The sequence below is a fragment of the Oryx dammah genome, unplaced genomic scaffold (assembly GCF_014754425.2).
Source record: "Oryx dammah isolate SB20612 unplaced genomic scaffold, SCBI_Odam_1.1 HiC_scaffold_5, whole genome shotgun sequence".
NCBI lineage: Eukaryota > Metazoa > Chordata > Mammalia > Artiodactyla > Bovidae > Oryx > Oryx dammah.
This window is the reverse complement of record NW_024070189.1, coordinates 9,108,014-9,252,192: the sequence shown is the minus strand read 5'-3', so window position 1 is coordinate 9,252,192 and position 144,179 is coordinate 9,108,014. Positions and strand designations below refer to the sequence as shown.

Here is a 144,179-nt window from a genome sequence, read left to right as displayed (position 1 = left end):
ATTTAGCAACAGCAGCAGCAGCATAATGACATATATCCACCATTATAGTACCATACAGAGTAGGTTCATTGTCCTTAGAATTCATCTGTGTTCAGCCTAAGGATCCTCCTCTCCCCTGGTAACTACTGATCTTTTTACTGTCTCCAAATTTTACCTTTTTCAAAATGATATGTAAGCTGGAATCATATAGTATGTAGCTTCTTCAGATCGACTTCTTTCACTCTTAATATGAATTTAAGTTTCCTCCAGTCGTTTCACACAGCTTGAAGGCTCATTTCTTTTCAGTGATGCATAATATAACTGTCTGGATATGCCACACTTTATTTATCCACTCACTTACCGAGGGGCATATTGTTTGCTTCCAGGTTTAAGCAATTATGAATAAATCTCCTATAAATATCCATGTGCAGATTTTTATGTGGATGTAAGCTTTCAACTCATGTGAGTAAATACTAAGAAGTGCAATTGCAGAATCTCATAGTAAGAGTACCATTAGTTTTGTAAGAAACTGCCAATCTGTCTTCCAAAGTGGCTGCACCACTCAGAATTCCTATTGGCAATGAATGAGAATTCCTGCTGTTCCACATTCTTCCCAGGACTTCTTGCTGTTGCTATTCCAGATTTCAGCCATTCTAACAGGCTGTAGGGTAGTATCTCATTTTTTTTATGTATTTTATGGAATCATGGTTGATTTACAATGTTATGTTAATTTATGTTGAACAGCAAAGTGATTTAGTTATACATATCTATATATATTGTTTTTCAAATACTTTTCCATCAATGATTTATTATAGGATAGTAAGTGTAGTTCCCTGTTCTGTACAGTAGGACATAGTTTATCCATTTTCTGTATAATAGATTGCGTTGGCTAATCCCAAACTACCAATCCACACTTCCTCAACCACCCTCTTCCCCTGGAAACCACAAGTTTGTTCTCTATCTCCATGATTCTGTTTCATTGTTGTTTTCATTTGCATTTTCTTGATGACATAGGATATTGAGCATCTTTTCACATGCTTATTTGTTGATCGTATATCTTTTTTGGTTACATACCTGTTAAGGTCTTTGACTCATTTTTAAATCAGTTTGTTTTCTACTGTATAACACATGGAACTCTGCTCCATGTTAAAATGTGCCAGCCTGGATGGGAGGGAGGTTTGGGGGAGAATGGATACAAATACATGTATGGCTGAGTCCCTTAGCTATACACCTGAAACTACCGCAACATTGTTAATCAGATATACCCTAATACAAAATAAAAAGTTTAAAAGATTTGGGAAAAAAATCAGTTTGCTTTCTCATTGAGTTTTAAGAATTCTCTTATATTTTGGAGAACAGCCATTTATCAGATGTGTCTGTTTCAAATATTTTCCTCCAGTTTGTAGCTTGTCTTTTCCTGTTCTTTTGCAGAGCAGAAGTTCTTTATTTTAATGTTTTAGATTTTACTAAATTTAAATAGATAAAGACCCAGAAAAAGGGCTCCTGCCACTTTTTACGGACCAGGGGTTTGCAGGGGAGGATGGGGCTTCACTTGTAACTCAGCTGATCTTCTAAAGAATCCACCTGCAATGCAGGAGACCTGGGTTCAATCCCTGGGTTGGGAAGGTCCCTTGGAGAAGGGAACAGCTACCCACTCCAGTATTCTGGCTTGGAGAATTCCGTGGACTGTATATCCATGGGGTTGCAAAGAGTTGGACACAACTGAGTCACTTTCGCTTTCAAGAAATGGCTGGGAGTTGAAAAGTACTAAATATTGAGTTAGGATGAAGAAAAATATCTTCAAGACCTTTCAATAATGTGACCTGAGCAGAGGCATCTGAGGGTGGCATTGGCCAAAGTCTCCTGATACAGACATCTCCAAACTGAGGTGTTTGGGCTGGGAATACAGGTACCCACAAGGTACAAAGAAGAGCATGCTGGCCAACCGAGGGGCTGAGTCCTTGAAAGTAACTCCCTCCAGACTTGGTACCAACCCTGGTGCAGAGGGCAGATTTGACTCATGACACCTTCCAGGTAAAGCCTTTTAATTATGAATGGTTGGACCTGAGAGATCACAAGTAGGATTTTGGTGTGGTGCTGGACTCCTCAATTACATGTTATCAACATTACCTTTGCCTCATTTGACACCTTCTTTATCCCTTAACACAAATAAGGAACAATGAACTTGACCAATACAATAATTATTAAGGATCGTGTGTGTGTGAGTGTGAGTGTGTGTGCATTAGTTGCTCAGTTTGTCTGACTCTTTCCAACCCCATGGACTGTAGCCCACCAGGTTCCTCTGTCCATGGAATTCTCTAGACAAGAACTCTGGAGTCAGAAGCCATGCCCTCCTCTAGGGGATCTTCCTGACCCAGGGATTGAACCTGGGTGTCCCACATTGCAGGCAGATTCTTTACCATCTGAGCCAACAGGGAAGCCCATATGATCACATGATACATTTAAAAATCCGAAAGTGTTGAAGTGATTGAGTCATAAGGTTCCCTCCATGGTCAACTCCACTCTAGCTTTCTCTGTTCCTTCAATAAACCCAACTCATCTGCCTTGTATCCTTTGTGTAAATTGTCTGAGACACTTTAATTAGATAGTCCTGGGTCTCCCGTCTCAGTCTATTTAGATCTCTGCTCAAATGCCACTTCAGAGCAACACTAATTTAAATCCAGTAAAAGATGGAAGTCGCTTAGTTGTGTCCAACTCTTTGTGACCCCATTCTTGAGGCCAGAATACTGGAGTGGGTAGTCTTTCCCTTCTCCAGGGGATCTTCCCAACCCAGGGATTGAACCCAGATCTCCAGCACTGCAAGCAGATTCTTTACCAGCTGAGTCACAAGGGAAGCCCAAGAATACTGGAGTGGGTAGCCTATCCCTTCTCCAGGGGATCTTCCTGACCCAGGAATTGTAGCAGGGTCTCCTGGATTGCAGGCGGATTCTTTACCAACTGAGCTGTCAGGGAAACACCCTCCAAAGGAGTATGTCAAGGCTGTATACTGTCACCCTACTTATTTAACTTACATTCAGAGTACATCATGACAAATGATGGACTGGAAGAAGCACAGGCTGGAATCAAGATTGCTGGGAGAAATATCAATAAGCTCAGATAGGCAGATGACACCACCCTATGGCAGAAAGCGAAGAGGAACTAAAAAGCCTCTTGATGAAAGTGAAAGAGGAGAGTGAAAAAGTTGGCTTAAAGCTCAACATTCAGAAAATGAAGATCATGGCATCTGGTCCCATCACTTCATGGAAAATAGATGGGGAAACAGTGGACACACTGTCAGACTTTATTTTTTTGCGGCTCCAAAATCATTGCAGATGGTGACTGCAGCCATGAAATTAAAAGACACTTACTCCTTGGAAGGAAAGTTATGACCAACCTTGATAGCACATTAAAAAGCAGAGACATTACTTTGCCAGCAAAGGTCCATCTAGTCAAGGCTATGGTTTTTCCAGTAGTCATGCATGGATGTGAGAGTTGGACTGTGAAGAAAGCAGAGTGCCGTAGAATTGATGGTTTTAAACTGTGGTGTTGGAGAAGACTCTTAAGAGTCCCTTGGACTGCAAGGAGATCCAACCAGTCCATCCTAAAGGAGATCAGCCCTGGGTATTCTTTGGAAGGACTGATGCTGAAGCTGAAACTCCAGTACTTTGGCTACCTCATGCGAAGAGTTGACTCACTGGAAAAGACCTTGATGCTTGGAGGGATTGGGGGCAGGAGAAGAAGGGGGCGACAGAGAATGAGATGGCTGGATGGCATCACTGACTCGATGCACTTGTGTTTGGATGGGCTCCGGGAGTTGGTGATGGACAGGGGGGCCTGGCGTGTCGCGATTCACGGGATCACAGAGTCAGACACAACTGAGCCACTGAACTGAACTGAACTGAACTGAAAATATGGAAACATTTTTCAATATAGTTCTGTTCCAACCTCGCTCGTTTGTGCTTACATAGATGTGTTAATAACCTAGCAACATAGTATTAAAATTATTGCTTCATAAAATGTTATAGAAATTAGGAGAACAAAAGAGAATATTATATTTATGAAGTTTTTCTTTTTTATTAACCTACATATATACTATTTCTGATATTCTTCATTTCTTCCTCACTTTTTTCCAAGTTACTGTCTGGTATTATTTCATTGTTTCAGTATAGCTCCATTCTCTGCCCCTTCTTTTAAGCTATATTGTTGCATAGATTATATCCATATAGAATTCATTTGTTCTACTATGTATTAGTTTAAATTAAATATTTCCACAAACAAGATAGCTTCTAAATGAGAAAATACTGTTATTTGTAATTAATTGAAAGCATATTTTGTAAATGCAATGTAATAAGAAATATTGTATAGTTTTAAATTTTTCTTAAATATTTCCTTCTTATCTAGGGAACTCTTCATCAGTTACCAAATAACCAACCTGTTAATTATCTCCTTGGTACCTAGTTTTGTAAGCAAGCTGTTTAATCTATAATTTTTTTTTAAGTTAAAGCTTACACATTCTTGTCACTACTTAAGACATTTTTAGGTTGTCAGTGGCTCAGAGAGTAAAGCGTCTGCCTGCATTGCAGGAGACCTGGGTTCAGTCCCTGGGTTGGGAAGATCTTCTGGAGAAGGAAATGGCAACCCAGTCCAGTATTCTTGCCTGGAAAATCCCATGGACGGAGGAGCCTGGTGGGCTACAGTCCATGGGGTGGCATAGAGTCGCACAGGACTGAGTGACTTCACTTTCCTTCTTTCAAAGCCAACCATGTTCTTCAGTTCCACAACTCTCCATATGCCACAGGACACAAGACATGTCTGTTGCTAGACCAAAAATACATGGTCCGGGAATAGTTCCTGTGAAAAATATATTTATATATTCATAGCCAGTTTGCTGTCTACAAATTGGGATAGTATTTTGTTAATTAAATTTAAATGTAGGCATGTGTTTTCAGTTTCATTCACTAAACGTGTCATTTTACATCATCGTGCACTAGAAAGTGAGCACAATGAGGGCAGGGATTTTCATCTATTTTGTTCACTGATATAACCCCACTATTCGGAACCATGTTTGACATACATGATGAAATAAAACTTATATCTCAAGGCAGGACAGGAGACACATAGAATTCTCTGTGTCCATTTGGGCCTCTCCCTTCCGCCTAATGTACAATGTATGTCTGCATTATGCGTTAGGCACACCTTCTCAAAGATGGCTTGCCTCCTGAAACATAAAGATCCTTTTTTTCCCTTTCTTCTCACACTAGGAATGTAACTTTTCAAAAGAATAGTGTTCTTTCCAACCCTGTAGAGGGTCATGGTGACTTGCTGCTTGCTTTTCACATGCTTATCTATGTTAGGTAGTTAGAATAGGAAAAAAAGAGTCCAGAATGGCCGTGGTTAACAGACAAGGAAGAGAAAAAGCCAGTGAAAATAGAACAAAGGGAAGTCTGAGGACCAGAGTGAGGACCTCAGGTAGAACAAATAGCACTCCTGGCTAGCCCAATTTACATAGCATAGGCCCGGCATCCGGGGCGGCGGAGGAGTAGGAAAAAAACATATAAAAAGAGGAGCCAAAGGGCTGTAGGCTCTTGCTGACTCTCTCACTCTCGCTCTCTTCTCTTCATGTCTTTTGGGGTGGCGTGCCCTCACACCTCGAGGATACATTTTCTTTTTATTTTCTAAATAAAACCAAGCTGTAACATGGAGCTGCAACACTGATCTAAGAGCTGTGACACGGTCTGCCTGAGGGTCTGTCACTTCAAAGCTTTGTTGTGAAAAGACACAACCGAGGAAATTACGCCCTCCCCCAATACCTAGACTATGTATCTTTGGTGAATTTTTTGTATATAAAATATCAATATGTAATAAACTCACACATCCGTGGGCACCTTATCTTTGACAAAGGAGGCAAGAATATCCAATGGAGAAAAGACACCCTCTTCAGTAAGTAGTGCTAGGAAAACTGGACAGCTACATGTGAAAGAATGAAACTAGAACCCTGTCTAACACCACGGGTGTTAGCCACTCAGTCGTGTCTGACTCTTGGTGACTCCATGGACTGTAGCCTGCCAGGTTCTTCTGTCCATGGAATTCTTCAGGCAAGCGTTCTGGAGTGGGTAAGTCATTCCCTTCTCCAGCGGATCTTCCCAACCCAGGGATTGAACACACACAGGCAGATTCTTTATTGAGCCACCAGGGAAGCCTGGGATAATGTATTTTTGATAGTAAGTTATGAAGCACTGGAAAATTTTTTTTACAGGTGGTAAGAACACCTACTCTGTGATTAGTTTCATAAGTATGTGAGGTCTCATTTAGGATAGTGGTTATTTGGGAGTTTGAGAATATATACAGAATTCATGCTAGACCTGCTTTTCTGTGAGGTTATTTTGTTAAAATTGCTTAAGAACTTTGATTTTGTGAAAGTCAAAGGTATTCTCCATAGTGGCCAACTCAAACCTGATTTATCATAATATTGAAAGACAATGAAAATGAAATTGACTTTGAGATGAACTTGTCAGGTCTGTAGTTTTCCTTTCTCCTTATTCTGAGAAAGTAACCATGCTCTTTGTGCCTAGTTCCCTGAGAGAAAGTTGATATTATAGAACCAAAAGTAGTAGCAAATAACCTGCTTTCTTGGCTTTTCAGCTCAAGAATGGTTCAGCTCCTTGAGGAATTATGCTAAAGAGATGGGAAAGGAAGAGATTATTTCAGAATACACAGGAGGATGGAGGAAAACTGGAGGAACACAGAGATGAAGGGCCTTCCTCTGCCACCACTCCTAGCAGCAGTGGATAAAACATGGCCACATGTGCACAGCAAACCCAGAGAAGGTGAGACCCTGGGGCTCCAAGATCCCCAGGAGGTGCTGAGAATGGAGATCCCTGGCCTAGGCAGACACCTCACTACCAATCTTGGTTCTGACTAACACTTTATTTTCTTGGGCTCCAAAATCACTGCAGATGGTGATTGCAGCCATAAAATTAGAAGATGCTTACTCCTTGGAAGAAAAGTTATGACCCAACTAGACAGTATATTAAAAAGCAGAGATGTTACTTTGCCCACAAAGGTCCATCTAGTCAAGGCTATGGTTTTTCCAGTGGTCATGTATGGATGTGAGAGTTGGACTATAAAGAACTGATGCTTTGGAACTGTGGTGTTGGAGAAGACTCTTGAGAGTCCCTTGGACTGCAAGGAGATCCAACCAGTCCATCCTAAAGGACATATGTCCTGAATTTTCACTGGAAGGACTGATGCTGAAGCTGAAACTCCAATACTTTGGCCACCTGATGTGAAGAACTGACTCATTTGAAAAGGCTCTGATGCTGGGAATGATTGAAGGTGGGAGGAGAAGGGGATGACAGAGGATGAGATGGTTGAATGGTATCTCCAACTCAATGGACATGAGTTTGAGTAAACTCCGGGAGTTGGTGACGGACAGGGAGTTCTGGCGTGCTGCAGTCCACGGGGTCACAAAGAGTCAGACACGACTGAGCAACTGAACTGACTGAACGGAATACTGAGTCAGTCACTCTCAAGATCAACCATGGGCTTCTAGCTATCAATGGCAAAAATAATAATCTGAAAAATAGAGGCAGTTTTGGGGCTCCAGGTAGGTATTCTGAATTCCCAGTGTTATCTGAAATGGCACACTTTATAGCCCCTAGGGATAGAATCTAATTAGAGACAACAATATACAGACTGAGCTCAGGTCTCTCTAGTTTGTCTCTGCAATGGTATCTGCTGCCTCATAAGGTTTTGCACCAGTGGCAGCAACAAGCCAGGGGTGAGGATTGCAAAGAAGTAGCTCTAAAATCCATGACTCTCCTGTCAGGCAATTCCACTAGGACCAGAATTAAGGTGATACTATTAAACTAAAAACAGTCACCATGTATTTTTCTTAATTGCCTCTGAAACACATATTTCTAAGAAACTTTTATCTGTGAAGAAAAACATCACTAGCTACTGGAGATAGCTAATTTAAATTTTGAATTATATTACCCTCATGGCAAAATATGTGAAGGAGAAGTAAAGGAGAAACGGTTGACTGCCATTCCAATTCTACCAAGATCAGCCTTTAGTTCCTCAAGTTGCCCACAGATTGAGCATCCTGGGAGAATCTCAAGAGGAAGAAAAACAGGAAGCATTCTATGCTGTGCATGTACAGGCCCCTAGACAGATGAAACACAGATCTCAGGAAACATTTCAATGAACTTCAGGGTTTTGCATCTTCTCATGTGTAGAAAAGGACTAAAGTCATTAACCTGAGATGTCTATTCTTTGTGATTAGAAGTAATATTTTGAGGTTTGACATGTGTTTTTCCTAGCAAAAAAAAAAAAAAAAATCCTATATATCCTGACTCCTCCCTTACCTCTTCGGAGCAGGTCCTCAGAACTCTGAGAGGCTGGTTTCCTGGGCTGTTTCCCTCAGTAAGGTCCCTGAATAAAACGTAATTCACAACTTTTACATTGTGCTTTTTACTTTTGTCAACAGATACGTCACATGGTAAAGTATGTGAACAAAATTTAAGCTAGTTCTATCCTTCTAATTTAAAAAAGCCCTCAACATAGTACATTATACATGTAAACTATCAATCTGACATTTTAGCTCATGCTTTATAAGGTAGATAATAGTTCAAACTCTAAAGACGTGACAGGTTTCCACAATATGAATCACCAGTCATACTGAGAATTAGAGGAAGGTTTCAGGTACATGCCCACAATAATTGATGCAAACTAACTGCAAAATGTTCTAATATAAATGTCAGTGTTCATTGTGGTATCTGACTGCAGCATCCATCCCCAGATATTAACTCTGCTTTTTTAGTTCTGCTTTTGCTTTTGATACAGATAGCCATAAAAGAATAAGAGTGAAAATTCAAAAATATTTCAGAAGAATAAGAATATTTTATTCGTGACCAAATTCTTAAGCTGTATAATTAAACTATATTTACACTTAGTCCATCTGAATTATAACAGAAATAATGGGATTCCTGCTGTACCGAATTACAGGATAATTTTTTTTTTCCTGAGAAGAAATAAGTTTTAATTTCTAAAGTAGAATTACAGAAGTACATTTCTCCCTCTTTACTCACTCCAATCAAAGAGCAGAAATTCTTCCCAATGATGACTGCTCCAACATGGGTTCTCCATGTTTTATATTAAGAGAGATATACTTTTCATGTATGCAAGAAAAGGCACATTTATATATTTACAGGATGATGGGAAAGGTAATTATTTAGGGCAGTAGTTCCTCATCTTGGACTCTAATAGGCAATAATGGAGAAACCAAAGCTATGTATAGTATTTTAGAAAAAATAATCCAAAAATATCACACTTCCTAATTTCAAACCCCATTATAGAGCTATAGCAATCAAAACAGTATGACATTGGTATAAAAACAGATATATAGGCCAATGGCACAGAACCATGAGCCCCAAGATAAACCCCTGCATGCGTGGTAGACTAATATTTGACAAGATCTCAGTGACTTCACTTTCACTTTTCACTTTCATGCATTGGAGAAGGAAATGGCAACCCACTCCAGTGTTCTTGCCTGGAGAAGCCCAGGGACAGAGGAGCCTGGTGGGCTGCCGTCTATGGGGTCGCACAGAGTTGGACACGACTGAAGCGACTTAGCAGCAGCAGCAGCAGCAAGAACACTCAGTGGAGTAAAGATAGCCTCCTGAAAAAAATGATCCTGGTAAAACTAAATAGCCATGTAAAAGAGAATGAAAATGAACCCCTATCTTACATCACTCACAAAACTTAACTCAAGATAGATTAAAGATAAATATAAAACCTTAAGCTATAAAGCTCCTAGAATAACACACAGGGGAAAATCTCCTCTTGGCAATGGTTTTATGGCTATGACATGAACAGCACAAGCAACGAAAGCAAAGGTAGATAAGTACAACTACATCAACTAAAAGTCTCTATACAGCAAACGAAGCAATCAACAAAACGAAGAGACAACCTACAAAATCAAATAGTGTGCGAATCTGACATCTGTTAAGATGCTAATATGCAAAATGTATAAGGAACTTATACAACTCAAAGGCCAAAAAAAAAATCAAACAATCCAATTAAAAAATGGCAAGACATTAATAGACATTTTTCCAAGAAGATATTTAAATGGCCAACAATTACATCAAAAGGTCACTAATTATCAGGGAAATGTAAATCAAAACAAAAATAAAATATCACCTCACACCCGTCAGAATGGCTATTATTAAAAAGACGAGATAGTGTTGATGAGGATGTGAAGAAAAGGAAGCCCTTGTGTGCTGTTGGTGGTGGGAATATAAATTAGTGTAGCTGCTTGAGAGAGTAACTAACTGTGGACCTCCTGTTTCTTGTTATTGTACAGCCTAAAGAATGGTTTTCACATTTTTTTTAATGGCTTAAAAGAAATCAAAAGAAGCAGATTTCGTGGCGCATGAAAAATATATTAAATTCAAATTTCAGTGTCCATAAACTTTTATTAGAACATAGCCATGCTCATTTGCTTATGTATTGTAAGCAAACCCAAAACTTTTACCCTCTAGAACTTGGCAGAGCAAGGTTACTGACCCCAGACCTTAGCAGATTGAACACCACTGGGAGGTAGGGGCTAGAACAGACAAGTAAGGCAGTGTAAGTAAATTCAAATAGCACAGGTGATATGATAAATTACTTGTTTGTTTGGGGGAAGAAAAATTGAAAAGAAAAAAAGCTTACATGAGAGTCTATGTAAAATGAAGCTTGGAAATTTCTACTAGGGGTTAGTGGAAGAGTGGTTCCAAGAGAAAGGGGCAAAGGTTTGTACTCAGAAATGCCAATGCTGGTGTTTACCAAAAGAAAGCAAAGTTCAAAAAAATAGTAGAAAAATATTTACCCATCACAGAGAAAATTATCAAAACATTAAATAAAATAAATGAGTGAGAAGTCTTGAAATATTTCACTCTTTTAGAAATACCAGGCTGCTCCTGAGATACATTGAAAACACTTTAGTTTGTTGTCATCCATATGTACAAAGAAGTTGCTATCTTCCTTATATTAATAATTTTCTGATTCTTCACATACTACCCCTGACCATTATGCATTTTGGAATCCAAAATGACCATATTTAATCAGTTCAGTTCACTTCAGTTGCTCAGTCGTGTCCGACTCTTTGCGATCCCAAGGACTGCAGCACACCAGCCAGGCTTCCCTGTCTTTCACTATCTCCCAGAGTTTTTGCAAACTCATGTCCATTGAGCTGGTGATGTCGTCCAACCATCTCATCCTCTGCCACTCCCTTCTCTTCCTGCCTTCAATCTTTCTCCTCCTTTCTTCAATCCTTTCAGGGTCTTTTCCAATGAATTTGGCTTTTCACATAGGGTGGCCAAAGTATTGGCATTTCAGCTTCAGCATCAGTCCTTCCTTCCAACGAATATTCAAGACTGATTTCCTTTAGGATGGACTGATTGGATCTTCTTGCAGTCCAAGGGACTCCCAAGAGTCTTCTCCAACACCACAGTTCAAAAGCATCAATTCTTTGGTGCTCAGCTTTCTTTATAGTCCAACTCTCACATCCACACATGATCACTGGAAAAACCATAGCTTTGACTAGACGGACCTTTGTTGGCAAAGTGATGTCTCTGCTTTCTAATACACTGTCTAGGTTTGTCTTAGTTTTTCTGCCAAGAAGCAAGTTTCTCTTCATTTCATGACAACAGTCACTGTCCACAGTGATTTTGGAGCCCAAGAAAATAAAATCTGTCACTGTTTCCCCATCTATTTGCCATGAAGTGATGGAACCGGATGCCATGATTTTAGTTTTCTGAATGTTGGGTTTTAAGCCAGCTTTTTCACTCTCCTTTCACTTTCATCAAGAGGCTTTTTAGTTCTTCTTCGCTTTTCTGCCATAAGGTTGGTGTCATCTGCATATCTGAGGTTACTGATATTTTTCCCAGAAATCTTGATTTCAGCTTGTGAGTCATCCAGCCCAGCGTTTCTCATGATGTACTCTGCATATAAGTTAAATAAGCAGGGTGACAATATACAGCCTTGACGTACCCCTTTCCTAATTTTGAACCAGTCCATTGTTCCATATACAGTTCTAAGTGTTGCACTTTGTCTTGCGTACGGTATTCTCAGGAGACAGGTAAAGTGATCTGGTATTCCCATCTCTAAGAATTTTTCACAGTTTGTTGTGATCCATATACAATCATAAATAATAAAATATTGTATGTTACACACATTTATATATATAAGTTGAAATTTGGCATTTTTGTTCATAATTTTATTTTTAAGACATTCATTTTGACAGCTCCACCTCAGTTTCACTGTTTAATAGCGATTAGTTCCCATTATAAAAATATCACATAATGCATTTATGTTATCTTACTGATTACACTTTTTATTGTTCCATTATTTCCTCATACAAACCATTACTTCTATGAACATTTCCTAGTATGTCTCTTTCTGAACATATGTAAGGGTTTTCTAAGATTTATGCTCCTAGGAATGGAAGTTTTGAGTTACATGGTATACACTTTCAATTTAGAACATAAAGCAGATAACTGTTCATAATGCTTCTACAGTTTTACACTTCCACCAGAGAAACTCTGTTTGCCCAAATCCTCAACAAGAGATCTTGTTATGTTTTTTAAGTTTTTAATTTTGATGCATACAAAATGACTCAATTTTCAATTATGATTTCTCAGGGTATATGCCCAGTAGTGGGATTCCTGGGTCATATGGTAGTTCTACAGTGGTTGTATCAGTTTACCTTCCCACCAACAGTGCAAGAGGATTCCTTTTAAGGAGATTTAATATTGTGAAGATGCCCATACTACCTAAAGCAATCTATAAATTTAATGCAATCCCTATCAGAATACCCATCATAATTTCCACAGAACTAGAACACACAATCCTAAAATTTATATGGAACCACAAAATTATCCAGAATAGCCAAAATCTTGAAAAAAAAAAAAAAAAACTAGAGGTATCATGTTCCCTGACTTCAGGCTATATCACAAAGATACAGTAATCAAAATCGTATGGGACTGACCCAAAACAGAAAGTACAATGGAACAGAATACAGAGCCCAGAAACAAGCCCAACACTTACAGCTAGTCTATGACAAAGGAGGCATGTCATATACAATGGATAAAAGATAGTCTCTTTGTAAGTGGTGCTGGGAAAACTTGCCATCAACACATAAAACAATAATATTCGAACATTTTCCCACACCATATACAAAAGTAAATTCAAATGAGTTAAAGACCTAAGTGTAAGCCTGAAAACAAAACAAACAAACAAAAAACTCCTAGAAGAGAACATGCAGAACACTCTCTGACATAAATCACAGCAGTACTCTTTCAAGTCTGTCTCCTGAGGCCAAAGGAACAGAAGCACAAATAAGCTAGTCTTACCTAAGTGAATATGAAAGGTTTTTCACAGCAAAGAAAACCATTGACAGCCTACCAAGTGAGATAAATACTTCCAAATGATATGGCCAATAAGGGGTTGATATCCAAAATGTACAATCATTGCATACAACTCAATACCAAAAAACCAAACAACCCAATCAAAAAATGGGCACAAGACCCGAATACACATCTTTTCCAAAGAAGACATGGATGGCCAAACAGCACATGAAAAGACGCTCAGTGTCACTAATCACCAGAGAGATGAAAACCGAAACCACAGTTAGATGTCACCTTGCATGTGTCAGAATGGCTATCATCAAAAAGTCTACAAAGAACAAATGCTGGTGAGGGTGTGGATAAATGGGAACTCTTAACACACTGTTAGAATGCAAAGGCGGGGCAGACCCTGGGAAGACAGTATGTTGGTTTCTCAGGAAAACTAAACATAGAACTACCTTGTAATTCAATAACTCTACTTTTTGATATATATCCAAAGGAAAAAAACAAAACAACAAATCACTAATTCAAAAAGATACCTTCACCCAGTATTCATAGCAGTACTATTTACAATAACCAAGATATGGAAGCAGGGGCTTCCCTGGTGGTCCAATGTTAAGACTCTGAGCTTCCAATGAAGGGGGCCCAGGCTCAATCCTTGGCCAGGGAACAAAGTCCTGAATGCCATAATAAATAAAAAATAAAATAACTATACTATTTTTTTAAATATAGAAGCAAACTAGGTTTGTATCAACAGATAAATGGATAAAGAATATGTGTATGTATGTACATACATATATACCATGAGGGATCACTCAGACCTAAAAAAGAATTCTGTCATTTGCAAAAACATGAATAGACCCAGAGAATATTATGCTTAGTGAAATAAGTCACAAAGAGAAAGGCAACTATTTTATGTTAGCACTTCTACGGGATTTGAAACAAACCAAACAAAATCTAAAGTCATAGAAAAAGGATCTGATTTGATCAGGGGCAATTAAGATGGTCCAGTCGTAAGATATAAAAGTACTGGAGATGTACACTGCATGATGAATATAGTGAACACTGTGTCACTGAGAGTTAAGAGGGAAGATCCTAAGAGTTCTCAGCATGAGGAAGAAACGTTGGCTCTTTCTTTGTTTTTCTTTCTTCCTTCCTCTTTCTTATCTGTATTAGATGACGAATGTGACTGCGGTAAACTTACTGTGGTAATCGCTACACCGTATGTGTGACCCAAGGCATCACGCTCTACCCCTTAACCTTACACAGTGGGTGCTGTGCCCAGCTGTGTCTGACTCTTTGTGATCCCCGGGACTATTGCCTGCCAGGCTCCTCTGGTCATGGAATTCTCCAGGCAAGAATGCTGGAATGGCTTTCCGTTTCCTACTGCAGGCCATCCCTTCTGTTTCCTGCCTTGGCAGGCAATTTCTTTACCACTGCGCCACTTGGAGCCCAACCTTATACAGTACTGTGTGTCAATTATATCTTAAAGCTGGGGGAAAAGGGGAATAAACTCTTAGTGCTTAAAAGGAAAACGTTCTGTTAACCAAAACTTGATACTCTTCTAACCTATATATGTAAGGTTAAATGCTAAATGTGAAATCAAGAAAGCATCAATCTAGTTTACATAAGAATCCAGAGAAGAAAAAGATTGAAGAGGCAGGATAGTCATAGGTATTAAGACTCAAGAGCACAAATAAACTCTTACCAATTCTAAAACATAAGCACTCTGCTGAAATACCAGGTATTGTTGTTTAGTCACTACGTTGTGTCCAACTCTTGTGATCCCCTGGACTGTAGCCTGCCAGGCTCCTCTGTCCATGGGATTTCCCAGGCACAAATACTGGAGGGCGCTGCCATTGCCTGCCTTCTGCAGGGATAGAAACTTGCCTCTTGCATCTCCTGTATTGGCAGGTGGCTCCTTTACCACTGCCCAATATTAAGCAGGCTTTGCTTAAAAATATCCCTTCAGGCAAAATCAAGCACCCAAAATAATTAGGCTGATGGAGAAAATACTGTGGAAGTGAACCATTCAAAAACCTATGCAACTTTGTAACCACAGTCCTAACAAAAATAATCACAATCTTAATGAATTTTAGCTTAGCTAAATCTCGGTAGCATTTTCACCCAGCACCACAGTCAATCAATTCTTTAAGCTTTAAGGCTGGGGCTCACCTCCCTCCTTTGAGAAGTAGTTCCTTGAGGGCACCAACTGTCAATAGAAAACAGTTTCATCAAAAATTTAAATTTAAAATCTGGTTTTTAAAAATGTCTTTGCAGCTTCTTCAACTGCAGTTGCAGCTTCACTGGATACAGTCACACTCTAGAAAGTGAACTGATCCCTGACGTCGTTAAAATACTGAAAACTGATCACAAAGAAAGGTATTTCAATAGGATCTTTAGCTGGCCTTTTTTCTTAAGACTAAGGTTTTCTCATTAACATTGAGAAGCTTCCACTGATTGTTTCAGTGACTTTGGGGTTATATTTTCTCTATCCATCCCCTGTGAACTAGTTTGCGGCATAGAAACACATGTTCTATTGTAGCAGAATATTATATGCAAATTGAAGTCTTAACACTACTCTCCAAATTGTTATAATCTTTACTATACTTTTACTATACTTATGCAAAAAATACATATATAGATATTTACACATAAACACAGAAACATACTACAAGTTCCTTCAAAATGGATCAGGATATTATTACCTTATCTCCTCATTGCATAAATTTTCAAATAACATTTTTAGACAATAGAATACTAAGAAAGAATATAAATACCCTGCAATTATTTACCTGTAATTCTAGGAAAACCTATACTGTACATTGGCGTTTAAAATCCTACATACATTAAAAACATAAGAGAAACACTTTATAAGAATGTACTTTATTATGAAAATACAAATCCCTACAGATTACATTTCTACTACTTTTGCAAACATCACATGTGATTTTCCTTTTCTGAATGTAGCACAGCAACAGATCTTGTAGAATCTTTAAAGGAAAAACTTCTGTTTTCACATTCTGATCCTCAGATATTCTACCATTCTGTTGGTTCAAACAGAGAACAGTCAAGTTTCACATAAAGGCAAGTTTATAGATTTTCAGAAATGCATGTTAAAGCTAGGTAGAAAAACGTATAGGAAGATATGAACACGCCCTGCTTCACATTTCCTTCTGCCAGCCAAGACCATGAATAGGGCCATGTCTGCCCTTACACACAGGGTCACTGACTAATATGAATAACAAAGGAGAAATTTTGTCAGTTGTCCATTCTCCCAAGAGAACAAAAGAAACATTGTAGAGAAGTTTCTGTTTCATAACAACTTTTTTTTTTAATAGTTGGAAAATTGCTATATAATTTGGATAGGTATTAAATCATGTATGAAATAATTATATCAACATTTTTCTATTGAAACACATTTAAGCTTAAGAAAAACTCCACAAATGGTTGGCACATTTTCTGCATTCAGATTTGAACATTTATTTAAGTGAAATGATTATGATTAATCATAAAATTAAATATAAAGACACAAATATGGATATCAACTGAGTATCAGTAGTCTTTACCAATAAAATTCAAGTCAAGATATTAAATAAAACAGAGAAGTATATGACCATATTGAATTTCATGTCTACTAATAGTAAAGAAGCGTGAAAATATGTATTGTAAACTGGCCAATTGACTGGATAAATTTTCTGAGAAAACCTTTCCATTACCAAATAAAGGAAAAATGTTAATTTTTAAATAGTTTGACATGTCTCCTTTTGGAAAGCAAATATGACTTTCATGTAAATATTTATTATACAAACTGGATTGGCACATCTAGTCTTATTTTGAAAATTATTTATAAATATGCACAGCCTAGATGAAAAGTAGCAAGAATAAACTATATGAAACCTAAATAATTCTACATAAAAAAGTGAAAGTGTTAGTTGCTCAGTTGTCTCTGACTTTTTGCGACCCCATGGAGTGTAGCCCTCCAGGCTCCTCTGTCCATGGAATTCTCTAGGCAACATTATTGGAGGGGTTGCCATTTCCTTCTCAAGGGGATGTTCCCAACCCAGGGATTGAACTGGGGTCTCATTTCTGGGAAAGATTGAGGGCAAGAGGAGAAGGGGATTTCAGAGGACGAGATGGTTGGATGGCATCACCAACTCAATGGACATGAGTTTGAGCAAGCTCCGGGAGATGGTGAAGGACAGGAAACCTGGCGTGCTGTATGCAGTCCACGGGGTCACAGAGTCAGACGTGATTTAGAGACTGAACAACAACTCCCTCATTGCAGGCAGATTCCTTACCATCTGAGCTACCAGGGAAGCCCAATCCTACATCACCAAAGACCAATAAGGAATATATAAGACGTCACTGCAGTCACAATTAACTTATGTGTATTTCTACTTCCGCTTCATCTTTTTCTTTCAAAGTATGACCTTTCTATTGAAAGTATTAACTATGTGTGATATCTTTTAAAAGTGCAAAACACAGACTATATTATTATTTTGTACTCAAAATAATAAAACTTATAAGATCACATGAACTTATTAAACATGTAGTTATATTAAATTATTTTAAATTTTACTAATATCCAATAATATCCCATTGATAGATTGACAAATGTGTAATTCTTACATAATGTTGATTCTTCTCTTTCATTTTTTTTAACTCTTGGATTCTTCACAACTGTAGGCAAGACATCACTATTTTCCTGTGGTAGATTTCCATATAGGCCCAATGCAACAGCATTGAAGAAAATAGTAGCTACTTTGCAAGTAAAACCTGAATTTGAAAGAAAAAAAAATACAGTCATCAGATGCATCAATTTATGTAGAGCAAAATGCTTATGAAAAGAAAGATATTTACCAAAGAAAAGGTGAACATATTTCATCTCTAAAGTTACCAATTTTCCAATTGTAGAATGTAATTAATGTCATAAATTTATATCAAGTTACTTAAAGGAAAATTTGTTTAAATGTTTGTAAAACCTTTTAGATTTCTTAAATGTATAGCCCAAGAAAAATGCAATAGTGTATTACTATTTCACAGAATGTATTAACTCTAAAACATAAAAATACATTTCTACTTTCAAAACTAATTATCAGTGGAAACTGGAACCTTTCAAAGGCACTTCATGCAACTTTACTCTTTTTGAAATATATATAATTTTCTAAATACCAACAGAAACATTTTAGAAAAACTAATTGACTATGTTTAAGTTTTTAAATTCATTTTCATTTTTCAAGTTTCATAAAAGTACAGGCATTATATCAAAGTACTTGAAATTTGGATGCAAATAACCCTGTTAAAGTAAAAATATTTTACAGCAACAATATCAATTATAGTGGTTTCAAAGATAAAATAGGAAACATTAGTGAGTCTATATCATTTTAATGATACATTTCAAACATTTATTTATAACAGCTGAACATGGCAAACAGCTTAAATATCCATTAATAAGAGCATGAATAAACTATAGCATATTCAAAAATGAAATGGTATTCAGAAATTTTTAAAAAGCACAAACTACTGCATAGAGTAACATGGATGAATCTCCCCAAAGTGTAATATTAAGCAAGACAGGTGAAATCTGCCCCGCCCCCAGCATATATTCTATTCCATCTGCATAATTTCTAGAACAGGCTAAGCCAACGTATTGTAGTAGAAATATGAAAAGGGTTTATCTGTGCAGAAGGAAAATTGACTCGAGAAGGGCATAGGATAAATTTCTATAGTTTTTTTGGATGCAGCTTGCACAGGGGCACCCAATTATCAAAGGCCATCACGTGGAACACCCAAGACCGTGCCATATGAACACCTATGTTAATTGTAGGCTAACTGAATCTTATTTTTTTAAAAAGAGTTCCACTTGATACATTTTTTCACAAACTAGTGTGACCAGCATCTGGATGAAGGAAACTAAGCATTGCCAACACACCAGAAACCCTTCTCATATTTCCTCAAAGTCACTGATGACAAAAGTTTAATTTTATTTGCTTTTGAAGAATATTTATAGCAGGTTAAAATTCTGTAAGTGGAGTCATAATTCATTTGTGTCTAGTTTCTTTCCTGCAACATTATGTTTATGTGATTCATATTTTATGAAGTTGTGTGCTTTTAAATTTCTGTTTCATAATATTCCATTGTTGATGTTATCACAATTTATCCATTCCATTGTTTTATGACTATATATATATATATATATATTTATTTATTTAGCTTCCAGCATCTGTTTAAGCCTCACATTTTAGATTAACTACTTAATATTATAAATGTGAATGCACAGCCTGATAACTGGGAATCTAAATGACACAGATTTACTCATTATTTATGTAAAAAAATTTTATATGCAACAGGAGCTTTTAGACTATAGAATCTGACCTTACAAACTAGCTTACGTATAAAACATAGTTACTCTTTACTCATCTGTCCTAACCTAGAAAGTGTTGCACCAATGCTTTTTAAGATGTTCATAAAACAGATGAGTTCTCAACACAAGCTTAACAAATCTGAAGCACCACCCTAGAAATACAAACCCATGAATAGAAAAATTGTTTTACCAGAAACAGGTTATGAGCAACTCTTACCAAAATAGTGCTGCAGGGAGTTACAGTGTTGGCCCAAAGAGGACACTGGCTTTTCATTAAGCTTTTTATTAATGGGTCTCAAATTCCGTGACAGATTTTTGGTCAAGTCGTTTTCTTTAAAAAGTACTGATTTTAAGAACTAATAACTTAAACTGCCACACACAAAACATATGGTCCACAAAGGTTCTCCTTTCCTTCTGAAGGTTTTACGATGCATTGTTATCATTAACCAGTCTTTTGCTATTAAACTTACATGGCCCATTGAGACAAACAGTTCTGAGACCGTTCTTCCACCACTGATTAAGGCTTGGGGTGGCAGGTATTGGGGATAACATTCGTCCAGCCTTCTGAGCGTTCTGGGCAGACTTGGTGACCTCGCCAGCTCTAGCTGCCTTCTGGCCCACTGCTTTGATGACACCCACAGCGACTGTCTGTCTCAGGTCACGCACAGCAAAACGGCCCAGGGGAGGAAGTCAGAGAAGCTCTCGACACACATGGGCTTGCCAGGAATCATATCAACAATGGCAGCATCGCCGGATTTCAAGGATTTAGGGCCATCTTCCAGCTTTTTCCAGAACAACGATCAATCTTCGCCTTCAGCTCAGCAAATTTGCAAGCAATGTGAGCTGTGTGACAGTCCAGCACAGGTGCATATCCAGCACTGGATGGTTCAAAATAATCAGCTGAGCTGTGAAGCCAGCGGCTTCCATTGGTGGGTCGTTTTTGCTGTCACCAGCCATGTTGCCATGATGAACATCTTTGACAGACACGTTCTTGACATGGAAGCCCACGTTGTCCCCAGGAAGGGCTTCACTCCGTGCTTCATGGTGCGTTTCTGAGGACTTCAGTCGTTACATCAACTGGAGCAAAGGTGACCACCATGCCAGGTCTGAGAACATCAGTCTCCATGTGAACCACAGGGACAGCACCAGTAACACCAGTTTTATAGACTTCCTGGAGGCGCAAACGCAAGGGTCTGTCAGTTGGGCCAGTTGGTGGCAGGATGCACTCCAGAGCTTCAAGCAGGGTGGTCCATGGGCACTCTGGACGGGTGCCATCCTTACAGGCGACTTTCCATCCCTTGAACCATGATGGCCTGTTAGCACTTGGCTCCGGCATGTTGTCACCATTCCAGGCAGAAATTGGCACAAAAGCTACTGTGTCGGGGCTGTGGCCAATTTTCTTAATGTAGGCACTGACTTCCTTAACAATCTCCTCGTATCTCTTCTGGCTGTAGGGTGGCTCCATGGAATCCATTTTCACTCCAACAATTAGTTGTTTCACACCCAGAGTGAAAGCCAGAAGGGCGTGCTCACGGGTCTGCCCACTCTAGGAGATGCCAGCTTCAAATTCACCAGCTCCAGCAGCAACAGTCAGGACAGCACAGTCAGCCTGGGAGGTGGCTATAACCACGTTTTTGATGAAGTTTCTGTGTCCGAGGACATCAGTGATGCTAACACACCACTTGCTGGTCTCAGATTTTCACAGGGAGAGAGAGCAATGGTGATACCATGCACGGTCAGCTTTCAGTTTGTCCAAGACCCAGGCGTACTTGAAGGAGCCCTCGGCAGCCTCCTTCTTGAACGTTTCCACTGTTTTCTTGTCGATCCCGCCGCATTTGTAGACCCGATGGCCAGTCATGGTAGACCTCCCTGAATCTATCTGCCCAATGAAGACACCACAGTGTTCATGGGGGTCTTTTCCTTTTCCATTTTTGGTTAGGTTTAATGGTGGTTTTCAAGACACTTGTGTCCTGGCGGCAAATCTGTTGTGAAAGAGTTTTACGACTCTTTGATTATCCACTTTTCTAAAGAGTTTTTTCCAGTGTTTTGTTCCCTTTTCTATTAAGTTATATATCCTTTATTTATTGTTGTTCTGTGGGAGTTTTTTTAAAAATGTCTTGCACATTAGTTTTTTCAGCTTTTTACTTTTTCCACTGTCTTCTAACATTGTGGTTGTCTTTTCTGTCTCTCAGTTGTTTCTTTGGGTGATCAAATTTTATTCATTTTAATTAATTTTATAGCTTGTGCTTTTTGTATCCTTCTTTATGCAGTCTTTTCCTTCTTTAAGGTCGTGAATATATTCTACTGTTAATCTCTCACACTTAGATCTTCAGGGCATCTAGAAGTGATTTTTGTGTATAACGTAAGGTAGGGATCAAGATACATTTTTTCAGATATGGAGATATAAAGTAAGCTATTACCCTTTACTTAAAAGACCACCTTTTTTATGCCCCTAGTGTCTCCTTTGTCATTATCAGATGAGTGTGCAAGTGTGGGTTTATTTCTGGGTTCTCTACTCTGTTCTATAGGTTACTGTGCTGACAATCACACTAATACCCTTTTGTATTGATTATTACAAGTTGATAGTAGGTTTTGATATCTGGTGGCATATACCTTTCAATTTTGTTTCTTCTTTAAGATTCTTTGGATAGATCTTAGCACTTCAGCTTCCCATATGAATTTCAATTCCCTTGTCAATTACAAATTTTCCTTCTGGGATTCTGTGACCACACCAAGGGTATAAATTAATTTAGGAGAGGTGACACTTTTAAATCTTCCTATCTGTAAGCATGATACATTTGTTCCATTTATTTAGGTTATGATTTCCCTCAAATAAATTTTATATTTGTCCGTGTAGAGGTGTTATACAACTTGCAACACACTTTTTCTTGGAACTTGATGTTTTAATGTTACTGTACTTTTTAGATTATTTCTGTATTTGGTTGTGTACATGATTTCTGTGTATTGATTGTATACTAAGCAACTTTACTAAATTCATGTATTAATTCTAATATACTGTGTTTCTTAATTTGAGTGCTAATGATACATATGCTCACTTTATAAAAATGTGTTCAGCTATACATTTATAACATGTGTTCTTTCTTTATATTTTCTATAAAAATTTTACCAAAAAACTCAGACTTGACGAAGTTGCTTGATGAATTTCCTTGCTACCAAGGAGAACTGGCAGACTGATAAAATACACATTTCCTAACTTTTCTGAGTGATAAAACTTTGGAGGATCTGATGAATGCCACAGTCTTCCTCTATGGCAAATTCATGGCTGTACAAACAGAATTTTAGGATTTCAAAAATACACAAAGTTTAATGTGGGCTCCCAGGGTTCCTGGATCCCTCTTGAATAAGTTTTGCCCTAGAATAGTGGTGTGCATAGAACTTTCTGTGACAGAGGCAGTGTTCTACATCTGCACTGTCCTATAGAGGGACTGGATGTTTAATTGCGTTAGATTAACAGAAAACAACTTTAGATGTGATGCAGCACTTCAAATACATAAATTCCATAGTAATTTAGTTTCCAAAATATTTTGTATATAATGACATAAAGTTTAATAATTAAAATATCCACTTGTTCTTAGTTTATTATGACTATGCCTTACTCCAAACAGCCATAAGTTTTAAGAAAACAATTTTACTTCTTGACATTCTTCAATAGATATCACTTACATACTGCTACCATTAGGTAGGCCATTTTTGTCTTGTAATAGATCCAACAATTTCCAGTGCTTCCACAGCGCTCAGTATCCCGAAAGATGCAAGAAGTTTCTTTTATTATTTTAAAAAGTACCGGTCCAGGTACAGTCCCTATCAAAAATGCAATGATGATAAATGTAATGATGAAAACACTGTAGGCTGGAATCAGAATGATTTTTATCCCAAACTTAAACTTACATACTTAGTCATCATCACTCTAAACATACCATTTTAAATTATTTAATAGGATTGTTAAAAACTGGAAACACAATTGTGTGTTTTTGAAAATCCTTATTCTTGTAGATATTTTTAAAAAAAGCTAGCAGATTCTTTTCTTAGAATGGTATGCATATTCTTATTTAGTTCAGTGGTCCTCAACATTTTTGGCATCAGGGACCAGTTTCGGGGAAGACAGCCCTCCCACAGATGGCGGCAGGGGGTGTGGTATGACTCAATCACATGACATTTCCTACGCCATCACTGATCGCACAGGAGGCAGAGCTCAGGTGGTCATGCAAGCAATGGGGTGTGACTGCAAATACAAAAGAAACTTCGTTTGCTCACCTGCCGCTCATCTCCTGCTGTGTGGCCTGGTTCCTAACAGGCCACCAAACAGTACTGGTCCATGCCCTAAGGGTTGAGGACCCCTGATCTAGTTGACATCTCAACATTTTTGTTAATTTCTGACTTAAAAGTTTAGGAGGAAGTATTTAAAACAGAGATTCTAAATACTGATTTTGTGAATCCAATGTATCTCCCAAAAGATTTAAAATTCTGAAATTTTCAATGACTGAAAAAATAGTTTTGAAATGCAGTGTGTTAACTGTTATGTGTCGAGATATTGAGATAAATAACTGAAAAAGTAATTCTTCGGTATGTTTGTAGCAGCCCTAGCTTCAGAAGACCCAAAATCTAGAGGCATACTTGTGTGCTGCCTGAGGGAAATCTCTGTATACTCACAGAGAAAACATCTTCCCAGCAATAGTATCACTTTCAGATAAAAGTAAATGAAATCTTTAAAAAAATGAATAAGTAAATAAATAAATAAATACCACTCCAAAGACATTAGAGCTAGATTCTTAGAACTAACATATCTAATGACTAACCTTTTTGCTCAAGAAATTGTGAATTCTCATGCATCATGACTTTTATGCCTATCAGGAAAGCTACCCGTCACCAGATTTCCCAATCCCAGGGAGTGCTGGTACTCTGTCTACAATTGCTCAAAGCGAAATGAGGCCTATTAACTCATTTTTTTTCCTATTTCCCACCATGTTTTTCCAATCCATGATAAATCTTTGTAACACTAACTCCAAGTATATCTCGATTTCTCTTTTTCATTACAACCCCCAGAATCTAATTTAATACAACCCAGACTAAGACTTCAGCAAGCACGTTTATCTTTTATAAATACTTCTCTCCAGCAGCAAAGTTATCTTTTAAATGTAGATCAGGTAACATCTATCATCTGCTTAAATTTTCTGAGAGCTAGAGACAGTCATATCTAAAAGATCACCACCTTATCCCACCCTCTCTCATTCAAAAATGCACCAGCCTCACTGGCCTCATTTCTGAGGTAGGAAACTGTCTGCTTGCTCTTTCTTATGCTCCCTCTACCATTCAGAATCTATCTTTATCCACTGGATCACTGTCTAATCTGATCTAATCTAACCTAATTTTTCTCAATCAAAATAGCTATTTTGAACCCTGAATACTGATCTAAGAATTTCTCAGATTCCCCTTTAGAGCCACACTTAAATTTTTCTACATTCTTGATCCTAATTACTGTCTGTCTTTGTCGTCAACCCAGTCTAATCTTGTTTCTTTACCCCACCAATATTTTAAATCAACTTCTTGAATCAGAGCTCCTAATGTGGACTTGAAAGCTAGTTTTTGCACTTTAAAAAAGCCTGAAGTACAGAGTGCATCACCATCAGAAAAATCAATTTGCTCTTTGTATGTAAATCTTTTAAAACATCAGATACAGTATCTTTGGCAATGAAAAGATTTTAAAGCACTAATCTAGGTTAATGACGTCTCAAACACGCAAGAATGTAAAATATAGTTTCTGTGCTTATATGTGCTTTGTTTCAGCTTACCAAACCATTTGTATAAGCTTGAAGAATGTATTTCTGATCAAAAAGATTTTCTTCTAGTTGAATAAAAAATTAATACACATTTTATATGACAAGATGGATTTACATTAAGTATTATCTTTTTATACTGTCTCCTAAATTCTGTAAAGCATCTCCCTTATTCACTTGTTTTATGTCAGTTTATCATTATTATTTGTTTGAAATTCTATATATACGTTGACACATATAAATCAAAAGAGAAACAATTCAATTCAATTTAATAATAGATTGCCAAAAATCCATACCACATATTCTCAAAATCACAAACGTCATACCCATGGCCAGAGGACGCTGTTTGTCAGACACAATCCTGCAAGCAAATAGCAATGATATCATCAAAACAGCATTATTATTAGCTGTAGAGAATGCTTGCTAGGTTCAGGGGTAATTTTTTCCCCCCTCTGTGCATCCATTAGACTAAGAATCTTTAGCCAGTTGACAGAATTCAGTCTGGTTGAATTAATTACAGCGCTTCACATTTCCCCATATTTTGCCCTTTGCCAACCAACTTTAAAACTTCTTGCACTTCTCAAGGAGGAAGCGTTTATGGCCCAAACTCCCTGCTCCAGTCTTTGCTAGAAAAAAGTGAATAGCACTACCTCTCCTACTTCTCATTTTTCATTCTGTGGGGCAGTTGTCTCAGGTGTCTTCCTTTTGTCCCCATGAGATTCGCTCTCTACCTTTCTTTCCCTTGCTCTCGGCCTTGGGAAGCTGACTTGAATGGGCTTCATCAGGGGGCTCTCTCGCCTTTGGCTACCGATGGGGTTCTGCCAACGCTGTGCTCCAGAGTGAGAAAGGAAAGTGACGTCAAGGTCTTCAGCCCCAGGTTTCCTCCCTGAAGAGTTTCCTACGCTGACTAGGTCTCTAGGCAAAGCAGTCCCCTCTACAGGCTCTCCTCTTCCTACTCTTGCTCCCCTTGGGTGTGGGGTGGTAAGAGACCTGAAGCTGTATACTTTGGGGTGCCTTGTACCCTGCCCACATTTTAAAGAGCCACTTTATTCAACCTTACTTGTTCTAATTGGAGAGTGCCATCTCTTTTCTGTTGGAAATCTAAATTTTACCCTCAGTATTCAAAAGTTGAAATAAATCAAAAAAATAACTTTCTAAAAATATATATAAAGAATGAAGATCCCTAGGAGAACATAGGCAAAACACTCTCCGACATAAATCACAGCAGGATCCTCTATGATCCACCTCCCAGAATTCTGGAAATAAAAGCAAAAATAAACCAATGGGACCTAATTAAAATTAAAAGCTTCTGCACAACAAAGGAAAATATAAGCAAAGTGAAAAGACAGCCTTCCGAATGGGAGAAAATAATAGCAAATGAAGCAACTGACAAACAACTAATCTCAAAAATATACAAGCAACTTATGCAGCTCAATTCCAGAAAAATAAACGACCCAATCAAAAAATGGGCCAAAGAACTAAATAGACATTTCTCCAAAGAAGACATACGGATGGCTAACAAACACATGAAAAGATGCTCAACATCACTCATTATTAGAGAAATGCAAATCAAAACCACAATGAGGTACCACTTCACACCAGTCAGAATGTCTGCGATCCAAAAATCTGCAAGCAATAAATGCTGGAGAGGGTGTGGAGAGAAGGGAACCCTCCTACACTGTTGGTGGGAATGCAAACTAGTACAGCCACTATGGAGAACAGTGTGGAGATTCCTTAAAAAATTGCAAATAGAAATGCCTTATGACCCAGCAATCCCACTGCTGGGCATACACATGGAGGAAACCAGAATTGAAAGAGACACATGTACCCCAATGTTCATCACAGCACTGTTTATAATAGCCAGGACATGGAAACAACCTAGATGTCCATCAGCAGATGAATGGATAAGAAAGCTGTGGTACATATAAGCAATGGAGTATTACTCAGCTGTTAAAAAGAATACATTCGAATCAGTTCTGATGAGATGGATGAAACTGGAGCTGATTATACAGAGTGAAGTAAGCCAGAAAGAAAAACACCAATACAGCATACTAACACATATATATGGAATTTAGAAAGATGGCAATGATGACCCTGTATGCAGGACAGCAAAGAAGACACAGATGGGTATAGTGGACTTTTGGACTCAGTGGGAGAGGGAGAGGGTGAGATGATTTGGGAGAATGACATTAAAACATGTATAATATCATGTAAGAATCGAATTGCCAGTCTATGTCCGATGCAGGATATGGCACGCTTGGGGCTGGTACGCGGGGATGACCCAGAGAGATGTTGTGGGGAGGGGGGTGGGAGGGGGGTTCATGTTTGGGAACGCATGTACACCCGTGGTGGATTCATGTCAATTTATGCCAAAACCAATACAGAATTGTAAAGTAAAAAAAAATAAATTATATATTAAAAAAAAATCTATAAAAAAAAAAAAAGATCTCTGTACTTTGTATGGGTCAAACCAAATATTCGTTTTAAAAAGAAATCATAATGCATAATGTCATATATTAGTAGTTTGGAAACTAAACTAAACTAAAATAAAAGTAATCAACCTTTGAACATTTTCAAAAGTAAAAAAAGCAAAGCCACATTTAAATGGATATTTAAACAAATCCTATGCTTATCCTTTATTTCTTTGTTCTGGAACTTGAATAATAAACAAATATGACCAATATTGTCACTAAAAATGACTCAGTGTATTAAAATTCAGCATTTGGACAATATTTTATGACTCTTTTGTAAAAAGTGAGATAACTCCACCTGCATCAACTTGATAAAATTACATACTCTTCTCTCAAAAGTTTACTACTAGGAAAATGAAAACAAATTTACCAATTCTTAAAGGATAATGATGTTTTAAAATAAAAAATAATTCAACTGATATTATAAGTAGATTCATTAAAGACATATAAAGGAAGTAAAGTGAATTTTTTTTTTGGTATTTTGTCTAAGGGGTAAGGCTATGATAAGATGGTTTAAGAATTTCATGGAATAAACAAAACATGTATTAGTACTCTTCCAAAATGGAACAGGCAGTTTCCAATATCTCTGATAACTTCTAAATTTATATTTTCAGCCCATATCTTTCTTAAGTTCTAGACTTCAGTTCCTATCTTGCACAAAAGTTGCTTCCCTCTCATGCCCCTATCACAAGTAGAATCATCATCCATGCAGCTTTCAAGCCCAAAATTTAGAATGAGGCATGCTTTAAAAAGAGTATCCTTTCTTGCTTTCATCAAATCAATAATAAAATACTGTGATTTTTGAAAATAACCTTTTCCCCATCTCTGATTTTAATCTCTAATTCCACTAACCTATTCCAAGCATGTTTTTTTTTTTTTTTGGCCTGAAGAAAATGAAACAGTTTCCTTACTTATCTCCCCCAAATCATTTTTAATGCTTCCAGCCCACTCTTTACATACAGCCATAGTGATTTTTTTAAGGTAAAATTTTGATTATTTCATTGCCCCACTAAGATCCTTCAATGGCTCATCAGTCTCATTGCACGCCTCATAACTTTTGCCTTTGTCATCCTCTTTGCTTACATTCTATCCACAACACTCTTACAAAGCTGTTTCTTGCACTCAGCTCAGAGTCTTTGCATATATTGTTCCCACTGTGTGAAATTCTCACTCCCCACCTTGTAGGACTTAGTTAAAATATGATTTCTTTAAGGATACCCTCTCTGAATCCCCAGACTAATTAAGATTGTCCCATAATTTTCTCTTGGCATTCTTCTACATTTTCTTTGCAGTATATTTTAATGTTATAATTAAACACTTATAAGTGAAACTACTTTTTTTTTCCGGCCTTACAACCCTCCCAAGTCCATCAGAGAAGCAGAGACCATTTCTATTGCTCTTTCAGTTCACCGTTTTCCCTGAAAGTGCTCATCCACCTTCTAGCTTAAATCCATGCTACCTATCTCAGGTGAGAAGAATATGTAGACATGTTAAAATAATGAGGAATGGAAGAGAAAGACATGAAGAACTAATTTTTCTTCATGAGCACCTTGATGGAGAGAGAACTGAAAAATCATACTTCTCTGTTTATACTTAAGCCTCACAGCTTCAGACAGGTCAAATTTGTCCAGAGGAAAAGGAATGTTGTCTTTCTTTGTTATTGTTTTGTCGCCAAGTTATGTCCGATACTTCTGCAACCCCTTGAGCTGTAACACCCCAGGCTCCTCTTTCCACAGGATTCTCGAGGTAGGAACACTAGAGTGGGTTGCCATTTCCTTCTCCAGGGGGTCTTCCTGACCCAGGGATTGAACCCGCATCTCCTGCACTGGCAGGCAGATTCTTCACTGCTGAGCCAACAGGGAAATACTGCCCTCACCAAGAGCTGGCAAAAGCGTCCGTTCTTTAAAGGTCGGTCTTAGATCCCTGTTACATCTCTAAAAGCTCTGCTCTCTCCGGAATTTTAATCCCTCTAGTCCTCTGCCACCTTGTGCCTTTAATATATTTAACTCAGCTTTTCTAGTGATCTTCTGAAAGAGCACTGGCCCTGCTGCAAAGTATTTCATCCTACATCACTTCCATGACATGAGTCATCACTTGATAATGACTTCACAATTTAGGTATTTGACGCTATTATTGTGCTTTTAAAAAATAAGGTTTTTTTTGAATTTGTATTATGATTATATGCTTTGGAAAACTATATAAAGAGCACATACTGGAGAGACATGCTTGTTTATACCCCTGCTCTCATCTACTTCCTTGATGCACTTAATTAGAATTTTACTTTTGTTATATTAAATTCCTACATGGGTTGAGATTTATTTCTAAACTTAATGTCATTCTATTCATAAATCAACACTATACTGCTTCAGTGTTGAGCCTTTATGGTGCATTTTAGCTTATAAAGATAGGCCTCTGTTATTTGTGCCTCTTTGTTTTAGATTCCCAAACCACTCTTATTATTTTTCCAAAAAAAAACTTTAAAATCAGGTTTTACACTTCAATAATTCTATTGGTATTGTCATTATCACACTAAAATTACACATTAACTTAAGGAGAATTGATATATTGGTGGTGTTAGGTCTTCCTATTCAATAATAGGAGATATACCCTTCCAAATTGTTCAAGTCAGTTTTTGTGACATTCAAGTGTGTTTTGCTTTATTTTGAAATTATTATTTATCTTGAAACTCACAGGTGGTTGTAAAAATATTAATAGTACAAAGCATGCTGTGTACCCTCATCCAGCATCAGTAAATGGTGAAATCTTATATAACCATAATTATAATATTAAAACTAGGAAACTGACATTGACTCACTGCTCTTAACCAAACTATAGACCTTAAGTTATTTTCATTTTTCAGTTAATAAATGTTACATTTTTAAACTGAATTCGTGTCTGTGTGTGTGTGTGTGTGTGTGTAGTTCAATGTAACTGTTATTTTTTAGATTCTGTCACCTTACTAAACACTCAGCTAAATGTACTGGCTATTGTTTCTAATACAGTGTGAAAAAGAACGGTCATATTGCTCTTAGAAATTCTATTGTGGCTGGGTAGGTAAGTGCTGGAGTTCAAATCTCACCAAAAGTGAAGGATCTTATATTTAACATACTTTTCTTTCAGTTAAATCCTCCTGAAAGACTATACCCTAGTATCAGTCTTAGAATTGATAAGGTCTTTAAAAAACTTACGTGGAGAAGGAAATGGCAACACACTCCAGGATTCTTGCCTGGAGAATCCCATGGACAGAGGAGCCTGGTGAGCTGTAGTCCATGGGGTCACAAAGTCATACATGACTGAGCAACTGATATTACTACTTAAAAACCTTAAACCTATCATCAAATCAGCTAAGTTTTTGCTTGGTTTACAGGTAACTGTTCCTATCTACCTTTCTTAATAAAGCTATTGTAAAATATTTCTGGAGTTATTAACATTCAGAGTCTCTATTATTTTTTGGTGCACAAAATCTCACGTACGGTTAAAAATAAGTACAGGTGTTTTAAGAGACAGAGTCAAGAGAAAAATTGAACTTTAATAATCCTACAGAAAATTCAGATACTAGATACCTGACAGATATTTTAAATCTAGGGGACTAATAAGTCCAAGGAAACAAATGACAAGGTAGAGAATATTATCAGAGAACTAGTCTATTAAAAAGAAATAAAATTCTGTAACATTAAAGTACACTAATTATAGTCAACTCATGGATGAATTTAAAAGCTAATAAGATACAGAGACAGCTAGAATTAGTAACCTAGGGTATGTAACTGAAAAAAGCAGATGGAAATATGATTAATACATTGGAGATCAGTGAAAAAACTTAGGCTGAAGCATAGAGCATAAAAACAAATGAAACTGAAAGTAAAAGTGAGAAGATACATGGATATAGTGAAAGGTTAACAATTTGTGTAACTGATATCCAAAAGGTAAGCAGACTAAGAATGGAGCAGAAGCAGTATGTGAAGAGATAATAGACAAGTATTTTCCAAAACCAGTGAAAGATACTGTGGTGGATAATTACTTGAGATGGCTATCATTGATTCTTTTTTCCCCTAAGACATGCACATTACTCCTGATCTCAAGAATCTAATCACCCTCCTTTTGAAACATGACTTTTTGGACAAACAGAATGCAGAATAACGGCATTCTTGGACTTTCAACCTGGATCAAATGGAGCCTTGCAGTTTACACTTGTAGCTTATGCCTGTGTCTCTTAGAACACTAAAACTTGGGGTGTTCCGTTTTGGAATTCTTGCACTTTGTTAGCAGATGTTTAAGTTGCATAGCAAAGCCACTTGGCAACAGCCCTACCTAGGCTCCTAGCAAAATTCAGCCTAAATTATCAGCCATCTGGGAAATCTAGCCCAGTCATGCTATCAGACCACTCAAATGTTATGCGTCATCTGAGCACAATCTCAAGAGAAACCTCAAGCAAGAACTATTCTGTTGAGCCCAGTCAACTCACAGAACCATGAAATATGAGGAAAAAATGTTGTTAAGTGATTAAATTTGGGATGGTTTGTTACTGCTGTGGACTAACTTCCCTTCAAATTTTATATGCTGAAATTCTACCCCCCAGTACTTTAGAATGTCATCAAATTAGAGACAGGGTTTTACAGAGATAATTAAGTTAAAAATGAGGTCAGTTGGGTAGGCCCTAATCCAATAGAACTGGCATTCTTATAAGAAGAGAGAATCTGGACACAGACATTCACAGAGTGAAGATAATATGAAGGCTCAGGGAAAGAGAGCATTGAAAGGCATACTTGAAAGTATGAGAAAAAATATATAAATCAAGACTTCTGGGATGCAGCTAAATTTATACTTGGGTAGAAAAGGCATATATATCAATACACAGAAGACATAGGTGAATTAAATAAAAATACATAAATGCAGCAGCAAAATGATAGAAATTATAAAGATAAAAGAAGAATGATTTATTAGCCACATACACACACATTCAAATTTTAATTTAAAATATTCTCACAAATAAATTCTAGGCCCAGGTACATCACAAATAATTTCTTCTAAAGATTTAATTAAAACATAATACATAATAATAAAACCAGATTAATAATGATGCCCAAACCTAACAAGCACATTGATAAGAAGGAAAATTCTAAGGCAAACTTCAAAAAGAAAAGGGCAACCTTATTCTTGAAAATGGAGCTTCACAGGTGGTGCAGTGTTAAAGAATCTGCCTGACTGAAGGAAACGTAAAAGACGTGGGTTCGATCCCTAGGTCAGGAAAATCCCCTGGAGGAAGAAATGGCAACTCACTCCAGTATTCTTGGGGCTTCCCTTGTGGCTCAGCTGGTAAAATATCCACTTGCAATGCAGGAGACCTGGGTTGATCCCTTGGTTGGGAAGATCCCTAGAGAAGGGAAAGGCTACCCACTCCAGTATTCTGGCCTGAAGAATTCCATGGACTGTATAGTCCATGGGGTCACAAAAAGCCAGACAGGACTGAACAACTTTCACTTTCCAAGGACTCTACAAAACAAACCTGCAACCTGTCACAGTAATGAACCTTTATCTCCCTCTAGTGATAGCCTTTAGCAATCAATCATGTAAAGATAAAAATAGCTTCAGCTTGCCAGCAGGGAGCATAATTCTTCTGAAGCAACTTTGCAGCCTTGTGGGTTTTGCCTTTACAAACACCTACATTTTATCTCCTTCTTGGAACATATTTCAACTCACTGTTCAAACCAATGTCTTCAGTATTGGAATTCTCAGACCCCAAATAAAGCCTTTATTCCTTCGCAGTTCTACTGTGGTGAATTTTCTTCTACATTGTATACAAAATCTGAAGTAATCTACCAACTATTAGAAATTAACATGAATGATGTCACAGGATACAGGATAAAAGCACAAGAATAAATTGCATTTCCTTCAAATCAGTAATAAACAAGTATATTATATTATACCGTTCAGTATATTATACTGCTGCTGCTAAGTCGCTTCAGTCGTGTCCAACTCTGTGCGACCCCATAGACGGCAGCCCACCAGGCTCCGCCGTCCCTGGGATTCTCCAGGCAAGAACACTGGAGTAGGTTGCCATTTCCTTCTCCAATGCATGAAAGTGAAAAGTGAAAGTGAAGTCACTGAGTTGTGTCCAACTGTCAGCAACCCCATGGACTGCAGCCTACCAGGCTCCTCCATCCATGGGAGTTTCCAGGCAAGAGTACTGGAGTGGGGTGCCATTGCCTTCTCCAGTATATTATACTATGCTATACTAAATATGACAAACAGTTACCTAAGAATGAATCTATTGAAGAAGGTTTAAGACCTCCACTTTGGAAAAGAAAATTATGAAGCATTATTGGAGAAATACATGAAAATTTAAACAAATAAGGAATCATACTTCACTGATTTATCAAGCAACTCAGTGTGGTAAGTAGAGCAATGCTCCCAAATTGATTCAAAGACATTCCAAACCAAATCTCAGCATCTTTTTTTAATGGACATTGACTAGGTGATTTTAATCACCTAGAAATACAAAGTAATGAGCAAAATTCTCCAAGCCAGGCTTCAACAGTATGTGAACTGTGAACTTCCAGATGTTCAAGCTGGATTTGGGAAAGGCAGAGGAACCAGAGATCAAATTGCCAACATCTGCTGGATCATGGAAAAAGCAAGAGTGTTCCAGAAAAACATCTATTTCTGCTTTATTGACTATGCCAAAGCCTTTGACGGTGTGGATCACTACAAACTGTGGAAAATTCTGAAAGAGATGGGAACACCAGACCACTTGACCTGCCTCTTGAGAAACCTTTATGCAGGTCAGAAAGCAACAGTTAGAACTGGACACGAAGCAACAGACTGGTTCCAAATACGAAAAGGAGTACATCAAGGCTGTATATTGTCACCCTGCTTATTTAACTTCTATGCAGAGTACATCATGAGAAACGCTGGACTGGAAGAAACACAAGCTGGAATCAAGATTGCCGGGAGAAATACCAATAACCTGATATGCAGATGATACCACCCTTACGGCAGAAAGTGAAGAACTAAAAAGCCTCTTGAAAGTGAAAGAGGAGGAGTGCAAAAGTTGGCTTAAAGCTCAACATTCAGAAAACGAAGATCATGGCATCTGGTCCAATCACTTCATGGGAAATAGATGGGGAAACAGTGTCAGACTTTATTTCTGGGGCTCCAAAATCACTGCAGATGGTGATTACAGCCATGAAATTAAAAGACACTTACTCCTTCGAAGAGAAGTTATGACCAGCCTATATAGCATTTTAAAAAGCAGAGACATTACTTTGTCAGCAAAGGTCCATCTAGTCAAGGCTATGGTTTTTCCAGTGGTCATATATGGATGTGAGAGTTGTACTGTGAAGAAAGCTGAGTGCCGAAGAATTGATGTTTGAACTGTCGTGTTGGAGAAGACTCTTGAGAGTCCCTTGGACTGCAAGGAGATACAGCCAGTCCATTCTGAAGGAGATCAGTCCTGGGTGTTCATTGGAAGAACTAATGCTAAAGCTAAAACTCCAATACTCTGGCCACCTCATGTGAAGAGTTGACTCATTGGAAAAGACCCTCATGCTGGGAGTGACTGGGGGCAGGAGGAGAAGGGGACAACAGAGGATGAGATGGCTGGATGGCATCACCAAATCGATGAACATGGGTTTGGGTGGATTCCAGAAGTTGGCGATGGACAGGGAGGCCTGGCATGCTGTGGTTCATGGAATCGCAGAGAGTCAGACATGACTGAGTGACTGAACTGAACTGAACCGAATGGCTAATGAATAAAAGAAAATATGTTCAATAATATTAGTCCTATGAATAAGGAAATTAAGATTACAATGAAATATCAACAGTTACACAACAGTAGATGGCTAGAAGAACTTATGCACTTATGCAAATACTTTTAAAATTTATTAAAATGCTTAACATACTATGATTCATAAATTCTGTTTATATATGTAGTCAACAGAAATGTATTCATTTTTTCCAAAAGACAAGTAAAAGCATGTTCATAGAAATAGTAATTATATTAGCCTAAAGTGGGAACAACATTAACTATAGAAAGAATAAATTTCAGTATGTTCACACAATGGACTACTATAAAACCATCCTGTACAATATGGTAACTATTACCCACATGTGCCTATTTAAATTTAAGTCAGTTAAAATTAAATAAAATTAGAGTTCAGTGCTTCATTCACACTGACTGCGTTTCAAATGCACGATAGAACATGTGGCCAGAGGCTATAGTGAACATTAGAGATACAGAACATTTCCATTATTTTAGAAAATCTGAATGGATAGCACTGAAATAGAAAAATAAAGGTGAATTTCTGCTATATGCAACTATATGAATGACTCATAAGCATGTCGTTAAGTAACAAGATGCAGACACAAATAACTATGTGCTGTATCCTCCTGTTTCTGCATAAACTTCAAAAACAGGACAAATTAACCTATTCATTGCAGAAGTCAAGAGAGTGGTAATCTTAGGGATTAAGGATTTAGATAAGAAAGGAGGTGGAGGCAAAGTTTTTGAAATAGTTGAATTATCTGTTTCTTCAGCTGGACTCTGGTTACATAGATGTCTTCACTTTGTAAAAATCTATCAATCTATACTGGCAATTTAGCACAGTCTTCTGAAAATGTATTATGCTTCAATAAAATGTCTGTAAAAATAATATCAATATTTCCTGCATATATCCATATACAAATTGTTTATAACTGTAGAATAGTTTTTTGATGATGAAATAATGAGCTAATGTTTTCTTTCCTTGAGGATCTTTTGTTTGGCTAGTTCAGGAGATGAATGCTACTGACGAGAAATTTGATTCAAAACATTTTTGAGTTCTCTCTTTTTTTAAAATGACAAAAGGACTTTTTCTTCATTTTTAAATCCAATAATTTTACCACAGTATATCTCAATGTTGAGATACTAGATACTCTTTAAGAACTGACAGCAAGGCAAATTATAACCAACCAAGATACAACTAGATATACTTTGATAAAAGGTCTGGTGACTGGCATCAAGTACCTTAAACTTCTTATGTTATACTACTTAGATTTAACTACATAGATGTAAGCACTTACATTAGCTGGTATACTTAATAATTAATACTAGAACTAAGACTAATACTAAGCTGAGCATAAGGGTGAAAAACTAAAATGAAATAATAATATCTCTTGTCTCCCCATCTATTAGGCAGCCAGCAAGTTTTCCTTCTTTTGATCTTTACCCTGTTTACTTTGCCAATTTTTGTTAGTTGTCTGTGCACACTGGATCTCCTTTTCCTATCTTCTATATTTGTCTCTTCTCACTAATACATTTCTTACTCTTTTTTTATATTCTCCACCCTCTGCCTTCTAGGCCACATTTTTGTTGTTGTTCAGTAGCTCAGTCGTGTCCGACTCTCTGCAACCCCATGGACTGCAGCATGCCAGGCCTCCCTATCCTTCACTGTCTCCCAGAGCTTGCTCAAACTCATGTCCATTGATTCGGTGATGCCATCCAGCCATCTCATCCTCTGTCATCCCCTTCTCCTCCTCCCCTCAATCTTTCCCAGCATCAGGGTCTTTTCCAATGAGTCAGCTCTTGGCATCCTCTGCCTTTTCTAAATCCAGCTTGTATATCTGGAAGTTCTTGGTTCATGTACTATTGAAGTCTAGCTTGAAGGATTTTGAGAATTACCTTGCTCCAGGTGAAAGGAGCACAACTGTATCAGAGTTGGAATATTCTTTGGCATTGCCTTTCTTTTGGGATTGGAATGAAAACTGACCTTTTCCAATCCTGTGACCGCTGCTCAGTTTTCCAAATTTGTTGATATATTGAGTGCAGAACTTCTACAGCATCATCTTGTAAGATTTGAAATAGCTGCAATTCCATCACCTCCATTAGATTTGTTTGCAGTAATGCTTCCTAAGGCCCACTTGACTTCACACTCCAGGATGTCTGGCTCTGGGTGAGTGACCACACCATCGTGGTTACTTGGGTCATTAAGACCTTTTTTTTTTTTTTTTTACTGTTCTTCTATGTATTCTTGCCACCTCTTCTTAATATCTTTTGTTTCTAATAGGTCCATATTGTTTTTGTCCTTTATTGTGCCCATCTTTGCATGAAATGTTCCCTTGGTATTTCCAGTTTTCTTGAAGAGATCTCTAGTCTTTCCCATTCAACTGTTTTCTTCTATTTCTCTGCACAGTTCACTTAAGAAGGCTTTCTTATCTCTCCTTGCTATTCTCTGGAACTCTGCATTCGATTAACACATAGTTATGCTTATATTTTTATTGGATTCATGGTAACATTGTTCTCGAGCATTTTCACTGTCTATAGCAAAGTAATGCTTAATAATTTTAATTTATTTTGCTATAATTATTTGATATGTAGGAAGGAACTCTTCCTTTTTTATCCATTTTTACTTAACCATATTTGAATGAGATGCATTTTCTTAAACTAGAGGCAGAAAGTTATGGGAATGGAACATGCAACAGGTTTCCAAGCTTCAAAACTGAATAGATCTTCTCTGTTTATATAGAGGAGGGGTTTTAATATAATCCCTATGTGTGGTTACACCGTCTCCACTCCTGCAAACCTGGCCTGCTTGAAAACAACTTCTATTGCCAGCTCTGAGCTTCTGAGATCTCTTCATATTTCTTGCTTTCCAAGGTTATGTATTCATTTATAGAAGGTACATTTTGCTGGCACTTTTTGAGATCTGCTGTCTGGACCTCCCAGGCATTTTGCAAAGCTTTTCTCCCATACTTTCCAAAAATAATATGCTCTGACTTATCTACCTAGGTCTTAGTCCCAGAACTTTCATCTTAAGGTGGAACTCTCACCTTCCAAGAAACAGTAATATATGCTGGAGATATTGAGATCTGTCAATTCCAAGACTCTCTCAACATTTGCTGTATCTTTTTGTGATATCTTTATGAATCTACTATCTGATTCCTTGTTCTACTTCAATTTTGGTAATATTTATATGCAATTACAACTCTTTTTTTTGTCCATAACTGCTCTAAAACAACATTATAAGTGTGCTCATGTGTGTTTGTGTGTGCATATTTATGTGTTTTATTCTTCTTATTGCTTTGTATAGTTATCAGAAGTGAGAAGATTCAGAACCAGACTTCTAGAAAATTACAATCATCTTTCTCATCTCACTGCTGAGAATATTTGCTCACAAGTTTCACATGAACTTTAAATAAGGCATGATCAATACTTTAATCATTATCACCAATCTGAGCTATCTCTTCTTGAATTTCTTATCTCAGTTAATGGATTATCATTCATTTAGTTCCCAGACTAGGTATCTGGACATCAGTTCAGTTCAGTCGTTCAGTCGTGTCCGACTCTTTGCGACCCCATGAATTGGAGAACGCCAGGCCTCCCTGTCCATCACTATCTCCTGGAATTCACTCAAACTCACATTCATCAAGTCGGTGATGCCATCCAGCCATCTCATCCTCTAACGTCCCCTTCTCCTCCTGCCCTTAATCCCTCCCAGCATCAGAGTCTTTTCCAGAGTCAACTCTTCACATTAGGTGGCCAAAGTACTGGAGTTTCAGCTTCAGCATCAGTCCTTCCAAAGAACACCTAGGGCTGATCTCCTCTAGAATGGACTGGTTGGATCTCCTTGCAGTCCAAGGGACTCTCAAGAGTCTTCTCCAACACCACAGTTCAAAAGCATCAGTTCTTCAGTGCTCAGCCTTCTTCATAGTCCAAATCTCTCATCCATACATGACTACTAGAAAAACCATAGCCTTGACTAGATGGACCTTTTTTGGCAAAGTAATATCTCTGCTTTTGAATATGATATCTAGGTTGGTCATAACTTTCCTTCCAAGGAGTAAGCGTCTTTTAATTTCATGGCTGTAATCACTATTTGCAGTGATTTTGGAGCCCCCCAAAATGAAGTCTGACACTGTTTCCACTGTTTCCCCATCTATTTCCCATGAAGTAATGGGACTGGATGCCATGATCTTCGTTTTATGAATGTTGAGGTTTAAGCCAACTTTTTCACTCTCCTCTTTCACTTTCATCAAGAAGCTTTTCAGTTCCTCTTCACTTTCTGCCATAAGGGTGGTGTCATCTGCATATTTCTCCCAGCAATCCTGATTTCAGCTTGTGCTTCTTCCAGCCCAGCATTTCTCATGATGTACTCTGCATAGAGGTTAAATAAGTAGGGTGACAATATACAGCCTTGACGTACTCCTTTTCCTATTTGGAACCAGTCTGTTGTTCCATGTCCAGTTCTAACTGTTGCTTCCTGACCTGCATATAGGTTTCTCAAGAGGCAGGTCAGGTGGTCTGGTATTCCCATCTCTTTCAGAATTTTCCACAGTTTACTGTGATCCACACAGTCAAAGGCTTTGGCATAGTCAATAAAGCAGAAATAGATGTTTTTCTGGAACTCTCTTGCTTTTTCCATGATCCAGCGGATGTTGGCAATTTGATCTCTGGTTCCTCTGCCTTTTCTAAATCCAGCTTGAACATCAGGGAGTTCACGGTTCACATATTGCTGACGCCTGGCTTGGAGAATTTTGAGCATGACTTCACTAGCAGTAATGTAGTACTGCATTTTCCCACATTTTATACCAGGAACATCAAATTAATAACCTTGCCCTTTTATCCAAACTAAATATTTCTCAATTATGGTCTATTCTTTCTCTCTTTAAGTAGAGATAAATTCTAAAATGGTTTCCTAAGTTCTTTTCTTTGTTTCCAGTTTTCCCCCATCAGTTCCAGCACCCAGACTATCTTCAAAGTAATGTATCTCACACACGTATTGGATAACGTTTACTTCTGCAGTCTGCTCTCTTCAATGGCTTTCTGGGGTACACAGAATAACATCATTCACGTTAACATGGCAAAGAGAGCCTTCCGTGACCAGGCCATTATCAAGCTCAAATCTCCCTGTCCAGTTGACAATCATGGTGCTCTTGGAACTAACTCCTTGCCAATATAGTTCACACACTTTTGCCTCCACATTCCCTACTTATTTTTCCTGTTAAGAACTGTCCCCTGTTTGCTTCAATTATGAGAAATCACTCATCTTTATGACTCAGTTCAAGTGCCACATTGTCTATAAGCATTTCCAAATCATCCTAGATAAAAATGACCATTTTTTCTCCTTTGTTCCCAGGTCAACCTGTACAAGCTCTAATCAAGGCATTCTGAGTACTCACTACACTCCTTTTTATGTGTTTTTCTCCTCCTGTTAAACTCTAGGCAACATAAAGACAGGTCCATACAAGGTCTTTGTAGTTTCAGTACCAGATACAGGTGGATAAACTAAAAGCCCACCTCATTGTATAGATATGTTTAAGTTTTGTCACCATCTAAACTGCAAGTTCACTGAAGACAGAGACCATATATGCCCAACTTAGACTTTTCATTGGCATATATTTATTCATGTTTTCTAGTCTATTTTTCTAGCAGACAACAAATTGCTTCTCATGACCTAGGGATTTATGTTAGCCTTTTGAAAAAAAATTGAAAATAATGACCAATTATTCTGTTACTATGATAAAAATATCAAATATACTTCATATATTCAGGAAGAATAAATGAATAACCAATGTTTGTTTATTTTAGAATAATAATCGACTTATATATTAAAATTCCAAAATTCTAGAAGCTATTATTTTGTTCCTTTATTGATGACACTGATGATTTCTCATAGTCAAACTGGCTAATATAGAAATAAGTAGCCAATAAATATCTATAACGAATGAACATTGAAATAATGTGTTAAAATTAAGATTTTTCCTATATTGATGAAATTTCGAGGTGTGTAAAATTAATGTTTAGTTTTAAATTAAACTAAATCTGTTTTCTACATACCTTCTGCAAATAAATTAGAGGATTAAGCACATACCAGAATTTTGAAAATATAACAATTTTCCCCTCAAGCAGTTGCTACCTTGAAACAAAAGCTTAAATTATTTACTGGAATATTCTAAAAGCTTCCTAAAATTATCTTTCACATGTATTAAATGAATAATGATTACGAATAACATATACACACCGAAGGATGGTCAGGATGCTTGGTACACCAGCAAAAGCAGAAAAGACAATTGTAGCAAAGATAAAAGCAATGAACAAAGGTAATTTATAACACTTTGGATCACATGTCTCACTTGTTGCGTCAATAAAATCACCCTGATCATCTGAGGTTGTTAATCCTTCTTTAATGCAAGAACAATTGTAGTATGTCTATGAAAATGAAGATAGGAAACAATCTTTAGAAATATAATCATAAGGTAAAAGCTCTTATAGTCATAAAATAAAAATTAAATCATTAACTGTAGGGAGACTAGGCAGTTTTATTAGTAAATATTTTTTACTGTGTTGCTGATATTTGTTGTTTTAGTCATTAAGTTATGTCCAACTCTTTGTGACCCCCATGGTCTGTAGCCTACCAGGCTCTTCTGTCCATGGGATTTTTCAGGCAAGAATATTGGAGTAGGTTGCCATTTCCTCCTCTAGGGGATCTTCCTGATACAGGGATTGAACCCGCATCTCCTGCATTGCAGACAGATTCTTGACTGCTGAGCCACCGGGAAAGCCCAGTTAGTAAACATACTTACATTAAATCGTCGTTGTTATTAATTTATAAATTAAGCACTCGTGATAAATAATATCAAGGCATTTTACCTAACAAAGAATTGTGTACATGTGAATATACAATTATAGTTATTTAGGAAATATTCCATTAATTTAAGAAATTTAACTAAAAATATTTATATTTAATTGTACAATAACTGAGAGAGATATGGGTTGAGAATGAATAAGGAAAATATAATGAACAAAATGGAATTTTAGATGGGATTTGAAATAAGGAGAATTACTCAATTACAGACAGTTTTAGAACTGTGATGAAAAGATAAGACTACTCTGTACGTGATGATGACAGGGCTGTTATCTGTTAGGCAGAGGAGGCACAGTGTGCCTAGGGCCCACAATACTTTCAGGACCAAAATAGAGGTTTTAATTTTAGTGTCTTTTAAAATCAGAGAAAAAATAAATGTCATAATAAAGAAATCTATTATAATGTATCAAGCCTGGATCATATTTGTCTTTACACCATTGCAGTTGAACATTAAATCAAATTCTCTCTCTCTTTTGTTTTAAGTGAAAGAAGAGATTTACAAAGGCAAAAGTGCCTAAAGTCAATGTAAGTCATAATGTAGTCCCTAATGAGAACCAATAAAAACTTCAGGTTGTTATTTTAGTACTGGTAATTCAAGGAAGATGAATAGGTGACATTTTCTAAGAAGAGGTAAACAGAGCTGGAGATACAAAAACTAGTAAGCAATTTGCTAATATATTGAAAAGATTCTAAATTAAATAATTTTGTTGTTCAGTCGCTAAGTCACATCCAACTTTTTGTGACTCTGTGTACTGCAGCACACCAGGCTTCCCTGTCCTTTGCTGTCTCCCTGAGTTTGCTCATACTAATAGTAATAATTTTTAAAAATTCAGTAGAAATATTCAACTAAGTTACTGGTGAAAAAATAAGGGAAAATAAAAATGACTTGAGCCTCAGTGATTCAGAAAATGATGGTACAAAAGTCATATCAGTTGTTTAGGGAAGCTGCTAAGTGGTTGCTGGATATGTTAAACAAAAATAGAACTATCCAAAGAGCAAATCATTCTTTCCACCATATATTTTTTATAATGCCCTTGTATGAAACATCATTCTAGGTATTATGAAAACAAAAGTAAACACACAACAGAAATCCCTGCCCTCATGTAGAAAATTTACTGGCATAAGATAAGTGATTTCTTTATATATAAAAAAGAACCTTTAATGGAGCACATGGTGATGAATACTATGGAGAAAAAAAATAAAGGAAGGAAAATTCAGAGAGATGGTAGGGGTGAGTTTTGCATGGTCAGGTAATGCCACAATGATACCGTGATATTTAAGCAGAGACTTGAAGAAGGTAAGGAAGTGAGCCATGAGGCCATCTGAAAGAAGTATATTCCAGGTAGGAAAAATAAAATAAAAATTATAAAGCCTTGGGACTTGAGATTGCTTGACAAGTTTAAAGAAAACAAGGTGAAAAATTTGGTTGAATCAGAGTGGACATAAAGAAAACTAAGAGAAAACAAGATCAGAGTAATGAGGAAAGGATTTATACAGAAACTGGTAGGTAATTGCAAAAACAATCAAGAACTTTGGTTTATATTCTTAGCAATATGAAATCATTAGAGAGGTATATGTATAAGTGATATATTTAAAAGGACCACTTTAGCATCTATATTGATACTACTGAACTGTGAAAGCAGAGAAAAGTTAAAAGGCTATTGAAATAAGATGCAAGTCAGTGGTGATTGGGGCCCAGGTATCAAAGAAAATGATGAAGATAATCAGATGCAGCATGTATTTTAAAAGTATATTTGATATGCAGATAACACCACCCTTATGGTAGAAAATGAAGAGGAACTAAAAAGCCTCTTGATGAAAGTGAAAGAGGAGAGTGAAAAAGTTGGCTTAAAGCTCAACATTCAGAAAAAGAAGATCATGGCATCTGGTCCCATCACTTCATGGGAAATAGATGGGGAAACAGCAGAAACAGTGTCAGACTTTATTTTTCTGGACTCCAAAATCACTGCAGATGGTGACTGCAGCCATGAAATTAAAAGATGCTTACTCCTTGGAAGGAAAGTTATGACCAACCCATATAGCATATTGAAAAGCAGAGACATTACTTTGCTAACAAAGGTCCATCTAATCAAGGCTACGGTTTTTCCAGTAGTCATGTATGGATGTGAGAGTTGGACTGTGAAGAAAGCTGAGCACTGAAGAATTGATGTCTGAACTGTGGTGTTGGAGAAGATTCTTGAGAGTCCCTTGGACTGCAAGGAGAACCAACCCATCCATTCTAAAGGAGATCAACCCTGGGTGTTCTTTGGAAGGAATGATGCTAAAGCTGAAACTCCAGTACTTTGGCCACCTCATGAGAAGAGTTGACTCATTGGAAAAGACTCTGATGCTGGCGGGGGGATTGGGGGCAGGAGGAAAAGGGGACGACCGAGGATCAGATGGCTGGATGGCATCACGGACTCGATGGACGTGTGTCTGAGTGAACTCCGGGAGTTGGTGATGGACAGGGAGGCCTGGTGTGCTGCAATTCATGGGGTCTCAAAGAGTCGGACATGACTGAGCGACTGAACTGAACTGAACTGAGGGTAAGAATGGTTACCAGAAGGAGAAAGTCATATGGAGAAGGCCTCCCTGAAAGAAACTAAGCTTTGCAGGCAAGAGCGGTCAGTCCAAGGCACGGAGAGGGAACCAAGAAAATAAACCCAATGACTTTACTTTCTCCTACCCCATATTTCTGATTTTCTACTGGGACTTCTTACTAGCATATAATCCAGTCAGAAGCTAGAGGGCAAAGGAACTTTCATCCTATAGTCCAGTCTTCTGGAACAATGAGTAGGGTAGAGAAGGTGAAAAGTAGATATCTAGCACAACAAACAATTGCAGGCCATAGAACCTAAGCTGACCAACAGGAAAAGTGAAAATATGAAGAAAGTTTAGTGAACAGATGATAGAATTACAAGATATTGGGCTCTGTGGAGTTATAACCAAAGAGATATAACCAAAATGGCAAAGTTAAATTAAAAGGGAAACATTAAAAAATATTCAATCCAAATAATAAAAGAGGAAGACATATCTAACTCTACAATATCAATAATTACAATAATTGTCAGTTGTCTAAAAATGCCAGTTGAAGACAGACATTAGCAGAAACGTGGAAAAAAGCAAAAGCATATTATCCACGGGCTACGGGAGAGACTTTAAACATAAAGACACAAACCATTGGAAAATAAAATGATAGAAATAAGATGCACCATGAAAACAGCAAGAAAATCTACAGTGACTATTTAATACACAAAATATACTTCAAGAAAAAGAGTATTATCAGAGTTGGAAAGGAACATTTTGTAAAGATAAACAATTCATCAAGAAGCTGTGACAATTACTAATGTTATGCACACAATGAGAGAGTTTGAAAATGCATGAAGCCAAAATAAAGAGAGAAATAGATGGTTGAATAATTATGTTGATATATTTATATATATAATGTTTAGGATTTCATATATCATTACAAAGTATGCAAAATGACAAGAATAATTGGCTTAAAACTAGAGAAATAAACATAAGTAGGCTACTACAAATAGTAGACCTGAAAACAAGAACTTTAAAACAGTTATAATTAATATTTTCCAGAAAATAGAAGGTAAATGGATAAAATATCTTAAGGAATGTACAATTTCCCCAGGGGTTTGGATTCTGCAAAAACACAGTGTTAGAACTGAAAAATACAATGAGTAAACTTACCACCTCAGTTAATGGGTTTAACAGAAGAGCAGACATTGCAGAAAACAGAATTAGCAACTGGAAGACAGGCCAATAGGAAACATCTAAACAGATAAAAGGAGATGGGAAATAGAGAAAGAAAGCAAAAAAAAAAAAGGATGGGACACAGTAGAAAAGTCTATTTGTAGTCTAGTGTTAGGCAGAATTCTAAAATGGCACCTAAGAATCCCACCCCTCTGTTTTATAAACCTGCATAATCCTTAGGTTGATGGAAACTGGTGAATTGTAATCCTCTTACTAAGTTTATGTTACATGGCATTGCTAAGAGGTGGTAATCCTCACCCAGTCAGATAGTGTATATAAGAAACTGGGCCTTTCCCGAACTCAGAGATTCAGAGCATGTGTCATAAGGGAGATTCCCTTGCTGGCTTTGAAGGTGGAAGGAGTCATGTAGCAAAGAAGGGGGGTGGCCTCTGAGACCTAAAATCGGCCCTTAGCAGAAGCTAACAAACAAAAGGAAGCTTCATTTTTTACAGTCCAAAGGAACTAAATTTGGCCCATAATCTGAGTGAGCTTGGAAGTAGGTTTTTTCCCCCAGAGCCTCCAGAAAGGAATATATTTCAGCCAATACCCTGATTTCAGTCTGTGAGACTCTGAGCAGAGGACTGAGCAATGCCATATCTGGACTTCTGATCCTGTCAGCTAATAAATGAGTATTATTTAAAGACACCAAGGCTGTAATAATGTGTTACACAGCAATATTAAGCTAATATACAGTGCTTCCCCCTCCAATAAAAGAGGAGAAAATGAGGGAGAAACAATTACCAAGAATTTTCCAACTGATAGACAAAAATCCAAAAACTAAAGGCGTTCTGTGAAACTCTAGCAAAATGATTATAATGAAAACCACATCCAAGCACATCACAGTAAAATTCTTGAAAATCAAAAATTAAAGAGAAAATTTTAAAAGCAGCTAAGCAGCCAGAGACATAAAGACGATATAATGGCATCTTCCAAATGTAGGGGTGGGGCAGGGAGCGGGGACAGATCGGTGCCAATATAGAATTCCATGCCAAATGAAAACAGTTTTTCTTTTCAGAAATGGAAGGTAAAATATGGTTCTTCAGGAAGAAAGAAAATAACCTCATATGAAAACATGAAAATGCAAGGAAATGGGCAAATATAAATGCATATTGACTGTACAAAACAACAACAAAAAGGGTGTGGTGTGTGCTGTGTCTGACTCTTTGTGACCCCATGGACTGTAGCCTGCCAGGCTCTTCTGTCCATGGAGGGGGTTGCCATTTCCTCCTCCAGGGGATCTTCCCAACCCAGGGATCGAACCCAGGTCTCCTGCATTGCAGGCAGATTCTTAACCATCTGAGTCACCAGGGAAGCCCATAATTTACACAGTTTATCAAAATTACATATGTCTGCAAGAATACTGGAATATGTCACCCAAGAATACTGGAGTGGGTCGCCTATCCCTTCTCCAGGGGATTTTCCCGACCCTTTGATGTGGGATTTCCGGCATTGCAGGTGAATTCTTCACCAGCTGAGCCACCAGGGAAGCCCCAAAAAAGGATATGTGTCTTTAAAAGTATATGAGGAAATAAAATAGATATGACAAAAGTAACACAAAGGAGGCAAATCAGTAAATGAAATCAAAATATTCTAGGGGTGTCTCAACTGGAAGAGACCCTAAGCCTGGCTTCTTGTAATCCTTAATACTTTGGACAATACTGACTTCCCTTCTCTATAAATAATTAGAATGAGGGTCCTGTTGAATGAGAGCAGTCTCTACAAGAAGCCCCCTGAAACTGCTATTTTATGATGAAAGCCATATCAGCTGCTGAAAAGAACTAGTCCCAGTGAAAAGATCATGAAGAAAAGCTAGAGATTTCTTTCATACCTATGTAAGGATATTTGAAGGTCTTTGATAGCATGGATAATAGCAATGCATGTGGGTCTCAAAGAGGCAAAACACTTGGAATATTATCAACATGAATAGCAGATATCTGTTTTCGGTTTGGGTATAGCTGTGATTTTTCTACAGAAAACTAGAAATCTTCAGGGGTGTAGTGTTTCCTCCGATTCACCTTGTAAATTTTTGCATAAATCTAACTGAAGAGCACTCAATTCTAACACAGTTGGCCCTGATCATACTTTGAATATGAACATTTAATCAGAATTATTTCAAAGCTGACATATTTTCATTGAAAAAAAAATTTCCAAAAGGAATTCCTTTAACACAATTTAGACACAATAGTCTTTTTATATGTGGTATTTCTCTTACTTAATTTTCATTTTGTTAAAATTATGTTTATTGGTATCAATTCTTTCCCACTTGAAGTTAATGTATGTTTTATCCATTAATTGGCTTCATCTGTATCAAATGGTACTAATAATAACATCTACTATGGTCAGTTTTCCTTCACAGACTTTATTGCTTTTCAAACTAATTGTTTGTCTTGGGTAATTTGTAACATCTAATTTTTGGTCAAAAATATTTCATTCTTTTTATTTTTATTCGGCATCATATGTCATCACAGAGCACCAGCCTGGGCTCCCTGTGTTATGCAGCAGCTTCCCGCCAGCTATCTATCTTACAGATCATAGTGTATTATGTCAATATCATGATATTAAAAAAAAATGTTATCACACAGTTTGAGTCACTATTTTGTGAATTACTTCATTATTCCTTAAGAATTAATTATTCCTTAGGCAAATTAAATATAAAGATTTTTATGAAATAGAAACAAATCCCTAAAAGGGATTCCCCAGAAAAAGAAAGAGAGGTTAGAGCATTTCAGTGAGTGGAATTTTTGGCTCTTGAATATCCCATGGCATCAAAACAAATACTGTGGTTACAATGTGAACACTTAAAAAATCATTTATTTTCCATAAGTTAATAAATTGTTGAAGATGAGTAACATATAGGAGTCCATTATGCTTTTCTACTACATTTAAAGGTTTCCATAGTAACCTATTTTGAATGATTTAAAATATTTTAAATATATTTTAAAATATATAAGTCATTTAAAATATGTAACAGTTTTTAGAAAATATAATATTTATAAATAACCATCCTAAATTTAAAAAATTTAAAGAATCATTTTAAACATTTAAGAAAAAAAATTTTTAAGGGTATATAATCTTTTCAATATAAATATTCAATAAAAACTGAAGATATATTGTTAAATCATAGGCCAGAGAAAATACGACTATGATGAACTAAAGTTGGTCAGGTATGGTATTATCTTGTAATAAAATTATCTGTAACAGCAAAAAAGAATATTGCGGTGTAGATACTAACAAATAAAGTACTAATAAAGTACTTTATTGCCCACTTGGGAAGATGGTATAATGTCCATATGTGAGGAAACTGCTCTTTGTTTTTCTCTTCCCCTCACAAAGACTAGACAAAGAGAGAGGAGAGAGACACTGAATAAAATATGGATCCCAAAGTCATTCCGGGGCTTCCCTGGTGGCTCAGATGGTAAAGAATCTGTCTACAATGCAGGAGACCCGGGTCCCATCCCTGGGTTGGGAAGATCCCCTGGAGAAGGGAATCTTGAGTATTCTTGTCTGGAGTATCCTATGGACAGAGGAGCCGAGCAGACTACAGTCCATGGTGTCACAGAGTCGGACTCCACTGAGTGACTAACACTTTCACTTCACTTATGGTTCTCCATAAGTCCTATGAATTGTGACCAATAAATCCACAATTTAAGAAAAATTTAAGGAAAGGGAAAATAAGGAGAAAAAAGGATTTTGTAGAGAACAAGAGTAAAATGTAAACATCCATAAGATGCACTTCTTAATGGAGAGAAAGAAGCATAATAGAAGATAATAACCTTGCTAGCCTTTAATGTTTTAGACTGTGTACAACCTGCAAAGCAAGGAGAAAAATATGCAATATCGTCTCTTCCACATGTAGCAGAATAAAATGCAGATGAGCATTTACAATGAGAATTGCAAGGAGCTGTCAGGTTTCCCAACTGCCCTGTTCTGTAAAAAAAAAAAATAAGAGATTGAATGTAATTATAATACTATTGTATTATACATATTAACACACACATCGAGATATCAGTGAAATCAATAAAATATGATTATTAATTTTAACAGATTTAGGTATAACTGATATACAATAAACTGTACATATACTAGGTATACAATTCACATACACTTGTGAAATCCTCACTGCAATCATGTTAAAGAACATGATCATTACCTGCAATGGTTCCCTCATGCTCCTTTGTATTAATAATGCCTCCACCCCATGGCATCTGCTGATCTACTTTCTGACACTATTCATTACTTTCAATTTCAAAGCATTTTATGAAATGGAATCATACAGTATGTGCCCTTTCTTTGTCTGACTTCTTTCATGAAGTTGGTCTTTACATGGTCTTTGTATGGTCTCTTGAGTAACATCAAGGACTAGAATTTTTGGATCATATGGTAGGTGTTCATTTAACTTTTTAAGAAAATGTCAACTAGTTTTCCAAAGTGATTGTGTTATTTCATATTCTCAGAAACAGTGTATAAGATTTCAACTGTTTCTTATATTTCTTGCCAACACTTGGAAGAGTCTTTTTAATTTTAGACATTCTAACAAAGATATAGTTTGAGAGTCCCTTGGACTGCCGGGAGATCCATCCATCCTAAAGGAAATCAGTGCTGAATATTCATTTTAAGGACTGATGCTGAAGCTGAAACTCTACTTTGGGCACCTGATGCGAAGAACTGATTCAGTTGAAAAGCCCCTGATGCTGGGAAAGATTGAAGGCAGGAGGAGAAGGGAACAACAGAGGATGAGATGGTTGGAGGGCATCACCGACTCAGTGGACATGGGTTTGGGTGAACTCCAGGAGTTGGTGATGGACAGGGAGGCCTGGCGTGCTACAGTTTATGCGGTCACAAAGAGTCAGACACGAATGAGTAACTGAACTGAACTGAATATGAGTTTCCCCAATGACTGATCCTAGACATCTTTCCATGCACATATTTTCCATCTATATTTATTATTTGGTTAAATATCTGTTCAAATCTTCTCCCCATTTTGGGCTCCAAAATCACTGCAGATGGTGACTGCAGCCATGAAATTAAAAGACACTTACTCCTTGGAAGAAAAGTTATGACCAACCTAGACAGCATATTCAAAAGCAGAGACATTACTTTGCTGACTAAGGTCCATCTAGTCAAGGCTATGGTTTTTCCAGTGGTCATGTATGGATGTGAGAGTTGGACTGTGAAGAAGGCTGAGCACCGAAGAATTGATGCTTTTGAAATGTGGTGTTGGAGAGGACTCTTGAGAGTGCCTTGGACTGCAAGGAGATCCAACCAGTCCATTCTGAAAGAGATCAGCCCTGGGATTTCTTTGGAAGGAATGATGCTGAAGCTGAAACTCCAGTACTTTGGCCACCTCATGAGAAGAGTTGACTCATTGGAAAAGACTCTGATGCTGGGAGGGATTGGGGGCAGGAGGAGAAGGGGACGACCGAGGATGAGATGGCTGGATGGCATCACCGACTCAATGGACATGAGTCTGAGTGAACTCCGGGAGTTGGTGATGGACAGGCAGGCCTGGCGTGCTGCAATTCATGGGGTCGCAAAGAGTCGGACATGACTGAGCGACTGAACTGAACTGAACTATTATTAAGCATTGAGAGTTGTTAATATTATCAAGAGATCAAGTTCTTTGTTAAACATATAATTTTCAAATATCTTCTCATAGTCTATGGTCTGTCTCTGCATTATTTTAATGGACTCTTTCAAAGAGCATGTGTTTTTTATTTTAATTAAGTCCAATTTATCAATATGTTTCTTTATGGATTGCATATTTGGTGTCATATCTAAGAAATCTTTGCTGAACACAAGTTCACATAAATTTTTTCTCATATCCCTGGAATTGTACATTTTACATCTACAATCCATTTAAAATTAACTATTAGCATTGTATAATATACAGATCAAAGTTTATTTGTTTAAATATAGATATCTAAGTGTTCCATAAACTGCATATGCACTCTATCATAAATCAATTATCTATATATGTATTTGTGTACTTTTGGACTTTATTCTGTTCCACTGACTTATTTGTCTATATTACACCAATACTACTTTCTTGATTATTGTGGCTTTATAATGTCTTGAAATCAAATAGTGTTAGTCCTCCATCTTTGTTCTTTAGAATTGTTTGTGGTTTTTCTAGGTCCTTTGTGTAACCATATGAATTTAAATGTCATTTTTCCAATATTTAAAGAAGGAAGCTCACTAGGATTTTGGTTGTGATTACATCAAATAGACACATTAATTTTTGTATTAACATCTGAAGATTAACATCTTAAAGATATTGAGTCTTTTATTCCACCAACATTGGATATCTCTTCATTTTAAAATTTAGGTCTTTAATATCTCTCAGCATGTTTTACAGTAATCATTGTATAGAGTTTTTATATTTTATATCATATTTATCTTTAAATTTTTCTTTTTCTTGCTACTATCGCTAATGGTATTGTTGTTTAATATCAATTTCAAGTTGTTTGTAGGTAGTGTATTAAATACCAAAGATTTTTGAATACTGATCTTTTCTTCTACAGAATTTTTTCTTGCTTAATAGTATTGTTAATGTTATTTTTTAAGCTTTTCTAGTTTTATTGAGATATAATTTACACTTTATAAACTTAAGGTGTACAGCATAATTATTAGACTTACACATGCCATGAAATGATTACCACAATAAGTTTAGTGAGCATATATCATCAACATAAAATTAAATAAAGAAAAAAAATTTCCTTGTAATGAAAACTCTTAGAATTTACTCTAACAACTTTCATCTATAATATGGGGCAGTATTAATTGCATTTGTCTAGTGTCCATTACATCCCTAGTACTCATATATAAATGGTAGTTTGTACATTTCCACTGCCTTCGTTCAGTTTCTGCTCCCTTAAACCCCTGCCTTAGTAACAAATTTGATCTATTTTTCTATGAGTTAGTTGATTGGTTGGTTGGTTTTTGAAGTATAATTGGTCTACAACACTATTAGTTCCTATTACACAGCATGGTGATGTGGTTTTCTATACATTTCAAATTTACCATCACACTAAGTCTAGTTACAGTACATCACCACACAAAGATATTACACAGTCATTGACTATAATGCCCACACTGCACATTTCATATCCGTGACTCACTTATTTTGCAACTAAAAGTTTGTACCTCCTAAACTTCCTCACCTATTTAATTCCTCCCCTCAACTCCCTTCTTTCTGGCAAGCAATTGTTTGTTCTCTGTGTTTATTTCTGTTGTGTGATGTTTGTTCATTCATTTTTTAAATAGATTCCACACATAAGTGAAATCATACAGTATTTGTCTTTGACATATTTAACTTATATTTAAATACCCTCTATTTCCATCTTCGTTGTTACAAATGGCAAGATTTCATTATTATTTATGACTAATATTCCACTGCTTGTGTGTTACATCCTTTTTTATACATTCATCTATTCATAGGCACTTGGGTTGTTTCTATACCTTGGCTATTGTAAATAATGCTGTAATAATTACTAAGGTGCATATATCTTTTCTAATTAGTGCTTTTCTTCTCTTCAGCTAAATACCCAGGAGTAGAAACTAAACTTGTATGTATGCTTTGTATATTTTGGATATAAATCCCTTATCAGATATATCCTTTGCAAATATCTTCTCCCATTCAGTACACAGCCTTCATCTTTTGCTGATGCTTTCTTTTACCAAACAAAAGATTTTTAGTTTGACGTAGTCCCATTTGTTTATATTTTATGTGTTTTCTTTGCCTGAGGAATTCATCCAAAACTATCACTAAGACTGAAGTCAAAGAGTGTACTGCCTGTTTTCTTCCAGTACTTTTGTGATCTCAGGTCTTACATTTAAGTCTTCACTCCATCTTGAATTTATCTTTGTTTGTGGTATGAGAGAGTAGACCAGTTTGATTCTTTTGCATGTAGCTGTCCAGTTTTCCCAATACCATTTGTTGAAGAAGATGTCTTTTCCCCATTGTATATACCTTCATTGTTGTAGCTTAATTGTCCATATAAGATTGGTTTTATTTCCACTGATTTATGTGTCTGTTTTTTGCCTGTGCTATACGTTTTGATGACTATAGCTCTGTAGTATAGTCTGAAATCAGGGGAGCATGATTTCTTCTTTCATGAGATTATTTTGGCTGCTTAGGGTCTTTTGTTTCCTTACAAATTTTAGCATTAGTTGTTCTAGGTCTCTGAAAAATGTCATTGATATTTTTAGGGATTGCACTGAATCTGAAGTTCTCATTGGGTAGTATGGTCATTTTAACAATATTAATTATTTCACTCATTAACATGGTCTATCTTTCCGTCTGTGTGTGTCATCTTCTATTTCATTCGTCATTGTCCATTATAGTCTTCTGAGTACAAGTCCTTTACCTTCTTAGATTTACTTCTAGGTATTCTGTTCTTGTAATGCATTTAAAATGGGATCGTTTTCTTTTCCTTTTAATTTTTAAAAATGTGTTTGTTTTTGGGTGTGCTGGGTCTTCATCGCTGTGTGCAGGCTTTCTCTAGTTGCAGTGAGTGTGGGTTACTCTTCACTGCAATGTGCGGGCTTCTCATTTCAGTGGCTTCTTTCGCTGCAGAGCACGGTCTCTGAGCCTCAGTAACTGCAGCTTGTGGGCTCTCAGCGCACAGGCTTGGTAGTTGTGGTCACAGCCTAATTGCCTCACAGCATGTGGGATTTTCCCAGACGAGGGATCAAACCAGTATCCCCTGTATTGCAAGGTGGATTCTTAATGACCGTACCACCTGGGAAGCTGGAGATTGTTTTCTAAATTTCTGATAGTATGGTGTTAGTGTATAGAAATGCAACAGATTTTTATGTATTAAATTTATATCTTGCAACATTACCAAATTCAGTGATGAGCTCTAATAGTTTTTATATCCTGTTTTGAATCCTTTCCAGCCTCTCTATATATTTTTGTTAGAGTATTTAGAACATTGACATTTAAAGAAATTGTTACTAGGTATGTACTTTACTGTCATTTTGTTCATTTTGGGGGGTTTGTTTCTGTGGGTCTTTTTTGTTCCTTTCTCTTCTGCTCTCATCCCTTGTGATTTGATGACTATTTTTTTGCGTTATGTTTGGATTCCTTTCTTGTGTGAATGTCTGTGTAACTAAGAGATTTTTGATTTTCAGTTACCATAAGGTAGGTACACACACAGAGAGACACACACATCATTATTTTGTTATTTGTCTCAAGTTCAAACACATTTTAATAACCCTACATTTTTTCTCCACCCGTTTCCTGTTTTTTACCTAGATTACATCTTTTTGTGTACCCCTTAACTATTTATTGCAGATATAATTTTATTAGTTTTGTCTTTTAGTCTTTCTATTAATTTATATGTGGTTGATTTACTATCTTCCCTTCATATTGCTGTCACAAATGAGTTTTTTCCTTTTGTAATTTTCATGTTTCTAGTAAGGGCCTTTTCTTTTTCAGTTAGAGAAGTCCTTTTAATATTTTTTATAAAACTAGTTTCGTGGTGCTCCAAATGCAGAGTTCCAAAGAATAGCAAGAAGAGATAAGAAAGCCTTGCTCAGTGATCAATGCAAAGAAATAGAGGAAAATAACAGACTGGGAAAGACTAGAGATCTCTTCAAGAAAATTAGAGACACCAAGGGAACATTTCATGCAAAGATGGACTCGATAAAGGACAGAAATGGTATGGACCTAACAGAAGCAGAAGATATTAAGAAGAGGTGGCAAAAATACACAGAAGAACTGTACAAAAAAGACCTTCACGACCCAGATAATCATGATGATGTGATCACTAATCTAGAGCCAGACATCTTGGAATGTGAAGTCAAGTGGGCCTTAGAAAGCATCACTACGAACAAAGCTAGTGGAGGTGATGGAATTCCAGTGGAGCTGTTTCAAATCCTGAACGATGATGCTGTGAAAGTGCTGCACTCAATATGCCAGCAAATTTGGAAAACTCATCAGTGGCCACAGGCCTGGAAAATGTCAGTTTTCATTCCAATCCCAAAGAAAGGCAATGCCAAAGAATGCTCAAACTACCACACAACTGCACTCATCTCACATGCTAGTAAAGTAATGCTCAAAATTCTCCAAGCCAGGCTTCAGCAATACGTGAACTGTGAAATCCCTGATGTTCAAGCTGGTTTTAGAAAAGGCAGAGGAACCAGAGATCAAATTGCCAACATCCACTGGATCATGGAAAAAGCAAGAGAGTTCCAGAAACACATCTATTTCTGCTTTATTGATTATGCCAAAGCCTTTGACTGTGTGGATCACAATAAACTGTGGAAAATTCTGAGAGAGATGGGAATACCAGACCACCTGACCTGCCTCTTGAGAAATCTGTGTGCAGGTCAGGAAGCAACAGTTAGGACTGGACATGGAACAACAGACTGGTTCCAAATAGGAAAAGGAGTACATCAAGGCTGTATATTGACACCCTGCTTATTTAAGTTATATGCAGAGTACATCATGAGACACACTGGACTGGAAGAAACACAAGCTGGAATCAAGATTGCCGGGAGAAATATCAATAACCTCACATATGCAGATGACACCACCCTTATGGCAGAAAGTGAAGAGGAACTAAAAAGCCTCTTGATGAAAGTGAAAGAGGAGAGTGAAAAAGTTGGCCTAAAGCTCAACATTCAGAAAACGAAGATCATGGCATCCGGTCCCATCACTTCATGGGAAATAGATGGGGAAACAGTGGAAACGGTGTCAGACTTTATTTTGGGGGGCTCCAGAATCACTGCAGATGGTGACTGCAGCCATGAAATTAAAAGATGCTTACTCCTTGGAAGAAAAGTTATGACCAACCTAGATACCATATTCAAAAGCAGAGACATTAGTTTGTCAACAAACGTCCGTCTAGTCAAGGATATGGTTTTTCCAGTGGTCATGTATGGATATGAGAGTTGGACTGTGAAGAAGGCTGAGCGCTGAAGAATTGCTCCTTTTGAACTGTGGTGTTGGAGAAGACTCTTGAGAGTCCCTTGGACTGCAAAGAGATCCAACCAGTCCATTCTGAAGGAGATCAACCCTGGGATTTCTTTGGAAGGAATGATGCTAAAGCTGAAACTCCAGTACTCTGGCCACCTCATGAGAAGAGTTGACTCATTGGAAAAGACTCTGATGCTGGGAGGGATTGGGGACAGGAGGAGAAGGGGACGACCGAGGATGAGATGGCTGGATGGCATCACGGACTCGATGGACGTGAGTCTGAGTGAACTCCAGGAGATGGTGATGAACAGGGAGGCCTGGCGTGCTGCGATCCATGAGGTCGCAAAGAGTCAGACACGACTGAGCGACTGAACTGAACTGAACTGAATTCTTTTAGCTTTCGCTTATCTAATTTTTTATCTCTCCATCATATCTGAATGAAAGCCCTGTTTGGTATAGTATTAGGTTTTTTCCCTTTCATTACTTTAAATACATTAAGCCACTCCCTTCTGGCCTAGAGTTTCTGTTTAAAAGTCAATTGATAGCCTCATGGGAGTTAATAATACTATTTTTAATATTGATTTCTACAGTTGTAGCTAGCATATATAAATGACATAGATTCTTGTAGATTGATTATTATCTTACAAACTTGCTAAGCTCATTTTATTATAGTGTTTTTTGGATTTTCTACATAGGCAATGGTGTTGACAACAGAGTTTTCCTTCTCATGCTTTTTGTTTTTTTTTTCATTACATTATTGCAGTGGTTAGAACTTTTATTTGGATTTTTTAATTGTCTTCTACTTGAATTTTTATCATATGGATTACTGGTATAATAACTGTGTTAACATTCTTCTCTGATAATCTTAACATATACATCAGTTATGGGTCTGTAATTTTGCTAATCATTATGGGTTGTATTTTTCTGCTGATTTGAATTTCTTTTAATTTTTCAAGGGTTATTAGGTCTTGTAAATTTCACCATTTTGGAAACTAGATATTTTTGTATTTTTATAAATAAGCTTTGTTCTGGAATGCAGCTAATTTATAGGTAAATACTTTGCCTTTTTGAGCTCTTGCTTCCAAGATTTGTTAGAGCCAAAGTAGTGCTCAGTTTAGAGCTAATTATAACCCATTACTGAGGCAAGATCCTTCTGTATTCTATACGCTCTGTGATTTTGGAAGTTTCCCAGTCTAACTGGTCAGAACAGGTACTAACCCCAGCAGTGTGTGTGTGATGGGTTCTGCTTGCTTTAATTTTTTTTTCCTTTGTAGCCTTAGACTCAGCTACTTTACTCACATATATGCTAGTTAGTACTCTGCTTCATACTTCATCCTTTATAGATACGCTGTGTCTTCTGGTATACTATCCTCTGAACTCTAGCTGCACTGATTTTTTCTGGACTCTCAGCTTAATTGCTTCAACTCAGGGAGTTTGACAGAATCTTTATGGTTCCCCCTTCCTGTACCATGACCTCAAAACCCTCTTAAGGCAGTAAGCTGGAGGAATTATAAGGCTCACCGTAAATGTTTCCTACCTCTCATGTATCACTGTCTTTCACTGACCGAGTCCTCTGTCATGTAAACCACTGTTTCAATTTTTATCAAAATTTTGGTTGGCTTTTGTAGTAGGGGAAATGTGTTATTCCATCTTGGCTGAAAGTGGAAATCCAGAACAATTGCTAAATATAAATTTATAAGGAAATCAAAGGATCTTAATTTACATTATTAGTAATTTGAAAAAGTAGCTATATTTAAAATCATTTTTAAGACTATCATTTTTTTATTTATAAACTATATATTTGAACCAATATAGGCAGCATGAAGTAATTCTGGGTAAAATGCATGAATTTATTGAGAGTATGTCCAAGAGTTCATAGAAATAAGTAAGAAGCCTCAAAAAGTAGATTCTAAACCCATCGAGAACCCAAAAAAGGCAAGCAAAAGTACATTATAGGACCAATCTTAGCGAGATGTCCCCATGCCTCCACCCCTGGGATCTGATGCACTGCAGTATCTGGTTTTACACTGGGTGCTGCAGGTAATCTCTGGCTGACCGTGGGCTTTTTTCTTACTTTCTCAAAAGTCAAAATCTTGAGGGAGCAGTCCAATCAGATGAGCCTAACTCATACACCTGCTGATGAGAAGACTAGTATGTATCTCCTTTTGGTTCATCTAGGGGGCTTTCCTGATAGCTCAGTTGGTAGAGAATCTGCCTGCAATGCAAGAGAGCCCAGTTTGATTCCTGGGTCAGGAAGATTCACTGAAGAAGGGATAGATGAGGCAAGGCCCTGACCGACATGTACACTGAATGAGCCCCAAACAGGAGAGAGGATGAATATTAGGCACCAGGAAGGTATAGTTTTTGTGTAAATTTGTAATATATATTGTTTCATTTAACTTGCTGATGTTTCGTTGATGCTATTGCATCTAAGTTTATGAGAGATATTGTTCTGTGTGATCCATTTTTTTTTTTTTTACTGTCTTTGGCTTTGCTATCAGAACAATACCAGCCTCATCAATCAAGTTAGGAAGTACTCTTTCCTTTTATACTTTCTAGAAGATACTGTGTAGAATCACTGTTAATTCCTTAAATATTTGGTAGAATTCTCCAGTGAAATCATCTGGGCTAAAATATGTTTTAGGGGTACTTTGTAAATGGTGAATTCAATTTGTTTAATAGTTCCTTCTATAACTATTCAAATTATCTAGTTCATTTTGGGGGATTTTTTTTTTTTCCGTTTTCAAGAATTAGTCCATATTACCTGTCAAATTTATATGTGTGGAGTTACTTTTGGTAGGCCCTTATTATTCTTTAAGTATCTATGAAGATAGTTATTGCCTATTTTATTCCTCATAATGGTAAATTGTATGTTTTCTGCTTTTTTTCTTTGTTAATCTTGCTAGTGATGTGTCAATTTTATTGATCTTTAAAAGAATAAGGTGTTTTTTTTGTTGGACTGATTTCTACTTGTATTATTATTTGCTTCCTTCTGCTTCTTTTGATTTTATTTTGCTCTTAAATTCTTGGGTAGGACCTTAGATTATTGAGATATTTCCTATTTTTTATTGTACGCATTTAGTACTATAAATTTCCCTCTCAATACTGGTTTAATTTGGTCCCACAATTGCAGTATGTGGTATTTTCATTTTCATTCAGGTAAATGTATTTTCTGTTAATTTCTCTTCAGACTTCTTTGATCTGTTGGTTCTTAGAAGTGTGTTATGCAGTTTCCAAGTGTTTAGAGATTGTCTCATTATTGTTGTTTGATGATAGTTTGATTCTGCTGTGGTAGAGTGCTCTGTATGGTTTCAGTTCTTTTATACTATAAAGGTCTTATAACCCAAAATATGGCCTATTTTGGTACATATTCCATTTGCATTCAAAGAGAATAGGTATTCTGCTTCTGTTGACCAGACTGTTCCATAAGCATAAATTAGTTTAAGCTGACTAACTGTGCTATTCAGTACTTTTTATCTCCCTTGAGAGAGTAGTAATAAAGTTTTCCAGTATATTTTTGGATTTATCTTTTTTCTTTCAGTTTTACTAGCTTCTTCCTCTTAGATTTTGAGTCTCTGTTGTTAACTGCACATTTAAGTAGAATTGTTTGCTCTTTGTAAATTGACCATTTTATAATTTTACAATGTTTCTTTATCCCAGTTTCTTTATCAATGTTTCTTTATTCTTGATTCTAAAGCCTGATGTTAATATATTTATTTTAGATTTCTTTGGTTTAGTGTTTGTATGTCATGATTTTTTCATCTTTTAACTTTCAATATATATGTCATTATTTATTATAGATTTCATTTAGACTGAGTTTAGCTTCAGTTCAGTTCAGTTGCTCAGTCGTGTCTGACTCTTTGCGACCCCGTGAATCGCAGCACACCAGGCTTCCCTGTCCATCACCATCTCCCGGAGTTCACTCAGACTCACGTCCATCGAGACCGTGATGCCATCCAGCCATCTCATCCTCGGTCGTCCCCTTCTCCTCCTGTCCCCAATCCCTCCCAGCATCAGAGTTTCTTCCAATGAGTCAACTCTTCTCATGAGGTGGCCAAAGTACTGGAGTTTCAGCTTTAGCATCATTCCTTCCAAAGAAATCCCAGGGTTGATCTCCTTCAGAATGGACTGGTTGGATCTCCTTGCAGTCCAAGGGACTCTCAAGAGTCTTCTCCAACACCACAGTTCAAAAGGAGCAATTCTTCAGCGCTCAGCCTTCTTCACAGTCCAACTCTCACATCCATACATGACCACTGGAAAAACCATAGCCTTGACTAGATGGACCTTAGTCGGCAAAGTAATGTCTCTGCTTTTGAATATGGTATCTAGGTTGGTCATAACTTTTCTTCCAAGGAGTAAGCATCTTTTAATTTCATGGCTGCAGTCACCATCTGCAATGCTTTTGGAGCCCACAAAAATAAAGTCTGACACCGTTTCCACAATTTCCCCATCTATTTCCCATGAAGTGATGGGACCGGATGCCATGATCTTCGTTTTCTGAATGTTGAGCTTTAAACCAACTATTTCGCTCTCCTCTTTCACTTTCATCAAGAGGCTTTTTAGCTCCTCTTCACTTTCTGCCATAAGGGTGGTGTCATCTGCATATGTGAGGTTATTGATATTTCTCCCAGCAATCTTGATTCCAGTCCAGCGTTTCTCATGATGTACTCTGCATATAAGTTAAATAAGCAGGGTGACAATATACAGCCACAGCCTTGACGTACTCCTTTTCCTATTTGGAACCAGTCTGTTGTTCCATGTCCAGTTCTAACTGTTGCTTCCTGACCTGCATACAGATTTCTCAAGAGGCAGGTCAGGTGGTCTGGTATTCCCATCTCTCTCAGAATTTTCCACAGTTTATTGTGATCCACACAGTCAAAGGCTTTGGCATAATCAATAAAGCAGAAATAGATGTTTTTCTGGAACTCTCTTGCTTTTTTCATGATTCAGCAGATGTTGGCAATTTGATCTCTGGTTCCTCTGCCTTTTCTAAAACCAGCTTGAACATCAGCGAGTTCACGGTTCACGTATTGCTGAAGCCTGGCTTAGGTTTACTTTTTTAAAGAATCTGACAATCACTGCCTTTAAATAGATAGGTTTAGATTAGGGATCAATGAATACATTCTATAAGGAGCCAGACAGTAAATATTTAGGCTTCACAAGACTTGTGCTGTCTGTTGTACATTCTCAGGTATCTGGGAGCCGACTGTGATCTTCCCAGAGACTGGGAAAGACATCAGACACCACCTTTGACTTCTCACTCTAGCCCGGTACAAATGGCCAGTCTCCCTGGAAGGAGCAAGTACACATATTTCCCATCCCAGCTTTTCTGACTGCTGCCCAAGGAAGGGACAGGTCCCGGGATCACTTGGCTGAGATAGCCAATGGGCCTTGTGTTCACAGGACTGTAAACAAAAAAGCAGTTATTAATAGGCACAAGAACACCCCTCCTGCAGCGATAAACTCAAGCTTAGCACAGAGGGAGCAGGCAGAAAAAGCCTATCTCCCAGTTTCTCTCTAAAAGCAACCTAACTACATATTTTCTCCTCCACTGCCTAAGGATCCAGCTTCCCATCTGCCTGATCTATGTGCCAGCTGCCATCCTCTCCATTGGGCCACTGACACATCTCAGCCATCCTTAACTACGGGGGGTGACTACAGACAAAGAAGGACATCTGGGCAATCACAAAGATCTGATGAATGACCAAGAACTCAGGGTTGGTTAAGCGATAAGGCTATTTAGTCAGTATAATTATAGATGAGGTTACTGTTATAGTTATAGAGCTATGGGCTTCCCTCATATCTCAGTCGGTAAAGAATCTGCCTCCAGTGCAGGAGACCAACATTCGGTTCCTGAGTCGGGAAGATCCCCTGGAGAAGGAAATGGCAATCCACTCCAGTATTCTTGCCTGGAAAATCCCATGGACAGAGGAGCCTGGTAGGCTACAGTCCATGAGGTATCACAAGAGTCAGACACTACTTAGTGACTAAACCACCACTGGTATAGATAAGGTTCATCTAGTTATTATAGTCATTAAAATATAACTACAATAATTTGTTTATAGATATACAAGGTAAAAGGTACAAATTTTGACATCAAAAACATACATAAAATGTTGGGGGAAGGTAAAAGTGTAGAGCTTTATTATGCATTCAAGGTTAGGTTGTTATCAGCTTAAAAAGACTGTCATAAATATGCTTTCTATAAGCCTCATGGTAACCACAAAACAAAAACCTATAGAAAATGCACAAAAGAAAGAGAGAAAAGAGTCTAAGCACTAAATAAAATCACCAAATTACAAAGGAAGAGTAAGAAACAAGAAGAAACACAGGAACTACAAAACAGCCAGAAAACAATTAACAGAATTGCAGTAATTAACAAAGTTGCAGTAAGTACATACCTATCAACAAACACTTTAAATGTAAATAGACTAATTCCCCAATTAAAAGACATGAGGTATCTGAATGGATTAAAAAAAAAAAAGCCCCATATTTATGCTGCATACTAGAGACTCACTTCAGAATAAGGACATACACAGACCGAAACTGAAGTGATGGAAAATTATATTACATACAAATGGAAACCAAAATAAAACTGGGATAGCTGTACTTATATCAGACAAAAAAGACTTTAAGACAAAGACTGCAAGAAGAAGACAAAAAGGTCATTTTACAATAAAAAGGGATCAAGCCAACAAGGAAATATAACACTTGTAAATATTTATGCACCCAACACAGGAACACCTAAACACATAAAGCAAATATTAATAGACCTAAAGGGAGAAACAGATGGCAATACAATAATACTAGAAGACTTTGACATTCTACTTTCAGCAATGGATAAAACATTCAGACAGAAAATCAATAAGGAAACACTGAAATTAAGCCATAGGTTTGAAATACAAGACTCACCAGACATTTACAGGACATTCCATGCAATAGTAACAGAATACATATATTTCTCAAGTGCACATAAAAATTCTCCATATGTTATGTCACAAGTCTTCACAAATTTAAGAAGATTGGGGATTATATCATGCATCTTTTCCAACTACAATTGTATGAAACTAGAAATCATTTACAAGAAGAGGACTGGAAAATTCACAAATATGTGAAGATTAAACAACATACCACTAAACAACCAACTGGTCATAGAATAAATCAAAAGAGAAAATTTTAAATACCCTGAAATAAAATTGAAAGCATACCAAAGCCAATGGGACAAAGCAAAAGTATGAAGGTTCTTTAAAAAACTAAAAGCAGAACTACCACAAGATCCAGCAATTACACTCCTGGGTATACATCCAAAGAAAATGAAAACACTAATTCGAAAAGATATTAATACATACACCCCAATAAATGTTGGGTTAGATGGCATCACTGACTCGATGGACGTGAGTCTGAGTGAACTCCGGGAGTTGGTGATGGACAGGGAGGCCTGGCATGCTGCGATTCACGGGGTCGCAAAGAGTCGGACACGACTGAACAACTGAACTGAACTGAATAAATGTTGATAGCATTATTTACAGTTGCCAAGATATGGAAGCAACCTAAGTGTCCATCAAAGGATGAATGGATAAAGAAGATGTGGTATTTGTATACAATGAAATATTACTTCTCAGTTATAAAAAAGAATGAAATTCTGCCATTTGCAACAACATGGGTGAACCTAGAGGGTAATATGCTTTGTGAAATAAGTCAAACAGAGAACAACAAGTAACTCTATGTTATCACTTACATGTGAACTCTAAAAATAAAGAAAGCTGAGTGCCAAAGAATTGATGCTTTTGAACTGTGGTGTTGGAGAAGACTCTTGAGAGTCCCTTGGATTGCAAGGAGATCCAATCAGTCCATCCTAAAGGAAATCAGTCCTGGCTGTTCATTGGAAGGACTGATGTTGAAGCTGAAACTCCAATGTTTTGGCCACCTGATGCAAAGAGCTGATTCACTGGGAAAGACCCTGATGCTGGGAAAGATTGAAGGCTGGAGGAGAAGGGGACAACAGAGGATGAGATGGTTGGATGGCATCACTGATTCAATGGACATGAGTTTGGGTAAACTCCGGGAGTTGGTGATGGACAGGGAGGCCTGGGTGTGCTGCAGTTCCTGGGGTCACAAAGAGTCAGACACAACTGAGAGACTGAACTGAACTGTACTGAAAAAATAAAATGAATAAATGTATGTAACAAAACAGAGAGACTCAAAGATACAGAGAACAAACTACTGGTTACCAGCAAGGATAAGGAAGGAGGGAGGGGCCAGATAGAGTACAAAATTGAAAGATACAAACTGCCATGCATAAAAAAGCAATAAGGATATATTGTACAGCACAGGGAAATAAGCTATTATTTTATAATAACCTTAAAAGGATTATAATCTATAAAAATATTGAATCACTCTTTTGTACCCATGAAACTAATATAATATTGCAAATCAACTAGTTTTCAGTAAAAAAAAGCAGTTCTAAGAAATTCATATCAATAAAACCTTAGACGAAGAGAAAAGAATGATCTCAAATAAACAATCTAACTTTATACTTCAAGAAACTAGAAAAAGAATAAACTAATAAGTCCAAAACTGGTACAATAAAGAAAATAAATATCAGAACAGAAATAAATGATTAATAGAAAAGACCAAAAGAAAAGATTAATAAAACTGAGTTTTTAAAAAAAATAAAGATAAATAAAATAGAATAACTTACAGCTAGACTTGCAAGAGAAAAAAAGGAATGAAATAGATGTAATTATAAATGAAAGTAGAGACATTACAGCTGATGCATTACAAATATAAAGGTCATAAGAGACTACTGTGAAGAATTATACAACAAAAATTTGTTCCTTCTGGTTTTCATCTTCCCTGTTTTTTTGCTTTCTCTGGTTTTTGGTATGAGATTTCATTTTCTCTTATCTGTTAGCATAGCATTTATATTGATTTTTTTAAATGTTTTAATGGTTTTTTCCTGGAATTCCCAATATACATTTACAAGTTATTTAAGTTTACTTTCAAATAACATTATAACACTTCATTGGTATTACAAGTACTTTATAAAAATGTATCCCCAATTCCTCCCCCGCCTTTTATAAGACTACTGTCATTTATTTCACTATCCATAAATTATAATCACTGAATACCTTAATACCATGATTATTTTGAAGAATTACCTATCATAACAATTAAAATAATAAAAATAAAAGAACATAGTCTACCAACATTTATATTCACCTATAGTGCTCTTCATTTTACATGGATTTATTAATACATCTAATAAATCATATCATTTTTTCTGAAGAAATTCTTTACACATTTCTTACAAAGCAGGTTTACCAGTGACAATTCCCTTATATTTTGTTTAAGAGTATCTGGGAATATTTCTCCTTCACTTTTGAAAGATAGTTTCATTGTATATACCATTCAAGGTTCACTTTTTTTCAATCCTTTACATATTTCACTCCATTCTTTTCTTGTTTGCAAGGTTATAAGTAAAGTTTTATTTCCTCTGGCTTTTTTTCAAGATTGTTTTTGATTCTGCAGGTTGAATGTGATATGCCTACATGTAGATTTTTTTGTAATATTAATCAATTCTGGTGTTCCTGAGCTTCCCAAATGTATGGTTTGGTGTCTGTCATTAACTATGGAAAATTCTCAGCCATTACTACTGCACCTATTTCTTCTGTTCTTTTGTCTCCTTCTTCTCTTTCTGGCATTTCCATTATACTTGTGTTACATCTTTGTAGTTGCTTCATTGTTCTTGGATATTCCGTTTCCGTTTTCTTTTTTCATTCTTTTTTCTCTTTGCTTTTCAGTTTGAAAAGTTTCCACTGATGTGTCTTCAAAGTCGTTAATAGTTTCTTCAGTTCCATCCAGTTTACTGATGAATCAATGAAAGGAACTCTTCATGTTATAGAGCTGTTTTGGCTTTCTAGAATTTACTTTTGATATTTTTCTTAGAGTATCCATTTCTCTACTTGCATTATCTAGATTTTCTTTATGTTGTCCACTTTTTCCATTAGAACCCGTAGAGTATTAATCATAGTTACTTTATGTTCCCAGTTTGATAATTCCAAAATCTCATTTCTTTTAGAGCCAACAACAAATGTTATTAATTATCCTTAACCTGAAACTATCTTTCATCTTCTTTCTTGAAGAATATTTTTACCGGATAATAAATTATGTGTTGAAAGTTCTTTTCTGTCAGGACTCTTAAGACATTGTTCTACTATCTTTTGAACCTGTGGCTTCTGATGAGAAATTCACAGTCATTGTCTCACTGTACCTATAATTACTATTTTAACATTCTCACTTGATAATGTCAATATCTGGATCCCCTATAAGTCTATTCTATAATCTGTTCTGTCTCATGGTTTTGTGCCTGTCTGGTATTTTTTTTTAATGCAAGACCGTTGTCTACAACACTTTACAGCTTTGTATGATATTACCTTTCTTTCAGAGTGTCAAGTCTTTCTGCTGCTACAGTGCTGGCTGACCAAATTAATCCAATTAGAGAAAAACTAACTCCTGGCTGGTTATAGTACTATAGGGAGCCCCTCACTCCTAGATCTTAACCTTACAGAGGTATCAGTTAAGAACATGGTGGTTACCATGGTTCCTTTCCAACAGCACATTCTAAAATTGAACTCTTATCTATAGAGCATCACAAGACCAGTGAAAATTTTCTTTGCTTTTTATATTATTTTTACTTTATCTTGGCCTTTTAGCTTCACTGCTCAGTAAATGTGCTGAGTGAAACCCCAAAAGAGCGTTATCTTATTTGTTTCCATCTCTTCTTACTGATGTCGTGTCCCACTCCAGGGCCTAATTTTTGTCACTTTAGGCTCAAAGTTCTGTCAAAAATTTGTGCCAGATTTTGGTCAGCTTACTATTAGGTTGGTGCAAAAGTAATTGTGGTTAAACATTGTTGAACTTTGCCCTTTGATATTGGAATACATTTTTAACTAAATGTGGTTATGTTATACAACATTTTAATGTACATCTCTCATTTTACATCTTTTGCTAATGAATTACTACTTGCTATTTATTGTATATGTACTTTAGACCATGGAAATGATGTTAGACAAAAAACAAATTTGAAGCAATTTTCTTACTCGAGTTCGAAGTGGGTCATAAAACAGCAGAGACAACTCACAACATCAGCAATGCATGTGGCCGAGGAGCTGCTAAAGAAGGTACAGTGCAGTGGTGGTAAAGGAAGTCCTGCAGACGAGGCAAGAGCCTTGAAGATGAGGAGGGCAGCGGCCGGCCGTTGGAAGTTGACAATGACCAGCTGAGAGGATCACTACCTACGAAGTTGCCTAAGAATTCGTCGACCAGTCTATGGTCGTTTGGCATTTGAAGCAAACTGGAAAGGTAGAAAGGCTCAATAAATGGGTGCTCACGAACTGACAGCAAATCAAAAATATTGTCATTCTGAAGTGTCATCTTCTCTTATTTTATGCAACAACAAACCATTTCTCAACTGGATTTGATGTGCAATGAAAAGTGCATTTTATATGACAACCAGCGATGACCAGCTCAGTGGCTGGACCTAGATAAAGCTCCAAAACACTTCCCAAAGCCAAACTTGCACCATAAAAAAAAGATCATGGTCCCTGTCTGGTAGTCTGCTGCTGGTCTGATCTACTATAGCTTTCTGAATCCCAGCGAAACCATTTTACCTGAAAAGTATGTTCAGCAAATTGATGAGATAGGCTGAAAACTGCAACATCTGCCATTGGCACTGGTCAGCAGAAAGGACCCAATTCTCCATGACAATGCCTGACAGTACTTTGCACAACCAATGATTCAAATTTGAATGAATTGGGCTATGAAGTTTTGCCTCATCTGCCATATTCACCTGTCCTCTTGCCAACCGACAACCATTTCTTTAAGCATCTTGACAACTTTTTGCAGGGAAAATGCTTCCACAACTAGCAGGACTCAGGAAATGCTTTCCAAGAGTTTGTCAAGTCCCAGAGAATGGAATTTTATGTTACAGGGGTAAACAGACTTATTCCTTGTTGGCAAAAATGTGTTGGCTAGTGGTTTCTATTTTGATTAATAAAGACATACTTGAGTCTAGTTATAATGATTTGAAATTTAGGGTCCAAAACCTAATTACTGTTGCACCAACCTAATAGATGCTTTTCACCCAGACCTTTTGCCAGAATTCCCAGTTTCTTGCCAATGTCCAGAAATAGTAAATGTACTCAGGGAAAACAGTAATTGCAGAAGGTTGCTTCTCCTCACAAGGTTTGCCTTTCCCCAGGATTTTGGTGCTTTAGCCGCTACTTGCCTAAGCAACTGTCTGATATCTTTAAACAAATCTTTTAAAACATTAATTCAGCTTTTCTAGGTGTACTCAGTTGAAGCACTGGTCTGCCATGTAGTTGAAGTAGAAGTCTAATTTTCTTTACTTATTTTACTTAATTAGTCTTTCAGTTTCTAATTCCAGCTCTGTTTCTCTTCCTTAACATTCAGTTCAGTTCAGTTCAGTTCAGTTCAGTTGCTCAGTCACGTCGACTCTTTGCAACCCCATGAATCGCAGCACGCCAGGCCTCCTGGTCCATCATTGAAACAATCTGTGCCCAGTTCTTTGAATTTTTGCAGGTTTAACTAAAAGGAGACCTTGCTCATGCATACTTTCAGATGCCTTCAGTTCCATTCTTTGACAAGAAGGCTGACATACCAGTTCAGACAAAGGTAAGCCTCGCTTCATACAGTTAGTATGATCACCTAGTTGCTACTCACTTTAATACAGATTTCTACTTCTAGGTTCTAATTCATTTCAATATCTTCTTTCTTTATATGAATGCACAAGCAGTTACACCACAAGCTATCATTATGATATTTCTGCCCTTACAATGAAAGGTGAAACTATGCTTTATGTTTCTTTTACATGTTCAGTAACACCAAGAATGTTATGAACCTATTAGGGTTACTGGGTAAATAATTATTGACTAACAAATATGTGATTGGTTTGGATATGAAAGTACAAAATTATACTTACCCACCATAATCTTCAGTGATCCCAGCAAATGGTATTGGATCACAGTTTATAAAAACTACAAGTGCAAGCAGTACAAGGGATAGAACAGATGTAACTATTACAAATCTCATAAGGCCTTTAGAAGATATGTGTAACTTGGAAATAATGATACCTCCCAGAATCTGGCCTAGTGCACCTCCTGGAAGTAAAACAAGCCCTAGAAGAAAGGAGGAAGAGAAAACATAGTTAGAAAGAGTAGATGTATGGCAGACACCAACACAATATTGTAATGTAATTATCCTCCTCTAACAACAACAAAAAATAGTCAGCTAAAGACAGGACAGAAAATTCACACACTGATGCAATCTCCTCTGCTTTAATCATATAGCAAACGTAAGTTTAACTAAGAAGCCAAGAGAAAATTTAAAGACACAATAAATAACAAAGCTTAACCTTAAGAGAAATACAAATTTGTGCATGGGGCTGATACTACAGGCCTAAGTGAAAGTGAAAGTGAAGTCGTGTCCAACTCTTTGCGACCCCATGGACTGTAGCCCACCAGGCTCCTCTGTCCATGGGATTCTCCAGGCAAGCATACTGGAGTGGGTTGCCATTTCCTTCTCCAGGGGATCTTCCCAACCCAGGGATGGAACCCAGGTCTCCTGCATTGCAGGCAGACGCTTTAACCTCTGAGCCATCAGGGAAGCTGTTAACTAAATGAGTTAACACTTAAGTGCTCAGCACAGAGTACAGTCATGCAGCAAACATTATTTGAGTGTTTAAAGGTAGAATTTACAGACAAAATCATTTATTAGAAAAGCAAAAAGTGCAAATAGTATAGAGGCAATATTTATTAAGAAATTTGTGGGAACTTGAAGTGAATCAGCGAGTGAGCAATAAGGCTATAGGTAAAGAAGTCAAGAAGAAGTAAACCACATTGCAACTCATAATCTCAGAAATTAAGGGGAGGTACTAATATGACTGAAAGCAAGAGTGAGGTAGACTTAAGAAAAACAAGAGGTTTGGATGGCAGTCTACATAAAATGTTTGATCCCCAATTCCTATCCCTAACCACAATGCCAGAGGACACTAGGTTTCTTCATAGAAACCACCATAGAGTTGAGAAAGCCAAGTACATCTGTGAGCATAAAACTGAAAACACAATTCAACTGAAAAAGTATTGGCTGCCAGGCTCATCACCCTAGGCAATAAGAAAATACTGAACACTGGAAGTTCAACAATTAAAAACTAGGTCCTTGACGACTGCCCTAAAAAGAAACAAAATGGTTGAAAATTGAGTTGCAAAGCACAGAACTTCCAAGCAACTGTTTATGTAAATATTATACTGATGTACAGAAAAATACACAAATCGAAATTATACATCTGATGAATTTCCAAAGCAGGCTTAACTCTGTAACCACGCCCAGGTAAAAAAAAATTAATCAAACATTTACTAGAAGGCCAGAGGCTTTTTTGTCCACTTACAAGATTTTATAAAATATGAATTGTAAAGTATGCATACATTATAGCTTCTTTTATTGGACATGATATTTGAAAAATCCACCCATGTTTTTGTATATAATAATACTAGTTCATGCCTTATCACTGCTGAATAGTATTTTAGTATGTGCATACAACACAATTTATTTACTCACTGTGATATTAACAAATTTTGCTGCTACTTTAAAAATTTATGTATATGTTCTTTTTGTAAACATTTGCATTTCTGTTGAATATATTCTTAAGAAAGGAATTTGTGTATATAACTAGAAGTTGAATTCTTGGGTCAGAGGATATGCATAAGTTCAGATTTTTATGACACTGTCAAACAGATTTATAAAACGATAAACCAATTTACACTCTCACCAGGAGTGGATAAAATGGCAATTGCTCCACGTTCATACCAACATATCTTTCTCTTCCATTTTAGCAATTCTGGTGAATGGTACTAGTATTGCCTTGTGATTTTAATATGTATTTCCCTGAAAAACCACTGAAGGTGAGCCCATTTTCACATGAATATTGGCCAACTGGTATCATCTTTTATATAATGCTTGTTCAAATCTTTTTCCATTTTTATTGGATTATCTACCTTTTTATTATTGTCATATTTTTAATATATTCTGGACCTGAATGCTTTGTAGAATATTTGTATTGAAAAGATCGTTTCATATGCATTTTCACTCTTCATGCTGACCTTTGATGAACATAAGTTCTTAATTTTAATGTAATACCACATTTTCCTTCATATTTATATAATTTGTGTCTTGTTTAATAACTCTTTATCTTCTCTAAGGCATGAAGATATTTTCCTATGTCTTTCTAAAAAGCTTTATTGTTTTACCACACACATTGAGACCTGCAATCTACCTAGAATTGGTATCTTTGTGTGTAGTCACATAAAGTTCAAGATTTGTCTTCATTTAAATGTACCTGATTTAAACAATAACTGTATCCAAATAATTTTAAATTTAAAAAATATTTAAATTTAAACTTTTGTATTTAAAAAATTACTACTTTATTTATTGGGCGGCAATTCTCTACTACCCTCTGATGCTATATAGCCTACAAGTAGATGCGCTGACCACTTTTTGTTCTACATTTTCATGGATATTTCTATAGTATGCTGTGGTTCCAATTTCAAAGTATAGAATCGGTGACTGTATTTTGCACACTGGTACTGCATATGCTTCTAAATTCTAAGAGCGACCGTGGAACACATAAATTGCTATCCTTTTCCTCATGTATGGCCCAACAGGAACAACCCAGGACCCCAGGAGGAGAAAGGAAAGTCCCAGCTTAGATTAGGGACTTAAATGAATCAGTGTCTCATCAACAGACCTTACGTCTGGTGAAAAAAAGTTACCAGGGGTTTGAGGTTTACAGTGGATTAACCACCAACTGAACCCCATTGTCCCTACAGCCCTGAATGGCCTGTACGTGGTGATGTCACTAAATTTTTGGCACAGACTGATGGCACTGGATACACTGTCTTGGACATTGCCAAAGTCTTCTTTTGCACTCCACTAGCACCCAAAGAAGACTAATTTTCATTCATGCTAGAAGGTCACAAACATACATCTGCAGTACTCCCTCAAGAGTACCTAAATTCCTCTCCCATTTACTACAAGGGGCAGATTTATTTTGACTGCCACTACCTACGATACCCAAGGGCTTCCCTGGTGGCTGAGAGGTTAAAGCATCTGCCTCCAATGCGGGAGACCCAGCTTCGATCCCTGGGTCGGGAAGATCCCCTGGAGAAGGAAATGGCAACCCACTCCAGTACTCTTGCCTGGAAAATCCCATGGACTGAGAAGCCTGGTAGGCTACAGTCCATGGGGTCGCAAAGAGTCAGACATGACTGAGCGACTTCACTTCATTTCACTTCACCTACGATACCCAAAGCTTTCAATGATAGAAGATACTCAGTTGGTTGTAGGGTGAGAGGCCTGACTCAATGGCTCTGACTTTGGTGTTATTATACCATCATCAGCAAGGAAGACTGATCAAGCCTAACAAAATCCAGAGACCACTCATCAAGTTTCGGGGCACTCTGCAGACAGAATCATAGTGCTCTATCCCTCTGGAAGTTAAGGAAAAACTGTCTCCCTTTTCCCCAACCAAAAGCCAGTCTAGCATTGGATTTTGGATTTCTGAGTACTGAACACAGTAGACAATTCACTTAGGGTTTCTTAGCTGACCCACAGACCTACACTGAATGCTAATCAGCAAGCTGTGGTATGCTCCATACTTTGAGGTGAAAGTCAAGGCACTCAGTCGTGTCTGACTCTCTACAACCCTGTGGACTGTAGCCCACCAGGCTCCTCTGTCCATGGGATTCTCCAGGCAAGAATACTGTAGTGGGTTGCCATTTCCTTTTCCAGAGGATCTTCCCAACCCAGGGATCAAACCCGGGTCTCCCGCATTGCAGGCAGACACTTTAACCTCTGAGCCACTATCCCACAAACCTAATAAACCGATTTCATCTGCAAGGCTCTGTGACTGATGATTTTGTGTGCTGGAGCCTCTGGAAAAAGGGAGGAAGCCCCCACTCAGAAGCATTGCTGCTTGTATAGGAGTCACAGACTCCCTGAAACAGCTACATTTAAAAGCAACTCAGCTTATTCTGGGGAAGAAAATGGAAACCCATTCCAGTATTCTTGCCTGGAGAATTCCGTGGGGAGAGGAGCCTGGTAGGCTGCAGTCCTCAGGGTCATAGGGAGTCCAACACGACTGAGTGACGAACACTAACACTTAGCTTATTACTGATCTCTTGGCATAAACAAAGTCCTGACCCACAGAAAACTTGATTTTATGGACTAATATTCTCATTTGGAGATGAACCAAAACAGACTCACCACTAACCATTTGACAAGCCTTTCTTGTCAACTGGAATTGGTGTGGTCAAGCCACAGAGGCGGTCATAAAAGAACAACAAATGTTTAAAGAAACACCACCCCTAGACCGCATAGCTCTCAGAATACTGTGGGAATTTCTTTCAAATGAAGTTACTTTCTTTCCTCTGGGAAGATTTTCAGAGAGACTACTGATACATTATTTGTACATATCCTGAGGGCAGTTGTCTCTACTTCTCAACAAGTAATCCGACTAGAAAAGGTGGTACAAAAAAACTTGTTCCTAATTTTCGTTGAAATAATCAATGACACCTCATCCCTGGAAAGCACTCTGGTCAGCCTCAGTCACTGAGCCTCATTGTTACGGATGACTGAATTGCCCAAAACTTCATCCTCGCAGGCCCGGGTAGAATATATGCAATTACTAACCCATTCTGTTATGCCTGCATGAATACCTCAGGCTAAGTGGAAAAGTCAATACAGAAACTGAAGCAGAAAGTTATCTTGCTGTCTAAGGTAGACCCTGAGGACCAAGAAATTTGGTCAGCTGGCTGCATCCAAACTCTGCTAGCATGATTGAGGCCAATACTGCAGGTGGCCTTATCCTGTTCTTTGGAGTCTTATTGATATTAGCTTTAATTAAGTACTGTATGAAAAAAAAAACTGGATGATCTAGTCCCTAACTCTGTTAATTATATTAATCATTGTCAAACAAAATGGTATACCTGAGGAAAAATCTGTCATATGGCCCCTGAAACTGTGTCATGGTTGGCTTTTGGACTATGTGCAGTCCAACAATGGTGTGCCCTTTACCACAAAATCTACTCAACAATGGGCTGAAAGTCAAAACCTTTGCATGTATTAACATTTGTTTTTATTTGGCTTACATGTTTTATGTTCCTTTTAACTTTCTTATTTTTTTAAATTGTTAATAAAATATTTCAAGTTAATGTACTCTTTACTACTCTCTTACTGGTTACCTGCAAGTTACAGTACGTATCCCTGATTTTTTACAACATAAAATAAATGATCACATTCACCATCTTCCCATTAATGCTAGAACCTTAAAACATTTAATTCCACTTGCAACCTCTTTTGGAGAACCAATTCTCAATATCTAATAAAACTGATGTACTTAATAGCAAGGTCTCTTTGATGTCTTAACATAGATCAACTTTTACAAATGTGCACAAGGAACATATCTACGAGTCTATTTGTTACTTCATTGTTTGGAAAAGTGAAATAGTTGGAGGCAACTTCATGTCGATATATATGATATAGAAAAAGAAACACTATTCATAAAATAGAATCCCATAGCAATGTTAAAATGCCTTAAATAGAGATCAATATGAATCTGATGAACATAATTTCAGATAAAAATAACAGAAGAGCACATACAAAATGATATATGATTTTAGAAATAGACTGTATTAGACAGGTACATAAGAGGTAACAATATATAAATGTGTGAGAAGGAAGAACTCCAACTTTAAAAGAGGTGTAAGTTACCTCTGCAGAGGGAGGAAAAGAAATGTGATAAAAGAGAAACGCAGAAGTCCTGCAAATTCCTATATGTTAAAAACTAGTGATGCAATGATGGGAAAATGTTCATATTTTTAAAAGTTGAACAACCAGGGTTCAGATATTTAAAATTTAAGCAAACACTACTGCTCCTTCTACTTCCCACTTAGTTGAAATAGTTCATAAATACATAAAAGAAAACCTTACATAAAAATTTTACAATGAGTACAATGAGTGGAAATGTCTACCTGCAAGTGTAGTTGCCTCACTGGGTGATAATATAAACTGATTTTCTATATATATAGGCAAAAATTCAGATGCTCCGATCATAATTAAAGATTCTGAAGCTCTCGACAGAGATAGGTAAATAAATATTGGATTCTTGATCAGAATCTGAAATAGAAATGTTACATATGAATTATTTTATTTTATTAGGTAAAGAAAAATAGATATACCCACCTGTATATTAGTGACCGATCCACAAAAAGTTTACCTTTGTCAATAACTGACAATACTATATGTATATAAAAATTGAAACAGAAACTTAAAATTCACCAATATACCATAAAAGACATGTAGTGTTTGAACCATTTTCATTTGCTATTTGATCTCCATACCACCTATAATTTTTATTTGTGACTCTGGCAGTGTGTTAGGACTGCTAGAACTAGAATACTAATTTTCAAACTGATTTCTATATTTCTTAGATATGTATATATCTTTGAGAATGTTCAGTGATGTTTTATATTTGTATATTTTTAAATAAACTTAACATTTCTTTTTCTATGCCTAAACACTATTTCTGAAATCTATCATTTTCTGCGTATTTATCAAATTCATCTTCTGGGTTAAATTTAACACATTACATAGTGTAATACCACTCCCATAGGGTTAAATGCTTAAGTCAACTTGAGCTTCCTACTGGTGCAAACAAGGTGACATTAAACATCCTTGTGCAGCCCTTAAGGAAATAGGATAGAGCGTCTTTGGAAGTATATATACTAGACAAGGATTGCTACGGCTCTGGGATTTGGTCTACCTCATGCCATTATTTCTCCAAATTTTTCTCCAAAATTATCAGTTTATACTCCCACCGTAATACAAGGGAATCCCATTTTCTTCATGTAGCGACTGATACTTTCTAAAATTCATCAGAGCCACATTTCTGATTTCATATCCCTTTCCAGAACTTCGCCATTCTCCAAGAAAGAGGTGTTGAACTTTAAAAGGCCTGACTGACTGCTTCACAAAGCAAGTGATGCTGCACAAGTTCTGAAACTGGGTCATAAACTGACAGTAGGACTTCTGCTGGGAACTCTCGCTCTCAGGAGTCTGGCCGTGGAACTTGGTTACCATGTTCTGAGAAAAACCAGGCCAGTTGGGGAGGTCATGTGTGGGCATTCTAGCAAACAGCCAGAATCAAAAGCTAATATCTGGAACAAGCCTTCAGATGACTTATCACCCAGACTTACTTCACTATAGTTGATCAAAACAGACGCTCTATTATTTTAAGCCACTAAGTTTGGGGGTGGTTTATCATGTAGCAACAGATAACTAGCACATCCCACATAATCACAAACACTTTAATATTAGTTGGCTTTCAAAATTTCACCATTCTGATGAATGCATATTATTATAGTGCTATATTTTATAATTCTCTAACTTCAAACATATAACTGAGCATTTCTTCATATAATTTCTTAGCTATTTAGTATTCACTTGGGAGTATGAACTGGCTGTTTATATGCTTCCTGAAATTCATCTGTAGATTTTCCAAGAACTCTAATTTATTCTAAATACTAATCTTGTGTTGGATTTAGATATCTGTCACCCACCTTTTAATACTGTCAGCTTCCTTCATTGAACAGAAATCTTAATGTAATGTACTTAAGAAATTTTAATTACATTAATGTCTTAATGTAATCAATCCATAAATAAGTTCATATTTGACACTATTACAAATCTTGTCTATTATTTTCATATCCTTATATTGCAAGGTGTTTCTTTCAGTTTAAACCTTGACTTTGTCATTTTTTATAGTCACATTCTATTAACCTAGAAATTATCGTTTTGCATAATATGAAGTAGACAGCCAACTTCACTTTACCACACAAAGAACCGAGTTAGTCATCATACCTACTGAACAATTATCTTCGGAGTGCCTCCTCTATCATATGACAAGTTCTTATACACACTAATCTGTAGCTGGGTTTTCTGTTCCACTGGCCTGTTTATTTGTACTGAGGAAATACTATCTCTTCTTTTTTTAACCACTATGGCTTTATATCGGGTCTTATTGTGTACTAGAATAAACATTCTTTGTTTCACTTATTCATGACCTTGCATGCCCAGTCACTCAGTGACTTCCCTGCCAGGCTCCTCTGTCCATGGAATTTTCCAGGCAAGGATACTCGAGTGGGTTGCCACTTCCTTCTGCGGGGGATTTTCCCAACCCAGGGAAGAGCATGACCTTGCACACCAGAGTTACACCCACTTTCCCCCATAGCCAGTCCCTCCCATCAGGAGCTTGCACAAGCCTCTTACCCTCATCCATCAGAGGGCAGATAGAATCAAAGCTACAATCACAGAAAACTAACCAAAATGATCACATAGATCACAGCATTGTGTAACATAATGTCCTATACGTCACTATAAGCCTATGAGCCATGTCCTATAGGGTCGCCCAAGACGGATGGGTCATGGTAGAAAGTTATGGCAAACTGTGGTCCACTGGAGAAAGAAATGGCAAGCCATTTCAGCATTCTTGCCTTGCGAACCCCATGAACAGTATGAAAAGGCAAAAAGATATGATACTACTGGAGAAGAGCAGAGAAATAGGTCCAGAAGGAATGAAGAGGCTGAGCCAAAGCAGAAACAATGCCCAGTTGTGGGTATGTCTGGTGGTGAATGGAAAGTCTGATGCTCTAAAGAACAATACTGCATAGGAACCTGTTAGATTCTTGAATCAAGGTAATTTGGAAGTGGTCAAACAGGAGATGACAAGAGTGAACATTGACATTTTAGGAATGAGCGAACTAAAGAAGGTTGGAATGGGTGAATTTAATTCAGACGACCGTTATATCTACTACTGTGGGCAAGAATCCCTTTGAAGAAATGGAGTAGCTGTCACAGTCAACAAAAGAGTCCAAAATGCAGTACTTGGGTGCAATCTCAAAAATGACAGAATGGTCTCAGTTCATTTCAAAGGCAAACTATTCAGTATTACAGTAATCCAAGTCTATGCCCCAACCACTAATGCCAAAGAGCTGAAACTGTATGGTTCTATGAAGATCTACAAGACCTCTACAACTAACACCAAAAAAAGATGTCCTTTTCATCACAGGGGACTGGAATGCAAAAGTAGGAAATCAAGAGATACCTGGAGTAACAGGCAAGTTTGGCTCTGGGATACAAAATGAAACAGAGCAAGGCTAACAGTTTTGCCAAGAGAACACCCTGGCCATAGCAAACACCCTCTTCCACCAACACAATAGATGACTCAACACATGGACATCACCAGATGGTCAACAGTGAAATCAGATTGATTATATTCTTTGCAGTCAAAGATGGATATGCTCTATACAGTCAGCAAAAGCAAGACTGGTAGCTGATTGTGGCTCAGATCATGAACTCCTTATTGAAAAATTCAGACTTAAATGGAAGTGAAGTGAGTGAAAGTCGCTCAGTCATGCCCGACTCTTTGACCCCATGGACTATACAGTCAATGGAATTCTCCAGGCCAGAATACTGGAGTGTGAAGCCTTTCCCTTCTCCAGGGGATCTTCCCAACCCAGGAATGGAACCCAGGTCTACTGCATTGCAGGCAGATTCTTTACCAACTGAGCTATGAAGAAAGTAGGGTAAACCACTAGGCTATTCAGAAGTGAAGTGAAGTGAAGTGAAGTCGCTCAGTCATGTCTGACTCTGTGACCACACGGACTGTAGCCTACCAGGCTTCTCAGTCCATGGGATTTTCCAGGCAAGAGTACTGGAGTGGATTGCCATTTCCTTCTCCAGGGGATCTTCCCGACCCAGGGATCAAACCCAGGTCTCCTGCATTGGAGGCAGACGCTTTAACCTCTGAGCCACCAGGGAAGCCCAAGCTATTCAAATATGACCTAAATCAAATACCTTATGATTATACAGTGAAAGTGAGAAATAGATTCAAGGGATTAGATCTGATAGAGTGCCTGTCTATGGACAGAGGTTTGTGACATTGTACAGGAAGCAGTGATCAAAACCATTCCCAAGAAAAAGAAATGCAAACAAGGCAAAATGGTTGTCTAAGGAGACCTGACAAATAAGTGAGAGAAGAAGAGAAGTAAAAGGCAAAAGAGAAAAGGAAAGATACATCCATCTGAATGCAGAATTCACAGAATAGCAAGGGAAGATAAGAAAGCCTTCCTCAGTGACCAGTGCAAAGAAATAGAGGAAAACAATACAATGGGGAAGCCTAGAGATCTCTTCAAGAAAATTAGAGATACCAAGGGAACATTTCATGCAAAGATGGGCTCAATAAAGGACAGGAATGGTATGGACCTAACAGAAGCAGAAGATATTCATAAAAGATGGCAAGAACACACAGAAGAACTGTAGAGAAAATATCTTAATGACCCAGAAAACCATTTTGTTGTGATCACTCACCTAGAGCCAAGCATCCTAGAGTGTGAAGTCAAGTGGGCCTTAGGAAGTATTACTATGAGCAAAGCTAGTGGAGATGATGGAATACCCATTGAGTTATTTCAAATCCTAAAAAATGATGCTGTGAAAGTGGTGCACTCAATATGCCAGCAAATTTGGAAAACTCAGCTAAGGCCAAAAATTTGAAAAAGTAAGTTTTCATTCCAATCACCAAGAAGGGCAAGGACAAAAAATATTCAGACTACTGCACAACTGAACTCATTTCACATTCTAGTAAGGTAATGCTCAAACAGTATTGAACTGAGGACTTCCAGATGTACAAGCTGGATTTAGAAAAGGCAGAGGAACCAGAGATCAAATTGCCAACATACACTGGATCACAGAAAAAAGCAAGAGAATTTCAGAAAAATATCTACTTCTGCTTCACTGGCTATGGTAAAGCCTTTGACTGTGTGGATCACAACAAACTGTGGAAAATTCTTTAAGAGATGAAAATAACAAACTACCTTACCTGCTTCTTGAAATATCTGTATGCATGTCAAAAAGCAACAGTTAGAACTGGACATGGAACAACAAACTGGTTCAAAATTGGGAGAGGAGCACATCAAGGCTATATATTGTCACCCTGCTTATTTAACTTATATGCAGAATACATCCTGTGAAAAGCCAGGCTGAATGAAGTTCAAGCTGGAATCAAGATTGCAGGAAGAAATATCAATAATCTCAGATATGCAGATGATACCACCCTTATGGCTGAAAGCTAGGAGGAACAGCCTCTTGATGAAAGTGAAAGAGTTGAGAGTGGAAAAGCTGGCTTAAAACTCAATTTGGAAAACTAAGATCATGGCATCTGGTCCCATCTTTCATGGCAAACAGATGGTGAAACAATGGAAACAGTGAAAGACTTTATTCTGGGGGGCTCCAAGATCACTGCAGATGATGACTGCAGGCATGAAACTAAAAGATGCTTGCTCCTTGGAAGAAAAGCTATGACAAACCTAGAAAGCATATTAAAAAGCTGAGACATCACTTTGTCGACAAAGATCAGTATAGTCAAAGCTATGGTTTTTCCAGTAGTCATGTATGGATATGAGAGTTGGACTGTGAAGAAAGCTGAGCGCTGAAGAATTGATGTTTTGAACTGTGGTGTTGGAGAAGATTCTTGAGAGTCCCTTGGACTGCAAGGAGATTCAACCAGTCCTTTCTAAAAGATCAGCCTTGGGTGTTCTTTGGAAGGAATGATGCTAAAGCTGAAGCTCCAGTACTTTGGACACCTCATGCGAAGAGCTGACTCATTGGAAAAGACTCTGATGCTGGGAAGGATTGGGGGCAGGAGGAAAAAGGGGACGACAGAGGATGAGATGGCTGGATGGCATCACTGACTCGATGGACGTGAGTTTGAGTGAACTCCGGGAGTTGGTGACGGACAGGGAGGCCTGGCGTGCTGCAATTCATGGGGTCGCAAAGAGTCAGACACGACTGAGCGACTGAACTGAACTGAATATATGAGCACCTAAATATACAAAGCAAACACTAACAGACATAAAAGGAGAAATTAGCAAGAATACAAAAATAGTAGGGGACATTAATACCCCATTTGTATCAACTGACACACCATCCAGACATAAAATCAATATGGAAATGGGGTCTTACACAACACATTAGACTACTTGGCTTAACAGACATCCATAAGACATTGCATCCCCAAACAGCAGATACACATTCTTTTCAGGTGCACATAGAGTGTTCTTCAGGTCAGATCATATGTAGGCCACAAAATAAGTCTCAACAAATTTAAGAGGACAGAAACCATATTGTGCACTTTTTCTAACCACAGTGGTATGTAACTAGAAATCAATTATATGCAAAAAAATGGATAAAGCACAAATGTGGAGACAAAACAACATGCTACTAGAAAATCAATGGGCCAGTGAAGAAATCAAAGGGGAAAACAGAAAAGGTACAGAGAAAAATGAAAATTAAAAAGACAAATTCCAAAATCTATGGGATACATCAAAAGCAGTTCAAAGAGGGGAGTTCATAGCAATACAGTCCTGCTTGAAGAAACAAATCTCAGAAACCAACAACTTAAACTACCGTCTAAATAGAAAATATCAACCAAATCAAGAGCTGTTTTTTTTTTTTAAAAGATAAGCCTTAAGCTAGGTTCATTAAGAAAAAAAGATAGAGGATACAAATAAACAAAATAAGAAGTTAAAGAGGAAAAATTACAACTGATATCACAGAGATACAAAAATTGTAAGAGAATACAGCAAATAGTTAAAGGTCAACAAATGGACAATCTAGAACAAATGGCTAAATTTCTAGAAACATACAATCTTCCAAAACTGAATCTAAAGAAGAAATAAACAATCTGAACAGATCCATCACTAGTAGTGAAATTGAATTTGTAAGAAAAAATTTCCAGCAAACAAGTCCAGGACTGGACAACCTCATAGGGGAATTCTACCAAGCATATAGATAAGAGCTAATATTTATCTTTCTCAAGCCATCTCAAAAAATTTTGGAGGGAACACTCTCTAATTCATTCTGCAAGGTCACCATTACCCTCATACCAAATCAGATAAAGATAAGCACATAAAAATAAAAATATGGGTCAAATTTTCTGATGAAAATAGATGCATAAATCCTCAAAAAATATTAGCAAATTGAATACACGTTTGTTAGTTTTGTTGCTTTGACATAGGTTCATAAAAGCAAAACTCAGTTATGACCCATGAGAAGGGCTGACAGGAATTTTAACTGGGTAAGGTCCTATAGGCCATTATCAAATAAACATTTCTAAATGAAAAAAAAAAAAAGTTGTTTGTGAGAGTAGTTGTTAACTTCTAAAGTTCTTTTCTAAGTTATTTAAATATAATAAAAAGATAATGCTAATACCTCTGTCATCTTATTAAATGGCTTATTTATTTATATAGAGAAAAAATAAATTCATTATAATATAAAAGTTAAAGGCAATAGAAGAAGGAAAAATACTTGGTATCAGTCTTTGACACTAACCAAGTTTGTACTGATGCCACATAGGTGAAATGGATCCTATTTTCCATTATCTATAAAATGAGTAGGTTAATTAAGACCTCAAAAGTTCCATTCAGATTCAAGTTGAACACTTTATACTTTTGTTAAATCCATAACAAAAATATTGTACATGTCAAGTTAATTTGCTTGTTCATATAAAATACTTTACCCCAAAAGTAGCAAATAAGTCCTTGATACTAGGTCCAAATTCCTGATCTTTTGTTTGATCTCTGTCCAAAATATGAGGCTGTTTACGTTTCCCAGCTTTTATCCTTGCTGTGCCTATACATTAACAAGGAGAAGAATCTTATAACATGTTCAAATAACTAACACACATATAATAAGCATTCATACACATTCCAACATATACACAATTGGTCCTGAAATGGTAAGTGAACTATTTTTGAACAAGCTAAAGTCAAGCTGGTGGCCCCTGGTGGTTCAGACAGTAAACCGTCTGCCTGCAATGCAGGAGACCCAGGTTAAATCCTTGGGTTGGGAAGATCCCCTGGAGAAGGAAATGGCAAGCCACTCCAGTACTCTTGCCTGGAAAATTCCATGGACTGAGGAGCCTGGTAGGCTACAGTCCATGGGGTCCCAAAGAGTCGGACACAACTGAGCGACTTCACTTTCATTTTCAAAGTCAAGCTAATAAACTACAAGACGTGCTCTTCTAAAACAGTACTGTCCTAAAGATCTTTGTGATAAGGAAAATTTCCCATATCTGTACTCTCTAATATCTCCAATACCGTAGCCATTAGCTATGATGAGGCTATTAAATATTTTAAAATGTAGCTCCTATGATTGAGTAAATGGATTTTTAATTTAAATTAAAATTTAAATAGCTACATATAATGACTACAGTATTTGACAGCATAGCCCTAAAATATAAAGTACAAATTTGGTATTACTAAAAATATTTTGTACCAATTAAATTTACTACCATTAGGAAGCTATTTGATTTCTCTAATGTTACATGTATATTCCAGTGTTTCCCAAAGACTTTTAATAGTACTTTACCTTATAACATAAATCATGATAGGTAAATAAGATTAAATATGCTTCTTTCATCAAGAAAATTTTAGATAGCATGAAGCATTTTTAGACAGGAATGACAAAAAAAAAAAAAACAAAAATATGCACTAATGATAGTCTGGTACATAAATAAAATAATTACTTGGTGGCATGTTTTATTTGTTCAAATAATACTAGCACATGTCACTGTTTGTCCATCACAGAAAGAAATGTACACAGAAAGTAATGAAATTCAATCATATTCTGAGAATTGGGGATCAGGGTAGGGGTGAGGAATATACTCTCCTTTAATTTAATGAATTATATTTTTATAGTCACCTCGTAAACTCTGTGGAAAGCATGAAAATGGTATTAATGTAGACCATGCAATAACTGCAATAATAACAAAATAACTCCACCAACTCTGCTGCCAACGTTCTTTATCATCATTGTCTCCAACACTTTAATAGAGAAAATGAAAATTTTCAACTTTGCATAGTTTATTACAAAGCCATAATTAAACAGAGAGAGAAAGAGCATTTTCTGTTAATTTGTCTTTGTTATTGCTTTGTTTTGCTGAGATTGAGTGGTTGTGAGTTCTCCAATTATGTGGTTCTCTTCTTTGTCCCTTTTAAACTTCAGTAATTCTTTGTCCCTTTTAAACTTCTTTCTCCGACAGAAGTTACACATTTAGAAGACTATCACTCTAAATCTGATCTATTTTTTTTAAATCATTCTTACCTCCTTTAAATCGTGTGCCAAATTCTTTAGAACAAGCTTGGCCCTTTAAATTGCACAACTAACACTTAATCCGGGTATCTGACTCATTACCATTTCTTGGTAATCTTTTTCTTATAGTCCTTTCTCTGAACTCTCAGATTGAACATGTTTTAGCCTTCTAGTAACCCTAACTCATCACGCTTTGATAGCCTTTGTCTTCTATCTCCCCTGTGGTTTTTCTTGGTCTATCTTTGCAAACCACAAAGCTTTGCAGTGGGCAGAGCAAGATGGAAATGTGAAGGGTCCTCTGCTGGGATTTTGTTGATTTTTCCCCCCTTTTCAGTCACAGTTGTTTTGTAGTTTCAACATTCTTTGTTTCCAATTATGCTCAGGCCATGATTTTTGTGGGGGATTTTCATGTTATGACATTATTTTACATCATTTAGGGAGGAGACTTGGGGAACTGATTACCACATCGCTGCCATTATCTTCAGTTCCACACACACAAGATGCTGTCCAACCAGCTGTTGTGGGAAAAAGTCCACATCCACGGGAAACAGCTTTGGTGGTACTCTAATGCCAGCAAGATCTGCTGCCAACAGAACCTGGTGAGTAGCCTGCATTTAGGCTTCAACTGTCACAGAGTATGGAGAATATTCCCAGTTTATTCATTGATGGGACAACTTCCTATCCATTGCTACATTATTCAGGGATACAAATACCAACTTGGAATGACGCAGGGTTACAAATTTGATATCCATAATTCAGTAAGGACATATACATGTAGATATGTTATGCCCAGGGTGTTTCAACTCCAGATTATCACTGGGCTCTGTTTCCTTGTTGATTATAATATTCATAAAATTTCTATTTTTCTCTCTTTTAAAGTATTTATAAAATTATAGCTTTTTATCTTTTGGAAATCTTTCTTTTTACATTTGAACCCATCTATGTATCCTAACTATATGTATGCATTGGTTCCAATTATTACCATGCAACTACTCTCATTTGACACACAAATCCAACTGTTACAAGTCAAAACATTTTATTATAACCTATAATTATCAAATGTATCTGGAAGAGCAATTTTGTAAAAACAGCCCCTTATTTGATGAATGAGGACTTATTTAACAATATAGAAAATAATACAATAAAGCTTTAGTTATTGAAACCCTTTAGTATTGGCATGAAATAAAAAAATATATCAGGGAACATACTAGAGATACAGAGACAGGAAGAAAATCTATATATACAGGAAAATTTTATTTATCATAAAGATAGTATTTAATATTAAAAATTAAGTTAATATTAAAAAAATCATGGACTGACTAAAAAATGTTATCTGTATAAATAAATATTCCTTTCAGGAAAAAATATAAATGTGTCCCCTTTCTCATATTATATGTGAAAATAAACTGAAATTGATGTTAAATTTAAATCAATCAAATCCAGACAAGGACACCACAAGTAAAGAAAATTACAGGTCAATATCTGTGATGAACATCAGTGCAAAAATACTCAACCAAATACTAGAAAACTGAACTAAACAGTATATTAAAAGGATCACAACCATGATCAAGTGGGATTTCTTCCAAGGATACAAGGATGATTCATCTGCAAATCAATCAGTGTGATTCACCATATTAACAAAATGAAGGATAAAAATCATATGATCATGCCAATTAAAGCAGAAAAAGCATTTGAGAAAATTCAACATCCATTTATGATGAAAGACACTCAATGGATTGGGTATACAAGGAACATTTTGTTGTTTAGTCTCTAAATTGTGTCTGACTCTATTGCAACCCCATGGACTGTAGCCTGCCAGACTGCTCTATCCATAGGATTTCCCAAGCAAAAATACTGGAATGGGTTACCATTTCCTTCTACAGGGGATCTTCCCAACCCACAGATCAAACTGCATTGGCATGTGAATTCTTTACCAATGAGCCCCCAAGGAAGTCCATAGAGGGAACATACCTCAACATTAAAAAGGCCGTACATGACAGACACACAGCTAACATCACACTGAACAGTGAAAAGCTAAAAACATTTCTTCTGAGATCAGATAAAGGCAAGGATGCTAAACTAGCCACAGCAATTAGGCAAGAGAAAGAAATAAAAGGCAACCAAATCATAAAGAAATAAGTAAAACTGTTTCTGTGTGAAAATGGCATGATATTAAATATCATCCAAAAACTCCACCTAAAAACCTGGTGAGGGCCCCAAGCTATGACACCATTCTGTTTAGCCAGATATTTCTGGATAATGGTGTGCAGATTAAGACCAGTAAATTTTGTAATTACCATGCTGTCATACTGCCTTTGTATGTATATATCTTATCATATATCCCTAGTCAAAGCCTAGAGAGATAACCACAGGAATGAGATGCCACAGGGATAAATAGGGCATCTATATGAATGGTAGTGATAGCATAGGCACTGTTGGTAGAATAAACATTGTTATGAATGAATATTTGTGTCCCCTGAAAATTCATATGTTAAGGTTCCTTTTAATGGTTCTAGGAAGTGGAGCTTTGGGGAAGTGATTAGGTTAGGATGGTAGAGTCTGCATGAATGTGATTAAAAACCCCAGACAGACTTCTTGCCCCTTCACCCATGAAAAGACACAGGGAGAGAATAGCTGTATCTATGAACCAGGAAGCAGGATCTCACCAGACACTGAATTTGCCAGCACCTTGATCATGGACTTGTCAGCATACAGAAATATAAGAAGTAAATTTCTGTTTCTGTAAGCTCAGAGTATGAGATTTCTATTCAGTTCAGTTAGGTTCAGTCGCTCAGTCGTGTCCGACTCTTTGCAACCCCATGAACCGCAGCACGCCAGGCATCCCTGTCCATCACCAACTGCTGGAGTCCACCCAAACCCATGTCCATTGAGTTGGTGATGTCATCCAGCCATCTCATTCTCTGTCATCCCCTTCTCCTCCCTCCCTCAATCTTTCCCAGCATCAGGGTCTTTTCAAATGAGTCAGATCTTTGCATCAGCTGGCCAAAGCATTGGAGTTTCACCTGTCCAAATGGACAAAGACAGTAGAGAAGAAAATTCTTGCCTAGGATATGTGCTGTTGTTACTGTTGTTGCTAAGTTGTGTCTCACTCTTTGTGACCCCATGGATTGTAGCACAACAGACTCTTCTGTCATCCACTATTTCCTGGAGCTTGCTCAAATTCCTGTTCATTGAGTAGGTGATGCTATCCAAGCATTTCATCCTCTGATGCTCCATTCTCCTTTTGCCTTCAATCTGTCCCAGCATCAGGGTCTTTTCCAGTGAGTCAGTTCTTCACATCAGGTGGCCAAAATATTGGAGCTTAAGCTTTGTCATCAGTCTACCAATGAATATTCAGGGTTGATTTCCTTTAGGGTTGATTGGTTTGATCTCCTTGCTGTCCAAGGGACTCTCAAGAGTTTTCTCCACCATCATACAATTCAAAAGAATCAATTCTTTGGCACTTAGCCTGCTCTACAACCCAACTCTCACATATGTATATGAGTACTGGAAAAACCATAGCCTGGACTATATGGACATTTATTAGCAAAGTGATGCTTCCTTTTAAATACAATATCTAGATTTGTCATACCTTTCCTTTCAAGAAGTTCAGTTCTATTCAGTTCAGTCGCTCACTAATGTCCAACTTTTTGCACCCCTATGTATTGTACCTCTCCAGGCCTCCCTGTCCATCACCAGCTCCTGGAGCTTACTCAAACCCATGCCCATTTTGTCAGTGATACCATCCAAGCATCTCATCCTCTGCCATCCCCTTCTCCTCCTGCCTTCAATCTTTCCCAGCATCAGGGTCTTTTCAAATGAGTCAGTTCTTCACATCAGGTGGTCAAAGTATTGGAGCTTCAGTTTCAGCATCAGTCCTTCCAATGAATATTAAGGACTGATTTCCTTTAGGATGGATTGGTTGGATCTCCTTGCAGTCCAAGGGAGTCTCAAGAGTCTTCTCCAACACCACAGTTCAAAAGCATTATTTCTTCGGCACTCAGCTTTCTTTATAGTCCAACTCTCACATCCATACATGACTACTGGAAAAAACATAGATTTGACTAGATGGATCATTGTTGGCTAAGTAATGTCTCTGCTTTTTAATAAGCTGTCTAGGTTGGTCATAACTTTTCTTCCAAAGAGCAAGCGTCTTTTAATTTCATGGCTGCATTCACCACTTACAGTGATGTTGAAGCCCCCCAAAATAAAGTCTGACACTGTTAGCACTGTTTCCCCATCTATTTGCCATGAAGTGATAGGACCAAATGCCATGATCTTAGTTTTCTGAATGTTGAATTTTAAGCCAACTTTTTCACTCTCCTCTTTCACTTTCATCAAGAGGCTCTTTAGTTCTTCTTCACTTTCTGCCATAAGAGTGGAATCATCTGCATATCTGAGGTTATTGATATTTCTCCCAGCAATCTTGATTCCAGCTTGTGCTTCTTCCAGCCCATTGTCTCTCATGATGTACTCTGCATATAAGTTAAATAAGCAGGGTGACAATATACAGCCTTGACGTACTCCAATTCCTATTTGGAACCAGTCTGTTCCATGTCCAGTTCTAACTGTTGCTTCTTGACCTGCATACAGATTTCTCAAGAGGCAGGTCAGGTGATCTGGTATTCCCATCTCTTTTAGAATTTTTCACAGTTTGTGGTGATCCACACAGTCAAAGGCTTTGGCATAGTCAATAAAGCAGAAATAAACCAGTGCTATCACTTAAAGGCAAATAGAAGGGGAAAAATTGGAGCAGTAAAGATTTTATTTATTTCCTTGGCCCCCAAAATCACTGTGGATGCTGACTGTAGCCATGAAATTAAAATATGCCTACTCCTTGAAGTATCAATAACCTCAGATATGCAAATGACACCACCCTTATGGCAGAAAGTGAAGAACTAAAGAGCCTCTTGATAAAAGTGAAAGAGGAGAGTCAGAAAGTTGGCTTAAAGCTCGACATTCAGAAAACAAAGATCATGGTATCCAGCCCCATCACTTCATGGCAAATAGATGGGGAAACAGTGGAAATAGCAGCTGACTTTATTTTGGGGGGCTCCAAAATCACTGCAGATGGTGATTGCAGCCATGAAATTAAAAGATGCTTGCTCCTTGGAAGGAAAGTTATGACCAACCTAGACAGCATATTAAAAAGCAGAGACATTAGTTTGTCAATGAAGGTCCATCTAGTCAAGGATATGGTTTTTCAAGTAGTCATGTATGGATGTGAGAGTTGGACTATAAAGAAAGCTGAGCACCAAAGAATTGATGCTTTTGAACTGTGGTGTTGGAGAAGACTCTTGAGAGTCCCTTGGACTGCAAGGAGACCCAACCAGTCCACCCTAAAGGAAATCAGTCCTGGGTGTTCATTGGAAGGACTGATGTTGAAGCTGAAACTCCAATACTTTGGTCACCTGATGCGAAGAGCTGACTCATTTGAAAACACCCCGATGCTGGGAAAGATCCTGCCCTCCTCCTGAGGGCAGGAGGAGAAGGGGACGACAGAGGATGAGATGGTTGGATGGCATCACTGACTCAATGGACATGAGTGTGGGTAAACTCCGGGAGTTGGTGATGGACAGGGAGACCCTGGCATGCTGCAGTTCATGGGGTCGCAAAGAGTCGGACACGACTGAGCGACTGAACTGAACTGAACTGATGGAACTGGATGCCATGATCTTAGCTTTTTTCACATTGTTTCAAGCCAACTTTTTCACTCTTCTCTTCCACCTTCATCAAGACACTTTTTAGTTCCTCTTCACTTTCTGCCATTAGAATGGTATCATTTGGATGCCTGAAGTTGTTGATATTTTTTCCCTGCAATCTTGATTCCAGCTTGTGATTCGTCTAGCCTGCCATTTCACATGATGTACTCTGCATAGAAGTTAAATAAGCATGGTGACAATAATTCAGTAGTTCCATGGCCAGTTCTAACTACTGCTTCTTGACCTGTAAACAGGTTTCTCAGGAGGCAGGTAAGGTGGTCTGGTACTTCCATCTCTTTAAGAATTTTCCACAGTTTGTTGTGATATGCACAAAGGTTTCAGTGTAGTTGAGGAAGCAGAAGCAGATGTTTATCTACAAGTTTCTTGCCTTCTCCATCATCCAACAAATGTTGGCAATTTAATCTCTGGTTTCTCTGCCTCCTTGAAACCCAGCTTGTACATCTGGAAATTCTCAGTTCATATACTGCTGAAGCCTAGCTTGAAGGATTTTGAGCATAACCTTGCCAGCACATGAAATGACTGCAGTTGAATTGTAGTTTGAACATTCTTTGAAATTGCCCTTCTTTGGGATTGGAATGAAAACTGACCTTTTCCAGTTCTGTGACCACTGCTGAGTTTTCCAAATCTGCTGATGTACTGAGCACAGCACTTTAATAGCATCATCTTTTAGGATTTTAAATAGTTCAGCTGAAATTCCATCACTCCCATTAGCTTTATTTGACTTTACACTGCAGGATGTCTGTCTCTAGGTGAGTGACCACATCAAGGTGGATATCCAGGACATTAAGACCTTTTTTGTACAGTTCTTTTATGTGCTCTTGCCACCTCTTCTTAATCTCTCCTGCTGCTGTTATGGCCTTACCATTTCTGTCCTTTACCATGCCCATCCTTGCATGAAATGTTCCCTTGATATCTCCAATTTTATTGAAGAGATCTCTAGTTCTTTCCATTCTGTTGTTTTCCTCTATTTCTTTGTTCAGTTGAGAACGCCTTCTTATCTCTCCTTGCTATTCTCTGTAACTGCATTCAGTTGGGTATATCTTTCTCTTTTGCCTTTGCCATTCACTTCTCTTGTTTCCTCGGCTATTTGTAAAGCATCCTCAAACAACAACTTTGCCTTCTTGCATTTGTTTTTCTTTGGGATGGTTTTGGTCACTAGCTCTTATACAATGTATGAAGCTCCATCCATAGTTCTCAGGCAATCTCTCTACCAGATCTAATCCTTGGAATCTATTCATCACGTCCACTGTATAATCATAAAGGATTTGATTTAGCTCATACCTGAAGAGCCTAGATATTTTCCCCACTTTCCTCAATTTAAGCCTGAATTTTGCAATAAAGAGTTCATGATCTGAGCCACAGTCTGTTCCAGGTCTTGGTTTTACTGTCTGTAGAGTTTCTACATCTTTGGCTGCAAAGAACATAACCAGGATATGTATCTTTCCCTATAAAGATAAATCTCTTGGTTAATGGAAGGCCAACCTGATGAAAAAGTAATCAACCTGATAAAAGCTTGTCTCCTGATGAAAGTATCATATCTGGAACTCACAGTTTACTGCTACTATTGATGAATTGGACAATCAGCAGTATTAATAATTATATCCTGGTAAATATTCTTTTTGACAGATTGTCCTTAGTGTGAAGAAGTCCAAGTAGTGCACTTATGCAAAGTCATCATTACTCTAACCAGCTCTTTTTACATGAGCTTACTGAGGAAGAATTTAGAGTAGTTAGAAAAAAATGAGAGGCTGATTAACATTGACAGGATGGGTCACCTTGTCCAACTGCTAAAGAGCCTCTTAAAAATGCATACAATTTTCATGTGCTAGCTGCAAGAGGTTCATCTAGATATTCTCCTGGTTACATAATTTTTACATTGCTCTAGATTCTAACCATACATTAGTATAACTTTGTACCTCAGTATAAATTTAGTATCAGAGAATAAGATGGTTGGATGGCATCACCGACTCAATGGACATGAGTCTGGGTAAACTCCTGGGGTTGGTGATTGTCAGGGAGGCCTGGTGTGCTGCAGTCATGGGGTCGCAAAGAGCTGAACACAACTGAGTGACTGAACTGAACTGAACTGAATACCTATAAAAATTAGTATAAATTTATACCTCCTGGGTGGCTCAGCTGGTAAAGAATCCTCTTGCAGTGCAGGAGACCCCATTTGATTCCTGGGTCAGAAAGTTCCCCTGAAGAAGGGTACCCACTCCAGTATTCTTGGGCTTCCCTGGTGGCTCAAAACATAAAGTATCTGCCTAAAATAGAGGAGACCTGGTTCAACCCCTGGGTTGGGAAGATCCCCTGGAGGAGGGTATGGCAACCCACTCCAGTATTCTTGCCTGGAGAATCCCATGGACGGAAGAGCCTGGCAGGCTACAGTCCATGGGGTTGCAAAATGTTGGACATGACTGAGGAACTAAGCATAGCATACTTCAGGGTATCCCTTCTATGCTAAGTGGTCAACAGCCTGACATTCACTAGAATGATTTCTTGTATTTCAAGGCCACTGTTGAGCAGCCACTGTAATATAGTGGCTATCCTTTTTTTCATTTCAGTAAGAGACCTTCATATTCACACATTTAAATGTTTCCTTTTCCCTGGGAATATTTTCCAGTATTATTAAAAGAAGCTATATGTATTACAGAATGCAAGAAAAAGTCAACATATAATTATCAGTTAATGTGATATACCACATTAACAGAATAAAGGACAAAAACATGATCATCTTAAAGGATTCAGAAAAAGCATTCAACAAAGTTTAACACCATTTCATTATAAAAAAACACTCAACAAACTATGAACAGAAGGAAATTACGCCAACATAATAAAAGCTATATATGCAAAGCCCACTTCTAATATTGTATTCAATGTGAAAAACTGAAAGTTCTCCCTCTAATATCTGGAACAAGGTAAAGATACCTACTTACTTTTACCACTTCAATTCTAACCAAAACAAATAGGCAAGAAAAAGAAATAAAAGGCATCCACATTGGAAGGAAGAGGTAAAATTATTTCTGTCTGAAGATGATATGAACTTCTGAGAAAATGCTAAACACTCCAAAGGAAAAAAAACTGTTAGAACTAATAAATGAATTGAGCAAAGTTGCAGGATACAAAGTTAACACAACTCAAGTGTAGTTCTATACACTAACAATGAGCAACATGCAAGGCAAAGACTTGTACACTGAAAACTCCAAAACATTGCTGAAAGAATTAAAGAAAATACAAATAAATGGAAGAAAGACATGCTCATAGATCTGAAACTCAGTATTGCTAAAATGCCCTTAATACCCAAAGTGACCTACAGATTCACTGCAATCCCTATCAAAACCCCAACAGAATTTTTCACAGAATCAGAAAAAAATCCTAAAATTTCATATGGAATCTCAAAAGACCCCAAATAGTCAAAACAATCCCAAGAAAGAAAAAACAAAGTCAGAGACTTCATATGTCCTGGTTTCAAAATATATTACAAAGCTATAGTAATCAAAACAGTATGGTACTGGTATAAAGTATGGTACTGGTTCCAGAATCTAGAACAATGGAAGAGAATAAAGATCCAAGTAATACATTCTCATAAATATGAGACAAATAATATTTTACAAGAAGAATAAGAATATACAACATGGAAAGGATAACCTCTTGAATAAATGGTGCTGGAAAAACTGAATATTCATGTGCAAAAGAATGAAGTGAGATCCTTTCCTTACAATACATATGAAAATAACTCAAAATGGATTAAATATCTAAACATAAAACTTGCAACAACAAAGCTCCCAGAAGATAATATATGAGAAGAGCTTCATGGTGTTGATTTTGGGAATTAATTTTTGACATGACACCAAAAGCACAGGCAACAAAAATAAGATTAGAGCAATGGGACTACATTGAACTTAAACTGGACAGCAAAGGAAACAACAGAGTGAACAGAGAAACTACAGAATGGGAGAAAATATAGGCAAATCATTTATCTGGAGTAAAGCTAATATCCAGAATATAGAAATAATTGTGTCAACTCAATAAGAACAAAAATCTGATTTTAAAAATGTGCAAAGGACTTGAATAGATATTCCTCCAAAAAAGATATACAAATGACCAACAAGTATTTGAACATCACTAATCGTCAGGAAAATGAAAATCAAAACCACAACAAAATATCACCTCGTACACACCTATTAAGATAGCCATTTAAAAAAAGAGAAAATAATAAGTGCTGGCAAAGATATTGAGAAACTGGAAGCACTATGCACTATTAGTGGGAATGTAAAATGATACAGCCACTGTGGAAAACAATATGGAAGTTCCTCAAAAAATTAGAAATAGAAATACCATACAATCTAATAATCTGGGTATATATATCCCCAAAATATTGAAGATTGAATCTCAAAGAGATATTCACACATCCATGTTGAAGTAACCTAAAGGTCAACTGACAAATAGATAAAGAAAATGTGGTTCATACATACAATGAAATACTATTTATCCTTAAAACAGAAGAGCCTAGTAGGCTGCAGTCCATGGGGTCGCAAAGAGTCGGACATGACTGACTGACTTCACTTTCACTTAAAACAGAAGGAAATACTGTTATATGTCACAATATGGATGAGTTTTGAAGACATTATCCTAAGTGAAATAAGACAGTCATAAAAAGACAGTTTCCAAATTTGCTGGCATATTGAATGCAGCACTTTTACAGCATCATCCCTCAGGACTTGAAACAGCTCAACTGGAATTCCATCACCTCCACTAGCTTTGTTCGTAGTGATGCTTTCTAAGCCCCAGTTGACTTCTTTCCAAGATGTCTGGCTCTAGATTAGTGATCACATCATCATGATTATCTGGGTCGTGAAGCTCTTTTTTGTACAGTTTTTCTGTGTCTTCTTGCCACCTCTTCTTAATATCTTCTGCTTCTGTCAGGTCCATACCATTTCTGTCCTTTATCGAGCCCATCTTTGCATGAAATGTTCCCTTGGTATCTCTAATTTTCTTGAAGAGATCTCCAGTCTTTCCCATTCTGTTGCTTTCCTCGATTTCTTTGCATTGATCGCTGAACAAGGCTTTCTTATCTCTTCTTGCTATTCTTCGGAACTCTGCATTCAGATGCATATATCTTTCCTTTTCTCCTTTGCTTTTTGCCTCTCTCCTTTTCATAGCTATTTGTAAGGCCTCCCCAGACAGCCATTCTGCTTTTTTGCATTTCTTTTCCATGGGGATGGTCTTGATCCCTATCTCCTGTACAATGTCACGAACCTCATTCCATAGTTCATCAGGCACTCTATCTATCAGATCTAGGCCCTTAAATCTATTTCTCACTTCCCCTGTATAATCATAAGGGATTTGATTTAGGTCATACATTAATGGTCTAGCGATTTTCCCTACTTTCTTCAATTTGAGTCTGAATTTGGAAATAAGGAGTTCATGATCTGAGCCACAGTTAGCTCCCGGTCTTGTTTTTGTTGACTGTATACAGCTTCTCCATCTTTGGCTGCAAGGATATGAGCAATCTGATTTCAGTTTTGACCATCTGGTGATGTCCATGTGTAGAGTATTCTCTTGTGTTGTTAGAAGAGGGTGTTTACTATGACCAGTGCATTTTCTTGGCAAAACTCTATTAGTCTTTGCCCTGCTTCATTCTGCATTCCAAGGCCAAATTTGCCCGTTGTTCCAGGTGTTTCTTGACTTCCTACTTTTGCATTCCAGTCCCCTATAATGAAAAGGACATCTTTTTTGGGTGTTAGTTCTAAAAGGTCTTGTAGGTCTTCATAAAACCGTTCAACTTCAGCTTCTTCAGCGTTACTGATTGGGGCATAGGCTTGGATAACTGTGATATTGAATGGTTTGCCTTGGAAACGAACAGAGATCATTCTGTCGTTTTTTAGATTGCATCCAAGTACTGCATTTCGGACTCTTTTGTTGACCATGATGGCTACTCCATTTCTTCTGAGGGATTCCTGCCTGCAGTAGTAGATATAATGGTCATCTGAGTTAAAATCACCCATTCCAGTCCATTTTAGTTTGCTAATTCCTAGGATGTCAATGTTCACCCTTGCCATCTCTTGTTTGACCACTTCCAATTTGGCTTGATTCATGGACCTGACATTCCAAGTTCCTATGCAATATTGCTCTTTACAGCATCAGATCTTGCTTCTATCACCAGTCACATGCACAACTGGGTATTGTTTTTGTTTTGGCTCCATCCCTTCATTCTTTCTGGAGTTACTTCTCCACTGATCTCCAGTAGCATATTGGGCACCTAATGACCTGGGGAGTTCCTCTTTCAGTATCCTATCATTTTGCCTTTTCCTACTGTTCATGGGGTTCTCAAGGCAAGAATACTGAAGTGGCTTGCCATTCCCTTCTCCAGTGGGCCACGTTCTGTGATGCTGTGAAAGTGCTGTACTCAATATGCTAGCAAATTTGGAAAACTCAGCAGTGGCCACAGGACTGGAAAAGGTCAGTTTTCATTCCAATTCCAAAGAAAGACAGTGCCAAAGAATGCTCAAACTACCGCACAGTTGCACTCATCTCACATGCTAGTAAAGTAATGCTCAAAATTCTCCAAGCCAGGCTTCAGCAATACATGAACCGTGAACTCCCTGATGTTAAAGCTGGTTTTAGAAAAGGCAGAGGAACCAGAGATCAAATTGTCAACATCTGCTGGATCATGGAAAAAGCAAGAGAGTTCCAGAAACACATCTATTTCTGCTTTATTGACTATGCCAAAGCCTTTGACTGTGTGGATCACAATAAACTGTGGACAATTCTTCAAGAGATGGGAATACCAGACCACCTAACCTGCCTCTTGAGAAACCTGTATGCAGGTAAGGAAGCAACAGTTAGAACTGGACATGGAACAGCAGACTGATTCCAAATAGGAAAAGGAGTGCATCAAGGCTGTATATTGTCACCCTGCTTATTTAACTTCTATGCAGAGTACATCATGAGAAACGCTGGACTGGAAGAAACACAAGCTGGAATCAACATTGCCGGGAGAAATATCAAATATCAATAACCTCAGATATGCAGATGACACCACCCTTATGGCAGAAAGTGAAGAGGAACTATAAAGCCTCTTGATGAAAGTGAAAGAGGAGAGCAAAAAAGTTGGCTTAAAGCTCAACATTCAGAAAACGAAGATCATGGCATCCGGTCCCATCACTTCATGGGAAATAGATGGGGAAATAGTGGAAACAGTGTCAGACTTTATTTTGGGGGGCTCCAAAATCACTGCAGATGGTGACTGCAGCCATGAAATAAAGAGATGCTTACTCCTTGGAGGAAAAGTTATGACAAACCTAGATAGCACATTCAAAAGCAGAGACATTACTTTGCCAACAAAGGTCGGTCTAGTCAAGGCTATGGTTTTTCCTGTGGTCATGTATGGATGTGAAAGTTGGACTGTGAATAAGGCTGAGCACCAAAGAATTGAAGCTTTTGAACTGTGGTGTTGGAGAAGACTCTTAAGAGTCCCTTGGGCTGCAAGGAGATCCAACCAGTCCATTCTGAAGGAGATCAGCCTTGGGATTTCTTTGGAAGGAATGATGGTGAAGCTGAAACTCCAGTACTTTAGCCACCTCATGCAAAGAGCTGACTCATTGGAAAAGACTCTGATGCTGGGAGGGATTGGGGGCAGGAGGAGAAAGGGACGACCATGGATGAAATGGCTGGATGGCATCAGGGACTCAATGGACATGAGTCTGAGTGAACTCCGGGAGATGGTGATGAACAGGGAGGCCTGGAGTGCTGCGATTCATGGGGTCACAGAGTCAGACACGACTGAGCGACTGAACTGAACTGAAAAAGACAGTTACTTCATGATTCCATTTATGTAAAGTATTTAAAGTAGTCGAACTCTTAGAAACAGAAAGTAAACAGGGGCTGAGGGGAAGAAGGAAATGTTGTTGTATAATGAACATTTCTTACTTGTTTTTTTTTAGATTTTTTTTTTTTTTTTTTTTGGCTGTGCTGCACAGCTTGTGGAATCTTAATTCTCTGACCAGGGATTGAACCTGTGCCCCTGAAGTGAAAGCTCAGAGTCTTAACCACTGGATTGCCAGAGAAGTCCCAATTGTATAATGGATATAAAGTTTCAGCTTTCCAAGACAAAAAATTTTAGAGATAAACTGCACAATATTATGCATATAGCTAACATTATTATATTATACACTTAAAAATGGTTAGAATGGTAAATTTTATACTATGTATTTTTTAACACAATTAAAAAAACTATGCAGAATTAGTAGTAAGGCTGTCATCATAAGCCACTTTTTAAATTACATTTCAAACAGCAAAGTGTATTTAGATGTATTTAGATGTACATATATGTGCATACTAGTCACATTTATATACTTTAAAAAATATAATGATTATAAATTAAATATACATTTATAAGTACAGTATCTATTCAATAAATATTTTATACAATGTAAACCAGAAAGAAAGAAAAAAAACAGCTTACCTTTTCTCAAAAGTACTATTCACAGATAGCAGAGAGTCCTTAATTAGGGGTGCTCCTAGAGTATAACCCAAAGAATATCCAAGTATTCCTACAGCTTCCACAATGCCTATAAAATGAACACTGAATATCAAATAACTACATAACCCAGCTTTGTTGCAAAATGATAAGAATTATCTAATGGAAATGGGTTACTTCTAAAAGCTTCATTGCATACTTTGTTAGTCTCCAAAGAAACAGAACAAATAGAATATTGAGAGAGAAAGAGAGACAGAGACAGAGATTTCAAGGAAGTGGCTCATGAAATTGTAGGGCTGGCAAGTCCAAATTTGTAGGGCAGGCTCTCAGGCTGAAAATTCAGGTAAGAGTTAATGTTACAGTCTTGAGTTCATAAGGTTAAATCCACAGGGCAGGCCAGTAGGATGGGAAAACTCAGACAGAGTTTGTACATTGCAGTCTGGAGACAGAATTGTTTCTTCCTTGGGAAACCTGTCTGTTCTGCAAGGCTTCAACTGATTGGATGAGGCTCACCCACATTATTGAGGGTAATCTTGACTCAAAGCGTACTGACTGTAAATACTGGTCACATCTAAAACATATCACAGAAATATCTAGCCTGGTGTTTGATAAAAGAACTAGTTATCATAACCTAGCCAAGCTGACACATAAAATTAATCATGCATATTACTCAATGCACATAGAGAAATTCAGATAATTTTATAATTCACTATAACATTTAATCTTATTTTAATATAATTTAAATAAAATACATATATTTAATATAATTCAAAAGTATTTCACTTTAATTTGTGGTACTAAAGCAAGATGATATTTCAATATAAACATCATTTTTGCATCCTTCACTTTAGCTGCCAGGGAGGCAGGAGGTAATAATAAAGTAATCTATTCTCTGTAATATATACATGTATGCTTTTAATTGCTATTCCATAAAACTAAAAGCAAAACAAACAGATTTGTTGCTACCATCAGCCAACACTAATAAGTTGGTACAATTTTGTTCTAAAAGCATGCATAAATATGAATGTCATCTATTTTAGTTTATTGACATGACTTTCCTTATCTCTGGTGGAAAAATTATTATTTTGGTGTAAAATGTTATTTTCTGTTAAGTCACCTTCACAACAGGTATGTAAAAACAACCTAATTTTTTTCAAAAAGGAAAGTTAGATAACCCTGTACAAATAGATAATCTACCGGGACCAGAAACTATTACAATATAAAGGAGTACAGATTATTGTGGGATACCCTCAGGGTTACTTTTTGTATGACACACTAGCATGAAATATTATAAAAGTTGGTTCTACATTGTAGCTAATTAAATAGCATGTCACTCCTCTCCTTGATAGGATGAACAAGATTATAACAAGAACTGTTATAAATTCATTAACTTCAAAATGTCAAAGCCCTCTGAAAAGACTGAGTTGGTATATGTAGAGAACTTAGTACAGTAATAATTATTTCAGCACTGCACTGAATCTAGTTCTGAGGAAGCATAAAATGATGTTTTCATTCCCTTAAGGACATGATGGCAGCAAACCCCACTATATCTTCAAAGCTGAAGCATACAAATATTCAAGCAATTTAATCTAGTAATTTGAGTTATTTCCTAGAGAAATGAACTACAACCTAAATAGTTTGATAGGATGAAAATATATAAAAATCATATCACAAGGGAAAAATACTTGCCTAGATAAATACCAGCTGAGTGTGTAGCAACGCTGTTGTAAATAAAGGTTACTCCAAGGATATAAAGAGGTATGGCTGCTATTCCCTGCACACTCTGCCCAAGGATGAAGAAAGTCATGTAGTTTGATCGGAATGAGAATGAAGCTTTCGAGCAAGGCTTGACAATCTTCACTTCTTGGCAAATATCTTTTGAAAAGATAATTACATTTTTGTTAAATGGGTCAAAAGTTAAACATACAACAAATATGCAGTGTATTCTATGAAATGTTTTACCTTCTATAAGCTATTTCTACCATAATGCTTTAATTTTAGTTAACATCTCATTTATATTGAATGTAGTAGTTCTACAGTAAATCATTATGTTCTCAAAAAAAAAAAAGAACAATGATAAAAGAAAATTTGTGGGAATACTGGAAAAGATGCACATATTACAAACCAAATATAAATCTTTCTGGCATGATTATATGTGTATACACATTTATGAGTGCATAAGTATATATATAACCACACATACACACATATTCCTCTTAAATCTGGCATCTGGTTCCCCTGAGTTTCAACCCCAGAAGAAAAGTATTTCTGATGTCCTAAGTTATCTGAATTACTAAAGATTACTTTCTGAGATTAATTGTAGATCAACTTCTTCAGCAATCTTAAAGTTAACTTCATGTCACTAAATAGTTTTCCATTTTAAACCCCTTAACTTCTAGAATACACGTGCATAAGGACAAGGCATTATACAATAAAATTTCTCTATATTAGAGTTACTCATTATATAGCAATGTACTATATTTTAAATTCTTTGAAGTGACATTCCATTTCTTATGCTTTCTCAAATTCACATGACTGTAGCTCAATAGTCAACAGATGTTTGTTGGAATTACATTTGTTGTTAGATTGGTAGATCCAAGCAATGCTATTAGACCATTCTGATTGTGTCTATTTTGATTCAAATGTGTCTATTTAATAAAATATTCTTAAAATATTAGTTCAGTTCAGTTCAGTTCAGTTCAATTGCTCAGGCATGTCCGACTCTGTGACCACATGAACTGCAGCACGCCAGGCCTCCCTGTCCATCACCAACTGCTGGAGTCCACCCAAACCCATGTCCATTGAGTCAGTGATGCCATCCAGCCATCTCATCCTCTGTCGTCCCCTTCTCTTCCTTCCCTCAATCTTTCCCACCATCAGGGTCTTTTCAAATGAGTCAGCTCTTCGCATCAGATGACCGAAGTATTGGAGTTTCAGCTTCAACATCAATCCTTCCAATGAACACCCAGGACTGATCTCCTTTAGAATGGACTGGTTGGATCTCCTTGCTGTCCCAGGGACTCTCAAGAGTCTTCTCCAACACCACAGTTCAAAAGCATCAATTCTTCGGTGCTCAGCTTTCTTTATAGTCCAACTCTCACATCCATACATGACCACTGGAAAAACCATATCCTTGACTAGACAGACGTTTGTTGACAAACTAATGTCTCTGCTTTTGAATATGCTATCTAGGTTGGTCATAACTTTCCTTCCAAGGAGTAAATGTCTTTTAATTTCACGGCTGCAATCACCATCTGCTGTGATTTGGGAGCCCAGAAAAATAAAGTCAGCCACTGTTTCCACAGTTTCCCCATCTATTTGCCATGAAGTGATGGGACCAGATGCCATGATCTTGGTTTTCTGAATGTTGAGCTTTAAGCCAACTTTTTCACTATCCTCTTTCACTTTCATCAAGAGGCTCTTTAGTTCTTCTTCACTTTATACCATAAGGGTGGTATCATCTGCATATCTGAGGTTATTGATATTTCTCCTGGCAATCTTGATTCCAGCTTGTGCTTCCTCTAGCCCAGCGTTTCTCATGATGTACTCTGCATAGAAGTTAAATAATAAGCAGGGTGACAATATACAGCCTTGATGCACTCCTTTTCCTATTTGGAATCAGTCTGCTGTTCCATGTCCAGTTCTAACTGTTGCTTCCTGACCTGCATACAGGTTTCTCAAGAGGCAGGACAGGTGGTCTGGTATTCCCATCTCTTGAAGAATTTTCCACAGTTTATTGTGATCCACACAGTCAAAGGCTTTGGCATAGTCAATAAAGCAGAAATAGATGTTTTTCTGGAACTCTCTTGCTTTTTCAAAACTGGCAAAAGTACAGATTGCAAAAGAGTACACAAGTGGCATTTTTCAGCTAGTCCAGTATCCACATGTCAAATGGGAGGAGGTCTCTAGAACTGTGATCCAAACTACAAATGATTCAATTTTACATAAACGTATTAACTAGTGGTGATATCACAATCAATCTGACATTTTCAACACCCTAGCCTCTTAGTTTCTTGAATTTCACTCTGTCCATGTACTTGTTCTCCATTTACCTTAGCTATTCATTTAAAACTTTTGGAAACAATAACTACAAACCTTCCTTAATTGCAATTCCAAGCATCCTTCACTCAAACTATTTCCACCTTTCCAGATCACTCTTTCTAGCAACCAAGTTGCTACACTCCTTAAAACCCACCCAGACCTATAATCAACCCACTGATCCCACTCCGTTTCACTATCTCAATGTCACCTCCATCGCCTTACTTTCATAGTCATCTTAGCACTTTTAAAACCTTTGTTCTCTTTTATATCATGCAATCCTTTAGTAAAATTTCAGCCTTTCAGTCAAATTAAACTCTGTTCCCTACTCTACACCTACATGTTTAAAGCTGGATGTGGCTGGAGGGAAACACACAATGAGGCAAATCTCACTTTGTGTTTTTTTTGTTTTTTTGTTTTTTTGTTACAGAACACTTATATTTATTTATTTATTTATTATTATTATTATTTTTTTTTTTTACAATTCTGTATTGGTTTTGCCATACATTGACATGAATCCACCACGGGTGTACATGCATTCCCAAACATGAACCCCCCTCCCACCTTCCTCCCCATAACATCTCTCTGGGTCATCCCTGTGTACCAGCCCCAAGCATGCTGTATCCTGCATCAGACATAGACTGGCGATTCGATTCTTACATGATATTATACATGTTTCAATGCCATTCTCCTAAATCATCTCACCCTCTCCCTCTCCCTCTGAGTCCAAAAAGCAATCCCACTGCTGGGCATACACACTGAGGAAACCAGAATTGAAACAGACACATGTACCCCAATGTTCATCGCAGCACTGTTTATAATAGCCAGGACATGGAAACAACCTAGATGTCCATCAGCAGATGAATGGATAAGAAAGCTGTGGTACATATACACAATGGAGTATTACTCAGCCGTTAAAAAGAATACATTTGAATCAGTTCTGATGAGATGGATGAAACTGGAGCCAATTATACAGGGTGAAGTAAACCAGAAAGAAAAACACCAATACAGTATACTAACACATATATATGGAATTTAGAAAGATGGCAATGATGACCCTGTATGCAAGACAGCAAAAAAGACACAAATGTGTATCTAAATGTAAGACCAGAAACTATAAAACTCCTAGAGGAGAACATAGGCAAAACACTCTCCGACATAAACCACAGCAGGATCCTCTATGATCCACCTCCCAGAATTCTGGAAATAAAAGCAAAAATAAACAAATGGGATCTAATTAAAAGTAAAAGCTTCTGCACAACAAAGGAAAATATAAGCAAGGTGAAAAGACAGCCTTCTGAATGGGAGAAAATAATAGCAAATGAAGCAACTGACAAACAACTAATCTCAAAAATATACAAGCAACTTATGCAGCTCAATTCCAGAAAAATAAACGACCCAATCAAAAAATGGGCCAAAGAACTAAATAGACAAAGAAGACATATGGATGGCTAACAAACACATGAAAAGATGCTCAACATCACTCATTATTAGAGAAATGCAAATCAAAACCACAATGAGGTACCACTTCACACCAGTCAGAATGTCTGCAATCCAAAAATCTGCAAGCAATAAATGCTGGAGAGGGTGTGGAGAAAAGGGAACCCTCCTCCACTGTTGGTGGGAATGCAAACTAGTACAGCCACTATGGAGAACAGTGTGGAGATTCCTTAAAAAATTGCAAACAAATCTCACTTTGAATGCATGATTGTTAAACTCAACTAGGCCCTTCACCCTCCTGATAATCAAATATGTCCCTAATTGACCACTCTTGGATTCTCCTAGGAAATTCAACTTGTTTTCCTTCTCCTAAGGATCGTCGGCCTGAGATTCAAATGTCCAACATTTGACAACAAATGTTTTTCCATCAGTAGGATACAACTAATCTTTTATTACCCTTCTTCATCTTAAAAAATATCCTTTGATTGGACTATAATTTCAAGAAGGGTGGCAGGCAAGAAATGTAATAAATAAAATTTTAATTATATTAAATAACAAATTATTACTATAGTTTGGTGAAAATATATCCGTTGCAGTGTTTATAGTGAAGGCCATGTTAAAGTGGGTTGAGTGAAGAATATGAGGTAAAGCCAGAAAGCATTCTGGAATTCTTTCCCAATTTTTCAATGAAAATGAGTAAGTAGTGCTAAGGGATACTGTTGGTTATGTCTATTGTTGTTTCAGTTGTTTAAGAACAGGAAAAAACCTGAGCATGTTTAAATGCAAATACATGAGAAGCAAAAGAGAAGGAGAAGTTGCAGAAAGAGGGGCAAGGAGACCACCCATGGAATAAAGTCCCCATGGAGTTAAAAGAGCACAGGATATTTAGCGGGAGGACAGCTCTTCCATTTTAACAGGAAGGAAGAAGAGTGCCGATATGAAGTTATAGGTGAAATTATAGTTTCTATGGGAAAAAAATTAAGGAAAATTTCTACTATGGCAGTATTTTCCATCCAACACAAAAGGTAAGAGTTAAGTGAGATGTTATAGGCAGAATGTTTAGAGTTTCATATATTGAAACCCTATCACTAAGAACAAAGCTAGTGGAGGTGATGGAATTCCAGTGGAGCCATTTCAAATCCTGAAAGATGATGCTGTGAAAGTGCTGCACTCAATATGCCAGCAAATTTGGAAAACTCAGCAGTGGCCACAGGACTGGAAAAGGTCAGTTTTCATTCCAATCCCAAAGAAAGGCAATGCCAAAGAATGCTCAAACTACCACACAATTGCACTCATCTCACACGCTAGTAAAGTAATGCTCAAAATTCTCCAAGCCAGGCTTCAACAATATGTGAACCGTGAACTCCCTGATGTTCAAGCTGGTTTTAGAAAAGGCAGAGGAACCAGAGATCAAATTGCCAACATCTGCTGGATCATGGAAAAAGCAAGAGAGTTCCAGAAACACATCTATTTCTGCTTTATTGACTATGCCAAAGCCTTTGACTGTGTGGATCACAATAAACTGTGGAAAATTCTTCAAGAGATGGGAATACCAGACCACCTAACCTGCCTCTTGAGAAACCTGTATGCAGGTCAGGAAGCAACATTTAAAACTGGACATGGAACAACAGAATGGTTCCAAATAGGAAAAGGAGTGCATCAAGGCTGTATATTGTCACCCTGCTTATTTAACTTCTATGCAGAGTACATCATGAGAAACGCTGGGCTAGAGGAAGCACAAGCTGGAATCAAGATTGCCAGGAGAAATATCAATAACCTCAGATATGCAGATGACACCACCCTTATGGCAGAAAATGAAGAGGAACTAAAAAAACCTCTTGATGAAAGTGAAAGAGGAGAGTGAAAAAGTTGGCTTAAAGCTCAACATACAGAAAACCAAGATCATGGCATCTGGTCCCATCACTTCATGGGAAATAGATGGGGAAACAGTGGAAACTGTCAGACTTTATTTTTTTGGGCTCCAGAATCACTGCAGATGGTGACTGCAGCCATGAAATTAAAAGACGCTTACTCCTTGGAAGAAAAGTTATGACCAACCTAGACAGCATATTCAAAAGCAGAAGCATTACTTTGCCAACAAAGGTCTGCCTAGTCAAGGCTATGGTTTTTCCAGTGGTCATGTATGGATGTGAGAGTTGGACTGTGAAGAAGGCTGAGCACCGAAGAACTGATGCTTTTGAACTGTGGTGTTGGAGAAGACTCTTGAGAGTCCCTTGGACTGCAAGGAGATCCAACCAGTCCATTCTGAAGGAGATCAGCCCTGGGCTTTCTTTGGAGGGAATGATGGTGAAGCTGAAACTCCAGTACTTTGGCCACCTCATGCGAAGAGTTGACTCATTGGAAAAGACTGTGACGCTGGGAGGGATTGGGGGCAGGAGGAGAAGGGGTCGACAGAGGATGAGATGGCTGGATGGCATCACTGACTTGATGGACATCAATCTGAGTGAACTCCAGGAGTTGGTGATGGACAGGCAGGCCTGGCGTGCTGCAATTCATGGGGTCGCAAAGAGTCGGACACAACTGAGCAACTAAACTGAACTGAACTGAATCCCCAATGTGATGACATTTGGAGATGGGGGCTTTTGAATAGTAAGTAGCCCATGAAGGTAGGACCCTCATGAGTGGGACTGGTACCCTTATAAGAAGAGAGGACACGTGAGGGCTTGCTTTCTCTCTCTCTGTTATATGAGAACGTAACCTGGAAATGAATCAGCTGGCACGTGGATCTTGACCTCTCAGCCTTCAGGACTGTGAGCATTGTTTTTGCTATAGCAGTCTATGATGTTTTTGCTATGGCAGCACAAACTAAGACATGAGGAAAATTGAAAATCTTTGTTGTGAATTACAGAAGGGAGTTTAAAAAAAGTCAGGGGAATAGATCCATTTGAGAATATAACTGAGGTTGAAAGTAGCAAATTCACTGTGGGACTAAGCAGTCCTCTTGTGTGATATTTTTTCTCTAAAATACTCATCAGCACCAGGTAGAGATATAAAAGAGAGGTGTATGGTTCGATCAAAGTTTTCCAGACCAGGAACAAGAAGGGACAATGAGACAGAGAGCTTAGTATAATCATTAGAGTGTGTTTGAAATACTCTAACATGTCATATTAAGGGACACAAAACAAGCTACCAATGAAAGAAAGTAACAACAAGGAGAACCTGATAAAGGGAGAAAGTAGATGTCAATGTACTAAAAGTTTCAATAGAAGGAGAAAACTGAAGTCTCGGTTCCATGAGTGAGCTAGGATAACTAGTGGATATAATCAGAGAGCAAGACGAGAGATATTTAGGAAGTTCTTAGTAAACTGACAATGCACTGAAACCACTGATATGGTAGGTATTCAATTATATGTAGAGATTTAGAAACTAAAGGCCAGAGTGCGATACAACTGTTTCCATGAACTAGAGGGGAAAATTAGTTTTTAACTTCTCAAGGATTTGGTGGAGTATGATTTCTACATGTTAATTAAGACATAGGGGATGAGGACCAATTTATTATGAATACTTAAAACAGAGACAAGGTAGAGGGGCCAAGAAAGGAAATGTGAGGTAGTGGTAAATGGACTACTTCAAGCTTCAGACCAGTCATACAGGAAGATGAGTATGGCAGGTAACTGGGGAATACAGACCAAATAGAACAGGAGAGATATTCAGAAAAGAGGAAGAGATGGACTGTCCCCAAAATAAGATGAAAGAAGATAAAGAAATTAAAAATATATACATGTGTAAACTGAATTGTGGGCATAGTGCAGAAAATTAGTTATGTAAAAACTAAACTTCCAAACAAAATGAGCAAAACAGCTACATAGACAGATGGATGAAATGAGCACTTCTCCTTGCAAAGATCATTCGTTTACTTTATTTCTGTTTTTCTAATACCAACCAGAGTGTTACCCAGTCAACACATTGAATGAATGTTGTTAGATAAATTTCATGTTCCTAGTCACAAACAGAAAATAAAATATGTAGAATCTAGATAATATAAAGAAGACAAAGAAGAACGACTATACTATATCTACTCTCATTACTCCTGAGGACTCATCAAGCAGCATTTTTAATATCTCAAGCAGTGCTTCCTAACTTTTCATCCTTTCTGACCAGAACAGGGTTAAAGGAAAAATGAAAGCAAAATGTTCTCCATTCCCTTCTTTCCATAAGTCATCTTCTAGTCCAATTAGCTGTCCATTCTATAAATACAATAAAGATATTACAAATATATCCTATAAATTAATAAATGTATTTATTCTATATACATTATGTAAATATACAGATTATAAATATATGTGAACATTATATACTTCATAAATTAGTGATATATGATACATATTATTTATAACATGAATTATAGTATAATAATATCTTAACACATAAATTATTAAATTTAATATGAACTATTTTATTTATGTTATAAACACACACCATAATTATACTTTTAAACATCATAAACATGTATATACACATACACATGCACAAAGATATCCTCATGCCTTTTCCATCGTTTCTTGCTTAAGCCCAGTCTAAAGTTTACAAATGGGTAAATGCATTTCAACATTTTTACACACCTATACACAAGAAAGTATCTGACATAAAAATGTCAAAAATATTGCTTTAAAACTTCAAATAGTGTTTTTATCTACTGGGGGTAGATTTTTTAAATGTGGAATAAATCAGAAAAAATTTAAAAAGCAAAGATGCCACCTATTTTTTCAAAGTCCTATGCCAAAGGGCAGCAGCCATTTTTGAAATTGTAGAAATAGCTAGAAAAGTTCTGACTTTTTGAGTATGTCTGTGTAAGTGTGTATCTTTGCCTTTGTATTTACATACACGTGTTGAGGTCAAAATAAAGGGATCAGTTAAAATATATTGTAGAAGACGTAAGAAAAAGTTCTCAAAAGATTTATAATATATATGAAAATTGACAGAAGAAAAACAACTTCATGAAATAATTATCCCAAATACTGTCCTAAATATTCTTTCATTTTCCTAGACCCTTCTCTTAGATGAAAGGATATATGTTCATGAGAAGATGGAAGAACGGCATATATGTTATTAGGGAGCCACCATTAATTAGCTAAGTAAACTTGATCACATAAATAGATACAGATGAATGAATGTACAGACAAGTATCACTGTTTACATTAAATTCCTAGAGTCAACAGTTTAAATGAATAATGATTTGATGGATGACAGTATCTTTTAAAATCTTACCTTCAAATTCTACATTCATTTGAGAATCTTCAACATTAAAGTATGGAACAGCAAATAAGAGTGATCCAGATCCTACTAAAAAGGAGGAAACTGTAATCCATCTTGGTATGTTTCCTTTTCCTCCATAGTATGCTATAAACACTACTAACAGGCAAGATGAAATATCATAAGTCAATGACAAGAATATATTCTCAATGATGTTCAAATTATTTTCCTTCTTAAAACTGTAGGTGCTCAGATCTACAAGACCAAACACAATACCTAAAATGTAAAAAGAAAAAATAATATGCATTAAACAATCTTTATAAAGACAAAATAATAGATCATTATAATCATTAAAAAACAATTCACAATGATTTAAGTTTATTTTAAATTACTCTGAATGCTTAAGATCTATAAAAGCCTAACAACCTCTTTTCCAAAATACTAATAAGACTTCAGTTCAGTTCAGTTCATGTTGGACTCTTTGTGACCCCATGGACTGCAGCACGCCAGGGCTCCCTGTCTGTCACCAACTCCCGGAGCTTGCTTAAACTCACGTCCATCAAGTCAGTGATGCCATCCAACCATCTCATCCTCTGTTGTCCCCTTCTCCTGCCTCCAATCTTTCCCAGCATCATGGTCTTTTCCAAGGTGTCAGTTCTTCACATCAGGTAGCCAAAGTATTGTAGCTTCAGCTTCAGCATCAGTCCTTCCAGTGAATATCCAGGACTGATTTCCTTTAGAATGGACTGGTTGGATCTCCTTGCAGTCCAAGAGACACTCAAGAGTCTTCTCCTAACCTCTATGATTTGCTATTGAACTTTTTTGTAACTATTTTAAACAGTATTTATGAGTAATTTACTAAAGAATGTGCTCTTTTTAATCATTTCACTTAGTACTGATCTTTATTTCAATCTTTATTTCCCTCCGTCCATGGGATTTTCCAAGCAAGAGTGCTGGAGTGGATTGCCATTTCCTTCTCCAGGGGATCTTCCTGACCCAGGAATCGAACCCGGGTCTCCTGCATTGCAGGCAGATGCTTCACTGTCTGAGCCAACAGGGAAGCCTTCTTATTTCAATGTATTATGTTTTAATTATTTAAAAAACAATAAATAACAATCTAATGAATATATTTTTATCTCCCATCCAGAATAGGAAATGAAACTTTACCAAAATAGTTGAAACTCCACATGTACTCCCTAAACACATTCTTCACTCTCATGCCACAATTCATATACTATATTTGAAGTTTACCATTTCTGAGCCATTTTAACACTTTTTTTGACAATGCATATATACATCCTTAGACAATATAGAGTATCATTTGTCATTTCTTTGAACATTAAGTAAATGGTATCATATAGGTGCATTTCTATAACTCAGCATCCAACTGGGAAAAATAAACATACTAAATATTTGAAACAGAAAGAAATTGATCTAGGGGTTGGTTACAAAAGTAATACATTTGTTGGAATGAAAAGAAAAAAGTTACTAATCAAAACTCATGAAATATATGCCACTAACTGGAGTAGTGACTGGAGTGGCAATAGCTACTGCTGCTGCTACTGCTATTGAACTGCAATCACTGCCTCTTGCAGGAAGCCATGACCCACACACCTAATAATACTAGGAAAGCTGGCTACCTCATAGTCACGTGCTATTTCCACAGCTCTTGCAGTTGCTTGAGACAGTGCCCGTAAGTACTGAACCACTGCAGCCTCCACTATTGTTGCTATTGGAGCTCTATTCACTGCTGACTATAAACCCAGGTGCCTCACTTACCCAGTACTGCTGCTGTTGCCAAAATTATCACCAGAATAGAGAGAGAAAAAAGAGAAAGGCTTCCCTTGTCCCTTTCTCAAATGTTCTGCTGCAGCCTCTTACTGGCAACACCTAAGTGGAAGCCAACTGTCAAGGAAGTCTGGTAAATGTAATTTACAGGCTGCCAGTCCCCTTGAAAACAGAAGGGCAACAGTGGAGCTTATGGGCAACAGACAAACAACTTGAAGAGCTCACCCTCTGGACTACTCAGGACACATTTTCACCCTTCTTTCCATGTTTAAACTTCCATACCAAATTAACAGCAACATAATCATGCTTCTGCCAAATATGCCACAATAACAATTCTTACAAACAAAAATGTTCTCACTCTTTCCCCAGAAAGGTCATTCTCACCCTTCTTCAATCCAATCACAAACCTGAATGCATTTCTTCAATATAAAAATGAGTTGCAAGGTATAAGTGGTATAAGTAAGTAAATAAGTCAGCAAAGATGTAGGCCTAACTAAAACTGTGAGGGAACTATACTGCAAAAGAAATCATACTCGGACTTAGAACCACAGTTTAACAGACCTAAATTAGCAAGAAACAAGATATAAACATTTTTCTGTACCTAAAAGAATTTTTTCAACTCTCATTTTAGATGTGGCCAAGGAGAATAATGGCCAAGGCAAAGAATGTCCTGTTAGTAACTGTGTCCATCTCTGGGGTTGGGGCATTAGTTCCCCCTCTGATTCATGAATACTTTGCAACCTAGAGACAAATTTGTAAAGTTCTCTTCCACAATACTATTCTGTTAAATAGTAAGGGAAAGAGGAAGAGAAAAGCTTAAAAATTGAAATACACACAAATGTATATATGTTTATGTGTGTGCACACATCACATAAAACAAGAGAAAAATGCACAGTTGCTACATATTTTATTTAAATCTGAATATACCACAGTTGATATTCATAACTTCCTTTTTCCATTATTTACCCTTTCTTCTTCCTCTAGGTCTCATATAACACATATGTAGGTGACTATCATAAAGTATATGCCTCCCTCTTTAGGATAGTACCCAAACTTTTGATTGCTGTCTCCTAGCTGAAGTCTCAACTGAGTCTTTAACAGGACAATATAACAATATATAAAGCTAAGGGTTTCTAGTTCATGAGCTGTGTAGTAAGGCCAGTGAATTCCATGAACATGAACCTCTTGATGTACATCTGTAAGATGAGTTCCTTCATTAAAAGCAATGTGATAATACGTAAGATGATTATGATGGTGCATGAGGCACTCATCAAGTCCAATTATAGTTGTTCTGGCAGAACCGTGGTGCTGAAAGAACCCAGCTCTAAACATCTATTTCAGTAGGGAGAAATTAAGCAAACAACATAATCAACCTGCCTCTAGGTAGCTGGTTGGTTTCTCTAGCGAATTATTTCCTGGATTGTATTGAATTTTCCTGGTGGCAATTCAGGCACTCAAAAATGCAATAGTCAGATCAGCTCTGGTGAAGATAAATCCTTGCATTCATCTCTCATATAAACTTTATCTCAAATGCAATTATCACTATAAATATGAGCCCATTGAGAACACATACAATGGCAGGGAAAAGAGGCTGGTTAATATTCACAGAATAGTTTATCTATCTACTTCATTATTGATAGCATCCTCTGCAATGGATTTCTTTTGGTGAACCATTCAAATAGGATAACTTTGCCCATTCAGAGACACATACTACTTACCCAACACTTTCCTAGTCAACAAATGGTCAAACCATTAACAATGGCAGCATGGTATCTAAGCAATACAGACAATCAGACATACTCTCCAATGTTTTGCCCACTGGAAGGATTTCCTTTCTCCTCTGTTTTCAGGGCTATGCTGCTACATATAACATTATACTGTAGCATACTTCGGCCTTCAAAAACCACAGGTTCACCAAAGATTATGTTCTTTCTTAGTAGTAGATGGTAGAAATGAAGAAACTTTTCCTTCATTTTAGAAGACATAGCCCTGCAGCCTATCAGTTATATGCTTATATCAGCATATCCCTAGAGGCATTGCTGAAGTGGCAGGCAAATTTTGGGTATATAAGATATTATCTCCCATGACAGATTTTATGTTAGTCATTCTAAGAAGGCTAGAATCTGATTCTAGCTATGAGTCTAGTAGCATTGAGAGGTGGGATGGGTCAAGAGAGCAATCAGTATTCCCTTAACTCAGATGAAGTAAATTCAGTGTCTGCAAGCAAGCAATTGCTTTTTTGAGACATAGAAGAATAGATGCCTATACTGGGAAAGGAGGTTCAGGATTCAGGGTTTATAGTTGTTGGATTCATGGAAATCCACACTAATGCTTTTGGCCCAGTTCTCAGGGTTCCACTCTCCTCCAATCATTGTCCCAACTCTCACGCAGGAGATCACATGAATTTGTGAATTCAACTTATGCTGCAATTCTGCAAGTGTGGATAAGGCTTGCTATTGTTCCAAATACACAGTATGAGGTGAAAAGGGAAAATTCTCACAGGACCATCACAGAAACTCACACATTTTCTACTCATGCCCTAAAATTCTCATTTTCTTTCTATAACTTTTTCAGTGAAGTGAGAAACAGTCAATCCCAAAACCCTTATAGTCAATAATACCGCCATAGGAGTTAACTGCAGAAGCTATTGGTCTGCCAAAATCTTGACTCTAATAATAACTTTACCCCAGCAACATTTTAAATAACTCTTTTAAGTCACTTCATGTGTTGACTTCCAATGTACCATTTTCCACAGGCACAAATACTGTTTTTTTCATTACTTTCAAGCCCAGTCAGGTCAGATAACCAATTTTAGATTTCTATCTTTGAGGGTTGATTTATTTGTATCTTTCCTGCCTCAATGCCTGGTATGGAATACTACATTAAAAAATCATATAATTTTTGCATTTATAGAGAAACTAATTTTATTACATTAATGAAGCCAAAAATTTAGTAAAAACCCTTTTCAAATATCTTTATATATCATGATATTTACAAGATAAAGGAATATTATTCCCGTTACACATGAGATACCTTAACCGATTTCTTGGCCACCTCAATTCATAATTTTTCTGAAGAATATGTTTTCAATGTGATCTTATTTCTAACTGAATGAAAATGGACTGGAATGGGTGAATTTACTTCAGATGACCATTACATCTACTACTGTGGGTGAGAATCCCTTAGAGGAAATGGAGTAGCCATCATAGTCAACAAAAGAGCCAGAAATACAGTACTTAGATTCAATCTCAAAAATGACAGAATTGATCTCTGTTCATTTCCAGGGCAAACCATTCAATATCACAGTAATCCAAGTCTAAGACCCAACCAGTAACATTGAAGAAGCTGAAGTTGAATAGTTCTATGAAGACCTACAAGACCTTTTAGAACTAACACCAAAAACAGACGTCCTTTTCATTACAGGGGACTGGAATGCAAAAGTAAGAAGTCAAGAAACACCTGGAGTAAGAGGCAAATTTGGCCTTGGAATACAGAATGAAGTAGGGCAAAGGCTAAGAGAGTTTTGCAAAGAGAATGCAATGGTCATAGCAAACACCTTCTTCCAACAACACAAGAGAAGACTCTACACATGGACACCACCAGATGGCCAACAATATTGATTATATTTTTTGCAGCCAAAGATGGAGACACTCTATACAGTCAGCAAAAAGGAGACCAGGAGTTGACTGTGGCTCAGATCATGAAATCCTTATGCCAAATTCAGACTTAAATTGAAGTGGGGAAAACCACTAGACCATTCAAGTATGACCTAAATCAAATCCCTTACGATTATACAGTGGAAGTGAGAAATAGATTTAAGGGACTAGATCTGATAGGGTGCCTGATGAACTACAGATGAAGGTTCGTGACATTGTACAGGAGAAAGGGATCAAGACCATCCCCATGGAAAAGAAATGCAAAAAAGCAAAATGACTGTCTGAGGAGGCCTGACAAATAGCTGTGAAAAGAAGAAAAGTGACAGGCAAAGGAGAAAAGGAAAGATAGACCCAGTTGAATGCAGAGTTCCAAAGAATAGCAAGGAGAGATAAGAAAGCCTTCCTCGGAGATCAGTGCAAAAAATAGAGGAAAACAATAGACTGGGAAAGACTAGAGATGTTTTCAAGAAAATTAGAGATACCAAGGGAACATTTCATGCAAATATGGGCTCAATAAAGGACAGAAATGGTATGGAAGCAGAAGATATTAAGATATTAAGAAAATATTAAGAAGAGGTGGCAGGAATACACAAAAGAACTGTACAAAAAAAATCTTCATGACCCAGATAATCACAATGGTGTGATCACTCACCTAGAGCCAGACATCCTGGAATGTGAAGTCAAGTGAGTGATAGGAAGCATCACTATGAACAAAGCTAGTGGAGGTGATGGAATTCCAGTTGAGCTCTTTCAAATCCTAAAAGATGATGCTGTGAAACTGCTGCACTCAATATGTCAGCAAATTTGGAAAACTCATCAGTGGCCACAGGACTGAAAAAGGTCAGTTCACATTCCAATCCCAAAGAAAGGCAATGCCAAAGAATGCTCAAACTACCAAACAATTGCACTCATCTCACACACTAGTAAAGTAATGCTCAAATTCTCCAAGCCAGGCTTCAGCAATACATGAACTGTGAACCCCAGATGCTCAAGCTGGTTTTAGAAAAGGCAGAGGAGCCTGAGATCAAATTGCCAACATCTGCTGGATCATTGAAAAAGCAAGAGCATTCCAGAAAAACATCTATATCTGCTTTTGACTATCCCAAAGTCTTTGACTGTGTGGATCACAATAAACTGTCATAAATTCTGAAAGAAATGCAAATACCAGACCAGCTGACCTGCCTCTTGAGAAACCTGTATGCAGGTCAGGAAGCAACAGTCAGAAGTGTACATGGAAAAACAGACTGGTTCCAAATAGGAAAAGGAGTATGTGAAGGCTGTATACTGTCACCCTGCTTATTTAACTTCTATGCAGAGTGCATCATGAGAAACGCTGGGTTGGAAGAAGCACAAACTGGAATCAAGATTGCTGGGAGAAATATTAATAACCTCAAATATGCAGATGACACCACCCTTATGGCAGAAAATGAAGAAGAACTAAAGAGCCTCTTGATGAAGTTAAAGAAGAGAGTGAAAAAGATGGCTTAAAGCTCAACATCCAGAAAACTAAGATCATGGCATCCAGTCCCATCCCTTCATGGCAAATAGATGGGGAAACAGTGGAAACAGTGGCTGACTTTATTTTTGGGGGCTCCAAAATCACTGCAGATGGTGATTACAGCTATGAAATCAAAAGGCTCTTACTCCTTGGAAGGAAAGTTATGACCAACCTAAACAGTATATTAAAAAGCAGAGACATTATTTTGTCCACAAAGGTCCGTCTAGTCAAGGCTATGGTTTTTTCAGTAGTCATGCACGGATGTGAGGGTTGGACTATAAAGAAATCTGAGTGCCAAAGAACTGATGCTTTTCAACTGTGGTGCTGGAGAAGACTCTTGGGAGTCCCTTGGACTGCAAGAAGATCCATCCAGTCTATCCTAAAGGAGATCAGTCCTGGGTGTCCGTTGGAAAGATTGAAGTTGAAGCTGAATCTCCAATACTTTGGCCACCTGATGCAAAGAGCTGACTCTTTTGAAAAGACCCTGATGCTGGGAAAGATTGAAGGCAGGAGGAGAATGGGACGACAGAGGATTAGATGGTTGGATGGCATCACCGATTCAATGGACATGAGTTTGGATAAACTCTGGGAGTTGGTGATGGACAGGGAGGCCTTGCCTGCTGCAGTCCATGGGGTCGCAAGAGTTGGACACGACTGAGCAACTAAACTGAACTATTTCTAATTGTTCTTATAAGATTAATTTATTCAACAAAGATGCTTTCATAGCTTTGCAGTAAGAGTTAACTCAGAAGGCCTGGGTTACTCAAAAAAGGCCTGGCTTCAGGACTGGTCTTTGGAGGGCTCCTGGGAGAGGACTCTGAGCCCATGGAATATTCTGCCATATAAGAGTACTTTTTATATGCTGGAGGCCTTGGGCCACAAAGTACCATTTTGGTCAGATAGTTTATGTTAGCAACATGATTTGCAGTGAATGCCTTTTCTGTTGTGTATGAGGGGTGGGATAATAGAGTCTGAGTAGCTGAGGTCAGTCACACAGATGTTGCATGTTTACATGCCTGAGACCCCCCCACCCTCAAAAAAAAACCAAAACCCTGAATACCCAGGCTCACATGGTTGAGCTTTCTTGGTTGGTAACTCTTTGCAAGTGTTGTCATACATTATTGCTGAAAGTATTAAGCAGTCCCTGTGACTCCACTGGGAGTGGACAATGGAAGCTTGGCCTGGTTTCTTCTGGACATTGTCTCATGTGCCTTTTCCCTTTGTTAATTTCAATCTGTATACTTTCACTATAATAAATGATATTCATGAGTATAACATCTTTCTCTGAGTCCTTCTAGTGAATCACTTAGGCTGAATGAGGTTTTAGAGATGTCCAGAATAATAGTTAATAAATTTTGAAGTGGTTAAGGCCTCCAAACAACTCTTTATTGCAAAGCATAATATTTTCATTGAGAAAACACTCTTTATAAGTATGTAAGTATCTAACAAGCTAAAGAAAACACTACTAAATAAAGAATATCTTCAGTTATATCTTTGCACCAAAATATTTCAGCCTAACACTCAGTTTAGAAAATCTTTCTTTGACAAATACTTTACAAAACAAAGCTCTTCAAATAAGTTGTCTCTGTTTGTGATTCTTTTGAATATTTCACCAAGTTTAAGTGTCCAAATTCATAGGTCTCCTTAATTTCAATTCAATATATGAAAATGAATCACTGTAATTTACTAAATTTAAAAAGCAAAAGGCCACATGGACAAATGCATAAAAAAACATTTGACAAAATCTAACACCTTTTTGTAATAAAAACATTTGATGAAAACATGATTCAAAAACACATGAAACACTCCTTTGAGAGAAGGAGAAGGAGAACTTCATAAATTAATGAAGTACATATATGCAGAACCTACAGCATACTGAAAAATTTAACTACAGAGGTAGCATATGATCAAGCAATTTCACTGCTAGGTATAAATTCCAGAGAAATGAAAACATGTGTCCACGCAAATATTTACACACAGTTCCAGTTCCATGTTTAAGGAGTTTAGACATCACCACTATATCCTAAGTAACAAACTGAATAGACTTCAAAAATAACACTCTTCTTGGATACATAAAAGATGGGAAGACACAGGGCAACTTGACAAAATTTTGAATTCAACTGTCATCACAGTTCATTAACCCATACATTTAGTTTTGTGTTTGATTTCCAGAAATATGTGGTTAAAAAAAGTGATAGCTTATTTCAGGGCTTTCATGGGAGCCCTCGAATTTTCAGATGAAAACGAGCTGAGAGTTAACAAACCCAAGTCTGTCATTTTTCCTTCACAAGTGCTTCAGTTCAGTTCAGTTCAGTCACTCAGTCATGTCCGACTCTTTGCGACTCCATGAACTGCAGCAGGCCAGGCCTCCCTGTCCATCACCAACTCCCAGAATTTACCCAAACTCATGTCCATTGAGTTGGTGATGCCATCCAACCATCTAATCCTCTATCATTCCCTTCTCCTCCTGCCTTCAATCTTTCCCAGCATAAGGGTCTTTTCAAAAGAGTCAGCTCTTTGCATCAGGTGGCCAAAGTATTGGAGCTTCAGCTTCAACATCAGTCCTTCCAATGAACACCCAGGACTGATCTCCTCTAGGATGGACTGGTTGGATCTCCTTGCAGTCCAAGGGACTCTCAAGAGTCTTCTCCAGCACCACAGTCCAAAAGCAGCAATTCTTCGGCGCTCAGCTTTATAGTCCAACTCTCACATCCATACATGACTACTGAAAAAACCATAGCCTTGACCAGATGGACCTTTGTTGACAAAGTAATGTCTCTGCTTTTTAATATGCTGTCTAGGTTGGTCATAACTTTCCTTCCAAGGAGTAAGCATCTTTTAATTTCATGGCTGCAATCACCATCTGCTGTGATTTGGGAGTCTAGAAAAATAAAGTCAGCCACTGTTTCCACTGTTTCCCCATCTATTTGCCATGAAGTGATGGGACCGGATGCCATGATCTTGGTTTTCTGAATGTTGAGCCAACTTTTTCACGCTCTTCTTCACTTTCACCAAGAGGCTCTCTACTTCTTCTTCACTTTCTGCCATAAGGGTGGTGTCATCTGCATATCTGAGGTTATTGATATTTCTCCCAGCAATCTCGATTCCAGCTTGTGCTTCCTCCAGCCCAGCATTTCTGATGATGTACTCTTCACAGAAGTTAAATAAGCAGGGTGACAATATACAGCATTCACGTACTCCTTTTCCTAATTGGAACCAGTCTGTTGTTCCATGTCCAGTTCTAACTGTTGCTTCCTGACCTGAGTACAGGTTTCTCAAGAGGCAAGTCACGTGGTCTGGTATTCCCAAAGGGCACCCATAGTCAGCATCACTATCATAAGGTAAACGATAGCGTCCACTCAGGTTTCAAGGCACATGCGTCACCTGGCATTTCATCCCAGTCCAGCACAGGTGATGCCTTGATTAATTATGATGCCACCACATGCCAAGGACTACCAGCCATTTTCCACTGGCAAAGAGCTCAGCATTTCACTCAAGATTAAAGGCCCAACAAAACCAACCCGAAAATCCCAGCTTTATGAGTATATATCTTCTGGTACTACTCCTGATACCAATTCCATACTATGCTGAATCCAATCAGAAGAGAGAAACCACACAGTAATTTGAACAAGAAAAGTTTAACATAAAGAATCATTAGCCATAATGGGAGAGTTGCAAAACAAGGCATTATAGTTACAAGTAAAGAGAATGCTAAATATAGAAACAGCCAGCATGAGGAACAGTCACTTCCCTTAGGACTGAGAGAGAGCATTCAAGGGCTAAAAGCCAGACCTTGTGAATAGTGCATAGCCGTGGCTTACTGAATGACCAAGAAGTCACTGGGATGCCATGCTGACAAAACTAGCAGGAAATCTATACTCTAAAACTTTGTGGTAGGTCTCCTTCTATGTGGTGGGGAGATCTCTTCACGAGAGATGCCAGAGGGAGCTGCCAGCCACTGAGGGCTTCTGGCCACCAGGTACTGCAGGAGAGGGATACCAGAGAAGATGCAAACACGCAGGGGCCTGATGATAGAGAAAGCTGTACACACTGCAGAGGCTCGCCAAGCAAACACCCTGGAACCAAGAAGCAATATTTCCTGTGCAGTGGCTCTCCAGTACCTCCTACTGCCAAAATTGAACACTCTTACAGCTAGGGGGGGAAAAAAAATTAGAGGGCCCAGCTCCATTTCCACAGAGTAGGCAAAATGGATGTTTGGAACTGAGAGGCAATAAATTGACAAATTGATTCTGAAAGAGTTCATGCAGGCACCCAATCTTACATAAACTCTTTCAGAAAAAGACAAGAGAAAGGAATGTACCCACATTTAATGAAGCCAGTATAACCTGATACTAAAGACAGGCAAAAACATTCCAATGAAACTACAAACCAATATTCTCATTAAAAAAAAATTCTTAGCAAAATGTTCACAAACTGAATCCAGCAATCTATTTAAAAAAAAGAAAATAAGATAGCAATAAGGGTTTATCCCAGGAATACAAGGTTGATTAAACATCCAAAAATCAAAAAGCACAATATATAATGTTAGTAGAATAAATAAATAAATATGATAGCCTCAACTGATACAGGAAAAAAACACTTGATAAAATGTAACACCATTGATGATAAAAAAAAAAAATTCCCAACTAACTAAAAATAAAAGGGAACATCTGCGAATCAGTAACAAGTATCCACAAGAAATCTGCAGTAAATATGTTTAATTGTGAAAGGCTAAATGATTTCTGCCTAAAATCAGGAAAAATAAATTAATATCTCTTTCAAAACTTCTATTCAACACTGTACTGGAGGTCCTAGTCACTGCAAGAAATCAAGAAAAAGAAATAAAAAGCATACAGACTGGGAAGAAAGAAGTAAAATTGTCCTGATTCACAGATGAAATGATCATGTAGTTAAAAATTCTAAGGAATCTGCCAAAAGGCTCCTAAAAGTAATAAATTACTATAGCAAACCTGCAGGAGCGAAGACCTAAGTAAATAGATATACAATGGTCAGGTATCAAAACACTCGATATTGTTAAGATCTCAATTTTGTCACTCACCATTCTGAAGCAAGGTTTTCCTGTATCTGTTTGTTTACCAAAACACTCATTCATTTCCTTATTCAAAAAGTATTCTACATCCCCAGCTATTACTGTACCTATTTGTCAAGGCATAATTCAAATCCTTCTTTTCCAAAGAAACGTCTTTGATGATTTTTCAAGACAAACTGATGACTATTTATCAATATTTGTTCCTCTCATATGGTTCTTATCACATACATCCTTTTTACTGAAGTTATTTAGATACAGCATTTTACAGCAAAAAGAGACCATGTTTGGCAGCTTCCAATATCATCAGTGTAAAAAGGCTCGTAAAGAATTTACATGTCATGGGAGTGGTGAGGGTTGTGGCCAAGTAGAAAATATATCCCCTGTATTGTTTAGTCGCTAAGTCGCGCTCAACCCTTTGCAGCCCCAAAGGCTGTAGCCTGCCAGGTGCTTCTGTACACGGCATTTTCCAGGCAAGGATACTAGAGTGGGTTGCCATTTCCGGCAATGCAGGAGACCTGGGTTCGATCCCTGGGTCAGGAAGATCCCCCGGAGAAGGAAATGGCAACCCACTCCAGTATTCTTGCCTGGAGAATCCCATGGACAGCGGAGTCTGTTGGGCTACAGTCCATGGGGTCGCAAAGAGTCGGACACAACTGAGCGACCTCACTTTCACTTTCTCCAACGTGACCCTCTAAAGGCATTCAGATTCACATTTTTCGTCCAGCTGTGTGGACAAACATAAACAGCTTACAGTTTGGGTTCTCTGATATCGTCTGAGGTCCCACACCACCTCTTTAATTCACACACGAGGAAACAAGATCCTGGAGGGAAGTGGCTCGGTCAGGGCGTCTCAAAATTGTGGGTAGAAGCAGAAACCACCTGGTGGTCACGTTCTTTCTGACCTTATTTTAATCCTCTAAGTGACTCGGCCTTGAGTGAAGGAGCTTCTCTGGGTTGGTGACCACACACCTGGCGAAATGACTCAACAACACCCTCATCCCGTCAAGCTACCTGGTGGCCAGGCCTCACTGTGAGGAAGAATTAGGTCAAACCGGGGCCTGAGGAGCTGAAGTAAACCAGGGCGGGGCCCTGTGAACCTGCGCGGATTCCAGACGCGCCTGGAGAACGCTGGCGAGCACAGCCACATGGAGCCGGGCCTCCCCACCACACGGGGGCCTCCCCACCTCCCCAGGGTAGACGGGCCTCTGCCCTCTGGCGCCCCCCTCAGCCCTCCAGGGGCTCTCGCCCTCGTCCGCCTCCTCAGTGTAGGGGGCCCTCTGGCGCCCCCTTCAGCCCACGCCAGAACGCGCTCTCCTCGACGCAGCCCCCTCGCGGGCTTACATTGAGCCATGACCAGAATGCAGAAGAAAATCAGGAAGCAACGGACGTTGTTAAAACGCTGACACCAGGGGAAAACCAGACAGCCCCAGCCGCAGGGCCCCTCCAGAGTCCCTTTCCGGTGTCCGAGTACCGTCTTGGCGCCGCGCCGCGTGGCCCCAGCCTGGCCGCCTCCCCGTTTGCTGAAAGCGCCGAGCTTCAGGAGGCTAACCGGGAAGATCCTGAGGTGCGGGCGCTTCGGCCCGGCCTTCTTGGCCTCGGCCGCGGGTGGCCCGGAGGGCGCGCCCCGCTCGGCCTGCGACTGCACCTGCTCCTGGACTTGCGCCACCTCCGGCTGCACCTGCCCCAGGCTCCGCTGCATCACGCTGAGCCGGGGCCGTGGCTGGTCTCAGCCAGAAACAAGCCTGCCAGGCCTGGAGGTCGGGGACCGGTGGGCCACCAGGGCCGCCTGCAACCCCAGCCTTCAGGGGGAACGTTTCTCCTTGGGCAGGAGGCAAACGTCCCTCGGGGAGGTTGGCGGTTGCCCCAGGAGAACGTCAGGGGCTGCTTCCTGCTTTGCTTCCACGTGGGGCAGGGGGTGGGGTGGAGGGAACGCTACTCCTACTGCGTGTGTGTGTGTGTGTGTGTGTGTGTGTGTGTGTGTGCGCGAGAGAGAGAGAGAGAGAGAGAGAGAGAGTAGGTCGTGTCCGACTTTGTGACCCCATGGACTGTAGCCCATCCACCAGCTCCTTTGTCCATGGGATTCTCCAGGCAAGCGTACTGGAGTGGGTAGCCATTTCCTTATCCAGGGGATCTTCCCAACCCAGGGATCGAACCCACAGTTTCCTGCTTTGCAGGCCAATTCTATACTGGCTGAGCCATCAGGGAAGTCCCCTCAGTTTTGCTATATTATTATAACTGCTCACATGGACAGGGGCCCCCAAAGGAACTCTGATGGAAGAGATCCACTAGTGCCTTCAATCCACCACGATCGAAGGATGCTGCTGCTGCTGCTAAGTCGCTTCAGTCGTGTCTGACTCTGTGCGACCACATAGATGTCAGCCCACCAGGCTCCCTCGTCCCTGGGATTCTCCAGGAAAGAACACTGGAGTGGGTTGCCATTGCCTTCTCCAATGCATGAAAGTGAAAAAAGTGAAGTCGCTCAGTCATGTCCGACTCTTAGCGACCCCATGGACCGCAGCCTACCAGGCTCCTCCATCCATGGGATTTTCCAGGCAAGAGTACTGGAGTAGGGTGCCATTGCCTTCTCCATCGAAGGATGCTACTTCTTACTTAATACTTCCTCGTTAGCAGGTAAGGGAAGGGAAGTTCTGTTTAATGATGAGACAGTGAAACCATCTCCCGGTCTCCTCACACTTATTTTATCCTGGTGTTTTGTGAACTGGGTGACCTCACTAGAAACAACCTGCTTCTGTTGCTGCTGTCACGTCAGTCGTGTCCGACTCTGTGCGACCCCAGAGGGCAGCCCACCAGGCTCCCCCGTCCCTGGGATTCTCCAGGCAAGAACACTGGAGTGGGCTGCCATTGCCTTCTCCAATGCATGAAAGTGAAAAGTGAAAGGGAAGTCGCTCAGTCGTGTCCGACTCTTAGCGACCCCAAGGACTGCGGCCTACCAGGCTCCTCCCTCCAGGGGATTTTCCATGCAAGAGTACTGGAGTGGGGTGCCATTGTCTTCTCTTGAGATACAACCTGAACATTGTTAAATAACTGGGGAATCAGAAGACGTGGGGGGTGGAGGGATTTTCTTTTCCATTAGAGCAGGTTGTTTTTGTACCTGGAAAATAAATCACATGCTAGGTCCCATCCCCCTATGTAGGGAAGAAAATAATAATCCTTTCTGTTCTTAACGAGGTATACAGATTCTGGGACAATAATTTCTATGTGAAAAACACCTAGCAAATGGATGAAAACCAGCAAAGATGAAAAGACAATGTACTTTCCCAGGTATAAAATTTTTTTCTGCAGAGAAAAGAGGTAAGAGAATATTTCCAGGATATGAAATGTGTTTTTATGTAAAAATGCAAATTCTTACTGTTTTTTTTCCCATAGGCAAAAATATAAGTTATTTGGGACATAACATTTGGGGAGGATGACTTTGCAGGAGAAAATTAACCTTTCCTTCCTCCCATGGATTAGATGTTGTATTATCAAAAACAGCCCACCTGGACCACAAGTTTTTGTGCTGCTAGCATGGTACATGGGCTGCTATAACGGTACTGGGGCTCTGAGAAGAGCTGGGAAGGAAGGCAGCCCACACACCACCGCTGACCTGAGGCTGGGCTTTCCTCAACAGCTCTATATGCATATGGGTGAACGGAAGTGTTATTTTTCCAATACTAAGAAACTTACCTTGTCAAATATGTGTAACTCCATAGAGGAGCAATGTCCTAGTTTTCCTATCTTCATCTCAATGATGAATATTCATTGGAAGGACTGATGCTGAAGCTGAAGTTTTGATACTTTGGCCACCTGATGTGAAGAGCTGACGCACTGGAAAAGACCCTGACGCTGGGGAAGATAGAGGGCAAAAGGAGAAGAGGACAGCAGAGGACACAGTGGTTAGAGAGCATCACCAACTCAATGGACATCAGTTTGAGCAAACTCTGGGAGATAGTGAAGGACAGGGAGGCCTGGCATGCTGCAGTCCACGGGGTTGCAAAGAGTCAGACACGACTTAGCAACTGAACAGCAACAATCATACTCAAATAGGATTCTCCCTTCATATTGCTTCATGACATTAATAAGCATAAAGGAAACAGGAGGTAGGAAAGCGGTAACTCTTTCTTGTGCTTTGGTACCAGACTGGGCACTACCTGAAAGAAGGAAAAAGTCAACACTGATCAAAATAAATGATGCTAGTACTTTTGCTTCTACTCAAAAATACAAAGAGCCATAATGAATGTTACCCCCACTCCACCAATGACAATAACCAAAAGCAAAAAGAAAACTAGAAATAATACTTTAGAAATTATCACTTTTTTGAGCTTATCAGAGAACTATATTTCCAAAGCAATCAGGTGAAAGGACTCCAAGGGTAACATACCTGGGAAGAAGGATGAGACAAACTGTTTCATCTTTGGCAGAGTTTGAGAACCACTGATGCAAGAATGTGGCCACCTCTATAGATCCCTTTGAAATGGTATCAGTTCAGTTCAGTCACTCAGTCGTATTTGACCCTTTGCGACCCCATGGACCGCAGCACTCCAGACCTCTCTGTCCATCATCAACTCCCGGAGTTTACTCAAACTCATGTCCATTGAGTTGGTGATGCCATCCAACCATCTCATCCTTTGTCTGTTAAGAAAAAGAGGGTGAAGAGCCTCAAGAATAATGTTTATTTATGACACGTACCATCCTGTAAACTTTCTTCCCTCTCCTGTGGTCTTCATTCCTGTGCTTCCAGTCGTAAATGTGAACTATAAACCCTGAAATATCAAAGTCCTAAAAGAACCCTATAAGAACTACACAATAGAAACTTTCTCCATACTTCTTACTGATTTGATGTTTTGGTCCCAGGTTAGTTGAGAAAGTGAAAATGAAGTGGAAAGGGATGGATAAAGTAATGAAATGTCGGTAGACAGCTCCTGAATGTCAGTATCAGCTTTCAGAATTATGTGAAGTATCAGCTTTCAGAATGTTACTTGTCCTTACATTTAATACTAAGAATGAAGTTGATGCTTACACTACCTTATAAAGACATACCATCAACATTCTGAGTGTACAGAAAACAGTGAATATCTACCCTTTAGAACTCTATTGATCAACTGCCTCACCCAGTCCCTTTATTTCTTTTTCCCTCCTTCCTTTCTCCCCCTCTGCTTGTTCTGGATCATTTTTCATTTGACATCAGTCATCCTTAGAGAGAGTTCTAGAGAGAGTTCAGAAACTTCAAAAGACTCACAAACTGTTTCACCTTTGGTATAGTAATCTCCACAGATTACCATAAGAGTTGTCGAATTTACCTTTATTTTATTAGAATTCCCAGGCAGTATTGGTTACGGAGCTTTCTCCTTTTCCTCCCTAATAAAAGGAATACAATAGATCCCAAGGTATCACAAGGGGAATTCTAAAATTCTTCACTTAAACTAAAATTAAAGCACAATAATCTTTTCCTTGTGTCAGTGAGCTTTGAGGTTAACTAGTTAGACCTTTCTCATCAGTCTTTATTTTGAGAACAAATACCATTTTATTTTCCATCTTTCATAACTTTTCCAAAGTTGTACAACTTTGACTTAAGGCATTTTTTTGAACTTCAACTTTTTTTCACATAATATCTTAGTATTCTGTCTCCTAATATTTCTCATCTGATTCCAAAAACCTCATCTAAGACTTTCAAGTGTGTCATAATAGTAAATTATAAAAATAATACCACAAGTTGTCATTATGCAAGTGACAGACTGGTTTCTTCTTAGATAGGAACATTTTTAACTAGTGATTTGAAAGCTCTTTTCCAACAATAAGAGCATGTTTTCATTGTGAAGTCTTGGCTTACTAACAGTTTTAAAAAAAAAAAACCTATCCATGAGTTTGTACAGAGAATTGTACATTTGGACAAATCCGTTTCACATTTCTGTGTGTTTTTTTCATAACTTTTATTACATGGCAAATTAAGTTCAACCTGTATAAATTTAAAAACAATCAAAAAGAAATATTAAAAAACAAATCATTCTACTCTTCATAACCCTCGAATTTTGAACTAGGTTACATGATGATAAGTAAATATAAAAATCTTTAAATTAAGATAATGTGATGGAACTAAATATGCAGCAAATGTATTCAAATAAAATATATTTAAGCTAATATATTTTAACAGAAAATAGTTATTATAATAAATGGAAAACACACTACATTTGAAATCAGAGACCTAGGTCAATATCTGTCTTCCTGACTTATTAACATTGTCTTTGACAAGTCACTTAAATTCTCTTAACCCAAGAATCTTTATTTATAAAATGAGATTCTTCCTATCTTACTTGTTTCATATGGTTGTTGTGAAAAATCAGTGGTGAAAATACAAATTAAAATGAATTATAACTACAAAATATATACATTGTAAATTTAAAAATAAATATTAAAATTTTTAAGTAATTTAAATTTAAAAATATAAAAAGAAAATGTTTACGAAATTACCACAACTCTTTCTTCAATGTCCACTGCCAGGATTTACTTCTAGTTTAAAATAAAGTCTCATTATTTACCGCACTAAGATCTTAAAGGGTAAACTGCTTTGTTAGTGTATGTTTCCATTTCTAGAGTCTAGGATAACTTGTTGGATTTTCAAAACTGAAAAGAAGGAGGAAGCAAAAAGAACTGAAATTCGTTCCCTGCCTACTCTCTATCAATCACTGTGCTAGGTATTTAGCATTTCACTCAGTTTTTCAGATATACTGGCTCAGGAAAGTTAAGCCTTTTGCTTAAAATATCACGTGAATCAGGAGGAGGTATTTCTGTATTTGATGTAGTTTCAGGGGTTCTTGACAAGGGGCTCTTTTGCCCCTGGGGTTCACTTGACAATTTCTACAGACATGTTTGTCTGTCACAATTCAGGGTGAGGAGTAGGATTCTGCTGAATATCCCACAGTGCATAGGAACAGCTTCCACAACAAATGATTGTCAAGCCCTAAATGTCAATAGTGCTGAGATTAAAATGTCTTGGTCAGATTTCAAAGCTCATGCTCACTCTACCATGTAAGGTTGAAAATAAAAGCTATTTCCATGTTTATTCCACAACACTGAGCTGTCACAGATGTACCAGGTTCAATCTTAGATATATTCTATGTTTTGAGTCTGTTTGGGAAACTCCATTTTAAGATCCCACTAAATTATCTTTTTATTCAAGCAGTAAAGAAGGTTTCTGGAAAATGTTCATGCTAATCAGTCCAAGGAAAATGACTCGAGGTCAGAGAGCAAGGATGATTTTGAGAAAGGCTGGAGGCCTGTTAATCAGATCACATCCTGGCTTCTTCTCCCTCGCCCCCACCAAACAGCACTGTGTCCTAGTGAGAGAGGAACGCAAGCAAACACTAAAGGAGTTTTTCATGAAGCTTCCCTCTCTTTGAATACCAAAGAGAGGAAAGAATACTATTCCTATTTGGAGTGGCTTTTTGGAAAATGATGCAGGAACATGAAAAAAGCAGTACTGTGCCCGAACCTAAGTTTGGGTCAGAAGAACTTCATATTTAGAAGCAGATCACACTGGAGATTAATGGTGTTCAAGAATCTGTAGCTTCAAAATACTTTTATAGAGGTTTGGCAGCCAATGATAATTCTAGAGCTAGAAAAGAGAAGTCTATAAAGCCAATATTTTTGTATTCCTTGATTCTGTGAATGGTACCAACATCCACTCAGTTACAAGTCTTGGTGAAAAAAAAAAAATTGAAAGTGTTAGTCACTCAGTTGTGTCCGACTTTTGCAACCCCATGGACTATAGCTGTCACTCTCCAGGCAAGAATGGAATTCTCCAGGCAGGAATACTGGAGTGGGTAGCCATTCCCTTCTCCAGGGGATCTTCCCAACCCAGAGATCAAACCTCGGTCTCCTTCATTGCTGCCAAATTCTTCACCATCTGAGCCACCAGGGGACAAGTCTTGGTAGTCATCTGTAATTCTTCTTCCTAACTCCTCGGAACTCTTCAAACCCAGTGATAGAAGAGGTTTTCTAGTATTGCAATCTATTTACATGCTTTACTCGCAGAGACTCTATGTAATATTTAATTTGAATAAAGGAGTCCATAGTTGAAAAGTTATTTGAAGTCTGTGCTTTTCCAGGTTGAGATCTGCAGCGCTCTTCCTGCTCTGACTGCTGCCTTCTGACTGACTTTATATGACTTTGATCATCAGGTTCCTGCTCTATTCAGTTCATTGTGACTTCCCAGAGAGTTCATGCTACCATTTCAGTTTGACCACATAAATCTCCATTAAAACAATCATCTCAGGGACTTCCCTGTAGGTCCAGTGGTTAAGACTTTGCCTTCCAATGCACAGGATACGGGTTTAATCCCTGGTTGGAGAGCTAAGATCTCATGTGCCCCGTAGCCAAAAAACCAAAACGTAAAACAGAAGCAATATTGTAACAAATTCAATAAAGTCTTTAAAAATGGACCACATCAAAAAAATTACTTAGCACAGAGATCCTGGTACATAAGAAACATGCAGAAAATATTAGTTAACATTATAAAACAACAACAAAAACAAAACAAAACAAAACATCTGGCTGTTTTTGTATATAGATTTCTCCACTAAACCAAAAGCATCTGGAGGGCACAGTACTTAGCACTTTGGAGAATTTAATTAATATTTGATTAGCAATTGATTAATTAACTAATTAAAAGTGAATGCTACATGAAGCAAATGACTAAACCAGTGGAAACTATTAGTAATAGTTAAGAAAATCTTTAAAGGGGCATGGAGCGTATTACTGGGCTGAAGATAAAACCAGAGAACTATTGTCTTTGGATTAATTTACCCTGGGAAAGCTGTGCAGAAAACAAAAGAGCATTCATTCCATGAACAGAAGATTTTATAAGAACCATTTTTTGCTAGAAATATTAGACCAGCTATGATTCTGCAAATAACATGTTAGCCTTTAATATCTGCATTTGTCTGGATTCTTAATCACATTACTGACTTGGATAGCAAGTCAAGGAAACTGACAGAGATGATCTCCTTTCTGCTGATGCTGATTTATTGATCTTTGACTTGTCTTCAAGGTCATCTGAGTCACCCTTTATGCAAAGATACAACTGTATGATCATGCAGTCATATTTTAAATAGCCAATGATGTTTAAAGTATCCATGGAGGAAAAAAAATGATTTACCCCCTTAAGAATGTAAATCTGGACATCACCACTGAAAGCAGTAGGTGGCAGACTTAAAGAGATATGTCCTTTTCACTGTGCAAGACATGTGTTAGAAGGTCATTGCAACAGCACCAGTGTTATTTATTAGCACAACTGCACCCTAAAGGAAAGAGGAAGTCCAAGGGGGAAGTTCTGCCCATGGCTTAACTTTTGTGGTGGGTGTTCTGATTACAAAATTTCTTAAGTCTAAAGGAGTGTCAAAAAGAAATAATATATGATTCTTTTTTAACTTTAGCCAGAAATGAGACCTTTTAAGTTTCTAAGTCTCTAGGAAACAAAAGTTATAAAGCAGTGCCGTCCAATAGAAACAAAATCTCAACACATGTGTAATTAAAAATTTTCTAGTCAAGAGGGAGGGGACATATGTGTACCTATGGCTGGCTCATGCTGATGTTTAGCAGAAACAAACAAAATTCTGTAAAGCAACTATCCTTAAATTAAAAATAAAATTTTTAAAAAGATTTGTAAAAGTACAAAAAAGAATTTTCTAGTACCACCATAAAAAATAAAAATGAGTGAAATTCATTTGAATTATATATTTCCTTTAACCAAATATGCTCAAAATAGTGACCTTTCAGCATGTAATCAATATTCTTAAGGTGTTAACTATAAAAAGATAATTTACATTCTTTTATTCCTACTAAGTCTTCAGTATTTAGTGTGTATTTTACCCTTGGAGCACATCTCAGTAGGTACTGGCCACATTCCAAGCGCTCAGTAGCCACATGTGGCTGGTGGCTACTATAGCGGGCAGTGCAGTTACAGAGGTTCATTTTTAGTTTGAAAAGCTAAGTCTGTAAGTTATTTTAGGGCTAGAATTTAAATCACAGAATTAACAATAATTTTTTTTTAGTTATTCATTATTTAACCAATGCTTTTGTGTTCTTTCATAATTTAACATAAAATGAGGCTTTTCCCATTTTTATAAACAAATTTGTTTTTCTTAAGTCAAGCTAAATTACTTAGTTGTGTCCTTTTTTTAATCTCAGGGTTTATTCAAGTCGAGAAGTGTCTAATCACAAGATTTATTATGTAATAGAGGACTTCCCTTGTGGCTCAGATGGTAAAGCGTGTGCCTACAATGCAGGAGACCTGGGTTCGATCCCTGGATCAGGAAGGTCTTCTAGAGAAGGAAATGGCAATCCATTCCAGTACTCTTGCCTGGAAAATCCCATGGATGGAGGAGCGTGGTAGGCTACAGTCTATGGGGTCACAAAGAGTCAGACACGACTGAGCGACTTCACTTCACTTATTATGTAATAGAGGGCACTGTCATCCAGTTGCAAGAACTGTAGCCAAGTATTTAAGAAGAAACAGTGGCTCTTTCCTGCCTTATACATTTAACCTCAGTAAATATCATACTCAAAACTCCATGTTGATTCTGTTTTTATGGTGGCACAATATCTACAAGGAATTTCATTGTATGAATTTAATATAATTTATTTAGCCACTCTCATATTGATGAAATTGGCTTGTTTCCAATTTTTGCTTTGATAGTACTGAAATGAATATCTTCATGTGCAGAATATTTTCCCAAAAGACAGATTGCTGAGTTAGTAGCTTTTCATAGAAAATGTAAATAAGAATTATAAAACATATTCCAATTGTAGTAATACTGAATATGAATAAACTATCTTTGAATCTATAAAAGTATGGGTATTATAATTCTTTTGCATGTTTTCTAGAAGTTAACAAGTTACTATTGCATAAAATTTCAATTTAGGTATTAAAATACAGCTGCTGAATAAAGCAGCCCCTGATAAATTTAGCAAACCAAGACCTTGAGATATTTCAAGAGATCAGCTTGAATAAAACAATGAATGTTTATAATGTGCTGGTAAATACCCCCCATCTAAGATTTATTTTGGCTAAAATCTCTAAACTTGTATATAGGAAGAACTAAGGAAAGTTATGACCAACCTAGATAGCATATTCAGAAGCAGAGACATTATTTTGCCAACGAAGGTCCGTCTAGTAAGGGCTATGGTTTTTCCTAGTCATGTATGGATGTGAGAGTTGGACTATAAAGAAAGCTGAGCACAGAAGAATTGATGGTTTTGAACTGTGGTATTGGAGAAGACTCTTGAGAGTCCCTTGGACTGCAAGGAGATCCAACCAGTCCATTCTAAAGGAGATCAGTCCTGGGTGTTCATTGGAAGGACTGATGCTAAAGCTGAAACTCCAATACTTTGGCCACCTGATGCGAAGAATTGACTCATTGGAAAAGACTCTGATGCTGGGAGGGAATGGGGGCAGGAGGAGAAGGGGACGACAAGAGGATGAGATGGCTGGATGGCATCATGGACTCAATGGACATGGGTTTGGGTGGACTCCAGGAGTTGGTGATGGACAGGGAGGCCTGGCATGCTGCAATTCATGGGATCGCAAAGAGTCAGACAAGACTGAGCAACTGAACTGAACTGACTCACTAAAGTAACCTATTAAGAGTAATTCATATAACTCTTTTTGACAAATGAATCACAAATCAGATACATGATGGTACAGATTACTGTAACATAGTTTAATACAGGAATGACCTCAACTATTAAGGGATATAGAACTGTGTTCAGTTCAGTCACTCAGTCACTCTTTGCGACCCTATGGACTGCAGCACATCAGGCCTCCCTGTCCATCACCAACTCCGGGAGTTTACTCAAAATCATGTGCATCACATCAGTGATGCCATCCAACCATTTCATTCTCTGTTGTCCCCTTCTCCTCCTGCCTTCAATCTTTCCCAGCATCAGGGTCTTATCCAGTGACTCAGTTCTTCGCATCAGGTGGCCAAAGTATTGGAGTTTCAGCTTTAGCATCAGTCCTTCCAATGAATATTCAGGACTGATTTCCTTTAGGATGGACTGGTTGGATCTCCTTGCAGTCCAAGGGACTCTTAAGAGTCTTCTCCAACATCACAGTTCAACAGCATAAATTCTTTAGCACTCAGCTTTCTTTACAGTCTAACTCTCACATTCACACATGACCACTGGAAAAACCATGGCTTTGACTAGATGGACCTTTGTTGGCAAAGTAATGTCTCTGCTTTTTAATATGCTGTCTAAGTTGGTCATAGCTTTTCTTCCAAGGAGCAAGTGTCTTTTAATTTCATGGCTGTAGTCACCATCTGCAGTGATTTTGGAGCCCCAAAAAATAAAGTCTGTCACTGTTTCCATTGTTTCCACATCTATTTGCCATGAACTGATGGGACTGGATGCCATGATCTTAGTTTTCTGAATGTTGAGTCTTAAGCCAACTTTTTCACTCTCCTCTTTCGCTTTCATTAAAAGGCTCTTTAGTTCCTCTTCACTTTCTGCCATAAGGATGGTGTCATCTGCATATCTGAGGTTACTGATATTTCTCCTGGCAATCTTGATTCCAGCTTGTGCTTTATCCAACCCAGCATTTTGCATGATGTACTCTGCATATAAGTTAAATAAGCAAGGTGACAATACACAGCCTTGATGTACTCCTTTTCCGATTTGGAACCAGTCTGTTGTTCCATGTCCAGTTCTAACTGTTGCTTCTTGACCTGCATTCAGATTTCTCAGAAGGCAGGTCATGTGGTCTGGTATTCCCGTCTCTTTAAGAATTTTCCACAGTTTGTTGTGATCCACATAGCCAAAGGCTTTGGCGTAATCAATGAAACAAAAGTAGATGTTTTTCTGGAGTTCTCTTGCTTTTTTGATGACCCTGAGGATGTTGGCGATTTGATCTCTGGTTCCTCTGCCTTTTCTGAATCGAGCTTGAATATCTGGAAATTCATGGTTCACATACTGATGAAGCCTGGCTTGGAGAATAGAACTGTGTGCTCTTTTAGTAAACTGCCTTCGTTCGCTTAGTTTAGTAAATGATTCTTGCTTCCTCTCTGGTTAAGAGTAGTGAATTTTTCGCTACTTTTTGTTTCTAATATGTTGCCTTTCATAGTTTATATAATTAAATTTATTACATATTCTGCACAAAATATAACATCCTCAGGTTCTACACTGAGGATGCAATATATGCAAAATACTGCAAAATGCAGTATACTGGAAAATGCAATATACTGTTAAACATGTTTAAAATGTGGGTGCTATTTAAGTACTACTTTTCTCAACCATTGAAGATATATTGTCAAAGATATAAGGTTAATAACCAAGGAAGATAGAGTTTTGACCTAGGACTCTGATTCCAAATATAGTACGTTTTTCATTTACAATTATCTTCTACTGCACTGTGCTAAGTTGCTTCAGTGATATCCAACTCTTGGTGACCCTATGGACTGTAGCCCACCAGGCCCCTCTGTCCATGGGATTCAGGCAAGAATACTGGAGAGGGTTGCCATGCCCCTCTCCAGGGGATCTTCCCAGCCCAGGGATTGAACCCATGTCTCTTGTGTCTCCTGCATTGGCAGGTGGGTTCTTTACCCCTAGAGCCACCTGGGAAGCCCCATCTTCTACTAGATGAAATATATTATTTGAATACAGTGCAGCGTATTTAGTTGCAGCACATATTATCTTTATTTAAAGATGTTTGTATTTACTTATCATCGTGTAATCCAGCTCAAAATTTGAGGGTAATGAAGAGCAGACTGGTTTGGTTTTTAAATGTTTCTTTTTGGTTGTTTCTATATTTATACAGGTTGTATTTAATTTGCTATGTAAGAAATATATTTCAGTATATAGGAACTTTGAAAATAATTTCTTAATAAGTTTGATAATCTCATGTCTCATTGATATATTGAAGCTCATCAACCAGTACCAATAGGAACACCTCCATAAGTCTAACTAAAGCAAGAGAGAATGCATACCTAAAGTGGGGAAGTAGGGAAGGGTCCCAAAAGGGTTTGGAGTGCTAGAATAATTCACAGTACACCTTGGCAAGGATAACTCAGAATCTGCAAACTGGGCCAGCCTCTGTCACAGTCAACGACCATATTTTCAGAACTCAGAAGACTGTGGAGGGTTGGCTCACATTGTCTGCGGTACTTTCTTATAACATATGTGTTCAAAGGAATTGGTATTAAAAAGAGTTTAACTTTGGGAGACCAGTATAGATAGTCTGTAACCACAGTTTGATAGTGTTAGTCAATCAGTCATGTCTGACTTTTTCCAACCCCATGGACTGTAGCCCACCAGGCTCCTCTGTCCATGGGATTCTCCAGGCAAGAATCCTGGAGTGGGTTGTCATTTCCTTCTCCAACAATTTGATAGAGTTAATCTGATTTACCAGTGCATTTTACAAGTCAGAGCTTGTCTAAATGCCTGCTTCTCCCCTGACAACTTCACTGCCAGCAGGGACTCCCATTGCCCTCTACCTCATGCTTCCATGCTTAGTCACTCAGTCGTGTCCAACTCTTTGGGACCCTTTGGACTGCAGGTCACCACGCTCCTCTGTCCATGGGATTTTTCAGGCAAGAACACTGGAATGAGTTACCATTTCCTCCTCCAGGGTATCTTCCCGACCCAGGGATCGAAGCCGCGGCTCCTATGTCTCCTGCATTGCAGACAGATTCTTTACCTGCTGAGCCATAGGGAAGCCCGACTTCATCAGAGGCACTGCACTGCAGTGTTCTTGCCTGGAGAATCCCACGGACAGAGGAGCCTGGCAGGCTATGGTCCATGGGGTCGCAAAGAGTGGGACCCAACGTGTGCACGGCTGCACACGCTTTAAAAGATTTAGTTTGCTGCCATCTAGTGGGCGTATACTTTCATTTTTATATTAAATGTAAAAGAAAGGGTTTAGACGTTTAAAACAGACCACATGCTGTCACATTTTTAAGTTACTTTTCTTTGGGGAAAATATCTTCAATTACTTTCACAAAATGATTTAATGTTCCTAATCATGCCCCCAGGATTCCATGAGAGCTGCACTGGAGTTGCTGAATATATTCAGGGTAAAACAGTATATTTTTGTTTACACCATGCCAACCTTTTAAACAGCGCACAGTGCATTTAAAACTTGAGTTTTAAAGCAAAACATTTTTAAAGAAAAAATTTTAACTCTTTGAATCAAGATTTTAAAATTCTTTTAGTCAGGAATATCTGATTTACACAACTTTAAGGCAGGAATTGATTACATACATACTGATAAGCAAAGGGGCTAAACTGGCCCATAATTAGATTTGAGCTCATTGATTGACATTTTATGAAACTGATAATTTGACGGGAGGAAATATCTATCACTATCACCCTTCTCTCATGTCTACAACAAGAGAGGTCTCCTATATTCCTGAGGAAAAAACATCGAGATTACTTCTGCTTACTCCTGTCACCTCATTACTTGACTATCCCCGAAGGACTGACTTATCAAACTGGTGAAAGTAGAGAAAGGACACTGAACGTACAGAACCCTGACCTGAAGTGTCCATTCAGTGACATGCAGTGTCCTTTCAGTGGCCTGCAGCGTCCGTTCAGTCTGCCTACGACAATATAGTAAGCTCAATTCAGTGGGAAGAACAAGAAGCATATTTCACTTTCCAGTTCCAGTTGTGCTCTTCAATATGGCTTTTCCAATAGTACAGCTAATATTTTGTTCCTTACTGTATTTCTGTATCTTCTTTAGTGTATTCAGAACTCAAACGCAAAAGAGGGTGGAATTAGTAGTACCACAAAACCCAGTATTTGCATTTATATGTGTGAAAAAGTGAAAGTTAGGCACACAGTCATGTCCAACTCTCCGCAATCCCATTAACTGTAACCTGCCCAACTCCTCTGTCCATGGGATTCTCCAGGCAAGAGTACTGGAGTCTGTTGCCATGCCCTTCTCCAGGGAATCTTCCCAACCCAGGGATTGATCCCAGGTCTTCTTCATTGCAGGCAGATTCTTTACCAACAGAGCCACCAGGGAAGCCCCTTATATGTATAAAATAGGACAGCAATTGAATTAGAGGAACAGAAATCCATGGCAAAAGTTTCTTTCTGTGGGATTTAAGGATGAGTCATAAATAGAGAAAGATCATCTTTGGGAGGCCAAGCGAGAATTACTGTAAAAGTACTGAAGTTAATGTAGAATCTGAGAGAGTGGCTATTTAGCTTGACAAAGCTGACCATCCTCAAATACAGATATTTTCAAGAAATTCAGAGTGAAGCAGAGATTTGTATTCCTAGAAAGTTTTTCACCTGACTCAGTGTCCTGGAATATATTATAAAAGCACAAAATTGGAAGGAATGAAAACATAGCATTGTTGGCCTAAAATGTGTTCTGGGAAAACAGACTCTTGGAAGAGACAAACGGAACCTTGTGTGCACCAGGACCCAGGAGAGAAGAGCAATGACCCCGCAAGAGACTGACCCACACTTGCCCGTGAGTGTCCAGAGTCTCCGGTGGAGACGTGGGTCAGGGAGGGCTGGCTGCAGGGCTGGGGGCACTGAGTGTAGCGGTGAGTGCACGGGGCCTGTTGAAGGAGGTCGCCATTATCTTCATTGCCTCCACTGTAGTTTGGCCTCAGGTCAAATAAGCGGGAGGGAATATATCCCCGCCCATCAACAGAAAATTGAGTTAAAGATTTACTGAGCATGGCCCCACCCATCAGAACAAGACCCAGTTTCCCCCTCAGTCAGCCTCTCCCATCAGGAAGCTTCCATAAGCCTCTTATCCTTCTCCATCAGAGGGCAGACAGAATGAAAATCACTCACAACAAACTAACCAAACTGATCACGTGGACCACAGCCTTGTCTAACTTAATGGAACTATGAGCCATGCCGTGTAAGGCCACCCAAGATGGGTGGGTCATGGTGGAGAGTTCTGACAAGACAAGGTCCACTGGAGAAGGGAATGGCAAACCGCTTCAGTGTTCTTGCCTGGAGAACCCCATGAACAGTATGAAAAGGCAAAAAGACAGGACACTAAAAGATGAACTCCCCAGGTCGGTTCAGTTCAGTTCAGTCGCTCAGTCATGTCCGACTCTTTGCGACCCCATGAATCGCAGCACGCCAGGCCTCCCTGTTCATCACCATCTCCCAGAGTTCACTCAGACTCATGTCCATAGAGTCTGTGATGCCATCCAGCCATCTCATCCTCGGTCATCCCCTTCTCCTCCTGCCCCCAATCCCTCCCAACATCAGAGTCTTTTCCAATGAGTCAACTCTTCTCATGAAGTGGCCAAAGTGCTGGAGTTTCAGCTTCAGCATCATTCCTTCCAAAGAAATCCCAGGGCTGATCTCCTTCAGAATGGACTGGTTGGATCTCCTTGCAGTCCAAGGGACTCTCAAGAGTCTTCTCCAACACCACAGTTCAAAAGCATCAGTTCTTCGGCACTCAGCCTTCTTCACAGTCCAACTCTCACATCCATACATGACCACAGGAAAAACCATAACCTTGACTAGATGGACCTTAGTCAGCAAAGTAACGTCTCTGCTTTTGAATATGCTATCTAGGTTGTTCATAACTTTTCTTCCAAGGAGTAAGCGTCTTTTAATTTCATGGCTGCAGTCACCATCTGCAGTGATTCTGGAGCCCCCCAAAAATTAAGTCTGACACTGTTTCCACTGTTTCCCCGTCTATTTCCCATGAAGTGATGGGACCGAATGCCATGATCTTTGTTTTCTGAATGTTTAGCTTTAGGCCAACTTTTTCACTCTCCTCTTTCACTTTCATCAAGAGGCTTTTTAGCTCCTCTTCACTTTCTGCCATAAGGGTGGTGTCATCTGCATATCTGAGGTGATTGATATTTCTCCCGGCAATCTTGATTTCAGCTTGTGTTTCTTCCAGCCCAGGTGCCCAATATGCTACTGGAAATCAGTGAAGAAATAACTCCAGAAAGAATGAAGTGGTGGAGCCAAAGCAAAAACAATACCCAGGTATGGATGTGACTGGTGATGGAAGTAAAGTCCAATGCTGTAAACAGCAATATTGCATAGGAACCTGGAATGTTATGTCCATGAATCAAGACAAATTGGAAGTGGTCACACAAGAGATGGCAAGGGTGAACGTTGACATTTTAGGAATCAGTGAACTAAAATGGACTGAAATGGGTGAATTTAACCCAGACGACCTTTATATCTACTACTGTGGGCAAGAATCCCTTAGAAGAAATGGAGTAGCCATCATAGTCAACAAAAGAGTCAGAAATGCGGTACTTGGATGCAATCTCAAAAACGACAAAATGATCTCTGTTTGTTTCCAAGGCAAACCATTCAATATCATGGTAATCCAAGTCGGTGCCCTGACCAGTAATGCTGAAGAAGCTGAAGTTGAACAGTTCTATGAAGACCTACAAGACCTTCTAGAACTAACACCCCAAAAGGATGTCCTTTTCATTATAGGGGGCTAGAATGCAAAAGTAGGGAGTCAAGAAATACCTGGAGTAACAGGCAAATTTGGCCTTGGAGTGCAGAATGAATCAGGGCAAAGGCTAATAGAGTTTTGCAAAGAGAATGCACTGGTCATAGCAAACACCCTCTTCCAACAACACAAGAGAAGACTCTACCCATGGACATCACCAGATGGTCAACACCGAAATCAGATTGATTATATTCTTTGCAGCCAAAGACATAGAAGCCCTATACAGTCAGCAAAAACAAGACTGGGGGCTAACTGTGGCTCAGATCATGAACTCTTTCTTGCCAAATTTAGGCTTAAATTGAAGAAAGTAAGGAAAACCACTCAACCATTCAGATATGATCTAAAGCAAATCCCTTCCACAATTATACAGTGGAAGTGACAAATAGATTCAAGGGCCTAGATCTGATAGACAGAGTGCCTGAAGAACTATGGACAGAGGTTCGTGACATTGTACAGGAGGCAGTGGTCAGACCATTCCCAAGAAAAAGAAATGCAAAAATGCAAAGTGGCTGTCTGAGGAGGCCTTACAAATAGCTGAGAAAAGAAGAGAAGTGAAAGGCAAAGAAGAAAAGGAAAGATATACCCACTTGAATGCAGAATTCCAAAGAATAGCAAGGAGAGATAAGAAAGCCTTCCTCAGTGATCAATGAAAAGAAATAGAAGAACACAATAGAATGGGAAAGATTAAAGACCTCGTCAAGAAAATTAGAGATACCAAGGGAACATTTCATGCAAAGATGGGCTCGATAAAGGACAGAAATGGTAGGGACCTAACAGAAGCAGAAGATATTAAGAAGAGGTGGCAAGAATACACAAAAGAACTGTACAAAAAAGATCTTCATGACCCAGATAACAGCAATGGTGTGATCACTCCCCTAGAGCCAGACATCCTGGAATGTGAAGTCAAGTGGGCCTTAGAAAGCATCACTACAAACAAAGCTAGTGGAGGTGATGGAATTCCAGTTGAGCTATTTCACATCCTAAAAGATGATGCTGTTAAAGTGCTATATTCAATATGCCAGCAAATTTGGAAAACTCAGCAGTGGCCACAGGACTGGAAAAGGTCAGTTTTCATACCAATCCCAAAGAAAGGCAATGCCAAAGAATGTTCAAACTACTGCACAATTGCACTCATCTCACACACTAGCAAAGTAATGCTCAAAATTCTCCAAGCCAGGCTTCAGCAATATGGGAACCATGAACTTCCATATGATCAAGCTGGTTAGAAAAGGCAGAGGAAACAGATGAAACTGCCAACATCTGTTGGATCATTTAAAAAGCAAAAGAGGTCCAGATAAACAACTACTTCTGCTTTATTGACTATGCCAAAGCCTTTGACTGTGTGGATCACAATGAACTGTGGAAAATTCTTCAAAAGTTGGAAATACCAGACCTCCTGACCTGCCTCCTGACAAATCTGTATTCAGGTCAACAGTTAATACTAGACATGGAACAACAGACTGGTTCTAAATCAGGAAAGGAGTACATCAAAGCTGTATATTGTCACCCCACTTATTTAAATTATATGCAGAGTACATCATGTGAAATGCCATGCTGGATGAAGCACAGCTGGAATTAAGATTGCCAGGAGAAATATCAATAACCTCAGATACACAGATGACACCACGCTGATGGCAGAAAGAGAAGAAGAACTAAAGAGCCTCTTGGTGAAAGAGGAGAGTGAAAAAGCTTGCTTAAAACTCAGCACTCAGAAAATGAAGATTATGGCATCTGGTCCCATCACTTCATGGCAAATAGATTGGGAAACAGTAGAAACAGTGACAGACTTTATGTTTAGGAGCTCCAAAATCACTGCAGATGGTGACTGCCACCATGAAATTAAAAGACGCTTGTTCCTTGGAAGAAAAGCTATGATCAACCTAGACAGCATATTAAAGAGCAGAGACATTACTATGCCAACAAGTGTCTGTCTAGTCAAAGCCATGGTTTTTCCAGTAGTCATGTATGGATGTGAGAGTTAGACTATAAAGAAAGCTGAATGCCAAAGAACTGATATTTTTGAACTGTGATGTTGGAGAAGACTCTTGAGAGTCTCTTGGACTGCAAGGAGATCCAATCCGTCCATCCTAAAGGAGATCAGTCCTGAATATTCATTGGAAGGACTGATGCTGAAGCTGAAACTCCAATACTTTGGCCACCTGATGAGAAGAACTGAGCACTAGAAAAGACCCTGATCCTGGGAAAGATTGAAGGCGGGAGGAGAAGGAGATGACAGAGGATGAGATGGTTGGATGGCATCACTTACTAAATGGACATGTGTTTGAGTAAACTCTGGGAGTTGGTGATGGACAGGGAGGCTTGGCGCACTGCAGTCCACGGGTTCGCAAAGAATCAGACATGACTGAGCAACTGAACTGTAACTAAACTGTCTCCTCTCAAGGGTGCTGGTCCTGCAGGCTGCAGTTCCCAGGCTTTATAATCCACTGCTCTCTGTTTGGTTTGGCCAGTGGGAAGGTGGGAGGAAAGAGGAAGCCACAACATTTCTCTCCTCTCTCTGCCTTGGCAGTTCCTCTGCCAACAGCTGCCTCTCCCCCATGGATCCAGTGTCTGCCATTTAAGCCCAGCCCCTGGGCATCAGGAAAGCCGCCTCCTTGTCTCCCTCCAGGGCTGAAGCAGCCTCCTGCTGGTGCTCATCAAGTGCCTCACTCTCTGCTATTTGGCTTCTCACTCTTTCCATCACCTATTTAACCAATTCCTGGTATTAACTTCTTTCAAAAGAAACTGTAGAGTGGTCCTAGGTTTCTTTCTTTTTACCCCCCCTTCGGACTCTTACAACATATAAAATATGTGCATATGCATATATGTGTGTGTATGTAGTCTGATTTTGATTCTGAGTCTATCTCCAACTTCCTCCTGGGAAAGCATCTTTGGTGAGGCTGAGGAAAGTGATAGAAACTCTTTGGGGATCATTATGTGGTAGAAGTCCATCTCGGTGAGAGAAAAGATGTGACTTGCAGATATTTTGGTTAGAAGGCTGTAAAGGAACTGCCAGCTGTCACCCCACCACATTTATAGAATCCACGGACTAAGAGGAGGAACCCTCCACAAAGGGGAGAAGGCCCAGGGGGACCGACAATGAAGACGGACGGACAGAGAGGCTTCCTCACTGTAGGCACACCCGGTCTCTTCTTCTTATTCATTGTCTCCTTAACCCTGGTAGAGAGAGAGGATGTAGGAAAACCAGGCTTTTACCAAGTTCATTCCCTGCATGAATTTCTAAGACATCTTTA

At 38.0% G+C, this 144,179-nt stretch overlaps 1 protein-coding gene and 1 pseudogene across 1 annotated transcript; both read right to left on the bottom strand.

The window, feature by feature from the left end:
* Nucleotides 1–20,001: 20,001 nt before the first annotated feature.
* LOC120863480 lies at nt 20,002–21,663 on the bottom strand (annotated as a pseudogene).
* Nucleotides 21,664–23,410: 1,747 nt separating this feature from the next.
* Nucleotides 23,411–124,173, bottom strand: SLCO6A1 (solute carrier organic anion transporter family member 6A1). Its single transcript, XM_040239541.1, has 12 exons — nt 123,816–124,173; nt 110,498–110,758; nt 101,480–101,665; nt 99,776–99,881; nt 85,196–85,317; nt 84,012–84,124; nt 76,411–76,555; nt 70,308–70,503; nt 50,157–50,310; nt 41,995–42,182; nt 25,826–25,890; nt 23,411–23,556 (listed from the first exon to the last, which is right to left on the bottom strand). Exons 1-12 carry the CDS (start codon nt 124,171–124,173, stop codon nt 23,411–23,413), a joined length of 2,040 nt encoding a protein of 679 aa, XP_040095475.1.
* Nucleotides 124,174–144,179: the final 20,006 nt, after the last annotated feature.

Coding starts and splice junctions, on each gene's coding strand:
- SLCO6A1 (XM_040239541.1), bottom strand. CDS start 124,173: ATGCAGCGGAGCCTGGGGCAGGTGCAGCCGGAGGTGGCGCAAGTCCAG. Junction 85,318..99,775: donor AATAGTACTTTTGAGAAAAG/GTAAGCTGTTTT, acceptor TCTCTATTAAAG/TGTTGGAGACAATGATGATA. Junction 25,891..41,994: donor AGCATCCTGACCATCCTTCG/GTGTGTATATGT, acceptor ATTTGCTTGCAG/GATTGTGTCTGACAAACAGC.